The sequence below is a fragment of the Schistocerca serialis genome, chromosome 6 (genome assembly GCF_023864345.2).
Source record: "Schistocerca serialis cubense isolate TAMUIC-IGC-003099 chromosome 6, iqSchSeri2.2, whole genome shotgun sequence".
Taxonomy (NCBI): Eukaryota; Metazoa; Arthropoda; class Insecta; order Orthoptera; family Acrididae; genus Schistocerca; species Schistocerca serialis.
The window spans coordinates 517,057,616-517,201,794 of NC_064643.1; positions in this window are offsets into that span (position 1 = coordinate 517,057,616).

The window sequence follows — 144,179 nt, forward strand, 5'->3', positions numbered from 1 at the left end:
GATCGGTCTCCAAATGGAAACCGCTGTGGAATTTGGCACATACGTGTTGGGCAGTGTCTCTAATATGCCCGTCGATCGCGCAATGTTGCTCTTTTCACTTCTGAGCTCCTAAATTTGCCTAGAAAGTTGTGTCTCCCACCAAGTATGAGGGTCTGATGAGAGATTACGCCTGATGTCATGCAGCCCACATAACATCACTGTCTGTAAGGTTCCTTCTTCGTGACAAATCTCGGCCGCATTTCGGAGGGGGAATGAAAATGCTCCTGCAGCGTTTCCGGTGGGAAGTGTTTGATTGCCCACAATACAAGCAGTAACTGGATCATGCTGAGTTTCGTCTTTGCTCACATGAACTGCTGGCTATGAAGGCAACGTTTTGGCACAAACAACTAGCTGCAGTTCAACGTAGAGAATTGGCGGAAAGCATAAGCAGCTGCTTCTATGACGTGGGTATATGAAAACTGATACGACGCTACTACAAATGTCTAAGTCGGATCATTGACCTAGAAGAGAAGTGACTGGAAGTTGTAGCTAACTGTTTCAAACAAAACATTTTTTATTTTCACAATGGTTTCCACTTCGTAACCAACTGGTACTTACTTTCTGAATAGCCATGGTATTTTGGTCGAAGAAATGCGATATTTTATGTGGAACGTCGTGGAATATTCTCGCTTCCGCCCCCAAATTTCGTGAAGTTCCTATAGATAGCGCTGTTATACTTAGCCTTCAAAATGACGTCTTTGAACGAGTTGCGTTCCAAGCAGAAATCTGTCACTGAGTTGCTTTTGGCGGAAAACCAGAGTATCACAGATATTCGTAGGCGCTTGTAGAATGTCTACGGAGACCTGGAAGTGAACAAAAGCACGTTGAGTCGTTGGGAGAGGCGTCTGTCATTATCGCAACAAGGGCGCATTAACCTGTCCCTTCTCCCTCGCGACAGCCAGCCGCATACAACTGTGACTCCTGCAATGTTGGAGTGTGCGGACACTTTCAGTCGAGGTGATCGATGGATTACAATCAAACACCTAACTGCTCAACTGGGCGTCTCTTTCGGTAGTTCAAATGGTTCAAATGGCTCTGAGCACTATGGGACTCAACTGCTGAGGTCATCAGCCCCCTAGAACTTAGAACTACTTAAACCTAACTAACCTAAGGACATAACACACATCCATGCCCGAGGCAGGATTCGAACCTGCGACCGTAGCGGTCTTGCGGTTCCAGACTGCAGCGCCTTTAACCGCACGGCCACTTCGGCCGGCTCTGTACTGACACACTCATCCACCAGTGGAGAACTCAACTGTATGTGCTCACTGGGTTTCTCGCCGCCTAACAGACCATAAAGAACTACGAAGGACTATCTGTGCGGAAATGCTTGCTCGTCACTGAGCTGATTGTGACAATTTTTTGTCAAACATCATTACAGGAGAGGACACATGGATTCATTACTTCGAACCGAGAATTAAAAGCCGCAACCTTTGCTGGCAATGTCATGGCGACGGTCTTCTGCGAATCTAAGGCCGTTGTACTGTTTGATGTCCTCCCTGATGGTGCAACGATTAACTACAAATTGTAATCTGCTACCCTCACAGAACTGAAGAATAGATTTCAGCATGTTCATCGCCACAGGTTGGCAAGCGAACTTCGTCTCCATGACATCGCAAGGCCTCACACAGGCCTGCGTACCCGAGAAGAGTCCAGAAAATTTCATTGGACTGTTCTTCTTTATCCACCCTATAGCCCGGATCTCGCACCTTCAGACTTCCGTCTGATTGGCCAATCGAAGTGTGCACTTAGATAGAAGCAGTACAAGGATGAATGGGAGGCCAGTGATACACCGTGATGTTAGCTCCGACGGTGACCACTATAGCGGTACGATGCGGACACGCAAACCCTCACAGTAAGGTGGCGTAAAGCCGTCGCACTGAGCACAATTTATGTTGAAAAGTACGGTTTTGTAGCCGAAAGAGTGGAAAAGTATGGTGTATTGGAATCTTGAATGAAATTAACTTGCTTTCAGGAAAAAAAATTGTTTTTGATATTGAAGCACAACGTTGGTGAAAATGGCGAATAAAAACATAGTTCGATGACAATAGAACTTTGGCGACCTCTGAACCCTTTGCCATGTGTTCCCTACTTCACTTAAAACTACATTTAGTCCACGGACTGGATATTATGTGCGTAAGTACGGTAACTTTGAAAATCAGGAGGTTGGTAGTGGATGATGAAACAAAAACGTTTCAAGAATCCCCGAGAACTTCTGGTAAAAATTTCGACGGCTTGGCATGAATATATGTCATAGAAGTGGCCATTCCAACAACTGATACTTTTCGTAGACAAAAATCTTGGGTCTTGTTGGTTTTCTCAGGAACCGCCCCTAAGATCCACCCTAGACTACTCCTAATACAAAAGAACCAAACGATTTGTTCAGGTTTTCTGTACTGTAGGAAGTGCCTAATGTAAAAATTTTGATCCATGGGTGTATAAATGGTCGCTAGACCAATTACTACCCGTAACTGTCGACCCCTTATCTCTGTGATCAATAGAACCCGAGATGTGACGTCCTGTAAAATCTCATTTCGCGTACGGCAGTTTGGAGCATTATGTTCGCACGGCAGTGCGCGGACCGTCTAGGAAGTGACATAAAATGCCAGTGCGAATTGCGAGGAAGCTGGGTGTGAAAAACGATGCTGAATGTAATAGAAGAGATCAATACGAACAAGGCACAATTCGTATAACCTATGAGTAGAAAATCTGTTACTAACGATTTTAAATAAGAAAATCGTATTGTGACAAAACACAAAAAAAAAAAAGGTTCAGATGGCCCTGTGCACTATGGGACTAAACTTCTGAGGTCATCAGTCCCCTAGAACTTAGAACTACTTAAACCTAACTAACCTAAGGACACCACACAAATCCATGCCCGAGGCAGGATTCGAACCTGCGATCGCAGCTGTCTCGCGGTTCCAGACTGTAGCGTCTAGAACCGCACGTATTGTGACACATATTGATTGGAAATGTGCCGCAGTCATATTCAAGTACGGATTATGACGACGACCTGATGAACAGGCACAATTATGGAAACGCCTAAATTTAATGGTAAGCTACCTGTGTTCACTCAGTTGTGGGAAGAGATCTAAAACACTGATCTACTTCCGTGCTGTAGTGGTCATATTATGGACCATCGTTCTAAATTGCAAATTATGGACGAAACAAAATGGGGTCCTGTCGCGACAGCTGATGAAAGGTACAAGACAGCAGACGATACACGAGAAAGGAGGAAGTAGAGAGACATATCGTTCTAAAGCGGCGGTAATTGAAAGAAGCGTGGAGGATTTTTATGGGTCGTGCACTCAGTTAATCCGATAGAACACGACCGCGAACGTCTGGCCAGGAGGTTTATCTGGCTAAAGTGAGAGAAAGCCCAGGAGCTACGGGCTAGCCGCAGGTAATCCGCAGCGAGTTATGAAGCACTAGCAGCGGCTGCTGCGAGACCCGTAAGGTTTCAGGACATGCTGCCATGGAGGGGCCTGTTTCTTCTCTAACACTCGGTTCGTTCCGGAACAGCTGTGGTGCAGACGGAGATGAAATAACAATGTGCTTAAGTCGTAAACATCGAATCTATACTATCCTTAGATCTTTAGTTTTTCCTTGTTTATGCATTTATTTTATCTGCGAAGATTAGGTCTCTCAGTCCCTTTCTTTCAGGCAATAGGGCATCTTTAGATATACCCTTAACAGGGGAAAAATCATCACGTACGTCTAGTATTTCCCTAGGATTCTCTCATCAAATTATGAAGGAAATGTATCTATCTGCTCGCATTATAACATTAACTGTTGACGTTAAAGTTATAGTAATGAATGTAATTATTACAGTAATGTGGCGCTAACTGTTGAAAACGGGGGCGCTGTTCAAATCATTCAACATTATCAGTGGAAACAACGGAGCGGATGTAGAATGACTAGTACTTGCGGAAGATGTAGCAGTGAAGACAGAGGATTTTGAAACTGCATCAGAGCACACCAGTGTTCAGAAGAAAGCAGCTGACCGTCGTGTAAAACTTGTAAGTCAACGCACGCCAAATTAAGATCAGACCACAGAGACAATCGTGTCTCTAACTTTAAATGGTTGAGATGCAGTCCAACGGGCTATATAAAGAAACCTTGACATCAATAACCAGGAAAGTGGAAATCACGTCCAAACCACACCGAATTCTTAAAAAGCAGTTTTCTGTACATATATGACGACTGTTCCGAAAGTAAGAACCGATCGGTCATGAAGTGGAAACCACCGTGAGAGTCAAAAATGTTTTATTTGCTACAGTTACCTACACTGTCCAGGTACTTCTCTACATAGTCACCGCGCTTCGAGTTACACATTTGTCCTAGCGTCATAGAAGGCAGCCGCTTGTGCTTTCCGCCAATTGTCTACGCTTATCGCTGTGCCAAAAAGTTGTCTTCAAAGCCAGCAGTTCACGTGAGTAGAGATGAAACTCATAGTCATCCATTTACGGGCTGTATTGTACTTGATCAGACACTTCCCATCGAAGAGGCTGTAGGAACATCTTCATGGCCCCTAGATATTGCGGCCGAGAACTCTCATGAAGAAGGAACCGCATCACAATTGTGTTATGTGGGCTGCATGACATCAGGCGAAGTCTCTCACTTGACCCTTATACGTTGCAGGAGACATTGTTCAGCTAGGCATCTTTATGTGCTCACTGTGCACTGAGAACCGAAGAGAGCGGCGTGACGCTATCAACGGGCATACTAGAGACACTGTCCAATACATCCGTACAAAGCTTTATCAGATTCTCACACCGGTTTTCATTTCACACCCGATCGGACCTTACTTTCCTAATAGCCATCGCAGAAAACTGTCATTACACTACTTCAATCCATCAGGTATCTCTGTATGCATCTGAATCCTTTAGAAAAAATTTTACGTTATTTGACAGAAAGAAGCTGGGTAAAACTGAACGTACTCAGACAGTTCTCTCTTTACTTATTCTGATCAATAAACTGACACACAATATTTTTTTAGCGCAACGCACTCTGACTTTATAATCCCTACAAAAGAATGGTCCTGACTAACAATAACTATACCTTTCATGAATCACTTACCTTACAAAAATCTTCGTTACTCGAACTACTGCAATACAATGAGCGCCGATACTGCCAGCTAAATAAAAGATTCTAACGAATGGAGGCACTAACTACTGGTAGCCATAGATAGCAAATGAAAGATTTGATAGAGAACAAACACTGTAACTACCTTAATAGCGTTCCATTTTCTGACGGACACACGTCCAGATTGTCCGCTCAAAACTCTGGCACCTCTCTCTCCACATCCACCACTGCTGGCGGCTCACCTCCAACTTCAAAACGCGACGCGCTGTTCACATCCAACTGTCCAACACTACACAAGCGAATATTCCAACAATGATTCCAACCAGCCACAGACTGCACGCGGTGATTTTCATACAGAGCGCTACGTGGCGTTACCAACATAAAAACCTAAACAGCCTACTTATACCTTGACCTATTAGAAAATGTTTATTGAATTAGAACGATTCTAGATGAAAATCTCACCCAAAAAAGTTGATCAAGACTACAGAAACGATATCCGTGGAGTAAAACAAAACACTTGCTCCAGAGTAGAGATCGCAGATCAAATGCATGAATGTATATCTCGCTTCCGTCATTATATAACACTGATAGACACCTAGCGGACTAAAAATTTTTAAAATTTCTTATTATAAACCAGTACGTCAGCGTCAGGGAAGACCGTGCTGGAATAAGCATACGGCCAGAAGGCACATATGGCCACCATGACTACAAGAACTTTTAGAGATGCGAAAATGACACACGAACCTCACGCTAGACACACTACGTCGACGAAAATAAACTATATCAAGAGGAGAAAGAAAAAGTGTTATTGTGGACCTGACGTTGCTGCTGAGTGAAATAATAGTGACGATGTTATGCACACTTCTCACGCAGTGGAAAGTTGTGATTAAAACGTCACGAATCAACGGGTGAGTCTCATATTGCATATTGGTAATGCCCTTCTCTTTCCTGATCTCCAAGTAAAACAGTTCAGTCTTTGCGGTGGAATCTGTGCCATTAAGAAAACTCAACTGTGTTAAGTCACTCATATTGAACGCAATCCGTATCATATCTCACTCATTAAGAGTACAACAGGCCCTGAAAATCTTACAAGCACAGAGGGACAACAACCTTCATGTTATGAACATAATACACAAAGTTGTTAGCGCTACAGCGGCTTCGTACTTTCTCTGGATATGAGTGCAACAAGGAAGTTAACAAAATGAGCACCTCACCCCTTCTTAAAAGACGGAACACACAAGGGACGCTGGTGTAACCATAATTTTATTGTTCACGGTCACATCCCAAACCTTACAACAAGGGGATATAACTCATGGAAAAAAGATCAGGAGAAAACATTACTAAAGATCGTGGCGCACTTATTGGACCCGAAAAGGCGGCAGCTAACGCCCAGCTGATGGATGCTCGTCCATCGGGGCAACTTTCCAAGTCGCTTCTACAACATAGTCATCATATGCTCCACAAGCCTATCGTGCAACTCAACATCACAAGATGACTTAACTCGTGCATAGTTCTCGTTCGGACGTTATCACGACTGGCAACTCACTACATGCAAGAGATAATCAAAGTGGAAACATAGATTTACGATTCATATCGTAACTTTCTTCACATAATTAAACACAACCTACTGAATTGTAAGCGCTGTTTAAGAGATTGTAACTTGGACATATGACTGTCTGTTCTCAAGAAGAGCGCCTAATGGTGTGGCTTCATAAGGTGTATAATCTTTATCGTATGCAAGCCGTCGTATAACTAGCTGACTATGTAGAAAAGTCTGTTCAGAAAAAATTGTTACTTTACACTTTACTTTACCATCTCTTCTCCTTAATAATCTGAAAGTATAGCATTTACTGTCAGTTACATTAATGTGTTATTATGATTTGTTATCTGTTTTTATATGCGGTTTTATACTGAGAAGAATCTTTTTCAACATATGACGTGCCACCTTCTAATTAGGTTCTGGCTGCCAATCCAAAATAAATAAGAATATTACTCATGATAATATGCTCCTGTCAAATAGGGGCAATGATAATAGACAGTCATGACACCAATATCAAAAGAATAAGACAGGGAGAAATTGATTTTTCCGGGAAAGGGCAGAAAGTAAAAGAGAAAACTTAGCTAAAGAAATAACGAAAGAGAAAGCAATGGGACGGATGATAACAAAAGAGTATGGACGAGAAAATTGTAAAGGTTTTTGAGAATGTGACAAACGTACTGGTTCGCTGTTGCGCAGAAGGATTCAGATAATGTCGTTCTTGTGAAATACAACTGTCTCTTTATTCGCACAAAGTAACGAGGGCTATCGACAGAGATTTTCACGTTGATTCCATACTTCTTGATTCCAGAAGCTTTTTGATACCGTACCTCACAAGCAGTTTCTATTATAGGCTTGCTGATTTCCTGCCAGAAATGCCAGAGTTTGTAGTAATTTAGGAAAAGTTCGGGAGTGAAAGAGAAATCTCTGGTGTTCCACAAGGAAGCATTCTAGGCCCTCTGTTATTCCTAATGTTCGTAAATAATATCTCAGACAATCTGAGCAGCTCTCTGAGATAGCAGAAGATGCTGTCATCTACCAGATCAGAAGATCAAAACGAGTTACAAAAGCTTTGATCAAGATATCTGTATCGTAAGAAAAGTGTAAATTAACTGTAGACAATAAATAGTGTGAGGCCCTCCATATTAGTACTAAAAGGAATTTCAGTTGCACAATAAATCATACAAATTTTAAGGTTGTTGATTCAACTAAACACCTAGGGATTACAAGTACGGGTAAGTTAACCTGGAACGAACACACAGAAAATGTTTTGGAGAAAGCGAACGAAAACGGCGTTTCATTACCATAATACTTAGAAGATGCAACAGGTCTACTAAGGTGACTGTTTACACTACGCATTTCCGTCCTCTTCTGGAGTATCGCTGCTCCGTATGGGATCCTTACCATACAGGACTGGCTCTGGACATTGAAAAAGTTGAAAGAATAGCATCTATCTTTTTTACGACAATGAAATAGGGGCTAAGTGTCACGGATACGATACGCAAGCTGTGGTAGCAATCATTAAGACATAAGCGTTTTTCGGTGGACGAGATATTTTCACACAATTTCAATCACCGAGATATGAGAGCTCGCATGAAATGATTTAGTTGTTGATATTTTTCTACGTGCTCCTCGAGACTGCATCGGTAGAGAAATATAAAGTCGCTCTATGAACCCTCCGCCGGTATCTTAAATGTGAATTTGCATATTAGGTGTGGAAATATACATTTAAAAGTTAATACTAAAAGTAAACAAAATATTACTACTCAACTAACATTTGCTTTGTTGCATTCGTTAGTAGGTCATTGTAATGTAAGTGGATCAATAAGAGACGTTCACACTTTTCGTAGTCTAACATGAATTTTTTCTACCAAACAGCTACGAATCATGTACAAATGTAACGAATATTAGGATAATCCTTACCAACTTGCACCGCTGTATGTGCGTACCAACATCTACGTAAGTATGTTCCCGTAACAGTTTCCTGATATGTTCTCTACATAACTACTGTACTTACCAATTCATGACTTAATTATTTAGAGTCTTAGATTTCTATTGTGCAAATCTGCTCTTGTTGCTTCTCAAGTCGATTCAAGAGGTTTACCGACTAAAAACCCAGAGGGCCTGTTATGTGTCCTTGCAATATCATAAGTGTGTCCGAAATGTAATAGCACTTTTGCTTTCTCGACTGTATATGTAAACATTTAGGTGTCGTTATCGAGTGACTATATTTGTCGGGAAAATATACCCTACACTTCCTCATCCTATTTGCGTCTCTTGCTTCATCTTTATTGTGCTCTTAGAAGAAAAATGCAAGGAATCGTGACTTCACGAAACTATGAAGCGTGCTGTTACCATCTGTAACTGTCTTCAAGATGCCTCATGTCCATGGATTTTCCATCGCTCCAGGCAGCCAGACATTCCCTGCGCCTTAATAGTTCTGGCTACATCGTGAGAAAAGTGCGAGACGCGTCGCGGCGCACAAAATTGTGAGGCTGAAATTATGAGAACAATCGAGAATAGTGTAAAATCGAATAAATGTATACAATAACAGGACTGTAACATTCAGCTGTTAAAGTGCTATGAGTGATTTGTTGTTAGTGATTCACGTTCGGGTAAGGTTCATTTTGAAATCTCATTTGAATTTCTTTCTTTATTATTAGCAAAAACAAATTCAGTTGTCCAATTCTCACGAGTCCACACTAATAAATGACTACTTTACACCAAAAATATATAACCCCCTTATATACGTGATGGAATATTACTCGGTATGAGGTTGTTCTCTAGAATATAGGAGCTCTGTCCGTTTCAGTATAAGGCAGAAGTGGGTTATCTAAGCTCAAAGCAGGTAAAAATACATATTTATACTGCTTACGTTTCACTACGCTCCGTGCGGTATCTTGTGCCAGAGGTAAAATGCGACACCGGATGTTTGAAATTAATAATAAAGTACCATATTATTCATACAGAATGCTATTATACACACAACCAAGTTTTCTAGCGTACATTTATATCCTAGTGGCAAGCGCTGCTGTGGAGACATTGATAAATGTGATATTCAGGTTAATCTCTATTGAATGTTTCAGAAGTGTGAAATTGATAAGTAGGTTATACACTTCCTGTGCAGACAGGTGGGATTTTTGTCTATAGTTGCGAGAAAAATAGTGGAGCCAAGGCACAACGGACGTATTAGAATGAAATAACAATTAAAACACCTGCAGCTGTCGCTTCTGCATTTAATTTGTTAACGCAAACAAATTGGTGTTCCGTTAGATCATCTTCAGGCCCCTGTGTAAAGAACAACAATGACAACGTACTCAAACTAACATTCTAGTAAGAGGGTGGTATGCAAACTGGGAGGACAGTAATACGCAGTGGAATTTAAAAAAAAGTATTTGCCAACAGCCAGAGCGTACAGGAAGTTACATCAGAATTAATGAACTATTCAAAACTAAAAATAGAACACTTATAAAATTTTATGGATAATAACTGAGAAACACATATATACCAAATATCATGTAACAGTAAAGACTAATCCATGTATCAGAGGTCAGAAACGTAGTATGTCAGCCTCAGATAAGATGTCTCATATTTAATCAAAAACTAAAAAGTAGAAGTAGTGTAAATCACCGTAACGAAGCATCACCATGCAAAAAGTATTAAAATATACTGTGAGAGATCGAACATCCAAAATAACCGCTGACTACTTGTCATATATATGCATATATCTCTGATTTACTTGCTTTCTTATTTCAGTGAATATATCCTTTCATATTCATACCATACTTCATCCACAGGTATCCCCATGCATTTTTGTATGATTAAATCGGGAATCTGCAGGCTACTATGCCACCTAACTACCACCTACTTACCCATAGATTATCTAATTATTGATCTTATTTTGATTGTAATTGTCTCACTCATTGTTTTTAATACTATTTGCGTAATGGTAATTAATTATCAATTTGTAGACCGTCCTCTTACTAGTATGTTTTTTAACTTGAGTTTGTTGTCATGGTTTTTTTTTTTTACTTCGGGACCTAAAGGTAGTCAAATTGAACAACGAATTATTTACGCAACTAGATGCAAAATTGGCCGCTGCAGGTGTTTTCGTTTCATACTGAGCAGCCGAAGTCCTGGTTACCATCCATTCCAAGGATAGACATTCAAAGCTTTGTATCAAAATGCATCTTCAGGTAGAAGACAACCGCCTCACGTCTCCTTCATTATTGTTTGTTGTCACGTTGTGAGAAAGGATCCTGGAGAACTGTGGATTGAGGTAGACCAAGACTGACCATATGCTTAGCAAAGAGGAACATATTCTGCAGGCATATGAATAAGATTCAGAACGTGTCGGCGTAGCCTGCGGTACGTCTCGTAGTACCGCACATGAGATCCTAAGTGAGCAGTTCATGTGACTGTATCGTCTAACACGGGTGCAGACCTTGTCACTTCCAATCAATGAGCACAAAAGATCTTTCACCGATAGTTAACTGCAGTAATTTGCAACCTGTTTTCGATTTTTGTTAGGAAGAAGTGAAACACTAAATTTTCGCTACAAACATCTACCAACGCCTGAAAATCCTCAAGGGTGTGCCGTTAATAGAATCGTTGTCCATAAGGACTGTATAAAGAAAACTCTCCTTGATTCGATACAAGATGAGGAATCCAGGGAGCGTGCGGTCGTACTCGAGCTGACGTATTTGGCTAGGCTGGGCTAGGCTACCCTATATGGTGACCCATCACACTCGATTCATATAAGCACCACGAAGAACGAGCGCGAACCGTTACTCATGTGTCAACCTGGCACTGTCACGTCGTTCCTTGATCCACTCACGGTTGAAATGTAACGTAACATCGATTCACGTGTTGCCTTCGTGTGAGGTGAATGCCTTTGCCGGATCGACGAGCACACAGAGCAATCTCCCGAATTCGATGATAAACTGACGTGATGTATGTGACTCAGAAAGTAACGTGATGTCTCTGATCAAAGCAGTTGCTCTGATGATCATAAATTATGACGGAAATTACTTCGGCTGTGATATGTGAGTGGCGTAGCTTGCATTAACAGCGCCTATTTCTGATGTATCCATTACACAATGATACTGAGAGCACGGAAGCACATACCCACATCCATGGACTAGAATTTGATATGACTCAAAAATAATATGCGTCTTTCAGTTAGTAGGCCGTCTAGCGTACATACCTGTAACTAAAGACACTGCATATGTGGTGAAATCATTAGATTGTTGTTGCGGTGGAGGACACTGGTCTGTCTTGTGGAAGCCTCATCTCGGTATAACTTTTACAACTTACATCCATTTGAACCCGCTTACGGTATTTGAGCCTTGCCTCCCTCTACAGGTTTAACCCCCTCCCCCCTCCACTGAGTAAGTGACATTAAGCAAAAAAGGAAGCTGTATTGAAGATACACAAGATTCAAGAAACTTGCCTTTAGTCATTCCCTTTAATCTGTTAATGGTACCTCTCTGGTAAATGTTCTGCAGTTGGATCGTTTTACCAATCCCCCGACTCCGAAGATATAGATATAGTTGCTGAACTGTTCAAAGAAAACTTTCAAATAAGTATCCCACTCATACAATTATGGTCGGTGGTGACTTCAATCTACCCTCGATATGATGGAAAAATTATACGTTTAAAGCCGGTAGCAGGCATAAAACGTCATCCGAAATTGTACTGAATACTTTTTCAGAAAATTGTTTTGAACAATTGGTTCACGAGCCCACTCGAAGCGTAAATGGTTGCGAAAGCATATTTGACGTCTTAGCAACAAATAATCCCGAGCAAATAGTGAGTATAGTGACGAATGCAGGGATTAGCGTCCACAAGACAGTAGCTGCTAGGCTGAGTACCGTAACACCTACAACCAACAAAAAAGAAACGCAAAGTATCTATTTAAAAAAGGTGATAAAAAGTTGTGGATTGATTTCAGAGAGATAGTATCGACATCAATTGAGACTTATATACCACATAAATTAATAAGTGATGGTACTGACCCCCCATGGTACACAAAATGGGTCAGATCACTGTTGCAGAAGCAGCGAAACAAGCGTGCAAAATTTGAAAGAACGCAAAATCCCCAAGACGGGCAAAGTTTTGCAAAAGTTCGAGATATAGCGCGTATTTCAGTGCGAGATGCTTTCAATAATTTCCACAACGATACTCTGTCTCGAAATCTGGCAGAACCCAACGAGATTCTGGTCACACATAAAGCATACCAGTAGCAAGACGCAATCAATACCAAAAATGTGTGTGAAATCTTATGGGAATTAACTACTAAGGTCGTCAGTCCCTAAGCTTACACACTACTTAACCTAAATTATCCTAAGGACAAACACACACACCCATGCCCGAGGGAGGACTCGAACCTCCGCCTGGACCAGCCTCACAGTCCCTGACTGCAGCGCCTTATACCGCTCGGCTAATCCCGCGCGGCGCAATCAATATCTTCACTGCGCGATAACAACGGTGAAGTCACTGATGACAGTGCCACTAAAGCAGAGCTATTAAACACGGTTTTCCGAAACTCCTTCACTAAAGAAGACGAAGTAAATATTCCTGAATTCCAATTAAGAACAACTGCCATGATGAGAAACATAGAAGTAGATATCCTCGGTGTCGCAAAGCAGCTTAAATCACTTAATAAAAGTAGGGATTCCTCTCCAGATTGTATACCAGTCAGGTTCCTCTCAGAGTATGCTGATAAAATAGCTCCTTATTTAGCAATTATATCCAACAGCTCGCTCACAGGAAGATCCGTACCTAGACTCGAAAATTGCTCAAGTCACACCAATACCCAAAAAGGGAAGTAGGAGTAATCCGCTGAGTTACAGGCCCACATCACTGTCGTCCATTTGCAGTAGGGTTTTTGAACATCCACTGTATTCGAACATTATGAATTACCTCGAAGGAAACGATTTATTGACACATACCACGGGTTCAGAAAATATTGTTCCTCCGAAAAACAACTAGCTCTTTATGCTGATGAAGTAATGTGTGATATCGACAGGGGATGTCAAATTGATTCCATATTTTTAGATTTCCAGAAGGCTCTCGACACCGTTCCTGAGAAGCGTCTTCTAACCAAACTGCGTACCTATGGAATATCGCCGCAGTTGTGCGGCTGGATTCGTGATTCCCTGTCGGAAAGGTCACAGTTCGTAGTAACAGACGGAAAGTCATCGAGAAAAACAGAAGAAATTTCCGGCGTTCCACAAGAAAGTGTTATAGGTCCTCTATTGTTCCTGATCTGTTTTAACGACATAGGAGACAAATTGAGTAGCCGTCTTAGATTGTTTCCAGATGATGGTGTAATTTACCGTCTTGTAAAGTCATCAGGTGACCAATACGAATTGCAAAATGATTTAGACAAGATATATGTATGGTGCGAAAAGTGGCAATTGACCCTGAGTAAAGAAATGTGTGAAGCTATTTACATGAGTACTAAAAGAAATCCGCTAAATTTCGATTACGCAATAAGTCACACAAATCTGAAGGCTGTAAATTCAACTACATACTTAGGGATTACAATTACAAATAACCCAAATTCGAACGAACACCTAGATAATGTAGAGCAAACCAAAGACTGCAGAACACTTGGAAGATGCAACAGGTCTAAAGAGACTGCTTACACCACGCTTGTACGCCCAATTCTGGAGTATTGCTGTACGGTATGGGATCCGCATCGAGTGGGACTGAGTTTTTGAGTTTTTTTTTTTTTTTTTTTGGTCATCAGTCTACTGACTGGTTTGATGCGGCCCGCCACGAATTCCTTTCCTGTGCTAACCTCTTCATATCAGAGTAGCACTTTCAACCTACGTCCTCAATTATTTGCTTGACGTATTCCAATCTCTGTCTTCCTCTACAGTTTTTGCCCTCTACAGCTCCCTCTAGTACCATGGAAGTCATTCCCTTATGTCTTAGCAGATGTCCTATCATCCTGTCCCTTCTCCTTATCAGTGTTTTCCACATATTCCTTTCCTCTCCGATTCTGCGTAGAACCTCCTCATTCCTTACCTTATCAGTCCACCTAATTTTCAACATTCGTCTATAGCACCACATCTCAAATGCTTCGATTCTCTTGTGTTCCGGTTTTCCCACAGTCCATGTTTCACTACCATACAATGCTGTACTCCAGACGTACATCCTCAGAAATTTCTTCCTCAAATTAAGGCCGGTATTTGATATTAGTAGACTTCTCCTGGCCAGAAATGCCTTTTTTGCCATAGCGAGTCTGCTTTTGATGTCCTCCTTGCTCCGTCCGTCATTGGTTATTTTACTGCCTAGGTAGCAGAATTCCTTAACTTCATTGACTTCGTGACCAGCAATCCTGATGTTAAGTTTCTCTCTGTTCTCATTTCTACTACTTCTCATTACCTCGTCTTTCTCCGATTTACTCTCAAACCATACTGTGTACTCATTAGACTGTTCATTCCGTTCAGCAGATCATTTAATTCTTCTTCACTTTCACTCAGGATAGCAATGTCATCAGTGAATCGTATCATTGATATCCTTTCACCTTATATTTTAATTCCACTTCTGAACCTTTCTTTTATTTCCATCATTGCTTCCTCGATGTACAGATTGAAGAGTAGGGGCGAAAGGCTACAGCCTTGTCTTACACCATTCTTAATACGAGCACTTCGTTCTTGATCGTCCACTCTTATTATTCCCTCTTGGTTGTTGCACATATTGTATATGACCAGTCTCTCCCTACAACTTACCCCTACTTTTTTCAGAATCTCGAACAGCTTGCTCCATTTTATATTGTCGAACTCTTTTTCCAGGTCGACAAATCCTATGAAAGTGTCTTGATTTTTCTATAGCCTTGCTTCCATTATTAGCCGTAACGTGAGAATTGCCTTTCTCGTCCCTTTACTTTTCCTAATGCCAAACTGATCGTCACCTAGCGCATTCTCAATTTTCTTTTCCATTCTTCTGTATATTATTCTTGTACGCAGCTTCGATGCATGAGCTGTTAAGCTGATTGTGCGATAATTCTCGCAATTGTCAGCTCTTGCCGTCTTCGGAATTGTGTGGATGATGCTTTTCCGAAAGTCAGATGTTATATCGCCAGACTCATATATTCTACACACCAACGTGAATAGTCGTTTTGTTGCCACTTCCCCCAATGATTTTAGAAATTCTGATGGAATGTTATCCATCCCTTCTGCCTTATTTGACCGTAAGTCCTCCAAAGCTCTGTTAAATTCCGATTCTAATACTGGATCACCTATCTCCTCTAAATCGACTTCTGTTTCTTCTTCTATCACATCAGTCAAATCTTCACCCTCAAAGAGGCTTTCAATGTATTCTTTCCACCTATCTGCTCTCTCCTCTGCATTTAACAGTGGAATTCCCGTTGCATACTTAATGTTACCACCGTTGCTTTTAATGTCTCCAAAGGTTGTTTTGACTTTCCTGTATGCTGAGTCTGTCCTTCCGACAATCATATCTTTTTCGATGTCTTCACATTTTTCCTGCAGCCACTTCGTCTTAGCTTCCCTGCACGTCCTATTTATTTCATTCCTCAGCGACTTGTATTTCTGTATTCCTGATTTTCCCGGAACATGTTTGTACTTCCTCCTTTCATCAATCAATTGAAGTATTTCTTCTGTTACCCATGGTTTCTTCGCAGCTACCTTCTTTGTACCTATGTTTTCCTTCCAAACTTCTGAGATGGCCCTTTTTAGAGATGTCCATTCCTCTTCAACTGTACTGCCTACTGCGCTATTCCTTACTGCTGGGTTCAGGGATTTTCTCTGCCTCGTGATGGTTGGGTGTTGTGTGATGTCCTTAGGTTAGTTAGGTTAAGGGGACTGATGACCATAGATGTTAAGTCCCATAGTGCTCATAGCCATTTGAACCATTTGAGCCTTATTGCTGTATCTATAGCGTTAGAGAACTTCAAACGTATCTCGTCATTCCTTAGTACTTCCGTATCCCACTTCTTTGCGTATTGATTCTTCCTCACTAATGTCTTGAACTTCAACCTACTCTTCATCACTACTATATTGTGATCTGAGTCTATATCTGCTCCTGGGTACGCCTTACAATCCAGTATCTGATTTCGGAATCTCTGTCTGACCATGATGTAATCTAATTGAAATCTTCCCGTATCTCCCGGCCTTTTCCAAGTATATCTTCTCCTCTTGTGATTATTGAACAGGGTATTCGCTATTACTAGCTGAAACTTGTTACAGAACTCAATTAGTCTTTCTCCTCTTTCATTCCTTGTCCCAAGCCCATATTCTCCTGTAACCTTTTCTTCTACTCCTTCCCCTACAACTGCATTCCAGTCGCCCATGACTAGTAGATTTTCGTCCCCCTTACATACTGCATTACCCTTTCAATATCCTCATACACTTTCTGTATATGTTCATCTTGAGCTTGCGACGTCGGCATGTATACCTGAACTATCATTGTCGGTGTTGGTCTGCTGTCGATTCTGATTAGAACAACGCGGTCACTGAACTGTTCACAGTAACACACCCTCTGCCCTACCTTCCTATTCATAACGAATCCAACACCTGTTATACCATTTTCTGCTGGTGTTGACATTACCCGATACTCATCTGACCAGAAATCCTTGTCTTCCTTCCACTTCACTTCACTGACCCCTACTATATCTAGATTGAGCCTTTGCATTTCCCTTTTCAGATTTTCTAGTTTCCCTACCACGTTCAAGCTTCTGACATTCCACGTCCCGACTCGTAGAACGTTATCCTTTCGTTGATTATTCAATCTTTTTCTCATGGTAACCTCCCCCTCGGCAGTCCCCTCCCGGATATCCGAATGGGGGACTATTCTGGAATCTTTTGCCAATGGAGAGATCATCATGACACTTCTTCAATTACAGGCCACATGTCCTGTGGATACACGTTACGTGTCTTTAATGCAGTGGTTTCCATTGCCTTCTGCATCCTCATGTCGTTGATCATTGCTGATTCTTCCGTCTTCAGGGGCAATTTCCCACCCCTAGGACCAGAGAGTGCCCTGAACCTCTATCCGCTCCTCCGCCCTCTTTGATAAGGCCGTTGACAGAATGAGGCTGACTTCTTATGCTGGAAGTCTTCGGCCGCCAATGCTGATTATTTATCAAAATTTGGGTAGTGGCGGGGATTGAACCCGGGACCGAAGACGTTTTGATTATGAATCAAAGACGCTACCCCTAGACCACGGGTCATTCCTGACGTACAGCATCGAAAAGTACAAAGAAGGGGAGTTCGTTTTGTATTATCACGAAATAGGGGAGATAGTCACAGACATTCTACGTGAATTGTAGTGGCAATCATTAAACCAAAGGCGTTTTTCGTTGCGATGGGATCTTCTCATGGAATTTTAATTTTCTCCTCCGATTGCGAAAAAATTGTGTTGGCGCCCACATACGTATGGAGAGATTATCATCACGATAAAATGAGAGAAATCAGAGCTCGCACAGAAAAAATTAAGTGCTTGTTTTTCCCGCGTGCCGTTCGAAAGTGGAACGGTAGAGAGGCAGCTTGAAGCTGGTGATTTGAAACCTCTGTCAGGCACTTCATTGTGAATAGCAGAGTAATCACGCAAATGTAAATGTGAATGTGAAAAAGATTTTCCGCACGGTTCTAAAAGGCTGACTCGTAAGCAATTTCTTAAGCAATTGTAAAATATGCTAATCACAGCATGCAGTATGGGTTGGAAACCTCCCCGACAGCCCAGGGGTTAGGGAATACGTTTCCAACAGTTTTAGCTGGTAATAAAACATGTTACTTTTATTTATAGATTCTTCCATTACTTCTTGGTAGGAAAATTCCGTATTTAAGGTTGAATAACAAGTACAATACTTGTTGTTTTGTATATAAATCGGTAGAACGAAAACAATGTACTTGTTATTCAGTCTGAGAAAGAAAGCATGTTACTCATACTTTATCCCAGTTCTCAAAAGCATCTTCAATCTTTCACTTGGAGTGATCATTCATAATAACCAAGGAATTAGCCAATGTGCATAATGTTCACCGCGTCGAACGTCCTTCAGAACATGGTTCGTTAATAGCTAACGGATTACCTCAAGGCAATGATAAAATATCAATATTCTGAAGACACCATAGCACAGCACAAAATGACTGACAACAGTAAGTATACCATGCAGTGGTTTGAAGTCACGATTTTAAAACCGTTGTATTTCACCAAACCTGTTGACACTGCTGATTTCGGTATGTTACTTACTAAAATTAAACATCTGAATTTCTCAAACGAGCAGAACTGTTGTTTGCAAGATACATCAAAAACGTGTATCAGATAAGCCATCATGAAAAATGTACTGGAGGAATCCCCCAGGACTCACCATTTGGTTTGTTGCTGTGTGTCAATGACGCCTCATCTGTGTTCCGTTCCTGCAACTACCACGTATATTTTGAATACTTCCAGTTGCAACTAAGCGCCAGGCCTAAGAACACTGCTGTCACCATATGAATGACAATCTTTGTTCTGCATCATGATGGGCACGAAACATGGGTCTTAAGCTAAACCCTGAGAAGTCACAGGTTATCCCTCGTATCGCACTAAAAGATGATCAATGGACTCTTCCATGAAACAGTTTCTTCGATACTCTTTCGTAGCATCTATTATTCTGTCGGAAAACAACAAAATATCTCATCAGATTCTTGGGTGAGCAACGTGAGAACATGACTAAAACTGTTTCAGCATGTAGAAAAATCTCTGTGTTGCCTATATGCAATCAAAAAATTTGGAAAAAAATACTTCCACCTTAAATAAACATAAGTCTGTCCAATCTTTAGTCCACTCAAATATAATTCAGCACGGCAAAAATGGTGAATAGTCCATGCGATACGAACAAGCCATGGATGCTCGCCTAAGATATGTTTGTAACACCGAGTAGTTTGATCGTGTCCGTCCGCTCGGTACTCACGGTGGAAGCGACCAGATAGTTATTTTCACACGATCTCTTTTCTTTCTTGTTTTCTTAGTTTCTCATGATCACAGCATCTCTTCTCAAAAAAGAGATACTTACCGTAATTAGATAATTTTAATATCAGATGTGATATGTACCTATGCATAATTCTAAAAATGCATCCATCTCATTCTTCATTCCAGTTATATGCCACAGGAACAAACTGCCCTGTTTGCCTTATCCAAAATCATTCTTTATTCAAGGGGAGATTAAGAATTTAGGTAATATCATCTCTATAGTTTCTCTCTCAGTATTTTCCGTTGTATTCCTTTTTCGACGGGTGAAATCTTTTCCCATCTCAGTCTGCTTTCCTTCTTCCTTCCATTTCATCTGCTAACCTTCCTGTATTGGTTCTCAAACTGTCTAAGACCATGTAACTTCAGCCGGCCGCGGTGGTCTCGCGGTTCTAGGCGCGCAGTCAGGAACCGTGCGACTGCTACGGTCGCAGGTTCGAATCCTGCCTCGGGCATGGATGTGTGTGATGTCCTTAGGTTAGTTAGGTTTAAGTAGTTCCAAGTTCTAGGGGACTGATGACCACAGCAGTTGAGTCCCATAGTGCTCAGAGCCATTTGAACCATTTTGAACCATGTAACTTCTCATTTGATTCCTTCTTTACTGCTGTCACATATTTCTGTTTGATGTCATTACTCACATTCGACAAGAACGTAACGAGGAAATTACGTAACACGACGTTAATAAGACTGAAATTTCTTAAATTACTTATATGTCATTACTATACTCGCTGTTGTTATAATAATTATTGCTATGAGCTAAGAAAATTGAAATTCTTGACTTACTAAAGACGTTTGGTTAGATGTAAGAGAAGACACGTAGGCTGTAATCTTGCTAGTGAATCGGTAAATCAACTAAAAAAACCAACACCTCAACCAGCCGTCTTGCTCACCTACAGCTATCACGTATGGCGCCAAAGATTAACAGTCAGTGTTCACATATATTGTTTGTTGGCTAAAACGGTTTCTACAGTGGTTTCAATAGCCAATAAACAGACGGAAAAAATCGCAACACCAAAAAATAATTAATGTAGAGTAATGGAATTTCGGGAATACATTTGTCTAAGTATCTTTAAGTGATTAACATAGCAAGATCACAGGTTAATGTACACGTAAGAGCGACATAAGCCATTGAAAATGTGAAATGTGGGATATTAATAACCGGTGTAACCGCCAGAAAGTTTAATGTAAGTAGATGTCAGTTTCTGGAATGGAGTTCCATTTGGTTGGTATTGCGCCTGGTCGGTCAATACTGGGACAGCTAATAGTGTTTGTGGATGATGCTGGAGTTGTTTTGTCCGATTATGCCACACTTGTGCTCAATTGGAGTCAGATCTGGTGATCGTGCAGGCCAAGACACATGTCGACGCTCTGTGGAGCACGTTGGGTTGCAACAGCGGTATGTGGGCGAGCGCTGTCCTGTCGAAAAACATCCCTCGGACTGCTGTTCATCAATGGCAGCACAACAGGTCGAATCACTAGAGTGATGTACAGTTTTGCATTCAGGGTGAGTGGGATAACCACAAGAGTGCTCCTGTTGTCGAACGAAATCGCAACCTTGACCGTGACTTCAGCTGTACGTCCATTACATCTAGGATTGCCGACAGCTTGGTTGCAGGCCTTCAACCGGCGTCCCTCTAACCAACACGCGACCATTACTGGCACCGAGGCAGAACCTACTTTCATCTGAAAATGCAACAGACCTCCACCCTGCCCTCCAACGAGCTCTAGCTTGATACCACTGAAACTGCAAATGGTGGTGATATATTTGGGATCAGTGGAACGTAGGACAAAGGGCTGACCTTGAAGTAGCCGACTTGTAAAAAAGTTCGTTGTGTCACTGTGGTGCTAACTTGCTCAGATTGCTGCTGCATATGCAGTACGATGCGCCAGAGCCACAAGCCGAATACCATGATCTTCCCCGTCGGTTGTGCCACGTAGCCGTCCGGATTCCCGTCTTCTTGCGACCGTTCATTCTGGTGATCACCGCCGCCATCAATCATGTACAATGGCTACATTCCTGTAAAGTCCTTTTGAAGTCTCGCAGTTAAAAATCGTGTCATTTTCATGTTAAATGCTTGCTTAACGGTGGCTAACGACTATGGCAGTTTCATTGTTTACTTACAGGAAATTTCATTTGCGTTATCATATGCGACTGGTGCGAAATTTCAAAAGCCATCATCGCTCAGATGAGGAAACACGCCAACCAGCCTTCGTGTATATTGCAGAACTGTTTCTTGGTGTTTCAATTTTTGTCCGTTAGTGTAACCTGTTAGTTGTTGGTTGCGTCATTGTGTTGTAGGAGTGTGGATTCCTCATCAGTCCTAGTCGAGTATAGTCCTTGCTAGGTGAAGATCATTAGGCACAGTGGACTGATATGCCAGTAGTTAATTATATACTTTGTAGGAAACGTGGTACTGAATGATAGTGACGAGATCATGACACGAGATTCGAATAAAACATCGACTTTCATTAACGTGCCAATCTTGGACGACATTCGCTACTTGTTAATTACTGTACAATATTCTTCCGGCACTCGACAGTAAAATTCAGCATCCTACTAGAATTTTTTCCTACCTTCCTTCGAGAGAGTGTTCACAGCCAACCACGTATGAAGACTATACATTAACTACTGCTGTATTCCCACGCACTCAATAACAATCAATCCAAAAACTCATTGATGAGGCTATGGACGCTTAATCGCGCGTCGTCTCATCTCACAGAGATTGTATCGATAGAGATGCAGTAAAGGTGACCTGACAAGCTTCAGCCAAAAGGGGTACTGGCTGCTTTTGACTGTCTGTCAGTGCCACATACACCGAAGGCTTCCTCTCTCCCTCCCCCCGCCCGACAAAAAAAAAAAAAAAACCCATAGTGGTCCGAAGAAAGTGGTAGTCACGGTACGGGATACCCTTCCCGATCCAACAGTTGGTGAGAATATTGACTAAAATGTTCTCTGACATCAGACAGCAAAGTGAGGTAGATCGCTGTCATACTGCTACCATAATCGTCACCTAAATTCATTCGGGACATGTTCCAACATTTCCGGTAGCTCTTCACGGAGAAAAGGTGCCATAATTTCCCCCACCGATTGCGTCCGGCAAAAAACATGACCAGTTTTGTGGCTGTAGACAATACCAGTCCACATATTTCTAAAATATCGACTGATAATGGAACACACGAGCTGCCCTACAATATTTGAGCTCCCAGACGTGGCGTGACGATTGCGGCTCTTAACTACTTTCTCCCTTCTGAAGGCTACCGTATCAGAAAACAAAACACAATTTTGAAAGTCAGGAATCTTTACAAATTGGTGTTGATACTATTTGCAGGAATCGCTATGCTGGTGACAACCGTCAGCTTTTAGGTCTTGTATCACCTGATACGAGTGGAGGGATGTCCATCTCGTGTGGGACGTTCTACACGTTGTCATTGGAGGTCATTAGTTCCTTTGTTATGCATCGTGCATTGCCCTCAGCTCGCTGAAACACAGCTTCAACAGCCGGGCGCGGTGGTCTCGCGGTTCTAGGCGCGCAGTCCGGAACCGTGCGACTGCTACGGTCGCAGGTTCGAATCCTGCCTCGGGCATGGATGTGTGTGATGTCCTTAGGTTAGTTAGGTTTAAGTAGTTCTAAGTTCTAGGGGCTGATGACCACAGCAGTTGAGTCCCATAGTGCTCAGAGCCATTTTGAACAGCTTCAATAAATTGCGAGGTCTACCAGTTTCCGTCGGCATGGTCTAAGGGATCCTGTTTCTAGCAGACGGTAAACAAGTCTTGAAAACATGACATGATTTGGTAAGCTCTTTTCAAGCGTAAACAGTCATTAACAACATGTAAATATCGGTAGAAACTTTCATTCATAAACTACAATAACACACTTGTTTGTTCAGGGACGTGAACACTGTTAGCATTAATAAAAAAAACGTACCTTTCGTAGCAGTACGATGAAATTGTTATGTAAATTGAAGGTGTGAGAGAGGGAGTGGGAGGGGGGAGAGAAAGGAGAGGAAAGGAAAGGAACTGAGGATATCAGCTGCATCGGGACTTCATGCATAATCAGCGCCGTTCAGTGAAAATGTGTGTCTGACTGGGACTCAGACTCAATATCGCCTACTTATTAAGCAGTTGCATTAACGGCTGCACCACCTGGACACGTTGTTAATCGCGACTGCACGGTATACTGCTGGAGATCGAACGTAAATGTGCATCTGCCATGGTGGTTGTGGGGTCATAGCCCAACGAGACGTATCAGTTATTTGAATGCGTGAGCCCCTCGTGGGGAAAACGTGCACCAGTGATTTGTGTCACATAGCAAATGTGTTTCATTTTATCTCATTTAATAGCTCTGGAAATTTGTACACTTAGTTTATCTACATCTGTGCAAAGCCATGCAGCCATCTGTCCGCCTCCTGGAAGGTTCGCGCGGAGTGGCCGCGCGGTTAGAGGCACCATATCACGGATTGCGCGGACCCTCCCGCCGAAGGTTCGAGTCCTCCTTCGGGCACGGGTGTGTGTGTTGTCCTTAGCATAAGTTAGTTCAATTATTGTTTAAGTCTAGGGACCGATGACCTCAACAGTTTGGTCCCTTTGGAAATCACACCCATCTGGACACAACTGGGAGGTTCCGAAATTCGCCCACTGAACTGGAATGTATACACCGTTAACAATTCATGTAACTCATGCAGACGAATGGAAAAACTAGTAGAAGCCAACCTCGGGGAAGATCAGTTTGGATTCCGTAGAAACACTGGAACACGTGAGGCAATACTGACCTTACGACTTATCTTAGAAGAAAGATTAAGGAAAGGCAAACGTACGTTTCTAGCATTTGTAGACTTAGAGAAAGCTTTTGACAATGTTGACTGGAATACTCTCTTTCAAATTCTGAAGGTGGCAGGGGTAAAATACAGGGAGCGAAAGGCTATTTACAATTTGTACAGAAACCAGATGGCAGTTATAAGAGTCGAGGGACATGAAAGGGAAGCAGTGGTTGGGAAGGGAGTAAGACAGGGTTGTAGCCTCTCCCCGATGTTGTTCAATCTGTATATTGAGCAAGCAGTAAAGGAAACAAAAGAAAAATTCGGGGTAGGTATTAAAATTCATGGAGAAGAAATAAAAACTTTGAGGTTCGCCGATGACATTGTAATTCTGTCAGAGACAGCAAAGGACTTGGAAGAGCAGTTGAATGGAATGGTCAGTGTCTTGAAAGGAGGATATAAGATGAACATCAACAAAAGCAAAACGAGGATAATGGAATGTAGTCTAATTAAGTCGGGTGATGCTGAGGGAATTAGATTAGGAAATGAGGCACTTAAAGTAGTAAAGGAGTTTTGCTATTTGGGGAGCAAAATAACTGATGATGGTCGAAGTAGAGAGGATATAAAATGTAGGCTGGCAATGGCAAGGAAAGCGTTTCTGAAGAAGAGAAATTTGTTAACATCCAGTATTGATTTAAGTGTCAGGAAGTCATTTCTGAAAGTATTCGTATGGAGTGTAGCCATGTATGGAAGTGAAACATGGACGATAAATAGTTTGGACAAGAAGAGAATAGAAGCTTTCGAAATGTGGTGCTACAGAAGAATGCTGAAGATTAGATGGGTAGATCACATAACTAATGAGGAAGTATTGAATAGGATTGGGGAGAAGAGAAGTTTGTGGCACAACTTGACCAGAAGAAGGGATCGGTTGGTAGGACATGTTCTGAGGCATCAAGGGATCACCAATTTAGTATTGGAGGGCAGCGTGAAACACGACGCGGGGGTGGTGTGGGTGCCTATATTCGCTCTGATCTGAGACCTACTATACTATGCACATCGGATGCAAAGGGCGACGGATAAGCAGAGTTCTTGTTTTTCGAAATAAATACATCAAATCAGAAACTGCTAATTGGAGTAATCTATAAACCTCCAAACGTCTGTGCTATGTCCTCCTTTCAGTCTGCCCTGTGCTCGCTCGTGACACTGTATGAACACATAATCATTATGGGCGACACAAACATCGACTTACAGTTAAAATCTCCCTCTGCAGAAAAACTTAGGAGACTGTTCCACTCCAATGATATGAGTTTAACACCGCTGGACCCAACTCATCACGCGCCACACAGCCATACACTCATAGATATAATAGCAACAAAGCGACCAGATAAAATAATTCGCGCCAATCAGACATCCGCTCCAGGACTCTCTGCTCATGACGTGATTTTCTTAAATTACTCAGTACATACTACCAAAGAAAAATCTCACCTGGTAACCTACAGTAACCTAAAAAATGTTAACCATGACGCTCTTCAAAAGGATTGCTCAGACATCCCTTGGCATGATATAAGCAATGAACCGACTTTAGACGGAAAAATTCGGGAATTATGTCGCAAAATTATTGCACTGTATGATAAACATGCTCCTCAACGCACTGTCAACGTAAAGAGAGCTCCCGCTCCGTGGCTCACCACTGCATTACGCCAGTTAATGTATGAACGTGATGCTGCACATAGGGCCTTCAAGCGTAACCCAACTCCCGAGGCGTACGAAGCTTATAGGAAACTCCGAAATAGAACCAAGCAAAGCGTGAGGAATGCCAAAATCAGACATGCCCGCTCTGTCGTATGCGGCATATCAAAACCTGCTGCACTGTGGAAAAAGCTGCGCAGTTTCGGTATAGGGAAGCGAAGATCTGACGCTGTTTATCAAGCGTCTGCAGAAGAATTAAACAATTTCTTCTCAACAGCCGTAAACTGCCACGCAGCGACAAATTACCAGCCCCAAGATATCAATCTCTCGAGAGACAAGTTTTTCCTAAAACATGTCACTACCGGCACAGTACACAAGGCAATTATGAGAATCTCTTCCGAGGCAGTAGGAAATGATGGAGTGAGCATTGGCATGATTAAGAACGTCGTAAACACTATTACTCCAGTTATCACAGACATCTTCAACCTGTCTCTTGTCAGTAGCACATATCCTACTGAGTGGAAGCAAAGCTTAATTCAACCTATACCCAAGACTGACAACCCTAAGTCGCCAGGTGACTACAGGCCGATCAGCATACTTCCTGCAATATCTAAAGCCCTAGAACACATCGTCCATGAACAGCTGACGGATTACCTCAAAACTCATAACATCCACGACAAATATCAGTCAGGCTTTCGAAAGCACCATAGTACAGCAACTGCATTAATCAAAGTAACTGATGACATTAAACATGCTATGGACAGACGTGAAGCTACCATCCTAACACTGCTTGACTTTAGCAAGGCTTTTGATACTGTTGACTTTGATATATTACTAATTAAAATGAAGCAGCTGAATTTCTCAAACAGCGCAATACACTGGTTCGACAGCTACCTCAAAAACAGAAGTCAACAAGTCATTTGTGGGTCGGAAAAGTCATCATGGAAAAACGTGCGCTCTGGAGTTCCCCAAGGCTCCGTCCTTGGTCCATTACTCTTCTCACTGTACATTAATGATATTTCTTCAGTGATTCACTCCTGCAACTACCATCTATATGCCGACGACATCCAACTGTACATAAGTGCAAGCCCCAAGAACATTGCTGACGCAGTAGCGAGTATGAACGCAGATCTTTGCTCTGTTTCTCGATGGACACAGAACCTAGGTCTGAAACTAAACCCCAAGAAATCCCAGGTCATACTTATATCTCATCCAAAGTTAATCAGTCGGTACTTTCGCGAAACAGTCCCTCAAATACTCCTCAATGGTACCCAACTACCATACCAAAAAACAGTAAAAGACCTTGGAATAATCTTGGATGAACACCTAAACTGGGAAGAACAAACAGTCACAGCTTGCCGGAAATCGCTCTCCTCCCTACATGCAATTCAAAAATTTAGAAAAATATTTCCAACCCATGTTAAACAAAAATTAGTCCAAACACTAGTCTTGCCTAATCTTTACTACTGTGATGTAGTTCAACATGGCACAAATAATGAAAATTCGAGATGCCTCGAGCTAGTGATGAATGCTTGTTTTAGATACGTATGCAACATACGGTTGTATGATCATATCAGTCCTTCATACTCCCAGCTAGGTTGGATACGCCCACATAAGGCACGCGATCTCCACACGATGTGCTTACTTCATCGATTTTTTAGCCACTGGTGCCCCCAATACTTATCTTCTCACATTAAACACCTATCATCATTCCACAACCGCAATACCAGATCGGATACGTCTAGCATCTTGGCTGTACCTTTACATAACACAAAATCTTTCTCCGTGTCATTCTCCATCTCAGCCATACGACTATGGAACGCGCTCCCCTGTGATCTGCGTCTTATCCAAAACCACTCAACATTCAAGAGGGAACTTAAGACTTACATATTAGGGACGGTATAGCCACCATTGTTGTGCCCCCCCTCATCTTTTTCTTTCTCCTCTCCATCATAGCTTCGAATTTTACCATTCTATTTCTCTTCCTCTAACCTATCTACCTCTTCTATATCTCTTTCACCCCATTCCATCGTCTTATGTCTCTGCTTGATGAGAATAACTCACAAGCTGCATGAATATAACGAGAAAATTCCCAACTAGCAATAGGACTGACACTCATAAAAGAAAAATATGTTTACTTTCATATACATAGTCATTATTATTATTATCATTATCATTATTATTATTATTTTTATTATTCTTGATTGTTATAATTATTTTTTGATTGTTATAATTATCATTGTACTACTTTTATAATCTCTATTTTTTTCTTTAACATTAATACTGTATAACATGTTATATGTCCTAATTTTCTGTAGACACTGAAATTTGTTGAATCTGAGTATGCCTGGTTAGGTGTAAGAGAGGGCCTGAAGGCCCTAATCTTGCCAGGTAAAATAAATGCATAAATAAATAAATAAAATAAATAAAAATCGTAGAGGGAGACCAAGAGATGAATACACTAAGCAGATTCAAAAGGATGTAGGTTGCAGTAGGTACTGGGAGATGAAAAAGCTTGCACAGGATAGAGTGGCATGGAGAGCTGCATCAAACCAGTCTCAGGACTGAAGACCACAACAACAACAACAATGCAGTTCTTGTAGGGACTTCCCCCGATGACATCCACAAAGGTAGCAACAGCTCCCGGAACACTTGCTAGCTCAAATTCGACATAAGAACAGAGTAGCAAAAGAGTGGAAGATCACCAGAAATCAGGCCACCAGGAGGTTGCTCAATCGTCTACAGAGAGAACTGAAGGTAGCACTCAATGAGCACAGAAACCAGCAATGGCAAAACCGCCTCACAGCTCTCAAAGTAGACGATCATACACTATGGCAAGCGACAAAACAGTTTACAAAACGACGCGCTAGGATGCCGCCACTGCAGCGGGGACTGGTCTACAGCCATGCTGGAAAGGCCAACGGCCTCGCCGACTCCTTCGAGAAGCAGTTCCAAGCGGCAGAACCCCAGGATGAAGAGCAGAAGAGGTAGTCAGTCGTCAACTGGCCGTCTTCCTCAATGCCGAGGAGGACCCAGAGGACGAACCCATACTTTTTGCCCCCGAGGACATGGCAAGAGTAATCAGGTCCCTCCCTACAAAAAAGGCGCCAGGGCACGACAGTGTCACAAACCAGTTAGTCAAAAAACTCCCACCCAGAGCGATCACACACCTCGCGAACGTCCTCAACGAGATTACTCATTCCCGTGTTTTCCCAGCTTGCTGGAAACATGCGGAAGTGGTCGCGATACACAAACCAGGGAAAGACCCTCTATTCCCGCAGCACTACAGGCCGATTAGCCTCTTGCCAAATCTGAGCAAGATCTATGAGCGCCTCCTGCTAAGACCCATACAAGAACATATTACCAGAGAGCAAATTCTGCCGGATTTCCAATTTGGCTTCCGACGGAACCACTCTGCCCCACAACAGGTCATGAGAATGGTTGAAGCAGCCACAGAGGGCTTCAACCACAGAGGCTACTGCGGGATAGTGCTACTAGACGTAGCCAAAGCCTTTGATTCAGTATGGCATAGAGGGCTACTCTACAAGTTGTACACACAAGGGTTTCCCGGGAGTATAGTTCAGCTGATCAAGAGCTATCTCACCAACAGGACTTTCTCCATCAAAGTAGAAACTGCCACCTCCACCAAAAGGCGTATTCGTGCTGGAGTGCCACAGGGATCGGTCCTGGGGCACGTATTGTACAGTTTGTACACTGCAGACACTCCAACGGCCCCCCTGGTGCACACCGCACAGTACGCTGACGATACAGCCTTCTACACGAGAAACGCGAACAAGGACCTGGTCATCCGTAGGCTACAAAAGGTTTTAGATGACACAGAAACTTGGGCCCGTCGCTGGCGCATCACCATCAACTCTGAGAAGACGCAGGCAATGCTGATTACCCGCAGGCTCGGAAGGCGCGATCCTCCTCAACGTCCCCCCCTCCACCTTCACCTAAATGGAACCCAACTCCCCCGGCGCAGAACCGCCAAGTACCTTGGCGTAACCTTGGACTCTCGTCTTACGTGGAAACCCCACATAGACGAGGTCCACAAGAAGGCCTGCGCCAGAATGTCCATCCTATATCCTATCCTGAACACAACCAGCTCCCTTCCCTGCCCAGTAGCAGTGAATGTGTACCAGGCCCTGATCCGGCCAGTAATGGAGTATGTGTGCCCTGTCTGGGGATACGCGGCAAAGCAGCACCTGGACAAACTCCAGAGGCTGCAGAACCGCGCCCTCAGAAGGGCACTGCACTTACCTCTTGGATTCCCTACAGACGACTTGCACGCCGCAGCCGAAATCCCACTCCTGAGAGAGCGTTTCCAGGATCTGGCAAGGGCCTTCTATGAGGGTTCTTCCAGATCCGGAAACGCACTCATCCACTCCCTAGGTCGGTATGACATGTCCCGCGATAAGCACAAGCGCCCTATGACGATCTTCGACGACTAAGTCGAAGAGAAAATCCCAACACCCAATCCATCATCCTGTTCCTTCCCATATAACACCAAACTTCTCGCCTACCTCAGGCAAGTACCAGACACACTCACAACAATCATCACAAATAACAGACACCAAAAACTATAGAAAAATCACACACACACGTTCACAGGGGAGTAAAAGCCGAAAGGCTACAGACTCCCCCTCACACTTCCCCAAAGAGGGGAAAGCAACAGATGAGAGCAGCTCATGTAACTCATGTAGTTCTTGTAGGAACTTCTCCCGATGACATCCACAAAGGCAGATCGGGTGACAGTTTAAAGTCCACTTGGAAATAATCACACAAAACAACCGCACTGAAATTTCCTCAATATCTAAACTCTACCACGTTTGTTTCGTTCTTCGAGCACCATCCCCAGCTACATACAGGTTCCGAAATATGATATATGACCTCTGCCTACTGAGCGCCGACACTCCTCGACTAGATCATCGGAAAGGACTCAGTTACAATACTAAGCCCGCAAAAGGGCGAACTCTTTGAAGGCTTTCAGTACTGGCAGCACTATTTCGTTGATGATCACTTTCTCCCAACCCCATACATTTAAAATACCACCTCGACTACACTGGGATCATGGGTCGTTTTTTCCTACCCTAGCGAGTGGTGCCGGCAGACTAAACGAATTTTTGGCCCACAAACCGTTTCACGTATCTTACAAAATTCAGGTCTTTCAGTCATTGTTATTCAGGAGCAGAGTGTGCACATTTTTAGAGGGCGATTTCATGCTGCTGCTAACAGTGTTCTTTGTCTATAAAATGCTGCTTCCTATTTAAACATTCAAGCGTTTCTTCTCAATGGTTCCTAGAAAACATCTGCCGACATAGAAAAATTCACAGGCCAGCGAGCTGTTAAATATTTGGTGAGGACCTGCCCATCTCCACACCGTCGAGAAGCCGCACCTCCCTGAAACGGGTTGCAGCGTCCATATTAGGGAACAGAACGAGTCCACAGTCGGCGCAAGGAAGTGATACACAGAGGTGACAAAAATCATGGTATAGCGATGTGCACATAAGCAAATGCCGGTCGTATCGCGTACACAAGGTATATAAACGGGCAACGCATTTGCGGAGCTGTCAGTTATACCCAGGTGGTTGGCGTCAAAGGTTCCCGACGTGATTATGGCCGCACGACGGGCATTAACAGACCTTGAACGCGAATTAGTGGTTGGGACAACGTGCATGGATTTCTAATTTCGGAAATCTTTAAGGAATTCAGTATTCCGAGATACACAATGTCAAGACTGTACCGAGAAAACCAAAGTTCAGCCATAACCTCTCGCCACAGACAACGCAGTGCCCGACGGCCTTCACTTAACGACCGAGAACAGCGGCGTTTGCGTAGGTCTGTCAGTCGTAACAGACAAGCAATACTACTTGAAATAACGACGCAAATGAATTCCGGGCGTACGACCAACGTACCCGTTAAGACAGTGACGCGTAATTTGATGTTAATGAGCTATGGCAGCAGACGACCGACGCGAGTGCGTTTGCTAACAGCACAACATCGCGTGCAGCGCTTCTCCCGTGCTCGTGACCACATCGGTTGGATCCTTAACTACTGGAAAAACATGGACTGATCAGATCAGTCCCGATTTCATTTGGTTAGAGGTGATATGTTTCGAGTGCAGCGCAGACTCTACGAAGCCATGGATCCAAGTTGTCAACAAGATACTGTGCAGGCTGGTAGTGGCTCCATGATGGTGTGTTCTGAGTTTACATGGGATGGACTGCGTCCTCTCGTCAAACTGATCTGATAATTGACGAAATGGTTATGTTTGGCTACTTAGAGACAATTTGTACCCATTCACGGAGTTCATGCTTCTCTAACAATGACGGAATTTTTATGGATGACACTGCGCCATGTACCGGTCCACAGTTGTTCGCGATTGGTTTGAAGAACATGACGGACAACTCGAGCGAAAGATTTAACGCGACATGAATTTTATTGAACATTTATGGGAGGTAATGAAGAGGTTAGTTCGTGCACACAATCCTGCACCGGCAACACTATCGCATTTATGATTGGTTACACAGGCAGCATGCCTCAGTATTTCTGCAGAGGACTTCGAAAGATTTGTTGAGTCCATGCCAAGCTACGCCACGCAAATGGAGGTCCGACGCGATATTAGGTTGTATCCCATGGACTTTTGTCAAATGAGTGTATACTACAAGCAAAAGTCATAGTAGATAAATCAGCAATCACGTTGCTATCGAGAAATGTGTACCAAGGCTGCTTGAATAGTCTGTACTAACTGCGCTTAAGGTCTTACGGCGCAACCATAAAAGATTCCTCAAAAACGAAATGCAGGTTTGGAGGTGTTTTCTTCGAGGTGTAGTGGGGATTAGCCTCACGTTCCTCTCCCGGATTTCAGTTTGCTGCTGTAAAGGCGTCCAGCTTTTGACCACGCGCGAACAAGAGATGTGCGCCGATAGCGTGGCGAGCGCCTCGCGATCGGAATCGTGCGGCCCTCACGCGGCCGGGCTCGGTTCGGTTCGGCTCTGCGCGGTCCTTTTGTTGGCCGGTACGTCGTTAGCACGGCGGGTGTGCGCCTGCGCGGTGCGGCGCAGCGCGTCCGCGGGCATTCGCCACGCTCGCGGCTCGCGGCCCTGGTCCCATTAGGGAGAGAATTAATTCAGCGACCGGAACGGCGCGGCCGGCCGCCGCCTCCACCCGGCTGCACCTGCGCCTGCGCACCGCCTGAGACTGGCCGCGGGGCGCGACAGGTGCCTCGGACCTGCAGCCGCGGCCTTCACGCCTTAACCCAGAGTTGATGCACGCGGAGGCGACCTCGCCTGGCCGCGTCAGCCGACGCACCACTCTTCTTGTATGGTGCCTTTTCCTGTCTCTAATCATTCTTTCAGTGCCTTCGTTTTTTTTCTTCGGATGGCACCTAAGCATTTTTTCTTGCCACATTTCCATTCCGCTTTAATGAATGTGGTGGACACATACTGTCTGTTTAGTACAGTTAAGCATTTCGTCTCAAACCAAACATTCCATAGCAATATTTGACCACGAATGATTCCGTCGTCATCCCCCCCCCCCCCACCCCGCCCCCGAGTCCTTTTGCATTCCCCTCCTCTGCCTTTCCCCACTCCCTGTAGCGTCTGCCCAGCACCGCCCCCCCCCCCCCACCCTTATGGGTCCTCATCCTCCATCGTCTCCTTTCCCCCCTTCCCCCCCCCCCCCTTCGTTTTTCCTCTCCTTCCACCATTTTTATTTTCCCATCGTCTGTCCAGGTTCCCACCACCTGCCCTCGGCTGTGGTATGTCATATTTGCCAACTTTTTAGTGCAGTATTCAAGTGAATGTTCAGTGTTGTTCGTCTTTCCAAAGTGTCGCGAATACAAATCATGCTGTCGCTGGGTATGAATGTTATATCTCTTGCGAACAGAAACCAGACTGTCGCCGTGTTTCTTAATTGTCAGGCTATTATCTTACTTGTCTGCTTCATATCTATTTTATTAGCATAATCATCCCTTTGTTTCTATGTTTTTTCTGCTATGTTACCCTTTAGGTCTCCCATTTTATCGCCTGTTTTTATTATTTATTATCTTCCTCTTTTTAAAACAAATTCTGTAGGCTGACGAGTGGCATACTAAGCTGCTGCCAGCCCGCCCCCTTTGGGGGGAATCAAAACTCAATAAAGAAAAAAGAAAAAAAATCCGTCGTCTTCTTCTATGCTGGTGGAAGATTGAGAGAAGACAACTGTTAAATATTTTAGTAAGAATTTTTTTTCCTTTCATGTATATTTTCTGGTGTTAGTCTCGCCTCCGTAGCCTTGGACGCCATCCCACGAATGTGCATTGCCGCATGACTCGGAGGTAAGCTGACTCGAATCCTACTGGCGGATGGAATTTTCAGTGACTGTATTTGGCTGTCAAGGGGAGGAGAGATAGTGGCTTAAAAATGCTAACTGCCAGTCTTTGTGCCAATGTGCTATTGTTAAATTTCATACCTCCCCACATTGTCTGATGAACTGAGGGCACATGACACTCCTGAAGGTGATCAGTCCTTCAGATAGGAACGCTACGCTCGGTAGGTCTATTGGAGGTAGTCCTGGTGTCGAGCAACACGTTTCACCCTCTTCCTTTCCTTGTCATCATCATCATGCAACATATATAGTGTACATGCATTCATTACACTAGCCTAAACTCTACAAATACACATACTGAAGGGTGTTTGATTAAAAATTGTAATAATTGTTAAAGCCTGTTGAAAGATGTATGTAAATGTGTAAAGCTCCTTCTCTGACAATACTATCGTTATCTACCCTTTTTTTCTAAAAATTGCAAGGCAATGTAGTGAAACTTTATTATTGTTATCACTAACTCTGAGTGTAGCCATACAACGTATATAACGAAAACCCTTATTCCGACATTTTCTGAACCCTTCTTCTAGCGGACATGTCAGTATTGTAACACTGAGATAGAGAGAGAGACAGAGGAAGAGAGAGAGAAAGAAATTAATTACGCTTGGTATAAATCAAGAAAGGTCAGTTGTCTAATAGCTGACTGTGAATTTTAAAATATTCTCTAACATCTCCTAATAATTATAATGCAATGTTCCTTTACGCAACAGGCAACTTACCTCGTCTTTGCGCTGAAACTACGTGACCAGCAACATGCTAAAATAATTCAAACTGCATTTTCCGATGTCAACAGTGGCAAGAGTTGCCGAGAGCACCAAATTTCAAGCATTACCTCTCGCCACGGACACCGTAGTGGCCGGCAGCCTTCACTTAGCGACCGAGAGCAGCAGTTTTTGCGTAGATTTTTCGGTACCAACAGTCAAGCGACTATGCGTGGGATAATCGTAGAAATCAATGTAGCACGTACGGCAAACGTTTCCATTAAGACAGTGCAGCGAAATTTAGCATTAATGGGCTATGGCAGCAGACGACCGACGCAAGTGCCCTTGCTAACAGCATGGTATCGCCTGCAGCGCCTCTCCTGGGCTCGTGACCGTATCGATTGGACCTTAGAAAACTGGAAAACTGTTGCCTGATGAAATGAGTCCCGAATTCAGTTGGTAAGAGCTGATGATAGGATGCGAGTGTGGCACAGATCCCACAAAGCGATGGATCGAAATTGTCAACAAGGCACTGTGCAAGCCGGTAGTGGCTCCATTATAGTCTGGGCTGTGTTTACATCGAATTGACTTCCAACTGAACAGATCATTGACTGGAAATGGTTATGTTTGGCTACTTGGAACCCATCTGCTGTCATCCATGGACTTCACATGTTCAAACACCGGCGTTATGTCACCGGGACACAATTGCTTGGGATTTGTTTGAAGAACATGTTGGACAACTCGAGCGAATTATTTGGTCACCCACTTCACGCGACGTGAATCCCATAGAAAATTTACGAAACGTGATCGAGAGGTCAGTTCGTGTAAATTGTGGACGGCAATAGAGGCAGAATGGCTTAATATTTCTGCAGGGGACTCCAGCGACTTGTAAGAGTCCATGCCACGTCGTGTTGCTGCATTGAGCAGGACAGGAGGAGGAACGACACGATATTAAGAGGTATCACACGGATTTTGTCACCTCAGTGTACTACTCAAGCCACTGTCCAGTGCAAGGCGCATGGCGCATACTAGCAAAATTATAGATTTTTTCCTATTTCATTTTTGCATTGATCGAGGGGAAAATGCATGTTAATATACCTATTTACGCGTACTAATATCTCTCTTTCTGTTGTCATGTTCCCTACGAGACATCGTCCTTAGAATCCACGATCTCCTAGTTTACCCAACGGATTTCGCGAGAACTTCATTTTCTTTCGTCTGAGCACGCCCATTTGTGTTCCCCGAGCGTTTTTGTTAGACTTTTGTTAGAGCAATGCCCATTTGTTACGGTCCTAGAAGCGCGGCACTGAATTACGGCAATTCTGTCGCCATGCCCACTTTGTAAGGACATCTATGACTGGAAAAAATAAAATTTAATCTAAAATTGATCGCAGTAGTATCTTGTATGCAGTTTTTCTTGACAGATACATTCCATTTTACGAGAGCAGTTTCGGCAAATGCTAGTCCCAATCGTCTTCTCCAGTAGCGTACGTAGCAAATTTCATGTCGTTTCTTAAATGATGTGACGTGCTCAAGATGTTGGCTAGGAAACTTATCATCAGGTTATAGAGTTCTCTTTCTTCGTTATAGTCACTGTCTTCTACTGATCCGCTTTTGAAGGAAGCTGCCATTCTTTACATCAAAAGGAATGGTTTCCAATACTTTTTGTGATTCCTTATGATCGTCCAACGAAGATCTTTCCTGTCCTCACAAACAATGCTGCTGGTAATGGCCCATAAATGGTTTACGAATATTGAAAACATTAGATGTTCTATTATTCTTCCTTGGGGCACACCCGATGTTACCTTAGTTTGACGTCCAGTTTAACGTTCTTGATTCTACTAGTCAACTAATCCTCCCACGTTCATCTGATTTCGATATCGCATCAGAGTCAAAGGATCACTTTTTCAAAACCCTGTTATTGTCTGCTGTTGCGACGCAGAAGTTTGGAACTTGGCTCAAAGGTTCTTACAACCGTACTCCGTAATGATGCACAAGGATGGGCCCCTGCGACATCACGGGCTCGGGAAGCTTCAGACGGCGAGCTGTTGACGCATGCGAGTAAGAAGACAGAGCTTAAGAAGACACAGCTAAGAGGTTATGTGAGATGTAAGCTGGGTTAATGAGGTCACAGTGAAACCAAATGCCACCATAATTCTTCCAAAAGCCACCATGGACGTGTCACATACCCACATTTCATCCCTTCTTTTGACACCTCTGCGATGGAGGTCAGAACCTCACCGGCCAGCGTTTGAAATCACGCGGCTTTCTTGCGGTGGGGCCGAGGAAAACGTTTCAGACCCATCGACGCTCACAATGGACACGAAAAGACCTCAGGGACTGGATTAAAGAGCGTCATTGAAACCAACCCTTCCTTAGGACGTCGATTTCGACACATTTCCGGGTCAGAAAAGACAGTTAGTAGTGCTAAGATCAAAAGGATGACGTTATAACCAACCTTTGACACTGATGATCCTAGTGCTATGAACAACAGGATGACGTTATAGCCAACCTTTGACACTGCTGACAAATTCCCCTTCCCTCCTCCAGCCCCCCCCCCCCCCCCCCTACCCCATAGATGATGAAGTCCCCTTCTAAGAATTGCAGTATGACCGTAGGTTTTATTCTGTTGCACAGGGCGATGAAATCTGGTGCCAGGTCACCCACCTTACACACAAGATTCGGAGCTATGGCCCTTTTTTTCGTACGTGTCGACACCTTGCTGCCTTAAGCGTCGCCAAGGCCGATGGTGAAGTAGCAGAACGCCACGCTTTTGCACCAATATAGACAGGATTTTAGACAACTTTGAGCCGAATTTAAAACTTATACGTGGCAATGGGAGACAATTACGGGGATTCGAAGAGGTAATCCCTTATTTGTGTTGCGCAGTATAGTTACAGCACGCGTGAGACATTTGCAATCCACAGACTTGTTCCGTCTCATACATCTTCAGTATATCCCGCCGATCTGGATGTACCAATTTTACTTGAAAAATATTATAATTGTAAAACTGCTCAGACCAATGACCTATACCGTGGTAATGGAGTCTCAAATAACTGCTCCTGTAATTCAGAGAACTATTATGTGAAACATTTGATACGAGAACAGGTACTGCAAATAAGTATATTGAATCGGGTCTCAGAAAACCTAATCGACGTGGACGTCTCGTGTCGGGGGAAACCAGTATAAGGGACACGAATATAACAACATTTTCGACGTCATAATAACGTAAAAGTCGCCAACCCGAAATACAATTTACAGATAATAAATGGTAAGGATAAGGAAGTATGGGTTTGTGAACGAATTATGAGATTCATGAGTGTCATTACTACATGCATGTACTGAAATTAGACCAGCAGGAGACAGGTTCTTAAAACCACCGACGGAAGTAGCATCATTCTGTTTCTTCTGTCGCATCGTGCCGGTATAGATATTTGTCTCAGGAGTGTACAATGCTTGCATAGTTATATTGATTTTCAGGCAAAGGTAGTACATGCAGGCTTCAAGTATATATCCAGGTTTTACATGAGGTAATACGATTCTGCGAATTTCGATTGACTCGTGTATCGGATTTAAGCACCTGACGATGAAATCTATAGCTTGTAAATGTAACTTCTATAAACGAAGGTGGAGAGAAGAAGCATTTTCGAATGTCTCATTTTCAGCACGTGGTGTCCTGCTATATCTCGTCGACGTGGTAGAAAGATGACGATGTCTGCGATAGTCAACTGTCGATTGTTGTTTTATGTACATTTGCTAATGAATTTTACAGAACTTTACTGAACGTACGGTCTTTACGTATGTTGGGTGACGTGAGATTTGCGTGAGTTGGTCTCGGTAGACTAACAGCACCGTTTAATTTCCATTTTACGGGATTGAGCTCGCGAGGTCATTTTACAAAAGTTATTTGTTACAATTTTTGCCAATAAAAGAAATAAACTTTGCATATTAGGCCACGAAAATGTTTCTACTCTTTAACTTATTCATATCCAGTCGTATTACACGTTTCAGTACCCTGCCATCATCAGATAGTAGAGATAAAATGAAAGAAGTACGGCTTCAGAGGCAAGAAAAGATGTGTTAAACTTGTCAACAAGCATCTCGAACCACTTTGAAGGCAATTTTCAGTACACAGTAGCACGGCAAAATAGCAACAAATGTGTCAGAAGCAAGTGGTGGTATTGCTTCGATTTGCTGCAGCGTACTGATCTCTGACTTCAGTCTGGCATAAGCTGCTTCATACGCAAGGTTAATTACACCTTTTTCGATTTTTTTTTCGTGAATTTTTATGTGTGATGATAATATCTGTTGATGCATGAATAATACAATATTTTGTGATTCGAGCAGATTTAGCCACATCACTACTAGGATAATTTATGAAGTAATTCGTCCCAACTGACCATGACTCTTACAATGAAATCCTGATAATGCTCGTTCTCCGTACAAATAACGGTTGAATGACTGAGCTTGATTGCTATATTTTGGTCAAGCAATTACCGTCGCCAGACTTCAATTAATAGACAGGTAATCGCACTGAAGCAATCTACTCGTCTTTACCCTATCGGTAGATCCAAAACTTGCCTAGCCAGTGCCACTCGATGCAGACTTCTGAGAAATGAGTTGCAACCATCTCACTTCGTCCGGTACGCATTGTAATCGACCATGTTTATATGTGACTCATCTGTCAGAAAAGCAACGATTCTGAGGAATATCGACCGAAGCTAAGGCCACTGAATACAGTGTCTTAATACATACAGGGCAAACAAATGTAATTACGAAGATCAATGTAGAGTAGATACTCGAATTAATCATTCATTAAAATCTATTTTTGTTACACTTTAAACGTAGAATGAAATAACCCAGTCCTAAAGCTGGCTGCTTATTTCTGAACCACTTGTTACAATGAGACTTAAGTTCACGTAAGCATCAGTAACACGTAACAGCATCACTCATTTCTTTTGGCGTAGAGAACATGTCCACATGGATATCTACCGCAGGTATAATAAAACTAATTGAAGGAAGCCTGCTGAAGTAAACTAATTATCTGCAGATAATATAAGCGAAATAACCAAAACCCTCAATGTGATCTTATTCCAAAATTACTTTCAATTTGAAAACGAATTTTACTTGTAAAAAGATGGTCTTCCAATGGGATCCCCAACACTGGGAACGTTGGAAGACTTATTCATCAACGTCGAAGAAACTAGAATCTTTGATACAATCTTCTCAAAGAAAGGATACAAAATAGTTTACTGGTACAAATTTGTAGATTATATAACTTGTATAGTAGATGAAACAACAGAGAAAATAAACTTTACATAGACATAAATAGTATACATAAAAACACTCAATTCACCATTGAAAGAGAAACACTTAGGTAAATGTATTTCTAGGATAATGAAGAACGACATTTGACGCCTTCAGATAGCCATCAGCAATAAACACAATTACCCATGCCACGTCCAGCCATTCACAAAATTAAAAATTAGCTGCTCCTCGATCCATTTTATATAAACTGAATAGTATCCTACTCAGCAAATAAAACTATGAAAAAGAATCAAAAACAACACAACTCAGAGTCAAAACCAATGGTGTGACACCCATACAGTACAAAAAGTCAATCAAAACATTAAAACATGACTGAAGAAAATTGAAACAAACAAAGAATACAAGCATCACAAAACCCCAAAAACAATACAGACACTACAACCACGAAGAAACGAAAACAGTAACACTTGTGACATGATTGACAGGAGGAAATGGCACTCTTAAACATACAAACACAAATCAACACACGGAATAGCAAATGTACTAAAGAAACAAGGATTACATATTTAAATCCAGCAATAGAGAAACCAGAGAAAACCCGCGAACGGTTACATACCAGCTAGACCGTAAAGAATGCAAATCAGTGTATGTGGTAATGCCAGGCAGAAATTTCAAAACTAGGTATAAAAGACATATAACAATCTGAAAGTTTGAAAATAGCTGTTCTGCCTTTGCCAAACACCTGACAAAACATGGATCTGAACCAATAAGCACCGAATACACACACACACACACACACACCACAGATATCCAAGCTACTCACGCAAGGGATAACACACTCGCACGTAACAACACGTGCACATAACAAAACGTGCAGACACACAAAGCCAATGAACAAACCCACAGTTGGTAACATTGCACACTGCAAACACATGCATTCAACATTCAGTGAAAAGTGGAAATGAAATGCTGAAGTAAATGTGGTCAATGAAACACCGAAAATCGTCCATCTGGAGTTTGGAAACCGAGTAAATACTTCTCCAGGACGATACACATGGATTAACAAGGTCAGAAATCGTAAGCAATACCAAATGATAATTTAACTTCGCGAAACTTGTTCTCCAAAAGTTGTTTCTAATTTGAACAAAGAAAAACACATTAAATTAACATATTTGTAACTATTATAAAACGCATTCACTATGTACGTATAACAAGCGGCTGTTACATGCCCCAGAAAATGCTTCACAAATAAAACAAGTGAAACGCGTAAGACAAAATAAAGCTGCCTTTCATTTAGTTACCAAGATGGATTACACATCCATGCACACATGTAATGATGACGTCAGTCATTACTTGCCCTAATCTAAAGTTTTCTATTCGAGGGATTACAAAATAGTTAAGTCAAAGACCATATAGTCAGAAGTCTAGAATTTCTTAAAATAATGATAAACAAAGTGAAAACTGAAGGGATTACATTAGCATGAGGACAAAAGTAATGACGAAGCGTGACCTCACTGTTGCGAATTTTTGTACACTTACTTTACAAACATTTAAAATTCATTCACAAAATTAAATATTTCAAAACAACATCAAAATTCCATGGCAACGTCGGAATACGACAGCGAAGACATCGAAACGAAAATTACAAAAGAACATAAAATTTGTTATTATTCTTCAATAAGAAGTAAAATTTTCTATACTCTTCCAAATTCAGTGATTTCAACATTTCTGTTAGACATTAACTTCATAATTTATTCGTTATTGTTGTATTTAGGTCGTTATTCAATAACTTTAATAATTAACAATGACATGATTTTCATCTCAAGAAAGAAGCTACTTTTACTTCCTAGCAAAGTAATTTTCCGTAGTATTAAAATTAATTTTTTCATTGAAAATTTAACTCTCGAAACTTAGAATAATAGCATATAGATCCTGGCCCAGAAGTAATGGCTCAGGATAATGAAGTATATGAAATTATAATCAAAATGCAAAGGAAAATTTTATCGTGTAAATCACTCAAAATACCGGAAAGCCTTTTACCAAGCTAAAAGTCGGAAGCGGTTTTATCTTACATTTTTAAAAGCTGCAGGTACCACGCATGAGCTGGGTGGCAACTATTATTATGTCTCGTCTCCAGATGCAAATACTACTTATACTTGAATGAGATTTTCACTCTGCGACGGAGTGTGCGCTGATATGAAACTTCCTGGCACACAGTTTTAATCTGCCAGGAAGTTTCACTACTTATATTTCCTGCGTCAAAATAAACAGTACTCTTTCCTTTATTCCTCTAGAAGCAGCATGGTATTACAGCGTGAAAACTGTAGAGGAAGACAGAGCTTGGAATACATTCACCATATAATTGAGGATGTAGGTCGCAATTGCTACTCTGAGATAAAAGAGTGGCACAGGTGACGAATTCGTGGCCGACCCCATCAAAGCAGTGATAAGACTGATGACTAAACAGAAGAAAGAGTAGCAGCATATGCGACCAATGTGCTCCGGCCCTTGAAGTGACTGTTTTAACACCAGAAATTGCCGCACACATAATCGCTGCGCCAGAGGCACACATCTGTTATTTTTCACTCGCAGGTGTACCCCGTCTTCCGTTGTCAGAGACCTTTTTTGAGGCCTCGCTTTACAGTAGCTCTACATACTAAAAATCCCCTGGGATTGCCAATGTGTTTAACACAGATGTCACAAAACAGTTTTGAATTTATTCGGATAATATTCCATTTACAAAAAATTCATTTTTCATGTTTAGTTTATGACAGCTACACAACAATGAAACTAGTAACATACAACAAAGAACTAAAAACAAATCCCTTTTGTGCAAAGGAAGAAAAGTAAACTCTGGCACTCACTTCGTGAACGGGTTTCTGTCCTTACTGCAGGCAGAGTGCAGCATTTCGTTCGCCGCGCAACTATTGTTGGGAGGGGGGAGGAGGCGGTAGCAGAGTCCGTGGCCTCCGCCACCATTCATACCAGGAAATATTTTCTGCTCAGCTTTATAGCAGACTTAGTGGAGCTCGGACCGACCTGGAGGGACTAGAACGAAGCAAAATCCCCCTCATACCTGGGATTGAACCCAGGAATTGAACCCAGGACCTCGCGAGTCGGAGTCTAGCACTGCATCTACTACACCAGCAGAGTCGCTCGTGCACAAAATGAATTACGTTAATCGTTTCAGTAGTAATGCTATGTTATAGCGTTACATATTATGGTTTTATGCCAAGCACTAACTACTAATTTTTTCGGTGGATAATAACACAATGGATAATTAGTACGCAATAAGGAAAATACAGCGTTCTTTGTGCGTTCAATGCTACATTTTGCTGACGCAAAATGTTACAACAAAATTGTTAACAGCCTTCATATGTCTTGATGACTAAAACCAAAAGGGCACTTTAGGTAAGATTTCTGTCTTACATTTAGCGAAAAGTTTTGTTATATGTCATGCGTAGAGGTGCTTTTGCCAATTAATATAAGTTCCGTATCAGGAGAATCTACTTCTCTTTCACGTAGCTGCTCACTGGTTCTCACGAGTTTGCAGGGATGAGTTAACCCCTTTTCTGTCTTCCCATCACAGAAAGGTGCCCGTACATGGTACTGAACGCGGATCTCTCGTATGGCTGCCAGATTTGCTGACCACCGAAGTACCAGGTCCTTAGAAAGGAACTTTTTTTTTACTGATTTTGTTTTCAGAAACCTGTAGCACCAATGCTGCGAGTTAGGAAATGAGCGTACAGACTTGATTCGCCGTGACACGAAATTAAATGTTTTCCTGTTACATTGTTCCTCTGGACTGTACTAGTTAATCCAAACAACACGCGCGGATCGTGAGGAAGATCTGTGTAGTTGAAACGGCCACCACGTCAGAAACGTGATTAGCGGCTGTTCGGGTCACGGAGGGAGATGCTGTTTGTAATACCTGTGACTGCTCGCAGCCTTCCTGACGAGTGATTTATACGCAACCAGTTTTTGCCGGCCCCCCAGTAGCCTCAGCGCCTGCGTCAAACAAGGATTTCACGTCTCTTTAATTTGTTTCACTCGGTGTGGCGAATCGCAACGTGGCTCTCACTCCACAGGTTTCTCTTTGGAACTGATTCTACGTTCGCATCAGAGTCTACGTTACGTTGTTTGTTTTGCTCTTTACGTCTGGAAAGCCGCGGCAGGTGCCGACTCGCACACGGAGTGTAGCTTCCAACAACAGACAGGTGTTACTCGATCTCTATATTTTTATTTTGGTATTAACTGATTTTTGCCTTTCTGTAAGACTTAAGTGAATAGAAAACTGTCCTTGACGCAAATGATAGTTAGCATTTTTCAGAGAGTACTCAAAGAATCAAGGAAAGAAAAAATTTCAAAGGCGAAAGTGGCAGTATGGCTTTATATCTAAAGTCTGGAAGTGTGACGAGATATGGGGGCTCGAAGACTGAATATATGCAGTGGACAATAGTATGAACTTTCTCGTAGGTAGCAGATGACTGTATGGTACCTGAATACTACAAAAGAACTACATAGAGCATGAAGTTATTGAAGAGTTCAGTCCGGACGTTTGGCTAATGTAGCGTATTCATAATGACAGAATTTTATTCTGGATCGACATGGAGATATGTTCCGTTGTGTTGATAAATGTGTCCGAAAACTATTTGTGTGGTATAAGCTATTCCGGGTAATTAGTCTGTTGTCGGTTGTCACAAAGGTTACATGGGGTTTGGAAGTATCTGCGATTATTTATTTTCTTCAAAAATCGATCAGAGAATCTGTATTAAATTTTGCTATAAGACGGGAATATAATGCAGATAAATTTTATAATTGCCAACTGCTGTATGTGGTGACTCTTTTACTTTTATCTATTTGTTTTGAATCATTAGTCTTCTGACAGATTTAATGAAACCTGCAACGAATTAATCTCCTGTACCGACATCTTCAGCTCAGAGTATTACTTGCACCCTACGTTCTCAATTACTTGCTGTATGTATTCCGATCTCTGTCTTCCCCTATATTTCTTACCCTCTACAGCTCCCTCTATTAGCGTGAAAGTTATTCCATAATGTACTAGCACATGTGCTATCATTCTGTCCCTTCTTCTTGTTAGCGTTTCCCATGCATCCCTTTCCTTTGCCGATTCTGCTCGCAACCTCCTCATTTCTCATATTACCAGTCCACCTCGTTTCCAAAATTCTTCTGTAGGACCACATCTCAAATTATTCTATTCTCTTCTATCCCTGTTTTCCAACATTTCATATTTCACTACCATACAATGCTGTACCCAAACATACAGTCAGAGAAGTATCTTCCCCAAGCTAAGGTCTATGTCTGCTACTAGTAGACTTTTCTTAGTAAGGAATACCGTTTTTGCCAGTGCTAGTCTGCTTTAATTCCTCCTTGCTCCGTCCATCATGGGTTATTTTGCTGCATATGTAAAAGAATTACACTGCGATTAAAATCAAGAGTTTACGAGAAGTATAAATGTTTCGAAGAAGGCCGTAAAAAGAATGAAGATTATGAGCTCCCTGGACTACCAGCACATAATCAATTGATGAAATCGAGGAAAAACTGAGAATTGGTTATAAAGAATCGCTGAATTACAATTACAGAATTCATTGATGATGTTCACTGATGATGTTCACATACCAGCCGCGCAGACTGACCGCGCGGTTAGACGCGTCATGTCACGGACTGCGCGGCCCCTCCCGACTGAGGTTCGAGTCCTCCCTCGGCCATGGGTGTGTGTGTTGTTCTTAGCATAAGTTTGTTTAAGTTAGTTTAAGAAGTGTTTAAGGCTAGGGCCCGATGACCACAGCAGTTAGGTCCCTTAGAAATTCACACACATTTCAACATTATTGTTCACTTATCAGTTGTCTCATCACATAAATCTTTTTTCTGGTATTTTGGGTATGAAACTTGTGACCACACAGTTTGTTGAATTTCGAAAAAAAAGCTGCATATGCAAGTTGCTAAGGAGTCATTAGATGAAGTCAACAATGCCGTGGAACTACTGAAACGGGTGACGAAACATGGGTTAACAGTTATGGTGTCGAAACTAAAGATCAATATTCCCAATAGTACCGTTGTGGATCCGAAACAGAAAGAGACTCTACAATGTGGTCAAATGTGAAAGCTAGGTTGTGTTCTTCGTTTCCAGCAGAATAGCACGTTAAGATTTCTTGCCACGCCGTCAAGTTTTCAGTAATGAATACTACGTATAAGTTCATCGCCGTTTTCGTGGACAAGCCGAAAAAATACGCTAGGGTTCGTAGCGAAATAATTCAAGGCCTTTGCATTAGGATAATGCACCTGGTCACACGTCTTTCATTGTTCGTGAATTTTTTGGCCGAAAACACTACTGTTATAATGAGTCATCCTCCGCATTCGCAAAGACATGGTCCGTGGTAACTTTTTCTGATCTCACACACATAGAAAATCTAAAAGCGCCATCGTTTTACAAGCATAGACGAAGTTAAAAACACATGGCTGAGCTAAAATCTGTCGCAAAGATTTGGTTACAGAACTGTTTCAAGGACTGAAAAATAGATGGAGTAAGTGTGTAATAATACAATGGGCACAATTTTGATGGGCATATCATTGACACAGACGAGTAAACAAAACTATTTCCAGAAATAAAATTTCCGTTATTTGTTGAACACCCCTTGTACCCTGAATAAAAGTTGAACACCGCCATCCTCATTTTGTCGTAAATACCCAGATTATCGAGAGGAATACCGGATTTCTTTTAATATTTTCATCTCCCACATTTGCATAATTTTATTTCAAATCTTATAGCTGGAAAACACTGAGTAATTTTCACTGCATGCACAGGACTGTCACTGCTTATGATCAAACACCATCTGATTTAGATGCTTGAACAAAAGCTGATGGTGACAGTGGCTGAAAGAATTTCAGCTTAACGTCGGGGGCTATACTATGAGTCCCATCATAGCGTCAATGTGTTAATAGCTGTGATGGAAATCTGTCTCTTGCTCACAAATTTATTTTTATATTGCTCTGTCTTTTTTCCTTTATTGTGATTTCATTCCCCTGCCCCGGCCAATCCGCCGGTCTTCAGCCGAGTGACATGACAGGTAATAAAACGAGAAGATTATAATATAAAGACGAAGAAAAGGGGGACGTAAAAACAGAGTAAGGGGAGACAATGGAGAGAAAATATACACTGACATGGAGATGTTCATGGGGGGACAATTAAAAAAGTCTACAAAAGGTTAAAGAAACACAGTTGGCGATTCGTAGACCACAAAAAAGACACTGAAGTGATACGTAAAGGTTAAAAGTTGGCCATAGTATTAAAACTCTCCAGAACAAAGGCACCTTAAACCCACTTTAAAAGATGAAGCACGCACGACAAAGAATAAAACCTGCCAGGAGGGACCTGCCAAGGGAGAGGCCTGAGGAGATGGAAAAAGAGGGGAGAGCAAGATCCAGTGGGGGAGGGGGTGGGATGAAAGTAATAGCGGAGTCAGGAGTCAGGGGATGTACCAAGAGACAGGGGACAGGTGGCCAGGAGATGGATGAGAAGGCAGGAGGGAGTGCAGGGACACTGAAGGGGAGCACAGGAGAGGGAGGAGCTATAGGAGGGGGGAAAGCCACTTAGGAGATGGGAGGGGGAGGAGAGGTAGTCCTGAGGAGGAGGTAGGAGGAAGGTGGGGTTAGAGTTGGTAGGAGGGGTAGACGTCAGGTAGAAGTTCATCGTCTGGGAGGGGTAGGTGCTGGAATTACTCTCCTTTTGTATTGCTCTCCTTTTATACAGTTTTTCCATCGTGGTAACATACATACATGGGATAGTTTTATAATGGACGCGTCGGCCGGTGTGGCCGTGCGGATCAAGTGCTTCAGTCTGGAACCGCGTGACCGCTACGGTCGCAGGTTCGAATCCTGCCTCGGGCATGGATGTATGTTATGTCCTTAGGTTAGTTAGGTTTAAGTAGTTCTAAGTTCTAGGGGACTGATGACCACAGATGTTAAGTCCCATAGTGCTCAGAGCCATTTTATAATGGACACAGGTCCTGAAATGTGAATCAGTGGCATTAAAATCAGACTTGGAGGTAATTTGTTATTTAAAAAAATATTTCATCTTATCACAGGTAACAATTCGGTAGTACTCGTAGTTCACTAATGAACAAATTTATTTCCGCTTCAGTCACGGAGTTGTAGCGCTGTAGTTGCACGTATTCCAGTGGTACACTAGGCACAACCAGATAACATACTTGACGGGTCCTTGGTCGCCTTGTGAGATATCAGTGACACCACAGACGGATTGCGCGGAAAGTGACAAACCAGGATAATTTCATGCCTAGAGAAAGCTGCTCTTAACGCCGTGTCAGCTGTGCGTGTGCGTAGGAAGGAACCGGCATGTAATAGCTCTACTGGCGAAAGTGGTAATGTTCACTGCAGCTGGTCTGATTGTATCAGCCTTGTTAGCGTTGAGCCAGCCGTATTTTCCTGGAACCATTTCGCGATCCCCGCGCGGTGTCAGTCCGCATGCAGGGAGGTCAGCAGGGCGCAGTCGAGTGCCTCTCCACCGTCGCAGTCTTGGCGTGACCACAGTGCTGAGCTAGAACAATGCAAGCACGCTGTGGGCACGCACTCGAGAGCCTGGAAGCTTACCCTGACATCAGCTGGTCCTGGGAGGCAAATGTCCTTTGCGATAAGTGGCAACCGTGCGAAATATGAGGGTTAGTGTTGGGGTTCCACGCAAATTGTGTAGCTCAATCTACAGTTGTGCTGACTCCGACGGTGGTGGAAACGTGGCTCATGGAGGTTTCTGGGGGAGTGCGATAGGAGGGTTACCAAAGTACGAGGGCAGCGCATAAGAAGAAAACGCTACGACTACGCTGCTCTGCAAAACTTCAGGATGAGGTAGACAAAGCAACATCGCATATTAACGACTAGGTAGGAACGAAATAAAGTGTGGAAGCCCGGTCGGGGACAGAAATCTGGACTACACACAGCGGGAAATCAGCGTGACTATAGCGCCAATCGCCCCGCAACACGAGGCAGTTGAATGAAAGAAAAAAAGACAGTGTGTGTGTGTGTGTGTGTGTGTGTATGTGTGTGTGTGTGTGTGTGTGTGAGTGTGTGTGTGTGTGTGTGTATCAACATGCAGCTACGAGGCACTGTGGGGGTGTTTCTCATTACAACATGGCCCGGAGATAATATTTGGACGACTTTACACGGGGAAGAATCGTCGGGAAGCTGGAAGAAATGTAGCTCAGAAGTTTGGAACAGCTCATAGCATTGTTTTATGTGGTGGGGAACTTCAGAACGACAGGCACTTCTGCCTGAAGGAGAAGAGGTCGTGGACTACGGTACACTACAGCAGCAGATAACCGCAACGTCGTGCAACACACAAGAAGGATCCCACGTCAAACATCGGGTGCACTTGAAGACATGCGCGGAAAAACGGGCTAACCCTCAAATACGAAGACTCAGAGATGAATGCTTCCATCTGTTGCTCGGTACACGAAATATCAAAATTCATATTGGTCGCACCCCTAAATATCACATTAGGCTAATACAACGCAGGGAATTTCTTGCGTTTAGCTAGATATGATTTCTGTAATGTCAAGAACGGGCAAACCTTCCGCTTCACTCCGGCTCACTTTCTGCGGAAAGAAGCTGAGTAGCAAGACAGCCGATAGTGTGGCAAATGATAAACAGGCAACAGATAATTAGCTGAAATCTGAAACTTTTGGGGGCTGAGGAAGATATTGAATTGAATAAAAATGTAAACACGAAATAGAACCGTTGTGTTATATGTATTTTTCATGTTACCTTCCAATATAAAGGAAATGACAGATCAGAAGTAACTAGGCCATACAATACTGATTTTCGCAAAAAAAGATAAATAATAATAATAATAATGAAAATCATAAAATAAGTTAAAATCTCTATATGAAACTAGTTTAGAATGTCTGAAGTGCTCAGTTGGCACATTCAATACAGAATACAAGCAGTGAACACGACCGATGTAGAAATGGAAAACGTTGACGAAGGTGTGAAAAATCAGTGGAAATTATAGAAAGAGGAAGCGTAATCCACAAAACTGGCTCTAAGGAGAAGAGAAGAAGAAGCTAAACAATGATAAAGAGTACAGGAATTATAAGGATGTAGTGGAACAGGCAAATCACAAGGTTCAAATTGAGCCTATTCGAGAAAATGCTTCGGTATTGTACACTCCTGGAAATTGAAATAAGTACACCGTGAATTCATTGTCCCAGGAAGGGGAAACTTTATTGACACATTCCTGGGGTCAGATACATCACATGGTCATACTGACAGAACCACAGGCACATAGACACAGGCAACAGAGCATGCACAATGTCGGCACTAGTACAGTGTATATCCACCTTTCGCAGCAATGCAGGCTGCTATTCTCCCATGGAGACGATCGTAGAGATGCTGGATGTAGTCCTGTGGAACGGCTTGCCATGCCATTTCCACCTGGCGCCTCAGTTGGACCAGCGTTCGTGCTGGACGTGCAGACCGCGTGAGACGACGCTTCATCCAGTCCCAAACATGCTCAATGGGGGACAGATCCGGAGATCTTGCTGGCCAGGGTAGTTGACTTACACCTTCTACAGCACGTTGGGTGGCACGGGATACATGCGGACGTGCATTGTCCTGTTGGAACAACAAGTTCCGTTGCCGGTCTAGGAATGATAGAACGATGGGTTCGACGACGGTTTGGATGTACCGTGCACTATTCAGTGTCCCCTCGACGATCACCAGTGGTGTACGGCCAGTGTAGGAGATCGCTCCCCACACCATGATGCCGGGTGTTGGCCCTGTGTGCCTCGGTCGTATGCAGTCCTGATTGTGGCGCTCACCTGCACGGCGCCAAACACGCATACGACCATCATTGGCACCAAGGCAGAAGCGACTCTCATCGCTGAAGACGACACGTCTCCATTCGTCCCTCCATTCACGCCTGTCGCGACACCACTGGAGGCGGGCTGCACGATGTTGGGGCGTGAGCGGAAGACGGCCTAACGGTGTGCGGGACCGTAGCCCAGCTTCACAGAGACGGTTGCGAATGGTCCTCGCCGATACCCCAGGAGCAACAGTGTCCCTAATTTGCTGGGAAGTGGCGGTGCGGTCCCCTACGGCACTGCGTAGGATCCTACGGTCTTGGCGTGCATCCGCGCGTCGCTGCGGTCCGGTCCCAGGTCGACGGGCACGTGCACCTTCCGCCGACCACTGGCGACAACATCGATGTACTGTGGAGACCTCACGCCCCACGTGTTGAGCAATTCGGCGGTACGTCCACCCGGCCTCCCGCATGCCCACTATACGCCCTCGCTCAAAGTCCGTCAACTGCACATACGGTTCACGTCCACGCTGTCGCGGCATGCTACCAGTGTTAAAGACTGCGATGGAGCTCCGTATGCCACGGCAAACTGACTGACACTGACGGCGGCGGTGCACAAATGCTGCGCAGCTAGCGCCATTCGACGGCCAACACCGCGGTTCCTGGTGTGTCCGCTGTGCCGTGCGTGTGATCATTGCTTGTACAGCCCTCTCGCAGTGTCCGGAGCAAGTATGGTGGGTCTGACACACCGGTGTCAATGTGTTCTTTTTTCCATTTCCAGGAGTGTATTTGCAGGTACACGATTTCCGAAATCTAAGTAACAGTGATCTTCAAAATTATTTGAATGTGTGCATCTGCATCCTGTCAAGCGAGTGTATGCTGATGATCCAGAGAGAAGTGGGTGGCAGACAGTCAACGTCTATAAGGTTACTGTAGGTGAACTAGACGTTCTGATTTGTAAGAAAGCTTGTGTAGCAGTCTTCGGTACAAGCAAAGGACGCCTATGAATGCACAAGAGAGACCATCTGGAACTCCTAAAATTAGTTTCTGTGTTTCATTAGGCAACAAAACACTACACGTACATTCAGAATGATAGATTTCCGTGTAACATAACATAAAAAGCTAAACATTTTATTTAAGATGGATAAGCGGGGAAGCCGTAATAATCGCCCAAATAAATGCAGTGAGGAGGACCAGGAATTTGCGTCGGCACATATACGAGTAAACAGTTTTCCTACGCAGTCGAGTCACTAATCCAGGAGGAAGAACCCAAACGTGACATATCCGTGGGCAGATATGAACATTAGCAAGATGTGCAGTCTCTATCAACATAAGTGCGAAAACAGCGACAAGAAACATCTTAGCCTTGGCATGTACTGTAAAATATTTTATCAGTTTTTCAATACTGGCTTTGCAAAACCACGCAGTGGCATCTGAAGATAAAAATTTTATGCGAGTAAACTGTCAGAAAAAGAAAGAACTAGAAGTAAAAATGAACTGTCAAGTTAAACGGGCTAGTGCTGCCTATGAAAATCTGAAAACTGACTCAGAATATTCTAAACCTTGTAATTCTGATACAGTCATTGCTTTCATCAATGGATGCATTACTTTGCAACATCAGACTATGGTGCCATTGAGTCTACTCGAATCATATGTGATGTGTTATCACCAATTTTTCATTGTACAGTACTTTTTACTATAGTCAATCGTAATTTGTGGTTGTGGATGCTTGATAATATACAAAACAAATCTTCACATATTATTGTTCTACTTTATTAATTATTATTTTTCGTGTTACCTTCCAATATAAAAGTATATGACAGATCAGAAATAACTGGTCCACACAATACGGATTTCCATTAAAAAAATAACAATAAAAGAACTAGATATAATTTTTGCAGAGTCGTTTACACAATCCCATTACCCTTCATTTCAAAATACTGTGGGTTAGCCCGTGTTCCCGCTCATGTCTTCAGTAACAACCACATTTACCATGACTCCAAGGCAAGATGTATTACGGTCCTCATCGTCACGGCGCCGGCCTGGGGGTGGTCTCTTTGCCCGGCAACCGGTACGTTGTGTTCCGTTGACATCAGTGGCATGCTGCCAGTACCAACGATGACTGGGGTCGTGGGCTTTTCTCGGTTGAGAGCATAGAGTAGTAATATGGCGAGAGACGGGAACACGTAATATACCCAGGAACATTCCCGAACATAATCGTTTTGGTAATACTGGTGTTACGATGTGGGGAGGTATAATTTGACACGGCGTACTGATCTCCAAATCTCTGGACATACCACACTACTCAGCCATCTACGTTATTGTGGTACTGTACTCTTTCCCAAAGTCCGACTTTTTATTGGTACATTCTGTCGTCTACTACTACTACTACTACCACTACTACAACTACTACGTGTTTAGGCCCAGTGGACCGCACGCATCTACAAGTTTCCTCCTCCAATATATTCTGTCCATTGCTGCTATCCGCCATCCATTCACATCTATTGACACTTCGTTTAAATCTTCAAGGAGTCCATCACTCCATCGCTTCTTGGGTCTCCCTGGCGGTCTCTTTTCTGTAAGTATGAAAACCAGGAGCTTCCCAGGTCATCCGTGATCCTCCATCCGGGCCACATGGCCGGCCCACTGCATTCGTTTGGCTTTGACAGTTCCTGCTATGTTGGGCTACTGGTATAGTTCCTCAAGCTCTTGGCTGTATCTGATCCTCCATTCTCCTGTATCTACATCCAGAACCGAACCGAAGATCTTCCGAAGCAATTTTCTCTCAAAAACAACGAGCTTAGGGAAGTCCTGTTTCCGGATGCTCCATGTCTCACAGCCATATAGAACAACCGGCTGGATCAGGGTTTTGTACAGTCGAATCTTGAACTATCTGGAGAGATATCTGGACCGAAGCAGTTGTGCTAGGCTGTAGTAAGATCGGTTTCCTGCCTGTATTCTGGCATTGATCTCTGCTTCACATGACGAGTTCTCAGTGAAAAGTGCCCCTAGGTATTTGAACTATTGCACTCTCTTTTAGGACTGGTCCCCAACCTGCAGTGATTGTAGATGATCAGCTGTCTGACAATGACCACGCGTCATAATGAGGTACTCTGTCTTGGCTTCGTTTATGTTTAGTCCAAATTTGCTGGCAGCCTCCTTTAGTGCTTTGGTCATTTGCTCCAGCTCCTCTTCCGACCTAGAGAGTAAACAGATGTCACCTACATAGGCTAAGTATACCAGTCTCTTTCCTTCGCTTTCAATCCTTTCGTTCTCTTGGAAGGTCTCGCGTCCGATCTGCTCGAGGGCAAAGTTGAACAGGATAGGGGACCACTCATCTCCTTGCCTGAATCCTGTCGTCACGTGATGTTCATGGACAACCATCCGCGAGCACATCTAACAACACAGGAGGAGGATCTCTTGGAAGAAGAGGATATTCGGCTAATGGACTGGCCTCTCTTTCCTCTGAGATAACTCCTATCGAGCACGTGTGGGATGCGTTGGGGAGACGTACTACGGCACGTCCACGTGCACCAGCGACCGGTCAGATGTTGTCAAACGCGCTGGTGGAGGAATGGAACGCCCTACTGCAAGAACTCGTCAAAAAGCCTTGTGGTCAGCATGGTAGCACAGTGCAGAGCATGCCGTCTGTTGTGATCAAGCACCAAGAACCAAGTCCAGCCTTCTGTAATGTCCATCACAAAGCGCGGTGACGTCAGTGTAACAAAAGTCATATTTCCTTCCGTCTCATTGCCTATTTCTTTCAATTACCTTCCGTACAACATTGTACCAGTGCCTTCTACGTATCTTCCTAGTTTCATCTAGCTATGTTACTTGGCGGTGGCACATCAAGCAAAAGTTGCTTCCGTCCTTACGTTCTCATCTGATTTCAAATTTGAAAGCCGATTTGCTCTTTCGCGTCAGTTGTTGAAGATTTCGTCAAAATTTTATTTTTAATATAATAACCTGGTATTCAGACGAATGTTGCATACATGTTTTCAGGCTTCATTATATTCTTATGTTAACCGTAAGGTAGGACACGGTGATGCAGAATGGTGACTTTGAATCGATTCATCTAACGCAAGTTTGAAGGCTTTACTGTTACACAGCATGAACAGATGTGTGTGTCTGTGGGGGGTGGGGGTGGGTGGGTTGGATCGTGTACTGACTAGTATCCTGTCCAACAGGAAGAGATTAAACGGGCCATGTCACTGTTTAATAAAAATATGGGCTATCGTCGGTACAATTGGTGTGTGGATATTTGTGGTGGTATGACAGTAATTACTATTCTCATCAAAATACAGAGGATACATCAAGTAATGCTGTTTCCGAGTGAGACAGTAGAGGCAGAAGGCGCAGTATATAAAAAAGAAATGCTCGATCAGAGGCAGAATACAGTCATAAAGTAAAAACGTCCTTCGTTCGCTATTGTTTGACTGTGACGAAGTTTTCATAAAAAGCTATGGATCATGAAAAATTTCGTGCAGGCATTATACCAATCTTCAGATGCTGTTAGGATCTTGTGTAACAAATTTAGGATCTTGTGAAACAAATTTCCGAAGCTGAATCATGTGAATGTGAAAGAAGGTAAGTTAAACTCAAAAATGAAGATCATTTTGCTGATACTTATTACTAAGTTTTTATAATGTGGTGCCAAAAGACAAGCATAGGTGTCATTCAGATCAGTTGCAGGCAGCTGCCTCGGAAACCATGAATTTGATTAAGTGAACCATTTACAACGGATCGAATCAGATTAAGTGAATGTTGCGCAGAGGTGTGTTATTGCATAAAGACACCTGAGCTGAAACAAGTCACAAAAATTAGTTTCCACGACTCACATCTTGCCTTCTTCTCCAAGAACCTAGCGCCAATCAGCGACAAATATAACAAATGTTTTAATCTGGGCGTCGCACTGATAGAGTGACGCTACAAAAATCGACGAAGTACTGTGATGTTGGTTAACTTGTGCTGAACGCTTCCGCGCATCGTGTCTAATGTTCTGCACAAACATGAATCTATAGGCCAAAAATTCAAGTAAAATGTACCTTACATTAAAGAAGCAAGAATGTCTCTACTGTGTGTTATACACACATAAATAAACGTTTTGCATCAACTCGGTTCCGACAGTTCCGGAACTTGTACAGAAAGTTGCAATAGAGATCAACATAAACATTATTTCCGCCCTTTTTATTGCTGGTGAAAACCCGACATTGCAAGTTATACCACCATCCAGTGAGACCTTCAGAGGTGGTGGGCCAGATTGCTGTACACACCACTACCTCTAGTACCCAGTAGCACGTCCTCTTGCATCGATACATGCCTGTATTCGTCGTGGTATCCTATCCACAAGTTCGTCAAGGCATTGTTAGTCCATTTTGTCCCACTCCTCAAAAGCGATTCGGTGTAAATCCCTCAGAGTGGTTGGTGGGTCACGTCGTCCATAAACAGCCTTTTTCAATCTCTCCCAGGCATGTTCGATAGGCTTGATGTCCTGAGAACATGCTGGCCACTTTAGTCGAGCGATGTCCTTATCCTGAAGGAAGTCATTCATAAGATATGCACGATGGGGGCGCGAATTGTCGTCCATGAAGACAAATGTCTCGTCAGTATGCTGCCGATATGGTTGCACTATCGGTCGGAGGATGGCATTCACGTATCGTACAGCCATTACGGCGCCTTCCGTAACCACCAGCGGCATACCACACGTCGGCCCCACATAATGTCACCCCAAAACAGCAGGGAACCTACATCTGGCTGCACTCGCTGGACAGTGTGTCTAAAGTGTTCAGCCTGACCGGGTTGCCTCCAAACACGTGTCCGATGATTGTCTGGTTGAAGATTGGTGAAGAGAACGTGATGCCATTCGGCATGTTGTTGGGCCCATCTGTACCGTGCTGCATGGTGTAGTGGTTGCTAAGATGGACTTCGGAATGGACGTCTGGAGTGAAGTTGCGTATGATGCAGCCTATTGCACACAGTTTGAGTCGTAACGCGACGTCCTGTGGCTGCACGATAAGTATTATTCAACAAGGTGTTGTTGCTGTCAGGGTCTCTCCGAGCCATAATCAGTAGGTAGCGGTCATCCACTGCAGTAGTAGGCCTTGGGCGGCCTGAGCGAGGCGTGTCATCGACAGTTCCTGTCTCTCTGTATCTTCTCCATGTCCGAACAACATCGTTTAGATACGCCTTAACACTTCCCTTCTCGAGAGCCCTTCCTGGCACAAGGTAACAATGCGGACTCTTTCGAACGGCGCAATTGACCGTCTGGGCATGGTTGAACTGCAGACAACATGAGCCGTGTACCTCCTCCCTGTTGAAATGATTGGAACTGATCGGCTGTCGGACCCACTCCGTCTAATAGTAGCTGCTCATGCATGGTTGTTTGGGCGGGTTTAGTGACATCTCTGAACAGTCAAAGGGGCTGTGTCTGTGATACAATATCCACAGTCAAAGGGGCTGTGTCTGTGATACAATATCCACAGTCAACGTCTACTTCAGGAGTTCTGGGAACCGGGATGATGCAAACCTCCTTTTGATGTGTGTGGATGAAGCCATTTCCATTAGTACCATGTCCATTAATACTCAAAGTAGAAACTAATGTTTTAGAAAAACTACCGCCCGAATGTTTGTTGCATTAATACATTGTTACCTATATATAAGTGGTTAATGACGCCTTATATGAAGAAAGGTGAATAATAAAGACAAATACAGCACTGTAAATCAGGATGTTCCATTTGTGCTGTATATGATGATGTGCACAGACATTTTTAATTAGTGCTGTAGAGAGTTATATCTATTCATTCCGGGCGGGAAGGAGCGCCTGGTCCCCGGCACGAATCCGCCCGGCGGATTTGTGTCGAGGTCCGGTGAACCGGCGAGTCAGTGGATAGTTTTTAGGCGGTTTTCCATCTGCCTCGGCGAATGTGGGCTGGTTTCCCTTATACCGCCTCAGTTACACTATGTCGGCCATGGCTGCGCCAACAAGTTCTCCACGTACGCGTACCCAACCATTACTCTACCAGGCAAACGTAGGGGTTACACTCGTGTGGTGTGAGACGTTCCCTGGGGGGTCCACCGTGGGCCGAAGCGCACAATAACCCTGAAAGAATGGTTCAGTGTGGGGTGACGGAGGGGTGAAGTGGACTGCCGTAGTCGTCGTGGGGTTGTGGACCACTGCGGCTGCGGCGGGGACGGAGCCTCTTGGTCGTTTCTAGGTCCCCGGTTAAAATGGCTCTGAGCACTATGGGACTTAACTGCTGTGGTCATCAGTCCCCTAGATCTTGAGAACTACTTAAACCTAACTAACCTAAGGACATCACACACATCCATGCCCGAGGCAGGATTCGAATCTGCGACCGTAGCGGTCGCGCGGTTCCAGACTGTAGCGCCTAGAACCGCACGGCCACTCCGGCCGGCTGGTCCCCGGTTAACATACAATACATACAATATAACTATTGAACGACTCTCTCAACAACATCGCCACTGTTAACTCCACAGCTGATTACAGTGATCTTCAAGAAGTTTAGATTAAGGTTTTCACAATGTGTCGTGTAACACTGGCGTCAGGTTTTATAATCAGCTTCCCTACTCAGGAACGTGGATCAGAGACGAATCGGACACCTAACGTCCTTTTACAACTGACATTAATGCAACTATGAGTCGTAAACACTCACGCTATTTTAACGTTTGTTTTAAAACAAATGGTTCAGATTATAAAATACAATTCAAGGCTGATAGAGGTGAGATCAACGATTTCAATGATAACTATCAATACTTCATTTACATAACAAAACATGGCAGTATTACTGAACCACATTCAAACAGATGCACAAACAATTTAAAAATGCTATGGTCGTAAGTAATACAATAATAAAGTTGTTTTTATAGTCAATGCAGTGCTAAGAAACTGTTGTGGCCATGGGGAAACTGTTATTCTTTAAAATGTATTTGCTGCCTATAATTCTAATTGATTGATTTGAAGGCAAATAAAATTGAGCTGATGTTACCAAATATTTGGCCCTCACATGTAAAGCGTTTCAGTGCGTTGTCGACGGCCACCACGTAGTCCCTCGGGGCGTATAACTGATAAACTACTCTCTCCCAACCTTATCCATTACTCCGTAAATATTGGCTCTGTTTGTAACGATGTGATTTCCAGAGCAAAAATTATTAATATTATTATTATCGTATGCATCAATTACAGTAATTCACATTTAGCAAACCAAAGATATATATATATAAAAATTAACATGTGAAATTATATACAGTACACAAGTTTTAAAACGGCTCAGACTACACTCGGATGTTGATGGACTCAATCCAGTGGAGTGCCTCGTGGAGCTTCTCAATGCCACCAGGGAAGCGTCTGATTGGACATTCATTCGCAATGTGGCTCATTGTTTGGGTGTCACCACAGTCACACACACTGACGCTTGAAAAGCCTCACTTGTGCATGTTGTATTTTCACCTAACCTCTTAAGTCCGATATCTGTTTAACTGCACCCACACCTCCCTTAGTTGGTAGAAGCCTGGAACTGGAACTGTTGGGTTGTCTACAAGTTCGTGGTGTAAGAGGTCCGAGCAGATGTAATACAGATGTAATTTTATGTAAGAGGTCCGAGCAGATGTAATTTCGATGTATTGCTCACGCGCTGCCTGCGATATGCAAGGTATAAGAGAATCGCTGACCAGAGAGCAGTGTTGACTGTACGAACTGTGTAGCAGTAGCAGTAAGTTGTTGCCAGTGTGTGTGTCTGCTCTGGTCTGGTCTGGTGTATCATGTTGGCTGGGCCGGTCGCGGTGCAGCGATGCCGGAGCCTGAGTATTATTGTATAAGGTAAAAAAAGCAGCCTCGCGCATATCTAGTAATACTATGTAAACTCCCATGCATATCTTTTAAAAATGTCCTAATAATAACAAGCATTCATTTCAATTTAAAGAATTTAATATTTTTTTCAATGCATGATCATTCCGATTGTTGCAAAAGAAAAATCATTTGCTTCCTTTCATAAATAACAAATGTATAGCCCAGCATTGCATAGAGCTGTGCCGGAAAAGAGCTATTGTAAGAGCCGATAGTTGCCGACTTTATCGAAGTGAGAATTTTTGCATTTTATTCAGAATGATCTTACAGAGCCATGACGCAGCACTGTTGTCGTCCAAATTTTACCAGGTTCCTGAATTTATTTTTTATTGTGAGGTTTAGGAATTTTTCTGTTTCGAGCTTATATTAAATGAGAAAAGAATTTTGTGGGTACAGTAAATGGGAACCAGTTTTGTTCTGAGGTTACACTAAAATTAGAATCATTAACCAAATAATATATAAAATTATATATTTTTTGTGGGGAGGCTACAGTGGTTTCGGGCTCTTGTAGCTTGCCACTAACGTTTCCACTCTGCGTCCTGGTCGAATACTGTGGATAGCATTTGGACTCCCATTTCAGATCCTGGTCTTTTAGATTTGAGGCGTTTCCTAGCCAGGTATAGCAAATCGTCATGAAGAGGGATCGAGTTGTTTTAAGAAACTTGCTGACAGAGGTTGTAAAGAGCACCTTTCGACGGAGGTCTGGTGGACAGATGTTGGAAAGCACTGGTAGCCAGCAAGTTGGTGTAGACAGGACTGTACCACTAATTACTCTCATAACTGAGTTCAGTTGGACGTCTACTTTCACTACGTGGGCGCTTCGGAGCCAAACTAGTGCACAGTATTCTGCTGCAGAGTATACCAGTGCAAGGGATGCTCCTCGGAGGACTGATGTGGTTGCTCCCCATGTATTGCCTGCCAGGTTTCTCACAAGGTTCACTCGTGTTTGTATCTTCTTGGCCAAGTTGGAAAGGTGTTTTTTGTATGTTAAAGTTCTGTCCAGAGTGACTACCAAGTATTTTGGGCTTTCGTTGTATCTGACTGTGCCAAGAGGGCCGAACTGTGGACTGATCTTCGAGCAAAAATTAATGTTTGTAATAGTCCACCGTCATTCACATACTCTCACCCACACGCACACTGCCAGGCACTGACTCAACATTACTATCTGTCTCGTTCAGTTAAAATAATAATAATAATAGAATAGGCCCTGCTCTACGCAGTAAGGCTCTCTCTCTCTCCTTCTGGATTATTAGAAAAAATATTTATACACATTTTACTAGAATTTAGATTATTTAATTCACTAATAAAATAGTCCAAAATATGTTACCGAAGGGAAACGAAAAAAATTATCGTTTTGTACAGATAATACCAAACTGGAATAGCTACACACACCACTGAAACGTGGCATTGGTTGTTGCGTTTTGCAAAACACTGACTCAGCATTGACATACTTAGAAGAAAGTTATTTAATAAATTGTAAATGAAAAGAAAGGAAAATTAAATTGCGATTAATATCTTGATTTTATTGTGTCACTACCGCCACTAAAGCATCAACTGCTTTAGGTTTCAGATTCGCCAATTACAGTGGCTATGAAGTGAAACTGTCAGAAATATTAGAAAATATTTGTTTCCTTCAGCAAATCGACGGGCACGCCTCATAGGCTGAAGGATGGTATCTGATGATCGCTGATACTAACTTGGCCAGCGTGGTTGTACTTGGGGATAGTCTGGTGTATCTCACAGTCCGAGGGGAACAGGAGTCTGGCACTTGTCAGCTCGTTGCTATTTTGAGCTCTATTTGTTCATGAACTCTTAATCATTATTGGAGATCTCATGGCAGGTAACGAAACACCTTGTTTGGTACATCTTTGATGGCTTTCAAGTATGTAACACCTGGGTGGCCGAGTGGTTCTAGGCGCTACAGTCTGGAACCGCGCAACCGCTACTGTCGCATGTTCGAATCCTGCCTCGGGCATGGATGTGTGTGATGTCCTTAGATTAGTTAGGTTTAAGTAGTTCTAAGTTCTAGGTGACTGATGACCTTAGAAGTTAAGTCACATAGTGCTCAGAGCCATTTGAACCATATTTTGAACATTTGACGTTGTTTTTGTTCCAGGAGAATAATGATAGTGGTTTGGCTTCGTAAGTAGATCTATTCACAATCTTTCCAGAAAGACACAGACAGATATATCGCCTCTTAGAGATCGTAGTAACCTTCGCTGCGACAATGGCAGTGTCCTTCCAGCTACTGTAATATTTCAGACGGAGAAAGCCTGCAGAGTCGTCTCTTATTTCTGGTTCTCACAATCTGACGTGACAGATACTGTTAGTCTGAAAAATGAGTAGTGGTATAAATCAGCTTGTTAGACCAGAGTTTAAATCAATGACTCACGTAGACCTTTGTTTGCCGCTCGTCGTAAAATTTCTATTAACCAGCCAACTCAGAGCTTTTAGTATTCCATATTTTACGTTAATCTTCAAAATATTCCGTGGCGCACGTCATATTACAATTCCTTTTTTTTTAACCATAAGGTCGCATAAAAGAAAAATGAAGGGCACGTCGCCGTCTTTGACTTATTCCGCCAAGATACGCACGATAAAACTTTCTATTACGATCAGATGAAGCATAACGGCGAATAATTCTATCAAACATTTTATTGTAATTTAATTTGTGGCGCTGTGCTTTTGCTTTCGATAGAGCGCCTCGAAAAGCTCCGATAACATCTACAAGACTTTAATGCTCGTACTAAATAACAACCTGCGCTCGCTCCGGCTTCTATAAGGCGTTCGTAACACTCGTTTACCCGGGGTAGAAAAAAACGAGGTCGTTCATTATAATACAAATGGCTTACTTAAAATGCAGATCTAAGCGTGTACTAATAGTCACCGAGTTTTATGCAAAACGTACATGTTGCGAATGTTTTCGAAAAAAATGCTCCGCCTATCGCTCGGAACCGGTGGCGGGTGGAGTGTGTCGGTGGACGGTTGTCTTCGTTTTTCGTCGAAAGCACGCCGGGCACGATTTGTGATTCTATCTGCGGCGCGGCCCGCGGCGCGACATTCTCCTAATAGCGGGCCATTTCTCGCGGCGGTGGCGGCCCCAGCATTAGCGGTCGCCCGGCTACCTACCCGTCGCCTGCACCCGGTGATCTGGGGCCGGCTGGAATTCCCTCGCGTGCCTGTGGCACGCTTTTGGCGTTTATGGCCCGCCGCCACCCACGGCCGTCTGCTCTGATTGGCTGAGATGTCGATTCCGAGACAAGGTACAGTTTTATGCAAACGCCGCTCGGCAGCCTACCTGTCGCGTTAAGCCTGCCATATGCAGGCGCTGCAGCAGGACCCGTTTCGACTTTCGACACAACACCAGTAGTTCGCCGTTACCAGTAGCTCCATCGATAGCGTGTGGGAAGGGCGATGGTTTATGCAGGCAACGACGTGTGCCTGTCTGTTAATGATAACCTCCTGAATGGCCGGATTGTCAGCAGGGCCGTCAGTAATTTTAGGTACGGCGCGTGTTCGATTTCATAATTTCGGGGTAGTAACAAATGGAGGTGCCAGGAGTATCTAGAAATGTTTCCACGTGATAGTTGTTTTGATTGGGTCTGCAGCTGTGTAATTGATTTCCTAGAGGCGTCTCTTGTGTGGAATGTGGAGTCAGTCTGGTGCATCATGGAAGTGTTGTTAGCGGATGTATAGACCAATGTTAGAACGTAGGCTTTGACAATGCAAAAACACTAAAATTGACATGTTTTGAAGTAGCAAGTATTTATGATCATAATTATTATACAAGAATCTCTTAAAGCAATAAAGAAAAACTACAAATACATACAATAAATTATTCCGAAGTGAGAGAACAAAAAATAGACATCGTCAAAGAATTCTAATATCTTGGAGAATGGGGTGAAATGCCTTCGAGAAAAAGGCAATGGAATCTAGAACTAAAGTTGAACTAGCCTTCCGAAAAAAAAAAAACATATAACGAACAGCCCCTCTCATCCTCTCATAAAATACAAAAATAAGGGACTACATTACAGCAATCAAGCCCTAAATGCTGGCGAAACACTGTCCGTCACTAACCATGGCTCAGTTGGAAGGCTGGAAGTCAATGAAAAGAAGACGTTAAGAAAAATGCTTGGGCCCAGGTTCCACAACAACAAATTGATCCACATCAACAATGAAACCCGTCACCATACTACCGGAAAAATCTCAGACACAACGAGGAAAAGAAGAATTGATTTTTATGGACGTATTCTCAGAATGGACGCAAATAGATTAAGAAAATTTTTGACTATTTACGTAATAAAAAAAAGCAGCCGAACTTGTTTCAGGAAATGGAGAACTACTTAAGAGAATTCCAAATCACAGAAAATATGCTCAAGCATAAAACCACAGAAACAAAAAATAGTCACAGACAAGAGAGAGAGGTTCCAACTCAAAATGAAAACGGAACGATACAAATCTCTGAAGAAGAAAGGAACGCAAGATGAGGAAGAATGAAACAATAGGAAGTTGCAGAACGTTTGAAATAGCTTGATTTAACGTACGCAAAAGTAGTGTGAAACGAAAGAAATTTTTTAATTTGTATTTATTAATCGCTTTTATAGATTCTTGTATAATAATTATGGTGATTAACGCTTGCTCCTTCCAAACACGTCAATTTTAGCGCTTTTGCACTGTCGAAGGTGATTCATCCTAAACTGTAATATTATTGTAACAACCACGACTTGGCATCCACTACAGATAAAATCAGATCGATAAATAAATTTACGAAATCGGTTTGCGAACAAAAATTATAGCTGTTCAGTGGATCTCCTTCTCCTACAAAGTGTAAGCAAAACATGGAGCAATCGGCAGCAGGAGGCCGAACTGGGCTGTAAAGATGCGCATTGTCTCCGATTTGGAGGCTGCAATGACGAAGGAATAATTCTGCGACGTACTGTTACATGTCTTTTCATTTGGTAGATAGATACCGAGCTGCTATTCGTATCGAACAACTTACTCCAGAAGCGCTAGGGTTGTCGCAAATTGTTGGGGTGCGGTCGTATTAGGTAAAGCACCTTCGTGCCGCCGGCAGCATACCCAGCGTCTACAAGTTACGGCGGGGAGGGACACGAAGGGGGAAGCGGTTGACAACGCATATCAGTTTCACAACGAAAGGGGAAACAGTTTCACGACAAAAGGTTCTGCGTACACTTACTAACAGTCAGTATCAATTATCTACTCCGCTTTTGTCAGTCTGATACTGGTCTGAAAACGGAATGGAGCAAAATTGGAGTTTAACGTTCGATGGACATAGAGCTCACTAGAGACTGAGCAAAAGCTTGGAATGCTTCAAGGATATTCTTTCCTTCCACTATTCTCCTACAAGATCTGTAAGCAAAAAGTATTTACGTTTTACAGAGGAAGAATCTACATCGTGTGTAAATTAGAAAGTAAATAGATAAAAGTGTTTTAATGAAAATTGCCTCAACAGTCAGAAAGTCAGACTTACTGGACGAGATAGTTTTCGTTGTTACCTAGCACCTAGAACGGAAAAAAGATACAAAGTATAAATAAAAAAAGGCGCAATTTGCTGTGCCCTACATTCTGTCTATGCTTGTAGGCATACATTTTTTCTAGCAAATAAATGTATATGTTCTCAAATGTTTGGATGACACTTTTCCTATTCTTTCAGTCTCAGGAGTGTAAATAGTTTACCAGATGACCCACTACAAGAACTTCCAACATGAATTCTGCTTTGGTCAGTAATAAATTCTATTAGCATTACTTTTTCCTACATTTTGTTACTAAATTCCGATTTTTCCGTAAAAATGTTTGGATGACACTTTTCCTATTCTTTCAGTCTCAGGAGTGTGAATAATTAACCAGACGACCCATAAGAAGAACTTCCACAATGAATTCTGCCTTGGTCATTAATAAATTCTATCTTCATTACTTTTCCTACATTTTGTTACTACATTCCGATTTTCCGTGAAATGGTTGGTTCAAATGGTTCAAATGGCTCTGAGCACTATGGGACTTAACAGCTGAGGTCATCCGTCCCCTAGAACTTAGAACTACTTAAACCTAACTAACCTAAGAACATCACACACATCCACGCCCGAGGCAGGATTCGAACCTGCGACCGTAGCGGTCTCGCGGTTCCAGACTAACGCGCCTAGAACCGCACGGACACACCGGCCGGCCCGTGAAAAGGATAATACCTCATAGCCTCACTTTCACCATTCAAATGCCGAATCCCACAACAGACAGCTTTCACAACACCGGCAAATTTGGCTCTGACGTGTAAACGAAAATGACCGCTGAAAACAGACCAGGCTCAGTACGGGAATGAAACGCAAGGTACGCGGCATTTGACGCACTTTTCTCGAGTAGTCAGTTAAGAAAGTCGATCGTGTAAAAGGGTCTTTAAACGCCGCTCCTCTCTCCGCACGTCTTCACGTGTACAGTGAGACAGGTGGCCCTGAGGGAGAGCGCAGTGGTTGGTCCGGAAGTGGGTGCGAGACCCGGGCGTCGCTTCCCACACCCCCGCGCCGTGCTGAGGAAGCAGGGCAGACGGCGCAGGATGCGGCCGCTCCACCAGGAGCGTGGGAAGGCAGCCGGCGTCCCGTCTCGTTACCGTCACCGCTGGCAAGGGAGCCGCCGCGAGCGGACGCGTATTTATGTTGCGCCTGGCCACGCTACTACCAGCCAGGCGTCATAAATCTGCTCTTCTGCTCTGGCCTCTCAGCTTCGATAAAACGACAACGACAGTGGCGGCTGTAATCGCAAACTCAGGACCAACTCGCTCGAACGTACTTGAGACGGTAGGAACTTGGTTCGGGACTGATAGGTTGCTGTCTAGAGATACTGTATTTCTGTTGATGCTCTTCACGGTTATGCAGCCGGATTTCATGTTACTTACAATACGATATTTAGACGGTTCGAGTGGCCCCCCTCTTCAGGTAAGATTGCAGGTGACAAAACTATATACAGTTTACATAACAGTGTAAGACGTGTATATTTCTATAGTCTATTGTCAAAATGGCTCTGAGCACTATGGGACTTAACATCTATGGTCATCAGTCCCCTAGAACTTAGAACTACTTAAACCTAACTAACCTAAGGACAGCACACAACACCCAGCCATCACGAGGCAGAGAAGATCCCTGACCCCGCCGGGAATCGAACCCGGGAACCCGGGCGTGGGAAGCGAGAACGCTACCGCACGACCACGAGATGCGGGCGTCTATTGTCAAACCACAATTTATGAAAGATGTTTTATTAATAGGATTAAGTAGGAATAATTAATATTTTTCATGTTGGAAACAATTGTTGTACCAGGGAATGTCTGCATCAAAGTATTGTTGGCAGCAGAGACCGCACATTGATATAATTTTAAAAAGGGCGAGAGAGACCGCGTATGGACACATTTTAAGAAAAGAGCGGGAAAGACAGCGCACTGATACAGCTTGTAATGGTTGCAGGGATTGTCTGCACCAGAAAGCATTGTTGGCGGCAGAGACCGCAGTTAAGCGTTCGTAGGTAGTCAGTAGTAAGCGAGATGTGAAGCGAGTCGGTAGCAGGTCTGAAGCGAGAAGTTGAGAGGAACGGTGTTCTGGCAGCCACCAGCTATGATTAACAAGAGATTATAAACGGATGTACAGAGACATCAGCTAACTATTATCATAAAACGAACTAATATTACTGAATTATTTTTTTTGAGAAACTCAAGACTACTGAAGGTATGTTTGTTCTATGCTAGTTGTAAGATTACTGTAAAAAGTAAGTCCCATTTGAACATTTCTAAAATCATTTCATTCAGAGTATAATTAATTTTTGCCACCAATATTGCATTACTAATTATAATCCATCCCAAAAACTGTCAACATAAAACTTTGCAAAATTTTATTGTTGCCAAGAAAAAGTTTAACTATGAATTACGTAACTTCAGTCAAATTAATTAAAGAATAACGTCAGCTTTCCTATTAAAGAATAACGTCAGCTTTGGTAATAAATACAGCCACTTATTGTGACAACCCACCAGCAGCTAATAGAGTATAGTAATACAGAGTAAGTATATTCATGTCGCAGTTCGATGTAGCAGTCAGATGGCGATCCAGTAACTGTAAAAAGAAGGTAAGGAACAGTTTTGGGTTATTGCAGGTATCGACTGAGGGCCACGACGACGACACATTCTATGTTTCGTCGAAATAATCAGAACATCACTTTTAATAAGCAGCATTTAAATTTGTATTCGAAGGTTGAGAAAGAGAATTAATTTCAAAGGGAAGATTTCATTTGTTATTATTAAGCAAGAGATAGAAATCCTAAGGGAAAGTTTCATAGGTTATTGTTGAAGGGGAGGTTGCGTAACAAAAGAGATATAGAGGAGACGGGAAGGTTTCAGCAGTATTTCACTGTTAAAAATACACAATTTAACAGTGGGAGCACTGATGATTAGTAAATAAGGTACCGTACTTGAACCCAAGCCTCACTGTATCAGTAAATATAATTCTTCGGCTGCATAGGAGCAAGTTGATAAAAAAAAAGGAATAGATGCGAATAGGTCTCGTGCCCTGAGAGTTTCGTACAAGCTTAATTCATTGTACAGACAGTTCATCCACTCCGGAATCGATAAGATCGACCAGTCTTCCTGTTATCGACATTGGTACTGTGCAAGATATCGGTCCCACAGATTCCAAGATTTTCTAGAATGTTTTAATTTCAATAATATAAATGAGGCATAAAGTTATGCAGGAGGCAGGCAACTATTGTTATAATAATCGGTAGTTCTCCATTCGTGCATACTTGGGTCGCAATAGTAAAAGTCAAACATGAGGCAAGGAATGATTTACTTGCTCGTACGACGCGTTTACGAATTTATACATCGTCACATATTCAGGAGACTACTCTGCGAATTCCAATACTAATCAGTCCTGATCGCAAAAATTTACTAAAACTTAATGACTACACGTCATAGTGGTGGCCGGCTTCGATTTTATCACAAATCATCTTCAGGCCATGTTTCAGCAGGTGGTGAACAGAGACGACGGCTGGAGCGTTTGTAATTTTATGATGAGACACGGTCTGAAGCTGTTTTTGATAAAATTGAAACCGGTTAACATTTTGACGTGTGAATATCAATTTTTAACAAATCCTTGCGATCAAGACTGCAAATGGTTCAAATGGCTCTGAGCACTACGGGACTTAACATCTGAGGTAATCGGTCCCCTAGAACTTAGAACTACTTAAACCTAACTAATCTAAGGACATCACACACATCCATGCCCGAGGCAGGATTCGAAACTGTGCCTGTAGCAGTCGCGCGGTTCCGGACTGAAGCGCCTAGAACGGCTCGGCCACCGCGGCTGGCTAATACTGATTAGTGTTTAATTATCTACATCTACATCTACATCTATACTCCGCGAGCCACCTTACGGTGTGTGGCGGAGGGTACTTATTGTACCACTATCTGATCCCCCCTTCCCTGTTCCATTCACGAATTGTGCGTGGGAAGAACGACTGCTTGTAAGTCTCCGTATTTGCTCTAATTTCTCGGATCTTTTCGTTGTGATCATTACGCGAGATATATGTGGGCGGTAGTAATATGTTGCCCATCTCTTCCCGGAATGTGCTCTCTCGTAATTTCGATAATAAACCTCTCCGTATTGCGTAACGCCTTTCTTGAAGTGTCCGCCACTGGAGCTTGTTCAGCATCTCCGTAACGCTCTCGCGCTGACTAAATGTCCCCATGACGAATCGCGCTGCTTTTCGCTGGATCATGTCTATCTCTTCTATTAATCCAACCTGGTAAGGGTCCCATACTGATGAGCAATACTCAAGAATCAGACGAACAAGCGTTTTGTAAGCTACTTCTTTCGTCGATGAGTCACATTTTCTTAGAATTCTTCCTATGAATCTCAACCTGGCGCCTGCTTTTCCCACTATTTGTTTTATGTGATCATTCCACTTCAGATCGCTCCGGATAGTAACTCCTAAGTATTTTACGGTCGTTACCGCTTCCAATGATTTACCACCTATGGCATAATCGTACTGGAATGGATTTCTGCCCCTATGTATGCGCATTATATTACATTTATCTACGTTTAGGGAAAGCTGCCAGCTGTCGCACCATGCATTAATCCTCTGCAGGTCCTCCTGGAGTACGTACGAGTCTTCTGATGTTGCTACTTTCTTGTAGACAACCGTGTCATCTGCAAATATCCTCACGGAGCTACCGATGTTGTCAACTAAGTCATTTATGTATATTGTAAACAATAAAGGTCCTATTACGCTTCCCTGCGGTACTCCCGAAATTACCTCTACATCTGCAGATTTTGAACCGTTAAGAATGACATGTTGTGTTCTTTCTTCTAGGAAAGCCTGAATCCAATCACAAACCTGGTCCGATATTCCGTAAGCTCGTATTTTTTTCACTAAACGTAAGTGCGGAACCGTATCAAATGCCTTCCTGAAGTCCAGGAATACGGCATCAATCTGCTCGCCAGTGTCTACGGCACTGTGAATTTCTTGGGCAAATAGGGCGAGCTGAGTTTCACATGATCTCTGTTTGCGGAATCCATGTTGGTTATGATGAAGGAGATTTGTATTATCTAAGAACGTCATAATACGAGAACACAAAACATGTTCCATTATTCTACAACAGATTGACGTAAGCGAAATAGGCCTATAATTATTCGCATCTGATTTATGACCCTTCTTGAAAATGGGAACGACCTGCGCTTTCTTCCAGTCGCTAGGTACTTTACGTTCTTCCAGCGATCTACGATAAATTGCTGATAGAAAGGGGGCAAGTTCTTTAGCATAATCACTGTAGAATCTTAAGGGTATCTCGTCTGGTCCGGATGCTTTTCCGCTACTAAGTTATAGCAGTTGTTTTTCAATTCCGATATCGTTTATTTCAATATTTTCCATTTTGGCGTCCGTGCGACGGCTGAAGTCAGGGACCGTGTTACGATTTTCCGCAGTGAAACAGTTTCGGAACACTGAATTCAGTATTTCTGCCTTTCTTCGGTCGTCCTCTGTTTCGGTGCCATCGTGGTCAACGAGTGACTGAATAGGGGATTTAGATCCGCTTACCGATTTTACATATGACCAAAACTTTTTAGGGTTCTTGTTTAGATTGTTTGCCAATGTTTTATGTTCGAATTCGTTGAATGCTTCTCTCATTGCTCTCTTTACGCTCTTTTTCGCTTCGTTCAGCTTTTCCTTATCAGCTATGATTCGACTACTCTTAAACCTATGATGAAGCTTTCTTTGTTTCCGTAGTACCTTTCGTACATGATTGTTATACCACGGTGGATCTTTCCCCTCGCTTTGGACCTTAGTCGGTACGAACTTATCTAAGGCGTACTGGACGATGTTTCTGAATTTTTTCCATTTTTGTTCCACATCCTCTTCCTCAGAAATGAACGTTTGATGGTGGTCACTCAGATATTCTGCGATTTGTGCCCTATCACTCTTGTTAAGCAAATATATTTTCCTTCCTTTCTTGGCATTTCTTATTACACTTGTAGTCATTGATGCAACCACTGACTTATGATCACTGATACCCTCTTCTACATTCACGGAGTCGAAAAGTTCCGGTCTATTTGTTGCTATGAGGTCTAAAACGTTAGCTTCACGAGTTGGTTCTCTAACTATCTGCTCGAAGTAATTCTCGGACAAGGCAGTCAGGATAATGTCACAAGAGTCTCTGTCCCTGGCTCCAGTTCTGATTGTGTGACTATCCCATTCTATACCTGGTAGATTGAAGTCTCCCCCTATTACAATAGTATGATCACGAAACTTCTTCACGACGTTCTGCAGGTTCTCTCTGAGGCGCTCAACTACTACGGTTGCTGATGCAGGTGGTCTATAGAAGCATCCGACTATCATATCTGACCCACCTTTGATACTTAACTTAACCCAGATTATTTCACATTCGCATTCGCTAATAACTTCACTGGATATTATTGAATTCTTTACTGCTATAAATACTCCTCCACCATTGGCGTTTATCCTATCCTTGCGGTATACATTCCATTCTGTGTCTAGGATTTCGTTACTGTTCACTTCCGGTTTTAACCAACTTTCCGTTCCTAATACTATATGCGCACTATTTCCTTCAATAAGAGATACTAATTCAGGAACCTTGCCCTGGATACTCCTGCAGTTTACCAATATTACGTTAACTTTTCCTGTTTTTGGTCTCTGAGGACGGACGTTCTTTATCAACGATGATAATGTCCTCTCTGGTAAGCCGTCAGGTATTTTATTGTTTCGCCCAAGGGGAGGGTTCCTCTAACCTAAAAAACCCCCGTGTGCACGCCACACGTACTCTGCTACCCTAGTAGCTGCTTCCGGTGTGTAGTGCACGCCTGACCTGTCTAGGGGGGCCCCACAGTTCTCCACCCAATAACGGAGGTCGATGAATTTGCAACCATTATAGTCGCAGAGTCGTCTGAGCCTCTGGTTTAGACCCTCCACACGGCTCCAAACCAGAGGACCGCGATCGACTCTGGGCACTATGCTGCAGATATTAAGCTCAGCTTGCACTCCGCGTGCGATGCTGGTTGTCTTCACCAAATCAGCCAGCCGCCGGAAGGAACCAAGGATGGCCTCAGAACCCAAGCGGCAGGCGTCATTCGTTCCGACATGTGCTACTATCTGCAGCCGGTCACACCCAGTGCGTTCAATAGCTGCCGGAAGGTCCTCCTCCACATTACGGACGAGACCCCCCGGCAAGCACACCGAGTGCACACTGGCATTCTTCCCCGACCTACCCGCTATTTTCCTGAGGGGCTCCATAACCCGCCTAACGTTGGAGCTCCCTATAACTAATAGGCCCGCCCTCTGTGACTGTCGGGACCTTGCCGGAGAATCGGCCACTGGCCCAACAGGCGAGGCATCCTGTGGTGGCTCGGAAACGATGTCATCACCACTAGGAAGCACCCCGTACCTGTTGGAAAGGGGTAAGGCAGCTGCCACGCGGCCAGATCCCACCTTCGCCTTTCGGCCAGGCACGCGCGAGCCCACCACTGTCCGCCATTCACCCTGGAGTGATGGCTGACCGGTAAGATACTCACTGCCGGAAGACGCAGCGACATCAGGGGTTCCATGTGATTCCAAGGCCACCGAAGTAGGCATAGGTCTCACCACAGTTGCTCCAACGCCACTACGAGCCGACGCCTGCGCCTCGAGCTCGATGAGCCTAACAGACAAAGCCTCCACCTGCCCCCGAAGAGTGGCCAATTCTCCCTGCGTCCGCTCACAACAACCACAGTCCCTACACATGACTATGTTTACCCTACTCTATACGGTGACAAATTCCCAAGATAATCTTCTGATGAGCTACTCTGATAATCAAGAAACACTCACTGAAATACGAGACGCGAAAACTACGCTAGGTTTTCCCAGAAAAACTATTTAAAAGCTAAGCGCAGCAAATAAGTACAAAAACGCTTTATACAAACAGTACTCGCTGCTGCTGGTGCTCTCGCTCTGGCTGTCACAAGACAACTGCTGATTCAAGTGACTAGTGGCTAACGGCCGCGAAACAAACAAAAGACGGTTTTAGGGCGCTTTCTGTTCTAAACGATCAAGAAAACACTAAGAAATCTAACACGAAAACTACGTAAAGTTTTATCAAGAACTGTTAGTTACTATGCAGAGCAGATAAACACAAATAGAATCCCTTCCTTAGTGGAAGATCGTTGTTATTTTACAGCAGTTTTTTCAAAAGTTACTAGTCTACGATTGTTTGTTTCACATAATTATAACTGAAGCACTATATTTACGTATAGTAATCGCTCCTGAATATCTGATGATGGATGAATTCCGAAACGCGTCATATGAAGGACAACATCATCAAGTTATTTTCCATCAGGAATATGGATGCACTCAGCGACAGTGATTTGACTTTCAAAATGATGGAGCACAGCAATTAGTCGTTCTTTTCTTTTGAAAGCAGTTAAGTCATTTCTTGCGTCATGTTTGACTTTCACCACTGCGACCCAGTCAGCCTGAACGCAGAGCTACTGATTGTTTTAATTTCAAGTTTGACATCGGATAACAAATGACACAAGTAATATTTTTTTCGTGTAATATAATTACAAATTAAGATTTTTCACATTTTTTTTCTTTACTTGTACTGTGAAAACTTGCTTCTTGCCAAATTTTATGATTCCCCGCCAACGGGAAGTACCTTATAGGTGTTTCATGAGTGAGTTTGCGAGTCTCAAAATATGTCGCATAAATTCATTGCACTAACTTAGAAATTTCGGTCTTTTACAGCACCAAGGGTTAACAGACCGCACTATGTGTCATAAATTTCAACCTGATACGTCCAGTCGGTCAGCTACACAGACAGACAGATAGACGAACAACACACTGATCCTATAGTGGTACCGTTTTCACAGACTACGTACGGAATCCTAAAAATACGAAGATCTCCGCATGTTGGAGGACTCATAATAAAATTTTCTTCTCATTCTTATCAAAATAATTTAAAGTTCTACGTAGTTGATGTAAGAATCATTTACTGCCATAAGGCATTGCTCGTTCACAGACAATTACAAGTCAATAATTTCAATTGATCAAACAAATGACTACACTTAACAACTGGATAAAAGGAACAAGACGTCTCTCCACTAAAGAGTAGCTTACGGCAACAATGTCCAATCTTAAGAAAACATAATTTCACTATTCCAAAAACTTTAACAGCATTTGAGATCGATACATGATAACAAAATCAACGACCGGCGGCCGCGTAAACAAGATTTAAATTGTGCAAAGGTGTATTAGGATTTACATGAAATTTGGATAAGAATAGGAGATGCCCATTAGTCATTATTCGAAGGGACATCAAGCTTATGTCCAAACACGCCTCTGCAGGCATGCTATCAGGCTTATAATCACAGTGAGCCTAAAGGCGCAATGACTGTTCAAAAACGTAAAGGATGCCGCAAACGGCCGAACGAAACTTACACAAAAAGCCACTTGTAGACGGTGGTGCTTAGATTTCCTTAAGCGGGATTTGGGAGGAATCAGATATAGTAAATCATAAGGGATACTAGTTACAAATATACAGGCACCCTGGCCGCTATCGTATACAGCCGAAATACAGAACGTCAAAGTAAGGCAAATGCTTCATCTCACGGGGTTAGAGGCAAACAAATAACGACGGTAGCCAATCATTTATACAGAATTAAGTTGCTAAGCCCAGAGTGCAGAATCAGCAGACAAACAAGTCGATATACAGGGTGTAAATATTAAGTTGACAAACCAGAATATCTGGAAAAATAAGATTCACACGAAAAAATGTGTAGAGTCCCAAGTTGATTGTTTTCGAAGTGGACATCTGCTGGTACTAAAATTAGCCCTCCAGCCCAGACCCTGGGAGTGGGGCGGGAGGCAACTTAAAAATTTCAAATGGAAACCCCAATTTTTTATTGCAGAATCAGATTCTACGAGGGTCACTCCAAAAGAAATCCCCACTATTTTTGTAAAAATACAGTTTTCATTCTGCATGTGTGAAAGTTTTACGGTGTGTAGATACATCCTTTCCGCTCGTTTTCAAACTTAGTTCAACTTGTTCCCGTGAGTGGCGCCGTCACAGCATGTCTTCAAGATAGCTGCAGAGAGTTAAAGAATTGGTGACTGCTGCCACACGCATCACAGTGAACGAATTGTCACGCTACGTTGGGATAGGGGAAGGAAGTGATTGCAGAATACTGAAAGTGTTGGCGTTAAGAAAGGTTTGTGCCAGGTGGGTTCCCAGGATGTTGACAGTGGCTCACAAAGAAAGAAGAAAAACGGTATTCAGCGAACTTTTGGAACAGTGCGAGAATGGTGGAGATGAATTTCTTGGAAGAATTGTGACAGGTGATGAAACATGGCTCCATCATTTTTCACCAGACACGAAGAGGCAATCAATGGAGTGGCATCATGCAAATTCACCCAAGAAAAAAAATTCAAATCCACACCTTCTGCTGGAAAAGTTCTGGGTACGGTGTTTTTCGATTCCGAAGGGCTCTTCATGTGGAGATCATGCCAAGTGGAACCACCACAAATTCTGATGCATATGTGACGACACTGAAGAAACTTCAAGCTCGACTGAGTCGTGTTCGACCACATCGGCAAAAGCAGGATGTTTTGCTGTTGCACGACGATGCACGGTCACATGTCAGTTAAAAATTCGAGGAAGCGATCACAAAACTCAGTTAAAATTTCATGGAAGCGAACACAAAACTCGGATAGACAACACTGATACACCCGCCTTACAGTCCTGACCTGGCTCCATGTGACTATCATCTCTTTGGGAAACTGAAAGACTCTCTTCGTGGAACAAGGTTTGAAGATGATGACTCACTTGCGTACGTTGCCAATCAGTGGCTCCTACAGGTTGGTCCAGAATTTTACTGTGCGGGTACACAGGCGCTGGTTCCAAGATGGCGTAAAGAGGTTGAGAGGGATGGAAATTATGTGGAGAAATGAAAATATTGTTCCTAAAGGATGTATCTACGCACTGTAAAACTTTCAAACATGTAGAACAAAAGATGGATTTAAAAAAAATGTGTGCATTGTTTTGGAGTGACCCTAGTACATAAAAAATTCGTACATTTTGTCTTAAACATTTGTTTTGATTCTTATTAGTTGGCGCTGTAATTCAAGAAAATCCATGTCTGATTTCTGCGTGGAAAATGGTTATGTTTAAATAAAAATACTTATTTATTCGAAAATTTTGATTCGCTAAAACTAAAACTGTCCCTCGCTCCCCAAAGGGAGGGGGGGGGGGAGTTGAAAGAGAGGAATAACCCAAATATTAATTTTTTCCGCAGATTCGGATAAGTTTTGTTTGTAAAACACTAATTCCTCTCTCTCAAACCCCATCCTATGGGGAGAGAGGGAGAGTTTTAGTTTTAGCGAATCAAAATTTACGAAGTAAATAAGTATTTTTTATTTATCAGTAACCATTTTCCACACAAAAATAAGACATGGATTTTCGTGAATTTCATCGCCATCTACCAAGAATCAAAACAAATGTCCAAGATAAAATATACGTAGTTTTTTTGTAGAATCTGATTCTACAATAAAAAATTGGGGTATCCATTTGAAATTTTGAAGTTGCCTCCCAGGGGCTGGGCTGGATGGCTAATTTTAGCACCGCCAGATGTCCCTCTCGAAAATAATCAACTTCGGACTTTAGATATTTTTAAGTGTGAAGCTTATTTTTCGATTTATTCTGAATTGTCAACTTTAAATTTACACCCTGTGTATACACTGGTGTCCAAAATTAAAGCAACAAAAGGAAATTCCGCAAGATTGCCTTTCTTTACCACAAAATATTATAAACAGGTATAGTAAAGTAGAAACAATGCAAAGAATTTAGAACGTAAAGAACTGCAACGAGCATAACGGTAGACAAAACCTTCGTTTTTTCCAACTTAATGGATTTGCACACACATTCCGACAACTAGATCATGTGCTCAGTATGGGGTGTGAACATCCCTCGCAGCAATACAGGCCTGACAACGACTGGGCATGCTGTGAATAACTTCATCAGTCTCATGCTGAGACAGTAACGCCCATTCTTCCTGCAGAGCTACTCGCATTTTTGGAGAGTGGTTAGTGGATGCTGACGTGATGCAAGCCATCTCCCTACTGAACAGTTCAGAGAAAGTTTGAGTCTCTTAACAAATAAATACCCCACTCATACGGTTATAGTTGGTGGGGACTTCAACCTTCCCTCGATATGTTGGTAAAAATACTTGCTCAAAACCGGTGGTAGGCAGAAAACATCTTCCGAGATTGTCCTAAATGCTTTCCCCGAAAATTATTTCGAGCAGTTAGTCCACGAAACCACGCGAATTGTAAATGGTTGCGAAAACACACTTGACCTCTTAGCCACAAACAATCCAGAGCTAATAGAGAGCATCATGACTGATACAGGGATTAGTGATCACAAGGTCGTTGTAGCTAGGCTCAATAACGTTTCTTCCAAATCCACCAGAAACAAACGCAAAATAATTTTATTTAAAAAAGCGGATAAAGTGTTACTAGAAGCCTTCGTAAGAGACAATCTCCATTCCTTCCGAACTGACTATGCAAATGTAGACGAGATGTGGCTCAAACTCAAAGATATAGTAGCAACAGCAATTGAGAGATTCATACCTCATAAACTGGTAAGAGATGGAACTGATCCCCCATGGTACACAAAACAGGTCCGAACGCTGTTGCAGAGGCAACGGAAAAGGCATGCGAAGTTCAGAAGAACGCGAAATCCCGAAGATTGGCTAACATTCACAGACGCGCAAAATTTGACATGGACTTCAATGCGAGATGCCTGTAATAGGTTCCACAACGAAACATTGTCTCGAAATTTGGTAGAAAATCCGAAGAAATTCTGGTCGTATGTAAAGTACACAAGCGGCAAGACGCAGTCAACACCTTCGCTGCGCAGTGCCGATGGTATTGTTACCGACGACTGTGCCGCTAAAGCGGAGTTATTGAACGCAGTTTTCCGAAATTACTTCACCAGGGAAGACGAATGGAATATTCCAGAATTTGAAACACGAACAGCTGCTAGCATGAGTTTCTTAGAAGTAGATACCTTAGGGGTTGCGAAGCAACTCAAATCGCTTGATACGGGCAAGTCTTCAGGTCCAGATTGTATACCGATTAGGTTCCTTTCAGATTACGCTGATACAATAGCTCCCTACTTAGCAGTCACATACAACCGCTCGCTCATCGATCTGTACCTACAGATTGGAAAATTGCGCAGGTCGCACCAGTGTTTAAGAAGGGTAGTATGAGTAATCCATCGAACTACAGACCCATGTCATTGACGTCGGTTTGCAGTAGGGTTTTGGAGCATATACTGTATTCAAACATTATGAATCACCTCGAAGGGAACGATCTATTGATGCGTAATCAGCATGGATTCAGAAAACATCGTTCTTGGGCAACGCAGCTAGCTCTTTATTCGCACGAAGTAATGGCCGCTCTCGACAAGGAATCTCAAGTTGATTCCGTATTTCTAGATTTCCGGAAAGCTTTTGACACCGTTCCTCACAAGCGACTTCTAATCAAGCTGCGGGCGTGTCGGGTATCGTCTCAGTTGTGCGACTGGATTCGTGATTTCCTGTCAGGAAGGTCGCAGTTCGTAGTAATAGACGGAAAATCATCGAGTAAAACTGAAGTGATATCAGGTGTTCCCCAGGGAAGCGTCCTGGGACCTCTGCTGTTCCTGATCTATATAAATGACCTGGGTGACAATCTGAGCAGTTCTCTTAGGTTGTTCGCAGATGATGCTGTAATTTATTCTCTAGTAAGGTCACTCGAAGACCAGTATCAGTTGCAAAGCGATTTAGAAAAGATTGCTGTATGGTGTGGCAGGTGGCAGTTGACGCTAAATAACGAAAAGTGTGAGGTGATCCACATGAGTTCCAAAAGAAATCCGTTGGAATTCGATTACTCGATAAATAGTACAATTCTCAAGGCTGTTAATTCAACTAAGTACCTGGGTGTTAAAATTACGAACAACTTCAGTTGGAAAGACCACATAGATAATATTGTGGGGAAGGCGAGCCAAAGGTTGCATTTCATTGGCAGGACACTTAGAAGATGCAACAAGTCCACTAAAGAGACAGCTTACACTACACTCGTTCGTCCTCTGTTAGAATATTGCTGCGCGGTGTGGGATCCTTACCAGGTGGGATTGACGGAGGACATCGAAAGGGTGCAAAAAAGGGCAGCTCGTTTTCTATTATCACGTAATAGGGGAGAGTGTGTGGCAGATATGATACGCGAGTTGTGATGGAAGTCATTAAAGCAAAGACGTTTTTCTTCGCGGCGAGATCTACTTACGAAATTTCAGTAACCAACTTTCTCTTCCGAATGCGAAAATATTTTGTTGAGCCCAACCTACATAGGTAGGAATGATCATAAGAATGAAAATAAGAGAAATTAGAGCTCGAACAGAAAGGTTTAGGTGTTCGTTTCTCCCGCGCGCTGTTCGGGAGTGGTATGGTAGGGAGATAGTATGATTGTGGTTCAATGAACCCTCTGCCAAGCACTTAAATGTGAATTGCAGAGTAATCATGTAGATGTAGATGTAGATGTGTTCCATAATGCCTGGTGCTGGGCCTGTATGACGATGATAAGCGAAATCTGTGTAATGGTACATATGTCGATCCAGTTCCAAACACATCGAATCTACCGTCGTGTATCTTTGATCCACTGAGTTAGCGCCACTGACTGGAAAGCCCCATTGAACGAAAAGAGTGTTGCTTCACACCCGCCATTTGGTTTGGTGCGCAACAAAGTCAGTCGAGCCTGGCGCTTAAAAGTTAATTATTTTCGTGGAAAGACTGATATTGGTGACATCACATCACTTCAGCATTAACAGTTATGTAGAGGTATATTTGGAGCTCTACCTGAGCCTTCATAAAGAGAGGCTCGCGAGTGTGCGCATTGCGAGTGTTCGCTCGTAAAACATCCTAATTTATAGAGCCGAGGTTAGAAAGTCAGACAATGAGTCTTAAATCCGACCGTAAAGAACTTACCAGCAAAAACGGTGTTGTCTATGAAAGTGTTGCTGAGCGAGTGCGACTAGGTTCGTAGAGAAAAAATTTACTCAGATTTAAAGTATAATAAATCGAGTGGCATGAGATCTGTGCGAATATCATTTACACTCATCATATCAGTATTATGGTCAGACTTATTACAGTTGTAGATAGGTCACATGTCAATAGGCACCTGGCGCATGTACCCTGATTGTTCGCTCTCCATGTTGTCGTAGCTATGAGGTACGAATGCGATTTAATATTCACGTAGTCAAAATTCATGAATTAGCTTAATAAACAGAAGGGGAGTTTTACATTTGACAACTTCGTTTTCTTCGGAGACTCCACACACGGATACGTCCACCGTGAACCACTGGGTCATGCCTGAAGGGACGACATGGTGACACTCCTTTGTGCATTGTTATCGCTGGACACACCGTCGTCAGAACGTCTCTGTCTCCTGCCGCATTTCAGGAGTGTGCTAAAAGGAATACGTTAAACTTCGATTACACGATAAACCAGTCAAATGTAAAGGCTGTAAATTCAACTAAATACCTAGTGTAACGCCCCAAGGACAGAAAACCTCGCCGGCCGGTGTGCCCGAGCGGTTCTAGGCGCTACAGTCCGTAACCGCGCGACCGCTACGGTCGCAGGTTCAAATTTTGCCTCGGGCATGGGTGTGTGTGTTGTCCCTAGGTTAGCCAGGTTTAAGTAGTTCTAAGTTTTAGGGGACTGATGACCTCAAAAGTTAGGTCCCATAGTGCTCAGAGCCATTTGAACCAATTTTGATCTTGAGTCGTTCTAGAGTACCATTGCGATGGTCTTCTGGAAGCAGACGCTGTTAGATTGTTTCAGTTGTGAAGGTTCGATAGGTCGGGAGAGAGAGACTAAAGCCATACTCAGTCATTCGACTGAATAAAGTAATCTTTACTGTTATCAACGCGATTGTGATTTTAATTGAGTGATACTGATTTACTGGACTTAAACTTCGGAATGAAGAACAGTTGCGAAGTTGATAGTAATGGATCAGTGACACGAAAACTATTCGTAGCCTTGAGTAGGACACAATAATAGAAAGTCATGAAGGACAACCAATACGCCGTTCAATCAAAGGATATTGTCAACGTCACGATTACTCTGGACTGATGAGAAGTTTTTCTCCAATGACATATCGGCGTGTGTGCGTGATAGGGAGAAACAGTTAATCACAAAAAGATTAATAAACAGTTAGTCAAGAGATAAATCAGATGTGTCACCTATATGATTCAAGGAATAATATTACATACGTTCATACCAGTGACTGAGTGTTTTAAACATTTTAAGTGACTGTGTGGAGACAGGAATAACAGACAGTAGTGAAAGGTGAATACTATAAAAATGAGCATTACGGCGTGTTACAAGCACGTTACTTCAACAGAAGTTATCTTTGGAGTTACGTTGGACCGTTGTTAATAATTTGACGTGTCAACGCATTTTTTTTTTTTTTTTTTTTTAGTCATCAGTCTACTGACTGGTTTGATGCGGCCCGCCACGAATTCCTTTCCTGTGCTAACGTCTTCATCTCAGAGTAGCACTTGCAACCTACGTCCTCAATTATTTGCTTGACGTATTCCAATCTCTGTCTTCCTCTACAGTTTTTGCCCTCTACAGCTCTCTCTAGTACCATGGTAGTCATTCCCTCATGTCTTAGCAGATGTCCTATCATCCTGTCCCTTCTCCTTATCAGTGTTTTCCGCATATTCCTTTCCTCTCCGATTCTGAGTAGAACCTCCTCATTCCTTACCTTATCAGTCCACCTAATTTTCAACATTCGTCTATAGCACCACATCTCAAATGCTTCGATTCTCTTCTGTTCCGGTTTTCCCACAGTCCGTGTTTCACTACCATACAATGCTGTACTCCAGACGTACATCCTCAGAAATTTCTTCCTCAAATTAAGGCCGGTATTTGATATTAGTAGACTTCTCTTGGCCAGAAATGCCTTTTTTGCCATAGCGAGTCTGCTTTTGATGTCCTCCTTGCTCCGTCTGTCATTGGTTATTTTACTGCCTAGGTAGCAGAATTCCTTAACTTCATTGACTTCGTGACCATCAATCCTGATGTTAAGTTTCTCGCTGTTCTCATTTCTACTACTTCTCATTACCTTCGTCTTTCTCCGGTTTACTCTCAAACCATACTGTGTACTCATTAGACTGTTCATTCCGTTCAGCAGACCATTTAATTCTTCTTCACTTTCACTCAGGATAGCAATGTCATCAGCGAATCGTATCATTGATATACTTTCACCGTTTATTTTAATTCCACTCCTGAACCTTTCTTTTACTTCAATCATTGCTTCCTCCACGTACAGATTGAAGAGTAGGGGCGAAAGGCTACAGCCTTGTCTTACAACCTTCTTAATACGAGCACTTCGTTCTTGGTCGTCCACTGTTATTATTCCCTCTTGGTTGTTGTACATATTGTATATGACCCGTCTCTCCCTATAGCTTACCCCTACTTTTTTCAGAATCTCGAACAGCTTGCACCATTTTATATTGTCGAACGCTTTTTCCAGGTCGACAAATCCTATGAAAGTGTCTTGATTTTTCTTTAGCCTTGCTTCCATTATTAGCCGTAACGTCAGAATTGCCTCTCTCGTCCCTTTACTTTTCCTAAAGCCAAACTGATCGTCACCTAGCGCGTTCTCAATTTTCTTTTCCATTCTTCTGTGTATTATTCTTGTAAGCAGCTTCGATGCATGAGCTGTTAAGCTGATTGTCCGATAATTCTCGCACTATTCAGCTCTTGCCGTCTGGGGAATTGTGTGGACGATGCTTTTCTGAAAAAATGGTTCAAATGGCTCTGAGCACTATGGGACTCAACTGCTGAGGTCATTAGTCCCCTAGAACTTAGAACTAGTTAAACCTAACTAACCTAAGGACATCACAAACATCCATGCCCGAGGCAGGATTCGAACCTGCGACCGTAGCGGTCTTGCGGTTCCAGACTGCAGCGCCTTTAACCGCACGGCCACTTCGGCCGGCGCTTTTCTGAAAGTCAGATGATATATCGCCAGACTCCTATATTCTACACACCAACGTGAATAGTTGTTTTGTTGCCACTTCCCCCAATGATTTTAGAAATTCTGATGGAATGTTATCTATCCCTTCTGCCTTATTTGACCGTAAGTCCTCCAAAGCTCTTTTAAATTCCGATTCTAATACTGGATCCCCTATCTCTTCTAAATCGACTCCTGTTTCTTCTTCTATCACATCGGACAAATCTTCACCCTCAAAGAGGCTTTCAATGTATTCTTTCCACCTATCTGCTCCCTCCTCTGCATTTAACAGTGGAATTCCCGTTGCAGTCTTAATGTTACCACCGTTGCTTTTAATGTCACCAAAGGTTGTTTTGACTTTCCTGCATGCTGAGTCTGTCCTTCCGACAATCATATCTTTTTCGATGTCTTCACATTTTACCTGCAGCCATTTCGTCTTAGATTCCTTGCACTTCCTATTTATTTCATTCCTCAGTGACTTGTATTTCTGTATTCCTGATTTTCCCGGATCATGTTTGTATTTCCTCCTTTCATCAATCGACTGAAGTATTTCTTCTGTTACCCATGGTTTCTTCGCAGCTACCTTCTTTGTACCTATGTTTTCCTTCCCAACTTCTGTGATGGCCCTTTTTAAAGACGTCCATTCCTCTTCAACTGTACTGCCTACTGCGCTATTCCTTATTGCTGTATCCATAGCGTTAGAGAAATTCAAACGTATCTCGTCATTCCTTAGTACTTCCGTATCCCACTTCTTTGCGTATTGATTCTTCCTGACTAATGTCTTGATCTTCAGCCTACTCTTCATCACTACTATATTGTGATCTGAGTCTATATCTGCTCCTGGGTATGCCTTACAGTCCAGTATCTGATTTCGGAATCTCTGTCTGACCATGATGTAATCCAATTGAAATCTACCCGTATCTCCCCCCCCCCCCCCTTTTCCAAGTATATCTCCTCCTCTTGTGATTCTTGAACAGGGTATTCGCTATTACTAGCTGAAACTTGTTACAGAACTCAATTAGTCTTTCTCCTCTTTCATTCCTTGTCCCAAGCCCATATTCTCCTGTAACCTTTTCTTCTACTCCTTCCCCTACAACTGCATTCCAGTCGCCCATGACTATTAGATTTTCGTACCCCTTTACATAGTGCATTACCCTTTCAATATCCTCATACACTTTCTCTATTTGTTCATCTTGAGCTTGCGACGTCGTCATGTATACCTGAACTATCGTCGTCGGTGTTGGTCTGCTGTCGATTCTGATTAGAACAACCCGGTCACTGAACTGTTCACAGTAACACACCCTCTGCCCTACCTTCCTATTCATAACGAATCCTACACCTGTTATACCATTTTCTGCTGCTGTTGATATTACCCGATACTCATCTGACCGGAAATCCTTGTCTTCCTTCCACTTCACATCACTGGCCCCTTGTATATCTAGATTGAGCCTTTGCATTTCCCTTTTCAGATTTTCTAGTTTCCCTACCACGTTCAAGCTTCTGACATTCCACGCCCAGACTTGTAGAACGTTATCCTTTCGTTGATTATTCAATCTTTTTCTCATGGTAACCTCCCCCTTGGCAGTCCCCTCCCGGAGATCCGAAAGGGGGACAATTCCGGAATCTTTTGCCAATGGAGAGATCATCATGACACTTCTTCAATTACAGGCCACATGTCCTGTGGATACACGTTACGTGTCTGTAATGCAGTGGTTTCCATTGCCTTCTGCTTCCTCATGTCGTTGATCATTGCTGATTCTTCCGCCTTTAGGGGCAATTTCCCACTCCTAGGACAAGAGAGTACCCTGAACCTCTATCCGCTCCTCCGCCCTCTTTGACAAGGCCGTTGGCAGAATGAGGCTGACTTCTTATGCCGGAAGCCTTCGGCCGCCAATGCTGATTATTTATCAAAATTTAGGCAGCGGCGGGGATCGAACCCGGGACCGAAGGCGTTTTGATTATGAACCAAAGGCGCTACCCCTAGACCACCGGTACAGATATCAACGCAGAGCAACGTAATTACGAAGAGCAATTATTAATCTTCGCTAAGAATGATGTGAAAAACGACCGTAATGATAGGATTAAGAACCAAGATTTCACTGCTCAACCAAACTAACCGGGCATAAGATAAAAGATGCACAATTGATCAGTTAACACAAACTTATAAGACTATTACAGACGAACAACAGAATATTTCTTAACTACGCGAGGAGCTGTGTTTTACGAGAGTTACAGGTGCTGTACCACGTCAGGCAGCAGTAGCCGACCGCGACAGACGCAGGAACAGATAAGTAAACTGCTGTTGTGACATTTACGAGTTCCTAACCAGGATCGAATTTTATATCATCTGTGTGCTTTAATAGTTCAGTTTCTTGTGTTTCTGCGTGTAAATTTGATATCTGATAGCTACAGTTTTCGCGTATTTGTTTGCGTCGGGAAGTAAACCGATTTTGTGACATATTAGAAATTCCTAATCAGGGGAAAATTATTTATTTTCACCTGCTTGGGTAGATACGTTTCTGAATACCTGCGTATTACTAGATACAATTTGTGTGTTTTCGTCAGAGTCTACAGTAGAGTTGCGCAGCATGTGCCGAAAGTCCATTTATCCGCTGAGTTTGGTTTTCCACGGCCTTTAGTATGGACAGGGACTGCGATTGTTGTGTGCGGATGCGAGCAGAGTTGGTGACACTTCGCTCTCAGCTTCAGGCTGTGATGGCTTCGGTCACACAGCTTGAGGCTGCAGTGGATGGGCACCACTGTTGTGGGCCGGCCGTGGGGATCCAACGGACGTCCTACGCGTCAGAGTCCTCCGATCGGTCCTCACCGGTGGCCACCCCAGTTACTGCTGGCACTGAGGCTGACCCCTCACCTGTGGTCGAGTGGGAGGTCGCCCTGGGGCAAAGCAGGCGGCGAAAGACTTCCCAGGCGGCCGCACGTAAGGACTCCCCGGTTTGTCTAACAATCAGGTTCCAGGTACTGTCTGTGGCTGACACTGTCGCTGAGCGAGTCCTGTTTTAGAGGAAACCACCTAGCCTGAAAGATCCGGGCAATCACAGACGGTGGGATTATTGGTAGTTGGGAGCTCTAACGTTAGGCACGTTATGGGGTCCCATTGGGACTTGGCCGACAAGGGGGGTAAGAAATCCAATGTGCACTCCGTGCGCATACCGGGTGGAGTCATTCCACATGTGGAAAGGGTCCTCCCGGATGTCGTGAAGAGCACATGGTGCAGTGAACTGCAGGTGGTGGCTCACGTCTGTACCAATGATGTGTGTCACTTTGGATCAGAAGAGATTCTCTCTGGTTTCAAGCGGCTTACAGAAGTGGCAAAGGCTGCCAGTGCTGCTTGCAAGATGAAAGCAGAGCTGACCATTTGTAGCATAGTCGACAGGACCGATTACGGACCTCTGGTACAGAGCCGAGTGAAGGATCTGAATCAGAGGCTCAGACGGTTTTGCGACCGTGTAGGCTGCAGATTTCTCTACTTGCGCCAAAGGGTGGTTGGGTTTCTGGTTCCGCTGAATATGACAGGTGTCCACTATATGCTAGAGGCGGCTACACGTGTAACAGGGGCTGTCTGGCGTGGACTGCGCGGTTTTTTAGGTTAGAGGGTGTCGGGGAAGCACAAGAAGGGCTTCAGTGACAAAGGGTGCAGGCTGGAATCAGGAAAAACGTAGATAGAGGAACCATTGGTATAACAGTTGTAAATTGTCGTAACTGTGTTGGGAAAGTACCAGAGTTCCAAGCGCTAATAGAAAGCACTGATCCTCAAATCGCTATAGGCACTAAAAGCTGGCTAAAGCCGGATACAAACTCAGCCGAAATTTTGGCTAAGAACCTAACGGTGTTCCGAAAGGATAGGCTAAACACGGTTGGCGGTGGCGGGTTTGTTGCTGTCAGAAGTAGTTTAACTTGTCGCGAAACTGAAGCAGATACTTCCTGTGAGTTGGTATGGGCAGAGGTCATTGTTGGCAACCTGAATAAAATAATAATTGGATCCTTTTACCGACCTCCCAATTTAGATGATACAGTTACTAAAAGGTTCAAAGAAAACTTGAGTCTGATTTCAAACACGTACCCGACTCATACGACAATAGTTAGTGGTGACTTTAATTTACCCTCGATATGTTTGCGAAAATGCATGTTTAATTCCGGAGGTACGCATAAAATATCATCCGAAATTGTCCTAAACGCATTCTCTGAAAATTATTTCGAGCAGTTAGTTCATGAGCCCAAGCGAATAGTAAATGGTTATGAAAACACACTTGACCTCTTAGCAAACAAATAATACTGAATTAATAACGAGCATCAAAACCGATTCAGGGATTAGTGAACGCAGGGATGTCGTAGCGAGATTGAATACTGTAATCCCCAAATCCTCGAAAAATAAGCGAAAAATATACCTGTTCAAAAAAGTAGACAAAAGTTCACTTGACGCCTTCCTGAGAGACGATCTCCACTCATTCCAAATTAATAATATAAGTTAGACCAGATGTGGCTTAAATTCAAAAAAATAGTATCAGCAATTGAGAGATTTATACCAAATAAATTAACAAACGACGGAGCTGATCCTCCTTGTCGCAGAAACAACGAAACAAACATACCAAATTTAAAGAGGCGCAAAATCCCCAAGACTGGTGATATTTTACAGAAGCTCGAAATTTAGAGCGGACTTCAATGCGAGATGCCAATAACAGTTTCTACAACGAAACTTTGTCTCGAAACCTGGTAGAAAATCCAAAGAGATTCTGGACGTATGTGAAGTATGTTAGCGGCAAGAAACAATCAGTGCCTTCTCTGCACGATAGCAATGGAGATACTATCGAAGACAGTGCTGCCAAAGCAGAGTTACTAAACACATCGAAGACAGTGCTGTCAAAGCAGAGTTACTAAACGCAGCCTTCCGAAATGCCTTCACAAAAGAAGAGGAAGTAAATATTCCAGCATTCGAATCGAGAGCAGCTGCTAACATGAGTAACTAAGAAGTAAATATCCTCGGAGTAGTGAAGCAATTCAAATCAATTATAAAAGCAAGTCTTCTGGTCCAGACTGTATATCAGTTAGGTTCCTTTCGGAGTATGCTGATGCATTAGCTCCATACTTAACAATCATATACAACTGTCCTCTCGACGAACGATCCGTACCCAAGGACCGAAAAGTTGCATAGGTCACACCAATATTCAAGAAAGGTAGTAGGAGTAATCCACTAAATTACAGGTCCATGTCGTTAACGTCGGTATGAAGCAGGATTTTAGAACATATATTGTGTTCGAACATTATGAGTTACCTCGAAGAAAACGGTCTATTGGGACATAATCAACATGTGTTTAGAAAACATCGTTCCTGTGAAACACAACTAGCTCTTCATTCACATGAAGTGTTGAGTGCTATTGACAAGAGATTTCAGATCGATTCCGTATTTCTGGATTTCCGAAAGGCTTTGGACACTACCACACAAGCTGCTCGTAGTGAAATTGCGTGCTTATCGAATGTCGTCTTAGTTATGTGACTGGATTTGTGATTTCATGTTAGAGGGCACAGTTCGTAGTAATTGACGGAAAGTTATCGAGTAAAACGTAAGTGATTTCTGGCGTTCCCCAAGGTAGTGTTATAGGCCCTTTACTGTTCCTTATCTACGATTTTGGAGACAATCTGAGCAGCCGTCTTCGGTTGTTTTCAGATGATGCTGCCGTTTATCGACTAAGAAAGTCATCAGGAGACCAAAACAAACCGCAAAACGATTTAGAAAAAGTACCTGAATGGTGCAAAAAGTGGCAGTTGACCGTAAGTAACGAAAAGTGTGAGCTCATCCACATGAGTGCTAAAAGGAACTCGTTAAACCTCGGTTATACGATAAATCAGTTTAATCTAAAAGCCGCAAATTCAACTAAATGCCTAGGTATTACAGTTACAAACAACTTAAATTGGAAGGAACACACAGAAAATGTTATGGGGAAGGCTAACCAAAGACTGCGTTTTATTGGCAGGGCACCTAGAAAATGTAACAGCTCCACTAAGGAGACTGCCTACACTACGCTTATACGTCCTCTTTTCGAATGCTGCTGCGCGGTATGGGACCCTTACCAGACAGGACTGACGGAGTTCATCGAAAAAGTTCAAAGAACTGCGGCACGTTTTGTACTATCGCGAAATATGGGAGAGAGTGTCACTGAAACGATACAGAATTTGGGCTGGACATCATTAAAACAAAGGTGTTCTTCGTTGCGAGGGAATCTTCTCACGAAATTCCAATCACCAACTTTCGCCTCCATATGCGAAAATGTCTTGTTCACACCGACTTACATAGGGAGAAACGATCACCACGATAAAATAAGGGAAATCAGAGCCCGTACGGAAAGATGCGGGTGTTAGCTCTTTCTGCATGCTATACGAGATTCGAAAAATAGAGAATTGTGAAGGTGGTTCAATGTACCCCCTGCTAGGCGCTTAAATGTGATTTGCCGAGTATCCATGTAGATGTCGATGAAGCCACTACAATGGTCTTCCTGCTTACAGTCCGCGGTGCTCTAAATGTCGTCGCACTATCCATGTGGACACTTGCCTTGCTGCAAACATTTCCTGATTCAAAGTAAATGACATGACTGTGCGATCCTGCACAGTCTAAAGAACATTGTATTTTGTCCTCTCTGGCGAATGTCGCAGGGGACGGTTGACGTCTTGCATGGCGTTTAGTGTGGCCCTCCTATCAATTTCATTTTCACATATCAGTTGAAAGATCCTGACTAATGCAAGCTGAATTATTGCAGAACGATTAACCACATCTCGACTGGGCGCGGTCCTTCCGCTGCCGAATCCGACACAAGCTATTAGATGTTTCTCTTTCCCACACGAGGCGTGATATGATCGTCTTACAAGAAAATAACATTCGTATGAGATTTCTGAATGAGAAATCCACTGCGAACTCTTTCCTTATACTCAAAATGCAGACGGAGTTACCCCTACTTATTTTGTGAGGTTGTGGTGTTACAATTTAATGGTAGGGAACTACGCGGAGCAGCGTTAACGCTGGCAGGGCGGAGCCTAGATTAAAACAGTGCATGTGAAATTATATGGAGCGAGTACACTATATACCAAAACCAAGTACCAACCGAATTAGAGGAGACACTGAATTAGTAAACGACTGAGTTAGGTGCATATTACGAGTGCTGATTCGGGAATATTTAGGCGTACATCAACATTGCAGCACATTTCCCTATCGTAAACGGCGTAATGCCAGTAACGACATCGGTGTCCAGGTATGATAAGTTTCCCGGAAAAGATATTCGTCGGTAATTGTCCTGCAATAGTTTATACTGTTATCACTACACGTAAACTATTTATCAGGCACGCTTAGACTCATACTGAGACCATATAGAGCCGCTAGAATTGACTAAATAATAGGAGAAGTTCTACAAAGCTAGGTACAAGCACATAAAATTAGAAGTGGGGAAGGCGAAGGGACGATTCTCGAAATGTGACAGAAGAGGGGAAAGAAGCTCATTTGAAAGAGGAAAGTTATCAAGTGATGTGATCCAAGTTTCACAAAGCACTGAATTACCTGAGATGAAACAAGTCAGAGAGAATCGTGATACACCTTCGGAATTATTGAAACCTGTGGGATGTGCGATGACTAGAAGGTTGGTTTTGTTGATACCTACAATCTGTGAAATGTAAAGCTTACCAATGGATTTCCTGACATGCAGTTTCATCAGCCCACTAAAGAAAGCACGTGAGGATAGACGGGCAAACTATCTGATGGTTAGTCTGACAACTCACACTTGTGAACTGCTAAACACAACAATATACAAAAGAACTGAAACAGTACTTTAAAACGTGTTGCCCATTGGCAAGTTTAGCTTTTTAGGTTCCCGGGAGAGGGGGGGGGGGGGGGAGGAGGGTATTAGAGAAACAGTTCTGACACTGCGCTCACCATTTGTGAATTTCAAAAAAGTCTTGTGAATTTAAGGTGTAATAACATGTTCACAAGTCCTGGAAGATTTTGGCTCTGTTGCAGAGATAAACGAAAACTTTACAAAATCTTCAAAACCCAAATGGGAGTAATAAAAGTTTTTAGCATGGTTGCATTATCACCGACAGTTTACAAAGTAAAATTAAAGAAATAACAGCCCTCGGTTGCAAAAATAAAGTCTTTCGACCTAGGTTTCGCCAACTCCTAAGAGTGCCTTCATCAGAAGTAAAACATCCAAACTGGCCTACACCATAAGTACAATGTTTTAGAATTTTTTATTTTTAGTGTGAGTACTGACTAGCAGACTTTGTTATTAAAGCATCAGCTTCCCTTCGACTTCCCTACTTTTAATTTCATGAGCTTGTACCTAGCTTTGTAGAACTTCTATTATTTAGTCAGTTCCAGCGGCTCTGTCGTTACGTGTATTAATAACAAACTTAAAGAAGCTAATGCTTTCATAACCAAGTCTGACAAAGATTGCTCTTTTGTTATTGCCTACAATTCAGAATACATTTCTAAAGCCTTAGATTTTTTAACGAAAATAATACTTCAGAACTGCATGGAAATTCGACTCCGGAATTACAAAAAAAAAAAAAGCCAGGTCACTTATCAGTGTCGCAAAATTTTTAGTCAAACTTTTCCATAAGAAAATGCTTATCAACCATCAGCCCCCAAAACTTCGTTCTCAATTCAAAATTCACAAGCATAACCACTGATACGCCCGATTTCTAATAGTATGAATAGCACGTGTCATGATTTAGCCAAATTTCTGCACGAAACTCTGAAAAAATCAGTCGCTTTCCACAACAATTATTCCATACCCAATAGTCACGCCTTAGTCCATAAAATAAAGGATTTACAATGCAGTCCAGATACCAATTTGTTTCCACTAGACATCAAAAATCTTTATTCAAAAGTTCCCGTACAAGAAACGCTTAGAAAAATGTTTACGTCATTTAATAAAAAGAATTTTCTGATGAACAGATCACTTACTTTATGAATCTAACTACAGTAGTAGTCAAATACAACTATTTTGAATTTAATGAACAATTGTATCACCAATCCGACGGTCTCGGTATGCGAAATCCGTTAGCTGGTATCCTTGCTGATATTTTCGTTAACTCTCGAGAAGAAAAGTTCTTCAACTGTTTCTCAGACACAGCGCTAAGAATTCTCACCTATTTCAGATATGTCGATAACATTTTAGTCATCTGCAAAGGACCTGTTGAGGGCATTGACCGTATTTTCAGTCTCTTTAATGAACTTTACGAGAAAATATCCTTCACCATCGAACTCGGAAACGAGGCCCGTCAATTGAAATTTCTTGACTTGACACTTACAGCAGAAGAAAATAAAATCTCATTTAATGTTTTTCGTAAAGAAACACTGTAACCTCCCCACAATAAAATAACATTAAATAATATTCTCATTTAGTGTAACCTCCCAACAGAAATATAATATGAATAATATTCACATTTAGCGTAACTACCCAACAGTGAAAATATGTATAGTATTGACATGTAGTGTAACCTAGCAACAGTTTATTATTTCGTAACCTACCAATAATAACGTGACTAATTTCTCAATAAAATTGTGGCTCACTTATAACATTTCAATATTTGACTGTGAATTTAAACTGGTAAATTTTGGACGTCAGCAGCGCTGCGTCATGGCCCTGAAAGATCATTCTGAATAAAAAATGAAAATTCTTACCTCAATGAAGTCGCCGGATAACGCATATATATCTGCTCTTATCATATTTTTTTTCTGGATCAGCCCAGTGCAATGCCGGCCGATAGATTTGTCATGTATAAAAGGAAACAACTGATTTTTCTTTACAATAATCGGGATGACCATGGATTGGAGAAATTAGTAAATTCTTTAAATTGAGATGAATGGTTGTCAAAAGTTAATTTTTATAAATACATTTTTTTAAATATTTACATGGGAATTGATATAACAATACTACATATGCGCGAGGCTGCTTTTACCTTATATTATATCGCTCAGGCTCCGCCATCGCTCCCCACGACCGGCCCAGCCAACTCCACACACACACACACAACTGCTAGCTACTACTTACTCCTACTGCTACACAGTTCCTACTGCTGACAACACTTCTCTCTGGTCTAAGATTCTCTTATGGCTTACATATCGCAGGCAGCGCGTGAGCAATCCATCGAAATTACATCTGCTCGAGTGCGCTAGCAACAAATTGTTTGATCATGGACCTCTTACAACACGTACTGATCAGATCGTACCTGCGTCTTCCATGCACCCGCAGTCTCATAAGAACGCTTTCTTTCAATGTGCCTAAAGAAGAAATTTTTTTCATTCCTTTCTTGGCGCCCATCTCCTATCAGATTAAACGCCGTCTTCGTAATAAATACAACTGTAATGTCGCCTTTTCAACCATCCCCCTTTGAAAAACTCTGTTGTCTGTAAATCGACCCGTTCCTCTTTGAAAAACTCTGGTGTCTATAAGATTTTTTGCGATACTTGCTCTTCCTACTACATAGGACAAACAGGGCGTGCCTTTTACAGTCAGATACAAAGAACATCATTTAAGAAAAAAATGGTACTAGCACCTAAAATTCGTCTTTTGCCAACCACATTCTGATTACAGGTAACACGTGTAGAGCTGTTCACGATATCAGCGTTTTGCGCACTGAGAATAAAGGACGCAGATTACATGTTCTCGAAGAATTTGAAATTTTTAAACATCTTTCTCGAAATGATGGCCTCATTCTTAACGAGCAACTACGATTACGTAATAAAAGCTTCTTCAACGATATAAAGCCGTTAGTTGATATATGATTTCGTGTTCCCTCGTGCAGTTACGGGGATATTTTTTTCTATCTAAGTCGATGCATATTTTTTTGTTCATTAATTGGTTTACATTAAATACACTTTATGCTATACCGTTTTTCTGAGTTATTCAGCTCCCTTTGTAATTCTGTAATAGCGCTTTCAACCTTTAAACTGCACTTCTAAGATCTTATGTAGACGAATTGTTGCCATGTCTGCTATTCTCAGATAAAATAATGCCTCTTAATTCATGCATTAAATAATGTTCATGATAATATTCGTCTGTCTGTATTTTGAATGTTAAGTAGCCTGTTTGTATTTGCAGCTACTAGATGACACTCTTGCTGTAATGTTCACCTGCCCGCAACTGCTAGCGCGGGCGCCTCAGTCTGATGCTACCACAGCTCGAAATGTGTGAGCAGCCCATAGTGGCTTGCCTTCTACATTTGCCATTTTAAAATTTCGTGACTAAAGCTTTATCGCTTGATATTTATTTTATACGTGGCATGTATGTACTGTTTCTTTTCTTTTTTGTACTGCTAGTCAGTACTTTCACTTAAAATAAAAAAAATTCCTATAACATTGTACTTATGTTATAGGATAGTTTGAATGTTTTACTTCTGATGCCGAAACCTAGGTTAAAAGACTTCATTTTTGCAGCCGAGGGCTGTTACTGCTTCAATTTTTCTTAGTAATAAAAGACTTAAAGCATGGCCTCCCTTATTTCTCTCTTGGGAGTCCATACGAAACTATAACTAAGCCTTTGTACCGTAAAACGTTACACCTTTATATTCAATCATACAAACACATAATTAGATGCAATCTGATTGTGATTACTAAGGTTTCAGAATTAACAAAGACAAAACTGAAATTAAAACTCTCTCCGTAGACCTTATGCATCGACCTATTGTGTAGACAAAGAAATTTTCTCGACAGGAAAGTAGACTTAGAGTCGAAAATTTGTACGTAATATAGTTGCGAGGATTGCTTGATTCAGGCTGCTTCACTGCAGATTCAAATGCAATTATAATAGAGGGCGTAAATTTTGAGAACGTATTTCTCGAGTTCACGCATGCAGAGGTATAGAACACTTGCTAAGATTCACTGTACAAACGCGTCAAATAAATTCGCAATTACGAATAAGGACTACCATCAGTTGTAAAATGGAATGACGACAATGAAAATTTGCGCCGGACCGTCATTCCATTCTACAACTGACGTTTGTCCTTATTCGCAATTGTGAATTCATTTGATGAGTTCCGTAGCGGCTGTGGTCGCCGCAGTGCCTTTTCCTTTGGACATGCAAGCGCGTCCAAAGAAACTTTACATCGTATTCATAATAACAAGGGCACTGCAATATCGTACCACGGTAACAAAGGTCGGGGAGAAGCATAGTGAATTCGTAAAATCCCATCTGTATTCAACTGCAGTACAATGATCGAAGTTTATACGAAGGATAACATGCTCTAGGAATGAACACAATACAACACACCGTGTTCTTCACTTTCTCACCAGACCTGACACACAAAAGAAAATTAGGAAATCTTATTATTAATGTCTGAAGCATTATCTTACGGATGGAAGAGCACTGACCTCAGTCACTCGAAATCTTGGATGTCCTAATTAGAAATTGACTCTCATCCCCACATGTTCTAGAGAAGTTCAAGACGTGAACAAAGACCTAGTGTTCACACGTCAAATACGACTGCAAAATGAGGACAAGAAACCCAATTCTCTATGAGCTGAAAGGCCACATAATTTATGTTCATGTATATTCAGTGCAATTGTACGAATGTAGCAACAGTCTTACCGTAAACCAACGATAATCGGTTGAATCCAATCATCTATAGATTACGGGACAAACAGTCTATACTACAAAATAACACCAGTATGGACAGACGTCTCGGCAACAGGATAAGAAGCTTCCCCTTGTGCTGTGGTCACGAAGTTTCTCAGACCAAAATGTGCCGCCCAGGATTCTCATTGGCTGAAGCCTGACAAATCTCACTCTCCAGTCAAGTTATACCTTGCAGTTTCTAACCAGACGTGCACCGCGAAAGCAGACAGATAGGCCACTGCAGATCTTTGTGGCTGCCAAGTGACTGCCGTAGCGCGCTGGATTGCGCTGGATGAAAAGTTTTCGTACCAAAGCAGATGCCCTTCAAGAGAATTTCTCTGTAAATGTGAGCAAAAGCCATTCGCATTCCGCTCGCATTCGCTTGTGTTCGCTTGTGTTTTACTGGTTGTCGGTCTTCTAGAAGCCCACCAAAGGAAGTTCCCGTCGACTCCGATTCGGCGCTAGCAGTCTAGTAAGCTTTCGCCTGCTTTCTTGTCTACTTTTGTTGTTCTTGACATGAGTTGCATGGGCGATGGAGTAGTGTGACGAGAATGTAATGTTGCAGTTAGGAGAATAAAGATATCATTAGGTGCTTCTGGGACACAAGAGATCCATCGTTCAATTGCCAAAGGAGATTAAATATGGTAGAAAATTACCAGAGGTCTGAAAGGTCCTATTGGTGACATGAGAAAGACAATACATTCGTTGATGCTCGCAGCAGGAGAGAACGGAGTGCATAAGTACAAACTTTGTAATTCCTTTTATGAAAAAGAAAAAAAAAATTTCTTGAGAGTAAAAAAACTGCGAACATGAATCTATCATGTTGATTACAATTAAAAACATTCGAAATATTTGATCATTCTAATTGCTGACGTTCGTCGTATCGGTAATTACGTGGCTTGTACATCACCATTATTTGACAACTCCCTCGAGCTCACGATGTCTGTCCTACAGCTAACAATACATCGAGTTTTATTAGGCAGGCTATGTGACAGGTTGTTTGTATATTTCACATTTCATTAATAATATTTTATTGAAGTTCTTTAACAAAATCCTTAAAGTTTTTCGCAGATGTCCGCAGACATTAGTTCCTGAAATATGGAACAATAAGTAATGAAAATTTCTAATGTTTGTAGTAATCAGAGTATCCTTTCTTCTGGTTATGTCGGTCACAGGAAATTACTGTTCTGTTTTTAAATTTTCTCCTCACCTGTAAGGAGAAGCCAAAAAAAAGCGTCAACCGTCATACGGGCAAGTTTCGTAATAATGCTAAGGAAAGCTAGAGCCGCAATTCAGTGTTAAATTTCACGTTCGCGTACAGACTGGGACACCGAAATTCTTCCTGAAATATGCCATTTTGTTTACTTCGTCAAAAAACAGTGCGACCGCCATACAGATTAATCCTGTCTGAATATCAGAGTTCTCAGTCATAACTCTGACTATAGTGCTGTATCCTGTGTGCCGATTATTGGCACCGAAAAACAGTCGTTATCGCGCGCTCTCTTCAGTTCACTCCAGCGTAAACGCTTGTTACAAGCAAATCGTAATGAACACTAGGGAATTGTCTGCGAATGCGCATTCGCTTGTGTTCGCTTCCATTCGTTCCGCTGCAAAGGGAGGCTAAGAAACAGCGCTTTCGTATCAACCCACTACGCGACAGCTCGAATGGGCTTCTTAATTCGCCATGGAATGTGCAGGCAGACGCACTTACCTATTTTACAGCCCGCACTCGAGAGCGTACGCAGCTCCACCTTAATCGATGGCAAAAAACCGAGGGGACTCGTCTAAATAAGGAGAACAGTGAAATATCAATATACAACGGGGGACTATCCTAAAATTTGCCAATCTCATCGAGCAATAAATGGATCGTTGCAAAGTAATCACACTTACGCACTTCAAATTCCACGGGCAATTGCCACGTACGCTAAATCCATTACAAAATTTAAAAAATAGTTTTGAACTACATCGTACCTCAAACACGATCAAATTAATCTGAAAAGCACAGAGTTGATGCTTGCCGCTTTACTAAATTGATAACAGTTATGATCGGGCAGAAACACAATGCACTGGTAGACATTACAAATCGTTTTTGCACAACATTTTGCAATTTTGCTCTCGTATCAGTGCACGTCAGTAATATTGAATACTATAGCAACGCTGATTCTTTATTGAACGCCGTAGACGAAACGTAACGCAGATTATAGGCAACAACGCAATTGACACAGCAGTAAAATACGTAATACCATACATGTAAAGACAGTTCTGTGTTACCGTGTCCGTCTTAATGAAAACAGTTACTTATGATCGTTTAACTTCGAGCACATTTATACAGCAATATTTAGCTGTTCTTTTAGAAGTACTTTGTTACGATACAGTCTATACAAACTCCAAAAATTCACCCGAAGATTTGATAGCAATTGCCAACAGTGGGCAGTTATCTGCGTGTACTTATGAAATAGTTCGCTGCAGGTAAGATCTTGAAATTCATTGCAATAATGATTGATTCATTGCCTTAAGGAAAGCACTGACTTATTTTTCGTACTCATTTGATACTGCTAATGAAATACGAAGAAAAAGAACCGGAATTATTTTTTAAAAGCTACATATTTTCCAATTGTTTACAAAACAACCTTATCCTCTTAAAAATGCTCTCTGTTACTAGTAATACATTTTTCCCACCGATTCTTAAACTGTGCGGAACATTTTTTGTAGTCATCTTTAGAAATGGCTCCCTCCCTCGTTTTTTTCTTGACTTCTTCAACGTTGTCAAATTGTTGTCCTTTCATGCCCCTTTTCATGAGCAGAAGTAATAGAAAGTCGCACGGAGCCAGGTCAGTCGAGTGAAGTGCGTGGGTGGGGCAGCAGAACCATGCTATTTTTAGCCAAAAACAGAGGTGGCTGTGTGATGGACGAACCAGTCTCCTGACTGCCACAAATCGGGTCTCTTTTGACGAACACTGTAGCCCAATCTTCTTAAAACTTCCAAATGAAAGGTTTGGTTGATGGTCTGACCAGGGGGAACAAACTCTGAATGAACTACGCCCGTGGCATCAAAGAAGCAAATCATCTTTATTTTAATGTTTGATTTGACTTGACACTTTTTTTTTTGGCTGGGTGACGATGGCATCTTCTATTGGCTCGACTGTTGCTTCATTTCTGGCCACCATGACTGTTCACTAGTAATGATCTTTGACAGAATAACTGGATCAGTTTCAAGCTGTTGTTTCGAAGCACGACGTGTTTTCATTTATATGTTCCTTTTCATAGTCAGTCAGAACCTGAGGAACAAACTTGGTTGCAACCCTATTCATTAACAAATCTTTCGTTAAAATTCGCTGAAGCAAGTTACAAGATAACCCACTAATCTCTGACAGTTAATAAATTGTCTGTCGACGGTCTATGAGCACAAGTTCTCGAATTTTTTCTATATTTTCGTCGATTCGCGCAGGACGTCCAGAACGAGGTTTATCGTTAATCGACATGTCACCATTTTTAAATCGAACAAATCGCTCGTACACTTGAGTTTTTCCCATAGCCCCATCTTCGTAAGCTGTTTTCACCCGTACGCTTGAGTTTTTCCCACAGCATAATCTTGGTATGCTGTTAAAACAGTTTCAGCCGCATTTTTACCGAATAGAAAAAATAAATAAAAATTCACAACTGCACGTTGTTCACTTAAACTTGCCACCTAAAAAACTAAACAAAAACAAAACAGCAAAAACAGTCAGTGCAGACGAACAGAACAAGCCAGGTCAACAATTCAGGCGGCACTGAACTGGCAATGAGTTCCACTTCTTCTCGTATGAAAATTGCCGGTAGTTGTCAAAGGAGTACAAAAAAATGTCTGTTTCGGAATTATTGTCGGACACCAACCTCTACATTCTATCCACGATTACTCAGACAGTACCGAAATACATAACTGATATAAAACATCTTGTGACTCTCTATGATGCAATTTATGTGTTGTTGAAATTTAAATTGTTTTCTTTTGTTTGTTATTGAACTTCATCACATTTATTGTTAGTTCCAGGCAGCTGTCACATTGTTATTTTAATGCATAACTGAGACTTGTTGTTTACTTAAAGATTAACGGGCTTACGGAGCACTAAATGTCGATGACTCCCAAGAATTGTATTAAATGTTTGAAATTACTGTTCTGTATAATCCGTGCAATACGACAGCGTATTTAAGTGAGTCTCTAGTTTCTATGGTGTATCTAGAACTGCATGCCTGGTGTCCACTTTGATTTGTATAGACATGGATCGTTTCAGTGATTATTAAAATTAGCCCAGTAAAGCCTTTGTTACGTATTTGTCAACACCGATACCTTAAATAGGTAGATTACTCTTACAGTAACATGCCTATGTCACATAAAACATGCTGTGCTAACCGTAGTACTAGAATAATGACGACAAAAAAACTGAAGAAAGGCAGAAAAACTAACAAAATTCTCTGTCCATACTGTGTCCTTCTGAAATTCTAAAATTAAGAAAAGTTGTTTCATTATTTTAAGCGACTGTAATCTCGAACTTTAGCTGATGATTTAATTGAGCCAAAAATTATTTTCTGATTGCTCGAAGAAGATATAGGATATAATTTGAAAACAGAAAACCTTGATTGGTAGTGTGTCACTCGTTTGTGGTATAAATATACACTACGAACACAACCGATGAAAGCTAACAGTCGTAATAGGAGACGCCTTTGCCATAATCACGTAGTGTGAATGACGAATAAGTCTTTAAAAAGTAGTATGTAACTGAATTACCGTATACTGCTTATAAATAACAAGTAATTTTATAAAGACAAGTTTTATTAGAATTTACCTGCAAGTTTATGGCTCACGTTCATAACAATGAAAGGAAGAAGATGTAGAACGAATAGTAAACGCTGTCACGTTGCCAGGCAAAACTGTAACCTCTGACATAAACACAAAAACTAATTTATGAGACCTTACGAAGACTTGAGTTACTGAGTTACATCACATCAGAAAAATAAACCGTGGCCGTACCAGTATATTTCATGAACAGATAATGCATTTGTTTGATGCGTTGTCCACAGTTATACATCTAATGCCAAGAGTAGTTGAGTGTTAAAGTCGGAAAACCGACAACGATGTGAAAAAGATGCCTTGAATTAACAACTGAATGAGCTCAGTTATGACATCGATCAGGCTACAGCAGTTCCAAGAGGATTCTGTTGACTCATTTGGTAGTATAACGTACTTTGTTAAGGAGAAAGGGAGAGAATGAGGGAAAAAACCGGTTGAAATGAATTAGGCACTGTCTCCACGATGTTGTTTACGAGCAAATGACATTGGTTTTCGGAGGGAAGACACACAATTTGTACTGAAGAATCGTTCAGGAACTAGCTCATAAACAACGAGATAGCTGCGTTAATTAGTATCAAAGGGCCCACTTTCCCACGTGTTGTGTGGCAATGTGAAGCTTGTTAGTGTGTGTCACAGACGATATCCACTTATTTGGAAACATTTTCGAGAGTCGTAAATCAGAGAACAATTATTCCAAATCTGGAATCCCTACACGTCAAAATCGAGTAGCGCCAACAATGTTTGTACCAATAATACGAATAGAATAACTCATCACTTAACAGTGACAAGCATATCGGAAATAAGTAAGATTTAACTAAATAAACTTTCATGTACTTTCTTCGTTCAAATGATTATTTGCCTCATTGCGCCAAACATTCTTTTATTTTTCGCTCATCCTCTATTTCTTTATTTATTTGTTGACGCCTGAGATCTTCTAGAAAAGGAAGCAGGAAGATTAGGGTTTAACACCCTGTCGGCTACGAGACCATTAGAGACGAAGCACAAGATCGGATTAAGGAAACGTGGAGAAAGAAATTGACGTGTCCATTTCAGCTCAATCGTTCCAACATTTGTCTTAAGCTATTTATGGAAATAGCAATAAACTTCAGTCTGGATTGCTCGGTGCGAGTATCATGTGTACCACTGCACCAACAAGTTAGGTAATGTCAGGTAAAGACCACTACTGCTTATAATGTAGTACGATCAAATGAACGGTTTACAATGTTTTACCAACTTAGCAGGACACTGTATACGTTTCACTGCTAAAATTCAGATTCAGAAGTTGACTAAGAAGACCTTGAAGTTCCTCAGTAATAACTATTGTTGAGATGTTATCTGGTTGATAAAATATTTTCGCTAACTGAAGATTTCAGAAGACTGAATAAATGTAGCTTTCCATCAACTTGGTGGCGGGAAAACACTCTAACAAATATTGTTGAGTCGAGATCTACACGAAGTTTAAAATTAAGACATTATTTTATCAAAATTGCGTTTTCAATCAGTCTGCTCAATAGTGTCTCCGCCACAATATAAACAGATTCACATACATCAGCGAGGGCTGTAGATGGCTCTGAGCACTATGCGACTTAACTTCTGAGGTCATTAGTCGCTTAGAACTTAGAACTACTTAAACCTGACTAACCTAAGGACATCACACACATCCATGCCCGAGGCAGGATTTGAACCTGCGACCGCAGCGGGTCGCTCGGCTCCAGACTGCAGCGCCGAGAACCGCACGGCCACTCCTGCCGGCGAGGGCTGTATAATGGCAGTGCAGAACTGTTCTGACAGTGATACTTCAAAGTAATATGTAGATCGGTTTGACGCCTGAATGTTTCAGCAGTCTGTTTGACAGTCCTCTAGTTTATTTTTCGTACAGTTGTGTTGTGAGACAACTGTACTCAAATAATGGGAAAAATTCTTATGCTACATATCTTTTACAAACATTTAGGGTAAAGCACAAAAGAAAACGATGAGATCTATGGCATTGTTACCTTGTAGACCACAAGGGGTTGTTCAGCTGCCTTATCGAGAAGACATTTCTCCCTCCACATGCATTGGTTTGTGTCCTCGAAGTAGTGTGACGGTTGAATTTTAAGAATATTTTTAGGCTCTAGGTGAATGTAATTGGCGTGTGTATAGTGTGATGCCCTGTTTATGTTGTATAATGATGAGAGTAGGTAGCGGGTGACACCCTGATAAGGTACTTGCCTCCTCTTCTCGAATAGTAAGAAGTTGCTGCATAGCTTCTGGTCCCTATTGTGAGGTGTTGGTTGATCTACTTAGAAAACTGCTTAGATACCACATGTCTATTGGCCAGTGACCTACAGGGAAGGAATAACCGCTATAAGGTCAGATAAATTTAAGAGAAACAATGTCATGTAATGTATAACATCTTATTGAATCAGATTTACTAGGGGAGGCCCAATTAAGCAAGAAAGCAGTGCCAAACATGTTTATAACACTCTCATCTTTCTAAGCTTCCCTGTTGTGAGCCAGCCCAAGAAAGCTGCAAGGCGGCAGAATATAGTGGGTCTTCCTCACCGTAATAAAAGGAAAAAAGAGGAAGAAGTAATCAGTAGTGCATTAATTGGTAGTAATGAATATTGTATGCACTTTTCATTCAGCTTTAAAGCATGGATTACACACATTAATGAGATGGTTTATATTACTTTATACAATAGATTGCGTGACAGTTCAGGCATTAACTGCCATGTAACACCATCCGTTGTCTAGATTGCAACCAAGTGTGTAACATTCACCCACTTCATGAGACACTGCAGACACCTTTGTAATTTGACCCAGGGTACCGATGCAAAGACTGGTCATTATAACCTGTACGCCCTCACCGCTCCTTCCCTTGTAAGGCAAATACTGGTGGTAAAAATTTCTTCCATCAAAATGATTCAAACTGGTTATCTCTGAGTCGAGCACAATCACTCACGCGTGCATTAGCGACAACAGCTACAGCGAAGGAGGTCTGAGGAAAGGGGGTGAGCCAAAGGGGCACATTAAAGCACAAGGCAATGTACAGTCGCTTTTATTTCCATCAGTCTTCCCGCTAGTTTGATTCGGCGCGCCAGGAATTCCTCTCCTGTGGCAGCCTCTTCATCTCAGAGTGGCACTTTCAACTAACGTCCTCAATTATTTGCAGGATCAATTCCAATCTCTGTCTTCCTCTTCTATTTTCACCCTCTACTGCTCCCTCTAGTGCTACAGAGGTTATTCCGTAATGTCTTCACGCGTTCCCTATTTCTTGTCTATTTTGCTGTCAGTGTTCTCCATTTGTTCTTATCCTCTACAATTCTTCGGAGATCCTCCTCTTTCCTTACCTTACCAGACCACCTAACTTTCAACATTCTTTTGTGGCACCAGATTTCAAACGCTTCTGTTGATTTCTGTTCCAGTTTTCCCACAGTCCATGTTTCACTACCATACAATGTTGTGCGCCAAACGTGCACTCTCAAAAAATTTCTTCCTCAAATTAAAGCTTAAGTTCGCCAGTAGACTTCTCGTGGACAGGAATGCTCTTTTTGCTAGCGCTAATCCTTGCTCCGACTATCATGTGTAATTTTGCTGCCTAGGTAGCAGAATTCGTTAACTTCATCCACTTCATGACGATTAATACCGATATTAAGTTTCTCGCTGTTCTCAAATCTGATACATCTCATTACTTTCGTCTTCCTTCCATTTACTCTCAATCTCTATTCTGTACTGACTAGAATGTTCATTCCATTCAGTAGATCCTGTAATTCCTCTTCACTTTTTCTGTGGCTAGCAGTGTCATCAGCGAATCTCTTTATTGATATCCTTTCACCTTGATTTTTAATTCCGCTCTTGGTCCTTGCTTTTATTTCCATCATTGCTTCTTCGATGTACAGATTTCGCAGTAGGAGCGAAGGACTACACCTCTGTCTTGCACCATTTTCAATCTTGTACATGTATATTACGCGCCTTTCCCTGTAGCTTACCCCTTTTTCCCTCCGAATTTCGAACATCTTGTACCATTTTACATTGTCGAACGCTCTGTCTAGGTCGACGAATCGTATAACTATGTGTTGATTGTTCTTTACTCTTGCTTCTATGATCAACCGCAACGTCAGAACTTCCTCTCTGGCGCCTTTACCTTTCCTAAAGCCAAATTGATCGTCATCTAATTCATCCTCAGTTTTCATTTCCATTCTTCTGTATATTATTCATATCATCAACTTGGATGCGTGACCTGTTAAGCTGATTGTGATTGTCACATTTGTCAACTCTCGCAGTCTCCGACATTGTGTGGATGATATCTCTCCGAAAGTCAGATGGTATATCGCCAGACTCATACACTCTACACACCACTGTGAACTGTCGTTCTGTTGCCACTTCCCCCAATTATTTTAGAAATTCTGATGGAAAGTAATCTATCCTTTCTGCTTTGTTTAATTTCAAGCTTCCAAAGCTCTTTTAAATTCTCATTCTAATACTGGATCCCCTGTCTCTTCATATCGACTCCTGTTCCTTCTTTTTTCACATCAGATAAGTCCTCTCTCTCACACAGGCCTGCAATATACTCTTTCCACTGATCCGCTCTCTCCTCTGTTTTTAATGTTTCCTCCATTGCTTGTAATTTCACCGAAGGTTGTTTCTTTCTGTATACTGAGTCAGTCCTTCCGACAGTAATTTCGTTTTCGATTTCTTCACTTTTTCGTGCTACCATTTTGGCTTCGTTTCGCTGAACTTCCAATATATTTCATTCCTAATTGACTTGTATTCCTGAATTTCCCTGAACATTTTTGTACTTCCCTCTTTCATCGATCAAGTATTCCTTCTGTCGCATATATGCATTTCTTTAAAACTTCTGTGATTTCCGTTTTTAGAGAAGTCCATTCCTTTTCAACTCAACTACCAACTGAGCTATTTCTTACCGCTTTGTTTATAACCTCGGAGTTTAGACACATTATCGCTTCATTTATTAGTACTTCCGTATCCAACTTCTTTGGGCATTGATTTTCCCTGACTAGTATCTTAAACTCGAGCCTACTCTTCATCACTACGTAAGTGTGATCTGAGTGCATATCTGCTTCTGGGTACACCTTACAGTCCTGTATCTGATTTCGGTATCACTGCATCACCATCATGAAATCTAGAAGTATAACTCCAACTCTTGTGACTCTTGAGCAGAGTATTGGCTATTACTAGGTGAAATTTCTCGAAAAACTCAATTAGCGCTTTTCCTCTCTCATTCCTAGTGCCAAGCTCATATTCTCCTGTAACCCTTTCTTCTATTTCTTTCCCTACATCCGCATTCCAGTCCCTACGACTAGTAGATTTTCATATCCGTTTACGTACTGAATTACCTATTCAGTATCGTTAAATACTATCTTTATCTCTTCATCTTCAGCTTGCGATGTCTGCATATATACCTGAATTATCGTCGTAGGCGTTGGTTTGCTATTGATTCTTATGCGAAAAACTGAACTGTTCGCTGTAACTCACTCTTTATCCTTCCTTCTTATTCGCAACGAATCCTACTCTTGTTATATCACTTTCTGCTGCTGTTGATATAACCCTGTACTTATCTTACCAGATATCCTGTCTTCTTTCCATTTCACATCACTGTCTCCCTCTACATCAAGACCGATTCTTTTCATTTCCGTTTTAAGATTTTATAGCTTCGCTACCACGTTCACGCTTCTGAAATTCAACGCCCCCACTCGTTGAACATTATCCATTTTTTATTCAATCTTTTTCTTATGGTCAACTGCCCCGTCGCAGTCCCCTTCTGGAGATCTGAATGGGGAACTATTCTGGAATCTTTTGCCAATGGAGAGATCATGATGACACTTTTTCAATGATGCGCTACATGTAGTGTGGATACACATTTTCTGTCTTTAATGCAGTGGTTTCTATTGCCTTCTGCATCGTCATGGCTTTGATCATTGCAGATTCTTCCGCCTACAGGGGTAGTTTCCCACTCAGAGGGCAAGAGAGTGTCCTGAACCTACCACCTCTTTGACAAGGCCTTTGGCACAACGAGGGGGACTTCTTACGCCAGAAGTCTTTGGCCGCCATTGCTGATTGTCAGTCCCCATTATACCATAATAGAGGAAGTACATGCATAACAAAAATGTTTTCCACCACCTCCGTTCCGAGAGTTTCGGATTCTGCTCAGAAAATTGGAATCGGGATCAATATAAACATCATTTCCGCCTTTTTTATTGCTCATGAAAGCCACACATTGCATGTTGTTCCACCATACAGCGAGACATTAAGAAGTGGTGGGCCAGATTGTTGTACACACCGGTACCTCTAATACCCAGAAACATGTTCTCTTGCATCGATGCATGCCTGTATTCGTCCACAAGTTCATCAAGTCACTCTTGGTCCAGATTGTCCCACTCCTCATTGACGATTCGGCGTAGATCCCTCAGAGTGGTTGGTGGGTCACGTTGTCCATAAACAGACCTTTTCCATCTATCCCAGGCATGTTCGATAGGGTTCATCTCTGGAGAACACGCTGGCCACTCTAGTCGAGCGATGCCGTTATCCTGAAGGAAGTCCCTCACAATAGGTGCATGACGGGGCGCGAATTGTCGTCCATGAAAACGAATGCCTCACCAATATGCTGCAGATATGGTTGCGCAGCCGTACAGCCGTTATGGCACCTACCGTGACCACCAGCGGCGTACGTCGGCGCCACATAACGCCATCCCAAAACAGCAGGAAACCTCCACCTTGCTGCACTCGCTGTACAGTGTGTCTAAGTCGTACAGCCTGACCGGGTTGCCTCCAAACACGTCTCCGACGATTGTCTGGTTGAAAGCGCATGTGAAACTCATCGGAAAAGAGAACGTGATGCCAATCCTGAGCGGTCCACTCGGCATGTGTTAGGCCCATCTGTACCCCGTTGCATGGTGTCCTGCTTGCAAAGATGGACGTCGCCATGGACGTCGTGAATGAAGTTACGCATCATGCAGCCTACTGCACACAGTTTGACTAGTAACACGGCGTCCTGTGGCTGCACGAAAAGCATTATTCAACATGGTGGCTGTTCTTTCAGGGTTCCTCCGTGTAATAATCCGTAGGTTGCGGTCATCCACAACAGTAGTAGCCCTTGGGCGGCCTGAGCGAGACATGTCATCGACAGTTCCTGTCCCTCTGTATCTCCTCCATGTCCGAACAACGTCGCTTTGGTTGACTCCCAGACACTTCCCTTGACGAGAGTCCTTCCTGGCACAAAGTATCAATGCCGATGCTATCTAACCACGGTATTGACCGTGTAGGCATGGTTGAACTACGGTCAACAAGAGCCGTGTACCTCCTTCCTGGTGGAATGAATGGAACTGATCGGCTGTCGGACCCCCCCCCCCCCCCCCCCCGTCTAATAGGCGCTGCTCATGCATGGTTGTTTACATCTTTAGACGGGTTTGGTGACTTCTCTGAACAGTCAAAGAGACTCTGTCTGTGATATAATATCCACAGTCAATGTCTATCTTCAGGAGTTCCGGGAACCGGGATGATGCAAAACACTTTTTGGTGTGTGTGTGTAAGAGGCTCATTAGACAGGGATACAACTGAAACGGTGCGTTTTTTTAACAACGATAACAAGAGAGAATATAAGAATTCTGAACAAAAATTGCTGGTAACTGCTTCCAATATTGAATACCAGCTATTTGAACATTTGTAACGTAACGTATACTCTCGGCCTAAAAGTTTCCGAGACTGGTTTTATTCCTGCCGAATAAGCGACTTGAGCGCAGTAACCACAGTCGTAGCTTGAAGTAACAGCTGTAAAAAACGGATTCGAATTCGACCAGTCAACTGTGAGCAGGCAGTGATATGTGGCGGAAGTGTGACCAGAGTGTGTGAAGTTTGTTGTGTCACTAATCGTGATGGAGTAACGTCTGTAAATCAAGTATTCAAGACATAGTCCTGAATATTTTGAAGAACAGAAAAGTGTGCACAAATTTTGTCCCGCACACATTCACTGCCACAACTTCATTGAAATAAGAAACATGGACAGTTATTTTCTGGAAAAAATCGTCATTGGTGAGGAGACTTAGTGTTGTCTGTACGAACCCATCACATAACGAATAAGTGCAGATGCGTTAATGCTTTGGCGACATAACAGATAAGAAGCCCAAGTGACGTGCGAGTTGCACAACAACCCAAGGAATGACTTTTCTAACCCGACAGTCTCACATGGTTTTGTGAACCTTCTATACGTTGTTCTGAAGTTTGTGTGTTGGCGGGGGGGGGGGGGGGGGGGGGGAGGAGTGGGGGGAGGGTCAGTGTAGTATAGAAGACCTGAAGCGTTACAACTACCATCTTAATTTTTTCTGATTTGTTGTTAATCTAGTCACAATACTTTTCGGACAGGCCGAGTACATTTAGGGGCTCACACAGAATAATTACGTACACTAAATTTTCTGCCAATACGCAGTGCTCTAAGATGTACTGGGTAATTCTTTGATTTAGTTGGTTCATTGAAATTACAAATTAATAATACATATGATTATTTTTGATATCAGTTTTAGTGTGTTTGCTGTCTTTACTCTGTGTAATCTGTTTTCATCATTGTAAAATTGGTCGTAGTCCGTTTATCTCCTACGGTGTTCTGCCGAGTAATCGTTAGAAGTCTGATCATACAGAGCACTGAAAACAGTGATTGACATGGGGCCCGTAAAAGTAGCTTCTACGTGATTTGTTGCCCAACGTGGCTTTGGCTAGAGTATACCACAACATACACTGACGTGAAAAAGTGTAGCATCCTCTAAGATTGGTCAGTGGCACCGGGGTAAATATGTGGATGCTGAGATGTTGTAGTACTAGAGATTCGTTAGTCACGGTCATCTGCGATCAGATGCGCTTTGGAAGTTTAGAGATATAAATTGGCTAGGGCCTCCCGTCGGGCAGACCGTTTGCCGGGTGCAAGTCTTTCGATTTGACGCCACTTTGGTGACTTGCGCGTCAATGGGGATGAAATAATTAGGACAACACAACACCCAGTCCCTGAGCGGAGAAAATCTCCGACCCAGCCGGGAATAACCCGGGCCCTTAGGATTGACATGCTGTCGTGCTGACCACTCAGCTACCGGGGGCGGACAGTTTAGAGATGAACAGTGTCTGTACAACACTCATTCTAGGGTGCAACCCTACACCGCCAACGATTACGTGCTGCAGTTGAACAACTTCATCCATTTAAAAAGAGTCGCATTACGGACTTTTGGGAAGACGGACAGATCTATCGATGGATTGCTGCACATTTTGGGCACAATGCATCAGTGGCGCGCCGTTGCTTTCAATAGTAATCTGTGGAACTTTCCCACACCTACAGGCCAAGTTCCGATCGTCCGAATAGTACAGAAGCACATCAAGACCGACGCATTTTGAGAACAACAGGAAGAAATCTGGTCACATGTTGCACTTGATGTGACACCAAGGACTATTTCGAACCATTTGGTTGTAGCAGGATTAAGATCACGTGTGCCATGGCCAGGCCACCACTGACATCATGACACCACCGTGCGCGGGGATTCTCTGGCGTCGTGTAACAGTTGACTGGAGAGTGGAATGGCATTCTGTTTTCTTCAGAGAGAGTGGGTTCCTGTCTGTATTCGAGAGATGGAGTACACGTGTACGGCGTTGACCTGGTGGATGGTCTTACACGGAGTATATCAGCTCTTGACACACACACTGGTCTCACTCCAGGTTTCATGGTGGGTCGGGGTGGTTACAACTCACAGTCACACCTGATGCTTCCACATGGTAAAGCAACCAGTGCCCGCTACGTAACACATGTTGTAATACCCTTGCTACTGCCATTTCTTCCACAGGAAGGTGATGTGCTTTTTCAGCAGGACAATGCAATGTGTGGAACAACTGCCCTGTTCAGAAGGACCGTCAAATACCTAGACAGACGAACACATATGGGACATAGCATTACTCCTTCTCCAGGGACTGCGAGAAATATTACCGAGTTGCTGCAAAAGGTGCAAGGTGCTTCGTACAGTCTATCGCAGGATGCCATTCGGCAACTTTAAAATTATTTGCGTGCGAGAATACATGCCCGCGCTGCTCCTTAGGAGCGTGTACTGTGTACTGATGCAATTGTTTGGGCATCCTTTACTGTGACGTATGTCTCATTTGGTCGGAATTTGTTATCGTATACTCCTGCATGATGAACTACCTGTCGCATCACTTGTCAATAAAAATGGCCCTGTCCTCATGGGTCCTGCATTATTTTCTTTCCCGGCAGTTTAGTTTGGCGCCCAGGATGAGGCTCATATGGCGTAACTACGACAGGATACGTTGCATGGATAAATATCAGTGCCATCAGTCGTCTTCCTCGAGGTGACGGCCGAGGCTCAGCGACCGCCTCGCAGGTGACACGGCAGCAGAGCGAGCGGCCGGCCTCCCACGCGGCACAGCGGGCAGCAGCAGACGCAGCGACAGCGGCAGCGGCGGGTGACGGACTGCATCGCGGCCGCCGACGTGACTGGCGGCGTCGTTACGGCCACCGCGGCCGCCTGATGCCTACAAGCGCCTCCCCGCCTTCACGCTTCCCCAGGGCAGCATCTCCAAACAAGGGATGTCGTTTGAATATCTTTGCCGCCGCTCCCTCTACCAGCACTTGCTCTGTTAACCGCACGTGTGATTTAACCGTCACGTTCCCTAGAAAGTGATATACTCTGCAGACCTCTCTGGACAGAGTGTCGGAAGGAACCAGAATATACTGAGTCTGGTTGCACAGACGATCGTCGTGTGCCGGCCCCTTTCGTACACTGTGTGATCAAAAGTATCGGGACACCTGGCTGAAAATGACGTACAAGTTGGTCGCGCCCTCCGTCGGTAATGCTGGAATTCAATATGCTGTTGGCCCACCCTTAGTCTTGATGACAGCTTCCACTCTCGCAGGCATACGTTCAATCAGGTAGTGGAAGGTTTCTTGGGGAATGGCAGCCCATTATTCACGGAGAGCTGCACTGAAGAGAGGTATCGATGTCGGTCGGTGAGGCCTGGCACGAAGTTGGCGTTCCAAAACATCCCAACGGTGTTCTATAGGTTTCAGGTCAGGACTCTTCGCAGGCCAGTCCATGACAGGGATCTTACTGTCGTGAAACCACTCCGCTACAGACCGTGCATTATGAACAGGTGCTCGATCGTGTTGAAAGATGCAGTAACCATCCCTGGATTGCTCTTCAACAGTGGGAAGCAAGAAGGTGCTTAAAATATCAATGTAAGCCTGTGCTGTGATAGTACCAAGCAAAACAACAAGGGGTGCAAGCCCTCTCCATGAAAAACACGACCACATCGCAACACCATCGCCTCCGAATTTTACTGTTTCCAATACACACGCTGCCAGATGACGTTCACCGGACATTCGCCATACCCACACCTTGCCATCGGATCGCCACATTGTGTACCGTGATTCGTCATTCCACACTACGTTTTTCCACAGTTCAATCGTCTAATATTTATGCTCCTTACACCAAGCGAGGCGTCGTTTGGCATTTACCGGGGTGATACGTAGCTTACGAGCAGCCGCTCGACTACGAAATCGAAGTTTTTTCACCTCCCTCCTGTCATAGTACTTTCAGTGGATCCTGATGCCGTTTGGAATTCCTGTGTGATGGTCTAGACAGATGTCTGCCTCTTACACATTATGACCATCTTCAACCGTCGGCGGTCTCTGTCACTCAACAGACGAGGTCGGCCTGTAAGCTTTTGTGCTGTACGTGTCCCTTCACGTTTCCACTTCACTATCACATCGGAAACAGTGGACGTACGGATGGTTAGGGGTGTGGAAATCTCGCGTACAGACGTATGACACAAGTGACACCCCATCATCTGACCACGTTCGAACCCCCCTGGGTTCTGCGAAGCGCCCCATTCTGCTCTCACGCGGTCTAATGACTACTGAGGTCGCTGATATGGACAACGTGGCAGTGGGCGGCATCATAATGCACCTAATACGAAAAACGTCTGATTTTGGGATTGGCCGGACACTTTTGATCACGTAGTGTAGCTAATCTGGTGATGTATATCTCAGACGCTATTGTCGGAATAGTTTCGTAAATTATACATGCAGGCGCCGTTTCTAGACCAGCCTGCCAAATCTTTACCCCTGCAATGTTGCTAAACGCGCGGTGAAAAAAAGAATGCTACATCTACGTCACTACTCTGCAATTCACACTTAAGTGCCTCGCACGGGATTCTTCGAACCACCTTCACACTACTTCTCTGCCGTTCCACTGTCTAACATCACGTGAAAAAACTGGAGCACTTAAATCTTTCTGAACAATCTCTGGTGTCTCCTATTTTATAGCGATGATCATTTCTCCCTAAGTAGGTTGGCGATGGTAAAATATTTTGCAGAAACGAGGAACGCCTTTGTTTTAATCACTGCCAACCCACTTCGTTTATGATATTCGCGATACTCTCTCCCTTATTTCGCGATAATACGAAACGAGCTGTCCTTCTTTTACGTTTCTCGATGTCCCCCGCAAATTCTATCTCTTGAGGTCCCCGCTACCCACTAACAGAGGGTGAACAAGCGTAGTGTAGGCAATCTCTTCAGTAGCCGCTTCTTGTAAATGTTCTGGCAAGAAAACTTCGGTTTGGGTTCCCCAAAACATTATCTATGTTGTCGTTCATAATTATAACACCTAGGTATTTAGTCGAAGCGACAGTCCTTAGATATGTGTGATTAATCGTGTAAACGAAATATAACGGCTTTCTTTTTGTACCCATGTGGACGACCTCACAATTTTCTTTATTGAGATATCGTGTCTATGTTATTTTGCAGTTGTCTTTGATCTTTTAATGACTTTATCATGCGGTAAATGATAGCATCATCTATTAAAAAAACCTAGGAGGTTTGCTCAGATTATCTCTTAAATCGTTTACGTAGATTAGAAACTGCTGAGGTCCGGGGAACGCCGAATATCACTTCTGTTTTACTCGATGATTTTACGTCGATTACTGCGTACTGTGAGTACCCTAAGAGGAAATATAAGATCCAGTTTGATGAGAAGTCTCTCGTGAGCAAGGGTGTCAAAAGCCTTCTGGAAGTCTCGAAGTATGGGATCAGTTTGAGATCTCCTGTCGATAACGCTCATTTCTTCGTACGAATTGAAAGCTGGTTGTGTTTCACAAGAACGATATATCCAGAATCCTTGCTGACTAGGTGTCAGGTGTCATAACGTTCGTACACAGAATGTGTTCCAAAATCCTCGTGAAAATCGATATTAGTCTTTATTTAATCGTATGGCTAGGGCCCCCCGTCGGGCAGGCCGTTCTCCGGGTGCCGGTCTTTCAGTTTGACGCCTCTTCGGCGACCTGCAGTCGATGAGGATGATAGGATGATGATGAGGACAGCACAACACCCAGTCCCTGGTCGGAGAAAATTCCCCAACCAAGCCGGGAATCGAACCCTGGCCCAGAGGATTGCCAATCAGTCACGCTGACCATTCAGCTACGGGGGGCGGACGATGGATATTAGTGATAAGGATTTAATATTTTATCCATTATCAGCAAGTTTACTTGTATGTATCGAAATAATCAGCAACCAGTTACATAAAATAAATTTAATTTCTTAACCGTGAGCCGGATCGCTGATCGCCATCAGCGATCGGCTAGTTTATTTTTCCTATTTACGGCTAGGGATCTTCGTCAGAGAGGCTAGTGAGCTCAGGGAGAGAGTCTTCGGAGGTGTGCGAAGTAGAGATTCACGCCTTGGCGGTCAATGCGACATGTCATGCATTGAGTTCTGCATTGGCCTGGCACGTGACAGCGTGTAGGTTGCACGGTGTATGCTTTTAGCGAAAAGTAGTGGCCAGTATGAGGAAGTACACACGCCCGGACTTGCTGGAGAGGAGCGAGGACGCCGTACGCTGCTGCTTGTGGATGTTTCAGTACAAACTGTTGGCACCTTGCATCGTGCTAGTTGCAACCCGTAAGGAATTATGGAATGACGGCCTCGGTGTTTGTGGGAGAGGCACAGGCGGGATTCGGTAGATGCTATCTGTTTCGGTTTTTTTTTTATATCAGCATTGAAATCAGCAGTCTGCTACTACGGTGAGCAAAACTATTATTTTCTTCTGCAGATTCCTACGAAAGTGTGTGCCACCTCCTCGAGATTCTTCCGATATTGCCAGCCGTTCTCGTTAGTCCTTAGGCAATTTGAATTACCTGTCTGTACTTGTTGATCTGATCTCTGTGTCTGCTTGATCTGCCCCTTCCTATATTAAGATATTTTATGCTCTGTTTCTTTAACAACTTCACGAGAGAGTGTTTGTTGTCTAGTATTTGTCTGGCGTGTTGGTGTCTCAATTTTGTTCGTTTAATAGGCGGATAGGTCCACGAATTTATATTTCAGTAACAAAATGTTTCCTTGCGGCAACAACTTATTAACGTGGTGCCAGCATAGTTCTGTTTGGGTTATCAATTCTGTTATATTGTATTTAATTATCAATACCGGCTCGTGATTGAATGTTTTAGCCTGTTGTAGACTTCTGTACACTCCCACCTTAAACTGGTTGTTCACGAGCCGACTGCATTGTACCGGCCAGGTCATGTACGAGCGAAATGTGAAGGAGCTCGCAGTAATTTAGAGTTGAGAGCGAAATCTTAAGTTACTTTATTACCCAGTGTAATTATCATCTGTGGAAATTTTAAAGTGTACCTATTACTGTGGTTCCTTCGTCAGACTTTTGGCTTCTGTTTTAAGCGTCCTGTTAATTATTCAGTCAAATACTTTGTTGTCAAATAGCCTGTGTTTGAGATATCCATTCAGTCCTGTTTGAAAATTAACTTCTCAAGTACTTGTTAATTATCAAGTTTTTAATTGTATTTCTTTAATTAGCCCTTCAGACATCATTGGTTGTAATTGCTATTTCTCAAAGTCAGCCCTCTGGGCGTTATTGTCTGTGGTAGTGGCAGTTTCTTTAAATCAGTCCTTTAGGCCTTATTGGTTGTTGTTTGGTGTTCCATAAAATCAGCCGTTCTGGCCTTTTGCTTTGTTGTATTTCCGTCTTAGTTTGTTTTTTTATATATTAGGCATTCACGCTGTGTGGGAAAAATTTTATCTGGCTAGGTTGTTACCAGTGTTTTTAAAATAACTCATAAATTGTTAAAGATCACTAGCTTGTACTGTCAAGGCTAATTTAATGTTAAATAAAGTCTGTGTTACCTACCCATCAACTATGTGCAAATGAACAAAAACCGACCCAGTCCTTCCTTTGATTATTTAGTCGCATGGCACTGGGTTGGATGATATACGTACGCGTCTGTCAAATCGGTTTCGAGTACCGAGCGCTATTCTTCAGGTTATATCTATCGTATTTCTTGCAAGTGCCAATAAGAAGAGGCACAGCGCAAAATTCTGTGGTCATGTAGATAGTAGTGTCTGTACAGAAACCGAATAAAGAAGCCAAACAGCAAGTGTACACATCATGCCAGAACTCCATGGGTCTGTATTACGTACGAATACTCCTATTTGCTTTCTTCAGTGAAGGAAATTGAGGCGATAAGTGTTATACATGAGTGTTTAAATTTAACGGTATCTATGATAATCGGCCATCTTTGATATACGCTGTTTTTACGTATATTTCTATCGCGACTGATCTTTGCTGTTATATAGGTTGTACTGGTACACTTGAGAACAAGTCGACCGATTCGGCTGATCTTTTCTTCTTGTAATTTTCAGGACAAGGTTCTTATGACAGAAAATTTTTGGAAAATACACCGGAAAAGTCTGAAATTTGGCTGGTATTTTTGTATGAAAATCTCAGTGAAAGAAATGTGACGGGCTGTTTAACAGTTCTGTTGTCACAATTCTTCATAAAAAAAAGTTCTGCCGGCACATGCTTTCACAACACCAACAACAAATCACGCATTGAATATTGATATTTCGAGAAAATGCGGTGTGTTATTCGTGGTGATCACATCTTTGGTGTGTTGGAAAGATTGAATTGACGTCAACTCGTGGTAATTTGGTGTGCTGCAAACATACAGCCGATTCCAGATTGTGGTTGGAGAAAAATGTCAGCACGGAGTGGTCGAAATATCGGAGGGCGTACGCGTAACGCAAGTCAGTTCCTTGATCGTCGAGTCGATGAGATTGACGAGGAACGTGGACACGTTTGGAGGCACATCGAATACGAATTATACAATAAATAGTTTCTGTTAACACAGCTGCGAGGAAAAACATGCTAAGCAGTGCGGGTTTGTTTTTCTTTTCGCTGTCATTTTTAATAGAAAACGCGAAATTTGTGTTTCTGGTTAACTTTATAAAGCTGGCTCATCGTAGATTAAAACCACGGGGAATACTATCATTAAAGCTGCTATCCTCACAGATTCCGCAGATGGGAAGGTCCTCCACAGCTCGTGCAGTAATGATTCGAGCCAATTTCGCCATTCATTTTCACTTTTATCCCCAACCAAGGTTCCGTTTGCAATACCAATAAATAGGGTCACAGGTGGACAGAGGAAGGGAGAGGAAATGGATGTAAAGAAATGGAAGTAGGACAAAGACTGAGAGATGAGAGGAGGAAATGGGTAGAGAGTTTGTGAGATAAGAGATGTACAGTGGGCGGGGGCAAGGCGATGGACAGAGATAACGTGAGGAGGATGTGAATGGAGAGATGTGGCAGGAGGAGATGGATAGAATGTGGGATAAGAGACGTACAGAGAGCAGTGGGGGGGGGGGGGGGGGGTAATGGGCAGAGATTGGGGGGAGGGCGAGGAGGAGGAGATGATCAGAGCGAGAGGGGGGGGGGAGAAGAAGAGGAATAGAGGAAGGGAGGGAGAAGGAGATTTCCATATGTATTTAGCAACTGCGAAGCATTGCCGTGTTTGCTAGTGACTAATATTAGGATGTAACTTGTCACTAGCTGACCTGTAATCCTAAGGACAAAAAATAACCGCTTTGCTGATCGGAAGTCGGTGCAGGTTAGGCGCGTCCTGGAGCTGCAGGGAGCCGGCCGCTCCGGTCGCGCAGCAGACGGCGACCGCCCGCGCTTTACGAGCGCCGCGGCGCCACGACACGCCAGCTTCCCACGTCGCCTGTTAAAGTGTCATAGAGAGCGAGCCCAGCGCGCTCCCGCCCGGTAGGCCGGGCCCCTAGCTGCGGGCAGTAAACTTCAGCCGCGGAACGGCCCATCAATCCTGGTGTGCCGCATTGTATTCTAACGAGGTGTTGCCCGCCGCCCGCAGGCTTCAATAACTCGCCGCGCCATAACGAGCCTCGGGCCGCGCTCGCTTCCCGATCCCTGTGCGAGAGAAATGGCCGTCCGGGAAGCGCTTCGCACGTCACTTTGGATACACTCCGCGTGACGTTATATGATCATTTCTCCTCCTCGCTGGCAGCCTCCGTACAGCCGGCATAACTCAGAGCTTCTTCGTGAAACCGAACACGATCCAGGCAACAAGCTCGCACTTGACGTACGTACCTACCTGCGACTAGGGGTGACATAGATACTGCCTACAGGAAAATTAAAGAGACCTTTGGAGAAAAGAGAACTTTCTTTCTTTCTTTCTTTCACTTGCGCCTTTGTCCCGCAATGTTTGCAGGGTCGGCGTGGTTACACGGATTTGACAAGGTTAATTGAAAGAGGTGCCGCCGCCCCATACCCCCCAGGACGGAACCACTGTACCCCAGCTGTCTGCGTCTAGTGGAAACCATGAAATAGTGCGAAAGTGTTACAAATGTCTGTGTGTCTTGTAACCGAGGCGGGATGTGGGGACCAGCCTGGTATTCACCTAGCGGGATGTGGAAAACCACCTAAAAACCACATCCAGTGTGGCCGACAATCCGGCCCACGTCGTTAATCCGCCGGGCGGATTCGATTCGGGGCCGGCGCGCCTACCCGAGTCCAGGAAGCAGCACTCTCGGCTAACCTGGTGGGTCTTTGGAGAAAAGAGAACACCTGTATGAATATCAGGAGCTCAGATATTCCAAACCAAAGAAGCGAAAGCAGAAAGGTGAAAGGAGTGTATAGAGGGTCTATACAAGGGAGATGTACTTGAGGGCAATGGTATGGGAACGACATGGGAGATATGATACTGCGTGAAGAATTTGACACAGTACTGAACGACTTAAGTCGAAACAAGTCTCAAGAAGTAGACAATATTCCGTCAGAACTACTGACAGCGTTGGTGGAGCCAGCCATGACAAAATTCCTCCATCCGGTGAGCAAGATGTATGAGATAGGCGAAATACCTTCAGCTTTCAAGAAGAATGTAATAATTCCAATCCCAAAGAAGCAGGAGGCATGAGGTGTGAAAATCACCGAACTGTCAGTTCTATAAGTCATGGATGCAAAATACTAATACGAATTCTCTACAAAAGAATAGAAAAACTGGTAGAAGTCGACCTCGGGGAAGATCAAATGACTCTGAGCACTATGGGACTTAACATCTGAGGTCATCAGTCCCCTAGAACTTAGTACTACTTAAACATAACTAACCTAAGGACAGCACACACATCCATGCCCGAGGCAGGATTCAAACCTGCGACCGTAGCGGTTGCGCCTAGAATCGCTCGGCCACAGCGGCGGCTTCGGGGAAGATCAGTTTGGATTCCGTAAAAATGTTGGAACACACGAGGCAATACTGTACAACTTATATTAGAAGGTAAGTTAAGGAAAGGCGAATCAACGTTCTTAGCATTTCTAGACTTAGACAACTTTTGGCAATATTGACTGGGATACTCTCTTTCAAATTCTGAAGGGGGCTGGCGAGAAATACAGGGATCGAAAGGGCATTTAAAATTTGTGCAGAATCCAGATTGCAGTTATAAGAGTCGATGGGTATGAAAGGGAAGCATTGGTTGAGAAGGGAGTGAGACAGCGTTGTAGCCTGTCTCTGCTGAGCAAGCCGTAAGGGAAACAAAAGAAAAAATTGAAGTAGTAATTAAAATCCATGGAGAAGAAATAAAAGCTTAGAGCTCTGTCGACGACATTGTAATTCTGTCAGGAACAGCAAAGGACCTGGAAGAGAAGTTGAACGGAATGGACAGTGTATGGAAAGGAGAATATAAAATGGACATCAACAAAAGCAAAACGAGGATAACAGAATGTAGTCGAAGTAAATCAGGTGATGCTGAGGGAATTAGATTAGAAACGAGACACTTAACGTAGCAGATGAGTTTTGCTATTTGGGGAGCAAAATAATTGATGATGGCCGAAGTAGAGAGGATATAAGATGTTGACTGGGAATGGCAAGGAAAGTGTTTCTGAAGAAGAGAAATTTTTCAACATCGAGTATAGATTTAAGTGTTGGGAAGTCTTTTCTGAAAATATTTGTATGGAGTGTAGCCATGTATGACATGGACGATAAACAGTGTAGACAAGAAGAGAATAAAAGCTTTCCAAATGTGATGCCACGGAATAATGCGTAACTAATGAAGTGGTACTGAATAGAATTGGGGAGAAGAGAAATTTGTGACACAAATTGACGACAAGAGGAGTTTGTGGCACAACTTGGCTAGATGGAGGAATCGGTTAGAAATTCTCCTTAGAATCCTCTAGGATTTGTAGAGCGGACTGAGTACGTTATATTTCTAGTAGGAGCCCATATCCGGAAACGTACTAGATCCATTCGACAACGGTTCCAGTCCAGATGAATAATGCGTCCACGTTTGCTGAAGGAAAGAGAAAAGTCTCAGAGTTGCTTCTCCTGGCATACAATAGAGTGGGCAGGATGACTGTTACCTGGCTTTACTTACCGTCTGTCTTGCTGCGAGACTCCTGCAGAAATAGAGGAAGATCTCCTGGCACGGGTTCCGGCCGCTCCACTAGAAATTGAAGAGATATCAGGTCGGACGGGTAGTGTGTAGTAGAACATGATAACATGCTTCGTAGGTAGATGCCTGAAGCAACCTTGGTGGTCGCCACATTTCAGTACTGTTCCGTTCATAGAGTATGCTGGGCTCCTTTTTGTTTTGGAATGATGTAAACACGTAATACTTAAGCAAATTCTTTTGTATTAATACTTAAGTGATACATGGCTGTTTCGTTATGTTTCCCATCGAATTGTTACCTAATAACTGTAATGCGTCACGCCTGATTCAGTTGTTCAAGCAGAAGTTAATGAGTTAAACAAATGAACTGAAACCGTCGTAGAACGGAAACCGTACATTTCCGGACATGGTTCCTATTCAAAATGGTATGGACTCAGTTCCCTCTACAAGTCCTAGGAGATTGTAATGGGAATTTCCGAACACTCTGTACAGACCACACCTTGTTTAGAAACCCCAAACCTTAGAATTAATGAAGCACAGTCAGGAAATTTGCAGTCAGGCTGCGTGGGATAACCACGAAAGTGGTGCAGCTGTCATACGGAAACACATTCCCAGACCGTAACTCCGGTGTGTCTAAAGGTACGTTGTCCAAGACGCGACGCACGCTAGCGACTGCGACGGGTCGCTACGTGACGTCAGAAGTTGTCCGCTGGCGCATGCGCAGTTCGAGTTTGGGATGCGACGCGCGACTGTTGCGGCAGCTGTCGCAGCACTGCACCAGTGAGCAGTGTTGCGACGGAAGTCGCATGACACAAAGACGTACGGCTGCGAGAAAGATGTCGAGCCAGTCAAGGAAAACTGAAATGAGCCACTCACAGGATGTGATGCTCTGTGAGCTGGTCTCGCAACAGCCTTGCCTTTACGATTTGAAGAACCCTAAATATAGAGACACTATGTTCAGAGACAGAATTTGGGAAGAAATTGGTGCACAGTTGAAACTGGCAGGTGAGTGAAATATATAATATTTTCCCATTAATGCAAATTTTTCAGGCCTGTTATGAAAATCAGTGTAATCCATGCAGATGTAGAATTAGAATGATGAAAATGAACTTGAAGGTCAATTTTCGCATTACTCTTTTTTGTGACGATAAAAATTGAAAACGGCAAATACATTATAAAATGAACAATCTAAAGTACAACGAGAAAGTTACATTTTACAATACCTTCACTTTGAAAGTAAACGGTAGATTGGTGTCTTGATGATACCTTCTAGTTGTGAAAAACCACCACCAGATTGTTGTACAGCTTTCTGTAATCAATAGATGTTCGTTTTTGAGGAAGGCGTTTCTCAACAGATTGCGCAAACAGTATGCTGCAATAGGTTATTTGTCACATTCACTTCAATTCATTGGTAGAAGATGGTGCTCAAAAAACTTGTGCCAAAAGTGCACTACTGTTTTACAAGGCCCTTCTGGTCTGACACAGTTCACAATTGAAATTCGTCTTTTGTAAATCCTGGAGACATCTTTTGAGTGCAGCTTGGCAAGATTAAATGTTGATGTCATCCATAACGATGTATGCTGTCAGAATACAAGAATATGGAAGTTCATTTCGATGGGAATAAAGATTCAGTCGGCTATGAAAGTTGCCTTAGCTTGTTCCAAAAGTTTCTGCATGGGAGAAACTGACAAGTATAATTTGGGGAAATTTTGTGAACAAGCATGGACATTATTTCTTCCACATTTCTGCCAGTGTATACTGTAGACGTTCAGAATCAAAATTCTAGAGATGATTAAGGTGTAACCCTATCTTGTTGTCAAGAACTTGAAACAATGCAATGAAGCTAGCGTGCGCTTATTGTTAATAAACTTATCTTTCATTGGAATTTTAGGTGAAATGTGCAAAAACAGATGGAGGAATATTCGGGACTCGTATCAGAGAAATAAACGAGAAAGAAAGCTTGGAACAGGTTCAGATGCCTCAGCAAAACCAAGAAAATGGGTTCTGCTTGATCACTTGGCTTTAAGAAACCTACGTTTCGTGGCATTTTAAATGAAATTGTCAAGAGCATATGGAGAAATATTAGTAACTCATACCGGAGGAATATGACATAAAATGGTTTCATTAGGTCCAAATGTGTCAGCGAAACAAAACAAATGCATTCTCTATCGTGTGATGACCACACGATTCTCGTCGCGCGTCGACAGAACTGGCGGCTAGTCGCGACGCTCACTGAGATATATGAGACCAAATCTCGGAAACGGAGATCGATATCAATCTGATCTCAACTTAAAAAATAATTTCGATATGTTAGCTTCTTTTCATCGGCAACGATGTATGACCTAACGTGAACCATACGTAAAGTAGCCAGCGACCACATTTTTCACTGTACACAATTCAAATTTTATGCAGTAGGTTACTTGTAAATTAAGTATCGGGATAACTGTGGCGAATATCGGAAAAATAGACCCCTCATTATCAAGCTGTGATGTGAAACTGTAAGATACGCAAACATCAATTTTTTGTGCCTTTTACTTTCCTCACAATTGATTGAGAAGTAATATACAGCGAAAAAAACACGCAAAACCGGAAGAGATACTTTTCAATTTTTTAAAGTAAAAGGAGAATCTGTATCGAAAAACTAACTCTGGGAGCCGATGTAACTTTGTTGCATTAACATACAGTATTTTTTACAGCAAGAAAATCGGAATTCTTATTTTTCTTATGTATTTGAATCCGCCGCCGCCGACCGGAGCTTGGGAAACGGCGACGACTCCAGTCGTGTTGCGGCCGTGTCGCCGTCTGCCAGGGTGGGGAAAGAGGAGGGGGCAGCGTCGCAGTCGCAGCCAACTGTCGCGTCTTGCACAACGTAACTTAACACACAGGCAGATTGGTTGCAGGCCCTCAGCTGGCTTCTTTCTAATCAACACACGGCTATCACTGGCACCGAGACAGAGCCAGCTTTAGTCAGAAAGCACATGAGACCTCCACTCCGCCATCCAATGAGCTTTCGCTTGACACCACTAAAGCTACGTTGTGCAAGACGCGACAGTTGGCTGCGACTACGACGCTGCCCCCTCCTCTTTTCCCACCCTGGCAGACGGCGACACGGCCGCAGCACGACTGGAGTCGTCGCTGTTTCCCAAGCTCTGGTCGGCGGCGGCGGATTCAGATACATAAGAAAAATAAGTATTCCGATATTCTTGCTGTAAAAATACTGTATGTTAATGGAACGAAGTTACATCGGCTCCCAGAGTTAGTTTTTCGGTACAGATCCTCCTTTTACTTTAAAAAAATTGGAAAGTATCTCTTCCGGTTTGGCGTGTTTTTTTTCGCTGTATATTACTTCTCTATCGATTGTGAGGAAAGTAAAATGCACAAAAAATTGATGTTTGCGTATCTTACAGTTTCACATCACACCTTGATAATGAGGTGTCTATTTTTCCGGTAGTCGTCACAGTTATTCTGATACTTAATTTACAAGTAACCTACTGCATAAAATTTGAATTGTGTACAGTGAAAAATGCGGTCGCTGGCTACTTGGCGTATGGTTCACGTTAGGTCACACATCGTTGCCGATGAAAAGAAGTTAACATATCGAAATTATTTTTAAAGTTGAGATCAGAATGATATCGATCCCCGTTTCTGAGATTTGGGCTCATATATCACCGGGAGTGTCGCGACTAGCCGCCAGTTCTGTCGACGCGCAACGTGAATCATGTGGTCATCACACGATAGAGAATGCGTTTGTTTTGTTTCACTGACACATTTGGACCTAATGAAACCATTTTATGTCATATATTTCTCCGGTATGAGTTACTAATATTTCTCCATATGCTCTTGACAATTTCATTTAAAATGCCACGAAATGTAGGTTTCTTAAAAGTAAAGACATGCTGCCTTCAATATATTTTCATCTCAAGGGTGTTGCGAGACCACCTCACAGAGCATCACATCCTGTGAGTGGCTCATTTCAGTTTTCCTTGACTGGCTCGACATCTTTCTGGCAGCCGTACGTCTTTGTGTCGTCCGAATTCCGTCGCAACACTGCTCACTGGTGCAGTGCTGCGGCAGCTGCCGCAACAGTCGCGCGTCGCATCCCAAACTCGAACTGCGCATGCGCCAGCAGGAAACTTCTGACGTCACGTAGCGACCCGTTGCAGTCGCTAGAGTGCGTCGCGTCTTGGGCAACGTACCTTGAGTCGAAAATGGCGGCGGTATGGGGTCACTGGAATGCCAGCCACAGAGCGTCTGGCTCGGAGCTGTGTTGAAGTAACCGATTTGTAACAGTTTGTTGTGCCACTTGGTGCCAACTGCTGCACACATTAGTGCTCGAGATGCAGTACGATGCGCTAGAGCCACACGCCGAACATGATGGTCTTCGCTCTTGGTAGTGCCCTGTGGCCGTCCGGAGCCCATCCTTCTTGCAACCGTACATTCTTGTGACCACTGCTGCCAGCAATCATGTACAGTGGCTGCATTCCTGCGAAGTCTTCCTGTAATACCGCAGAAGGAACATCCAGCTTCTCATAGCCGTATTAAACGGCCCCCTTCAAAATCAGTGAGGTAATGACAACGGTGTCTTCGTCGCCTTGAAGGCGATTCCACATAAAATGCAATGACCAATCTTAAGATTTGTGAGATTAGACTTCACAGCCAATCTGAACCAAACTTACGAGTTTATCCTGCCATTCTTAGGACTATCATAACTTTATAAAAGTGCAGTCATCAAGGACATATGATACGATAACTTCTCACAGTATGTTATTATCGGAAATACATGTCCTCCTTCCTAATAATATATTGTATACAAAAGTGTGTTTCAAGAATTCTGTCTAGAAAGGGTGAATTAAAGAAGCTTAAGTCAGGCTACTTCCTCTACTACGCTCAATACCTGCACAGTAATTAACATTAGCACTGTAATACTGTAATACATCATAATGTTAAGTCATTTAAATTATCGCACTAACTGAAATTTATATTCTCGCCTTGTTTCACATCTCAGACGGAATGCCATCGACGTAATGAAATTTTTTTCGTATTTGTTGTGCTTTTTTTTCGTTAAATATGCCAGATCGTAAGGTGGTTCGGGAACCACTTTCAACTGGCCCAGCAAGGCCTGAAATACTACAACAGGATTATTTCCTGTGCAGTTCGCACTGTTTAAATCAAGTGGTTCGTTTTGTCATTTATTGTTGGTATCCCCTATCATTCATTGGCCATCTACTACTTCCAATATATTTGATCATGTTAAATATATCAAACAAGGTAATCTGATTTGAAACCGAACGTATGTTTGTCATATTTCGTGTTCCATTATCGTAACATACCTGTAAGTATCCTCATCCACCAGAACGCTAGTGGAGCTGTGACTCCCGTTGATTTACTCTCATGTCGCACTTAACAACCTTCCAAACAGTTAAAATTAGTCGTTGGTCTTTTAGCTGGTAATTCTATGACAATAAAAGAAATTTTAGGGCTGTTAAATCAATTGTAGTGACAGCATTTGAGGCTATAGAAAATATTTGTGCGCTGAAAACAATATCGGAAGTGCACAAATAGTTGATACACAAGAAGATGTCAAGGACAGTGCTTCATTTTAGTAAAAGGACAGTGACAAAGCTATATCGATACTTCCTGCAATCAACGAGTCCAGAGCTCGCAAGTATTACTTTTTCGGAAGCGATTGTTCAGCAGAAAGAGCAATACAAGACACCACATACGGTAGACTGCACTTTCGGTGATTTGTGTGATGAACCAGGGCTCCACAGATTCAGGATTTGAATGTTATCGATGCTTTGAAATTGTGTTGAAACGTAAAATGAAGATTAGGGCTGCGTTAGCCTCCTCCAATAACTCTCAAGGACCAGGGACAATTTCTTTCCGCTAGATGGTGTACAGATCCTTTGAATCACTGTCCAAATAGGTTTCCGCTCCAATGACACAGTGCAACATAAAATTATCCGCAGCACCACAACCATCAGCCTAGGCCTAGAAAAATCAGGAATATACAAGATTATTTGTGACAGTTCCCCCAAGTTTTATCCTGGACAGACCAGCAGAAGCTACGGTGTAAGATATTGTGAATACATGGATGGTTTTACACTAAAATTTTTTAAATAAATCTACAATAGCCACTCAGATGAATCATTATAAGCATTCAGTTTCTAATCTTAGTCAAACTTACAGATATTGCATACCACTAACAAAGGCAAGAATATGGACCTCTTACAGCAACTATAAACATATATTCACACCCTCAGCTCACCGTAATACATTCTAAAAGAGCAGCTGGAGCTAGCCAATAAACATTTTCTAAACAATTTTCTCGAGCTGTTCACAGAAACCTAAGACAGATTGCACCCCTAACAGTCACACCACTGCAGATTAAAATCCCACTATGTGGTTGTATAAAAATAAATTATCATGATGAAGAAATATGTTTCTCTCATCCTACTCTCCAAATTTTTAATTTTTAATTTTGTATTTCCTGTAACTAACTTACAAACTGTAATGATAGTCAAATATCTATATACATAAGTGTATATAAGTCTACTTTATATAATGCAGTCAGTTGGCCTTAAAGTATTTGGTCAGAAATTTCTCCTGGCAATAAAATAATAATAACTGCCCTACTTGAAACAGTTTATCCTACTGTCTTTTAACAATAAGTTTATTTTTAGAATGCAAACCTTTAAATGTTTCTAACATGTTACATTTTGCACATTTCACGCATCATCTTTGCTCTGTTTACATCCTTGATCAATATTCGATGAACGATATTTTTATATCTTTACCTAATGATAATCTTTGAACTGCATTGTAAACAAAAACATCAAGTGTACAGCACACGTTTGATACTCATTTTAAGAAAATAATGGCTTGTCCCAGTGTAATTTATTTCCGTGTGCTGTGTGGAATTCCAAAATATATATATCAAGCTCGAAAACCACATGAATCGCTACAAAACAGATCACCACCTACTGGGCCTTATGTAAGTGAGCACGACTATTTTGCATCACAAAAAAACCTGCAGGCATTTTAGCGTATTTTTATTGCTGGAACAACTTATACAGCAGAGCTAAATACTTAAGTATTCATGTGCATTGTGGAGCAGGCGACAATCTGTTGGCCAAAACATCCGTGTAACGAGGACTATTATGAAGATGGGCGCTTATGGCACTAAAAAAATACATTTAAAAAGTATTTTTGGCTGGTTGCGTCATTCACAAACTATCATTAACGGCCGCGGAATTCACAAAATCCAACATAGATAAAAATAACATTAATATTTCTTTGTTAAACCGCCGCACCCTACTTACAATATGCTTTCGATTCCTCTTACGAGAGTACAAGAAACCCATTGCTCTCCCCTCTCCCCATTTTCCACAGCCAGCAACGGATTCTCCGCAGGAGTGCCTTCTTACACACTGTTCGGAATCATATCAGCAACCATGAGACGTGCAGAGACGTCATTTACATTGATATGCTTGCTGTCATAGACCTTGTTTCACTTGTTCGGTGGTTTTGGCGTTGGGGACCTGTCGGAACATCGTGCTGGCGTCAAGTTCAGACCGCAAGTCTATTTGTTAAGAGTAGGTATGCCATATTAAAGAAGCTGCAATTCCCTCACAGGTAGACAGCTTCATCACCACGACGTGAGAAAGTCAAACAGGTCAGAATCATCGTGAAAACGATGTTGACTTGTTTTTTCGACGTCAATGGCATGGTCCATTATTTTCACCTGGTTGATCAGAAACTGTGACATAACGTTCGTTACAGGCGACATTGTCTTACATGGAGAAAATACCGAAATTTTTACTCTAACGGTAACCATGCACATATGTCAGTTCACAGGAGTAACTGAATGGTACCGGTCGTGATCTCCAAACGAAGGTTTTAATATTGCCTAACAGAGTTTATAATTTTTCTCACGGGTTAAGCAGGATTAGATTGGAAACACGGTTCTTGTTAGCGATGCTCTGAAAACCGTGTAATTGCAATTGCTTGGTTATAACTATCACACATTCTTTTCGTTTACTGCGTAGAAACATCGTCAGCTACATTGAACCGAAATGTTTGAAAAGTATTAATTTTTTTACAGAACTATTTTGTTCCGTACTTCATTAACATAGCAGAGTCTTTGGCCCTACAACGTCGCAGGAGTGGTCCTTCTTCCAACTCCCTCGCCAATGTAATAACAGAATACTCTAAGCTTTCGACACTAATTTATATCTGCCAAGTCAGAAAGTACAATACTAAAAACTTTCGATCCACCATGCTAGAAATGTAAGAACGAACCGTAACTACGTTTTGCTTCAACAGAACTGCCTGATGTACGTATGTTTAGGAGTGTTGTGGCGTAGGTTAACAGCATCGCCACTCGGAAGTAGCCGAAAGGCACGCGTTAACTCACGCAGGCTAGAGATAGGTCTGAAAGAGGATTCGTAATGAATGCTATAAAGAAAAGTACGTAGCTGCTGGAATACTTAACTTTAATCCATCCTTGTTGTACATCGCTATTGACGATACAAGTGAGACTCTGTAGATTCAGGCAATAAACTACTAATCGCGCCTTGCTAGGTCGTAGCCATTGACTTAGCTGAAGGCTATTCTAACTATCTGCTCTGCAAATGAGCGAGTCTTCGTCAGTGTGCATCGCTAGCTACGTCGTCCGTACAACTGGGGCGAGTGCTATCCCGTATCTCGAGACCTGCCTTGTGGTGGCGCTCGGTCTGCGATCACACAGTGGTGACACGCGGGTCCGACATGTACTAATGGACCGCGGCCGATTTAAAACTACCACCTAGCAAGTGTGGTGTCTGGCGGTGACACCACATTCCTCCCCCACAAATCGGCGGACGGTCGTGTTATAAGGCTGCCGCCAGCCGTGGGCAGGACCCCATGTTGACGTATGCGACGAGATGGGGAGCCTAACAACAGGCGAGGCTGTGCCACCCGCACCCGGCCATTCGGTCCGAGAGGAGCTAGGAAACGCCTGAAAACCTAGTCCAGGGTGCACGTCAACATGCGGTGTATGCGCCCGTAGAGAGACAGGAGGGGGCCGAAGGGTCGACCTCCATTGCGTCGGGGTACCCGACGCGCGAAGACGCCACGTGGTCCGGAGCGGGCAAGAGTTCCATGGCGGAGGACAGCTGGTCACGGGAAGCAATCGGCGGCGCGTGACCCAGGGAGGCGCCAGGCGGTTGCAGCCACGCATCCACTGCGGGGGGCGCCGGCGGGAGAGTTGCGGCGGCGACGGCGGCGAGATGGGTCCCCAGGGCGCTGACCGGACGGCACCGTCGCTGAAAGCAGACGGGGAGCGGCAGAACCCGTGCGACGACAGAGGCGCAGCTGATTGAGATGCCGACTCACCTCACCAGAGGCCCCCAAAACCAAAGACATCGCGCGGCCGAGGCAGCGAAGAATGCGCCCTGCGAGCCAACGCCGTGAACCGCGAAAGTTGCGGTAGAATACAACGTCGCCTGGAGCAAAAGCAGGTGTCTGCCGCTGCACAGGAACCTGATGCGGCGGATGCAGCAAAGACATCAAGGTTCGATGAGGACGACCGTGGAGCAACTCAGCCGGTGAGCGACCATCTCGGGGCAAAAAGAGCAACAACGCGTCCTCCCGAGAATGCGACTCTTTCAACTTCAACATCTGTGACTTGAAAGTCCGGACAAATCGTTCAGCGGCACCGTTTGACTGAGGTGAAAACGGCGATGTTGAATACCAGTGGCCTTGCAGAAAGACTGAAATTCTGCAGACAAGAAATGTGGGCCATTGTCGGAAACAATAGTCTGCGGAAGACCTTCAATGCAAAAGATAGCAGACAACGCTCGGATGGTGGCAGATGACGTCGTGGAAGACATCCTGACAACAAAAGGAAAATTACTGAAGGCATCTACCACAACCAACCATCTAGCATTCCAGAATGGACCAGCAAAATCGATGTGCAAGCGTTGCCAAGGGGAAGTGGCTTTTGGCCATGCAAAGAATTTCCGCGGTGGTGCGGATTGTTGTTCGGCACACGCCAAGCAAGAAGAGCACATATTCGTAATCGCAGCATCGATTCCGAACTAAGTACAGTGCTGACGAGCAAGTTGTTTCGTTCTCACTATACCCCAATGTCCTCGGTGAAGAAGCTTTAAGACAGAGGACTGTAACGAACCTGGGACCACGACTCTGGACTGATCATTATCAGAACGCAACAACAAAACACCACGTCGAACAAAAAGTCTCTCCTTGTGAGCAAAAAATCGGCGAACCAACGGATCCTTGAGTCGAGACTTTGACAAAGGCCATTGTGTAGCAACAAAACGCAAAACGGTAGCAAGGACAGGGTCCGCAGCTGTGGCTGTAGCAACACGACGAAAATCAATCGGAAACGATTCGACCACGTCATCGGTTTCCGAATCAATGAACAGGCAAGCAAGTTCGGAAGAATCGAACACTCTATCCGCAGCAACAGGCAAACGGGACAACGCATCGGCGTTTCTGCGCTTAGCAGTGGACCGATACAAGATATCGTAGCGGTACTGCGAGAGGAAAATAGACCAGCGAATGAATTTCTGCGCTGTACGTGGAGGTACAGGCTTGTTCGGATGAAAAAGTGACGTCAAAGGATTGTGGTCTGTGATGATGGTAAAGTGACGACCATACAAGAAATCATGGAACTTAGTAACACCAAACACGAGAGCCAAAGCTTCTTTCTCGATCTGTGAATAATTTCTTTGCGCAGAAAAGAGCAATTTTGACGCAAAGGCAATAGGGCGATCATGCGATCCATCTTTGTGCGCAAGCACAGCACCGATCCCGAAATCCGATGCATCTACCATCAACAAAAGGGGTTTCCGGGGATCGAATGGGGTAAGGCAAGTATTTGAAAGCAACGCCGATTTCAACTGGCGAAAAGCGCGTTCGCATTCCGTCGTCCAGACGAACGGAACACCTTTACGGCGTAAGCGATGAAGCGGAGCTGAAATGGAAGAGGCGTGGGGAACAAAGTTACGATAATAGTTAATTTTTCCCAGCACACTCTGTAGCTGCTTCAAATTCTGCGGCGAAGGCAAGTCTTGTATGGCACGGAGGTGCTCTGGACTCGGATGTATGCCTTGGGCATTAATTACATGTCCCAGATATGGTAAGTCACGAGCAAAAAACACACATTTGTCCTTCCGCAAGCGAAGACCATTTTGTCGCAATACCTGAAATAATGTTCTTAGATTTGCTAAATGTTCTTCTGCTGTCTTTCCGGAGATCTCAATATCGTCCAGATAGTTCGCAGCAGTAGGGACCGATGCACAAACAGTTTGTAAATATTGCTGAAACAATGCAGGGGCAGATGCACACCCGAATGGCAGTCTTTTGAATCGGTACAAACCAAGATGCGTGTTAACCACCAAGACGCGCTGGGATTCGGCGTCCACCGGTATTTGCAAGTACGCATCTGCTAGGTCCAACTTCGAAAAGTATTTACCCGGGCACAGTTCATCAAAAAGATCTTCTGGGCGGGGTAAAGGAAAAGTTGCAATCACTAGTTGTGGATTCACTGTTGCCTTGAAGTCCACACAAAGTCTCAATTTTCCTGAGGGTTTTGGCACAATTCCTAAGGGCGAGGCCCAGAGAAAAGCCTGCACACGTTCAATTACACCTTGTGATTCTAAATCGTGTAATGTTCTTGCGACCTCATCACGCAATGTGTGGGGAACATTGCGCGCTCTGAAAAATTTCGGTTGCGCGTTTACTTTCAGTTCCAAATGTGCTTCATAGTTCTTAGCGCAACCAAGGCCCGGTGCAAAAATGTCTGCAAATTCTTCACATAGACGAGAAACACTGTCTGAAGGCACAGTCTGATTCACTGATAGGACCTGATTTACTATAGACATGTTAAACAACTGAAATAAATCTAAACCAAACAAGTTCACTGCAGTAGAAGAACGAAGAACGTAAAATGACACAAGTTTTGTTTGTCCCTTGTATGTTGCAAGAAGAGTGCACTGTCCTAACACAGGGATATGCTGTCCTGAATAACTAGTGAGCTGAACATTTGCGGCACGCAACGGAGGTTTGACCAGTTGTTTGTACGTGTCGTGATTGATCAATAAAACTGCATCTCCGGTATCGAGCTGGAATGGTATGACCTTGCCATGAAAGTCCAAATCCACAAAAAGTTTATTGTCCTGCTGACCACAAGAGCGACTGTCTCGTGCAATTTGAACTGATACAGGTACAGCATCACTTGCTAATTGACGTGATTTCCGGCGACGTAGACGCACACTTTTCTGGGACGAACACAGTCACTGTTAGAGAAGGTGGCACTGGACGGAGTGGAATTAACTACATGAATGTCTATGGGCGAAGATCCACGAGCCTGTGCAGTCGTGGTTCGATTCCGGCGCGAAGCAAAGGGCCTGGAATGGTTGTGATTGTCTGATCTGAGCTTATTCTGGCAAACACTTTGAACATGTCCTTTCTTATTACAGTAAAAACAAATAGCTTGGCGTGACGGGCAATTGTCACTCGAATATCTAGTTGCACACCGCGGGCATGATTTCACTGCATTTGCATGCTTGCGCGGCACATGTGGAGAGCTAGGCGGCAGCTGCGCGGACGAGCGCGAAGGCTGTTTACAGTTCCGCGCAGCTCGCCCGGCGGGCCGGTTAATGTGACACACGGCTGGCGAAGTTTCAAATGATTCCTGAGCAAAGTCAAGTGTGTCTTGCCTGTCCAATATGTCTATCACTTGTTGAAGGGAGGGATTGAGTAGTTTCAAAATCTGTTCCCGTATACGAACATCAGAAACGTTCTGTGCAATGGCATCACGTACCATTGTATCTGAATAAGGGAGTCCACATTCACACTCAAAAGCACAATCCCTTGTAAGGCCTTGCAATGTTGCAACCCACTCCCTATTAGTCTGACCGGCCGTACGTTTCGTACGAAAGAACGTATACCTTCTTGCAACGACATTGACTGTTTCCTTGAAATAGGCATCTAAAGCAGACAAAATTTCTTCGTAGGACAGAGTTGCTACGTCGCGTCGAGGAAACAATTTCACTATCACACGGTACGTTTGCAACCCTACACACGACAATAAGTGAGGCTGCTGCTCGTTACCTTGAATTCTGTAGGCGGCGAGATGGAATCCAAATTGGCGTGACCACTCCGTCCATGTTTCCAGAGCTGGGTCAAATGGCCGGAACGGGGGTGCAACAGCATGTCGTGGCTGCGGTAGCGGTGGAGCGCCGGCTGCCGCATCGTTTTGCATTCCACGTTGACCCTGGACGAGCTGTTCAAGGGCATCCAATAACGCCTGCGTCTGCTGATTCTGCAAGCGGTAAAATTCGGACAGTACATCTGGAGATTGTGGCGAAGCCATGACACAAGCAAAGTAGAGCAATACGAACGCTAATTCCTCTTTTAAGCCTCGTCGCCAACTGTTGTGGCGTAGGTTAACAGCCACGCCACTCGGAAGTAGCCGAAAGGCACGCGTTAACTCACGCAGGCTAGAGATAGGTCTGAAACAGGATACGTAATGAATGCTATAAAGAAAAGTACGTAGCTGCTGGAATACTTAACTTTAATCCATCCTTGTTGTACATCGCTATTGACGATACAAGTGAGACTCTGTAGATTCGGGCAATAAACTACTAATGGCGCCTTGCTAGGTCGTAGCCATTGACTTAGCTGAAGGCTATTCTAACTATCTGCTCTGCAAATGAGCGAGTCTTCGTCAGTGTGCATCGCTAGCTACGTCGTCCGTACAACTGGGGCGAGTGCTATCCCGTATCTCGAGACCTGCCTTGTGGTGGCGCTCGGTCTACGATCACACAGTGGCGACACGCGGGTCCGACATGTACTAATGGACCGCGGCCGATTTAAAACTACCACCTAGCAAGTGTGGTGTCTGGCGGTGACACCACAAGGAGTTTGCAGGGTTATTGTACTCATTAGCCTATGTATTGATCTTAGGACTGGACTAACGATACTCGCGTTTGAACGGGCTCGAGATTTCCCGATACGCAGCAGCATTCGAAACAGTATCGAACTTGGTCGAACAGTCACTTGACATACGACTCAAGCGGCGTGAGTGCAAGAGATATGCAAGACACTTCGAACTAGTCGCAACAATAAGCTATGGCTGTACTTAAAATTTGACAATTTCGTGAAACAATGGAGAAAATAAGATTAAATCCTGTCACTGCACGAACTGCTGTTGTGCTTGAAAAAATTTGAGAGCTCTTTTACAGTATCGGAGAAAAAGATGTACGAGTATTTATGCTGATTTTCAGGTAAAGGTAACAGACAAAGACGAAAATATTGTCCTGCAAAAGATGTTTCTTGACTGAACACAGTATAATATTTTATTTGCCTATGTGAGGAGGACTTCGGTGGGTCACCGTCTGGAGTCTGCTAAGTGCTGTTGGCAAGAGGGGTGCACTCAACCCTTGTGAGGCCAATTGAGGAGCTACTTGATTGAGGAATAATAGCACCAGTCACGAAAACTGACCACGCCTGGGAGATCGGTGTGCTGACCACATGCCATTCCGTTAGGATGGTAGGGGTTTGAGTGTAGTGCAGGCCCTAAGATACCATGGAACCAAGTTGTGAACAAGGCACTGTGTAAGCTGGTGGTGGCTCTACAATGGTGCAGGTTGTGTTTACATCGAATGGACTGGGTCCTCTGATCCAACTCAACCGATCATTGACTGCAAATGGCTATTTCCGGCTACTTCGAGAACATTTGCAGTGATTCAAGAACTTCATATCCCAACAACAACGGGAGTTTTATGGACGACTATGCCCCATGTTACCTGGCCACAATTGTTCGTGATTGGTTTGAAAAGCATTCTGGACAATTCGAGCGAATTATTTTGGCCACCTAGACCGCTCGACATGAATCCCATCGAACATTTATGGCACGTGATTGAGAGACCAGTTCGTGCACAAAACTGTGTACCGGCAACATTTTTGCAATTACGAACGGCTTTCGAGGCAGCACGGCACAATATTTCTGGAGTGGACTTACGGCTATGTGTTGAGTCTAAGCCACGTCGAAATGCTGCACTTCGCCAGGAAAAAGAAGGTCCGACACGATAGTAGCAGGTATAAATTGTCACCTTATTGTATGGGATGGGTCGCTAGGAGGAGCAGTTGAGTATATAATGTTTGCCGCGTTTATAAATTATTTACTAGATTGTCCGCTACCACGATCAGACGCTTCGCTCACAACTCTGTTGCCTGCAAAAAGTTTGGCCTCCGGAGCATCGTGAAGAACTGAAGAAAGATTAGGACAACATTTCCTCTTATTTTAATGAATGACGGTTTTCTCTTTAAATGTGGCTGTGTGAATGCCTATAACAAACAGAAATAATATTTAAGTTTCCGATTGCTAGATTGGTGATTACTCTCTGGTATTGCTTAAATATTTACGAGTTGTTTCACGAAATGTTGCGAAATGCAATGAACACCTAAAATAAGTACCAGGGAAGATGAATATAAGCCACATTTCTAGAAAGCGTTTTGGGAAATTTTAACGTTTGGAGTTCTTATCAAATAGTAACAGAAATCAGAGAGGTACTCCTAGGATAGTAACAGGTCGGCGTATTCCATAAGAAAGTGTATCAGAGACGTTCGAAAAACTTAACAAGAGAATCATTTAAATAATAGCAATATACTCGAGAACCTATTGTGCAAATTTAGAGATCCGGTATTCTAGGAGCCTGCCTCCGTCGTAGCTCTCCTGTAAGGATCATGATTGTGAGATATATTAGACGAACACTCAGTCAGTGTTTCCTCTCTACTATGTAAATTCAAAAGAATTTTTGTCTCCGAGACGGTATACTGAAATATTTTTATTTCCTCGATGACCGGTTCCGACACTGTCTACCTGTTGCCTTCGGATCTTCTGGAAGCAATATTACCGCGAGTGAGTCACACAACGATAACGAGAGTATTACACTGCTTGACAATTGATAAAGAACATCGTTCAACAGGTCAATGGCGGACGACATGAAACACAGTGCATGCATAATAGAGTGAAGTGGTGGATTTATATCGAAGAATGGTACATGTTTCAACGCATGGGAAAGCAGAATAACAGACACACAAAACGTTCATGTTCGACACAGGTCAGACTGCCAACATAAAGGTAGATATCGGACTCTCAGTAAGGAATGTGTTCTCCTTAGGCAGCAATGCATATTTTGCACCTCTTATTAATGCTGGCTAAGAAACTGTTTAGGAGTCCTTGTGGGACATTGTCCCACTCCTCTGTAGTGGCGGTTTTCAATTTTCGCACGGTTCGGGAAGGAGGTGTTCATTTAGAAAAACGTCTGCCAAGAGCATCCCGAGCATGAGCTACGGTGTTTAGGCCCGGGGAGAATGCAGGACATCCCATACGTTCAAAATATTCACTTCCCAACGTAACCAGCACCTCAGCAGACCTGTGTGGGCGGGATTGTCGTCTATACACAGAAAGTTAGGAACTACCACGTGCCTAAACAGATGTACATGATTGAGAATAATGTCCTTGCAGTACCGGTGTGCTGTGACGGTACCTCGCGCAAGGCTGCGGTGTTCGGCCACTGTGCCTCGGCCATACCGATGACGTTTATGAAAATTCTGCGGTGCCAGATGTGTTCCCTCCTCTCTGCACACTAATCGGTGGCTAGTATCACCTGCCACAGTGAAGCGGAATTTGTCAGAGAACATCACTGGGAGACCACTGTTGCTAACGCCAACCTACATGCTCCCTCGACCAACGAACACTTTCTCGACGGCGGCGCGGTTGAAGTGGGATCCATTTAATAGGCTTCCGAGTGTACAAACCAGTCTGATTTAATCGCCACGAAACGACTGTGTCAGAGACACGTGTGCCGGTAGCGGTTGCAAGGTCTGCAGCGACTTGCCTGGGATTAACACTTCTGTTCCTTTTCGCTTCTAGCCCTACGTACCGTTCTTCTTACATTGTTTTTATCCATCTACGAAGACCAGCATCTTTTTCATAGCATTTCTACCTTCGGCGAACTTTTTTAATTGCAAGAAGAACCACTGGGACATGTAATAGTGACACTGTGACTGGCGTCAAGCCGTCCAACTGCTCGTCCACGATTGTAAGCACCCAATTGATGTCTTGCAGACATGTTACTGTACCGCATCGGACGTCGCACTAATAGAGTCCACAACAGCCGTCATCAAATCACGTTCTACATGGACTGCAGAATGCATACGAAGTGTTCGTGCACAGGCTTCGCTGCAGTTAACACGTCCAGCCTTCTACATTTCCTTATATTGTCATTGGTCGAGTGTTCCGCAGCAACTGCCGGTTGCTCCGTAGCAACTGGCAGTTCTTACTTACAGTTAGCTCCGTAGCAAATGGGAGTTCTTACTTAGAGTTAGGAAGTGTAAGTTGTTTCTTAGCAATTGTCAAGCAGTGTAGAAATGGAACAGGAATAAATATGGTACGGAGTATCCTGTATAATTGGTTGAACTGTGACTTAAAGGGTAACTAAAAAAATAAAAAGTTACATGCTAGTATGTTAAATAACGCTTCCCTCTGCCCCTCCTCACTCTTTTTCTCTCTCCACCATCTCACCGTATTTATTTGGCTTTCCCGTCCAGAACCAAATACCAGAGATTTCTGTGATAGGCTGCAGGACTCACAAAAGGCGTTAATGATGTATGAAAGGTTCGACGATTAGGGGCATGAGAGGCCCAGTTTGTGCGCCCGTTAGTTACGCTTGGAAAGTGGGGCTGGGCTTTCCTGGAGCCTCTCCGTGAACTTTCACACGGACGACGCAGTGCCGGCCCGGCGATGGGTGTCCGGCCTTGGAGGGGTCCGGCACGCGGGTGGTGTTTATCCGTCAGGCTCGCTCAGCGCAGATTGCTGTGGAAAATGCTCCGTCTGTAGCAGTTAGGCTATGTCAAGGACGCTGGAAATCACTACCAATAACGGAGCTAGAAATAACGCTAGCAGACTATGCTTATAACTAGGGCGTACAGGTTGGGTGATTATCGCAAAATGGCTGCATCTCAATGTTTAAGATTCTAGCAGTTTTTCAGTCTAGCTAGGAAGGATTATTCATTTCCTCAAGATGATTTCCATTCGATGGCGGTACTTCGAAAATTAAGAGGAAAAGAAATTAACGAACATTTAATAGAGGACTGGATGGAAATGGTTCTTGTTTTAGTACAATCAAGAGCTTCATTGCTCGAAAGGTAGAAGGTATAAATGGCTCTGAGCACTATGGAACTTACCAAAATGACTCTGAGCACTATGGGACTCAACTGCTGAGGTCATTAGTCCCCTAGAACTTAGAACAAGTTAAACCTAACTAACCTAAGGACATCACAAACATCCATGCCCGAGGCAGGATTCGAACCAGCGACCGTAGCGGTCGCGCGGTTCCAGACTGAAGCGCCTAGAACCGTTTGGCCACACCGGCCGGCTGTAGAAGGTATAACCAGGGTGTTAATGGAATATGGCGCAATGTTGCTTCTGTCATCGGACTTAAGGCTAGTTTAATTCAGTTATCCCTTCATGTCGCTTATCATGTATCCTCTTCATTTCAACGAAGCTACTGCTTTTTATTCAGTGGTCTACCTAACATACGTATATCAAATCCTGTCCCTATAGTTCATTACTTCCATCCTTTCAGCTATACCTCCTTCCCTTCAGCTAAAGGTTTCAGCAACTCGTGTCTCAATATGTGGCAAAGGATTCTGCTCACGACTCATTAGGTAGTTTTTCTCGTTGAGTCGCCTCAGCAATTGCCTTCGCTTCACACCGATGCAGAGTTGTGCTCCCAAAATCTTTTGGTACAAATATCATTTTGTCACAACAGCTTTTGTACGCTCATGTTCAGAAAAAACATCTTGAACAACTAGAGCTAGGACATTTATACGAACAGACCATGTACACTGGTTTATTCTGCAGAAGTAATTAGCATTTCGGTCATCTCTGTTCAGCAATTCTCCATTTGACTAGTAGGCACAGGGGCAGCTATGGGTCCTGATAACTTGTTCCATGCTTGATGGCATCGACGCGTATAAGGTGCGAAAACCGACCTGTTGTATATCCATCCAGGCTCCATTGACCTGGTTCCAAAGTTCATCTGTGGATGTCACAGCGATACACCCACCGTTTTAACTATATCCCAAACATTTTCGATCGGCGACAAGTCTGGTGGTCTGGCGGGCCATGGCAAAAGGCTGACATCATGTGACACCAACAAGGTACGTGTTTGGGCAGCAAGAAGTTGTCGTGCATTGGTATGCTGAAATATGGCGGTTGTGGGGTTGTGCAGAAAGGATATGGCAACGGGTCGCAGAGTGTCAGTCACGTAGATCACACTGGTCACAGTGCCGTGGACACGCACCAAGTGTAATTTGTGGTGATACCCAATAGCACGCCACACCATAAGGTCTTTAGCTGCCGCTGTATGTCTTGTGCGAATGCAGTCATTGTGATGCCTCTCCCCTTGTCGGCGGCGAATCAAAATGCGACCATCATTTTCAAACAAACAGAACCTGGATTCGTTTGAAAACACTATCTGATGCTATTCCTATCAGGAGCGACGCCGTTCCATTCACCATTGCCGTCTAGAATATAACTGCGCATTCGTCGAAGTGAACGAGGCGCACGTAACCCATGCCATAATAAACGGTGACCCCTGATAGTGTACGATGTGTTACACTGATGCTGATGCGCCAGAGCCGAGAAGGACGCTGATCTGTCCTGCAGTGCAATTCTGATGAGGTGTCAATTTCCTCGGGGGATGGTCTGTGTGATGCGACCTAACCTATCTCGTCGTGTTCTATGGCCCACCCTGCACCTGTTGTACTGCCGAAACAGTTCGTCCCACACGAGCTGCGATTTCCCGAGAGGATGCATCACGTGATCCCATGCCAATAATGAGTCCTCTTTCAAACTCACTGATTGGACGGCACGGTTCGCGCATACGTCTGTGAAGCATCCTACACATCTGCTCGTCACTCTGATCCATTACCTTCGGTTTATAGCGACAACGAGTGCCGCAGGCACATTTTAGCGGTAGGTGGTGTTGCACTGCGATGTCGATGTTGACCTTCAACCCGCGGGCCAACAAGGCTCAAATGCTAATCATTCCTACAGTACATACTAATGTACATGTCCTGTGAATACGAAAGTCGTATGTCTAGTTGATCAAAGTCTTCTGTTTTTCCTGAACGTGAGTGTCTTAAAACATTTATAAACAAGTGAAGTGGTGCGATGGTACAACGATGGATTCATATTCGGAAGATCGCTGATTCAAATTCCCGACCTGATATCCAGATTTATGTTTTCTGTATGTCCCCTAAATCACTTAAGGTCTGGGCGGTTCTTTTGAAAACTACATTGCCAATTTCCTTTTCCATCCTTCGCCAATCTCACGGCATGCATGTTCCAATAATACACCTGCTTTCCTTCAAGAATTATAGCTTTTTATGTTAGTAGCTATTTCTTTTTATAGAAACCCCTTTTGACCTGTGCAATCCTTTTTTCAACCGTGTCTTACTTGCATCTTTATTCTTTGTTTATTATAGTATAACATATCACATCCCTGCCGTCCAGGTTTTAAGGAACTGTTTCAGTACGATAGTTGCCTTAGATAGTTTGTGGCAGACGGGGGAATGGGGTTTTGTTCAGTATGAAGAGGATGGGCTATATTTCTCCTAATCCTTCCAGACCATTACAGGTAGAGAAATTTCCCCATGACGGTGGTTGCAGAAAGGATTCTAGTGTTCTGTCAGGGGACGACACCTTTAAGGAACGCTATAAGCAGGAGCAGGGAAATGGCCAAATGACAACGCATACTGTTGCTCTTGTTCTGATCCGCTGAAAGACTTATATTTTAAATAATTTCGTAGAGCGATTGGTAGTTCACGAAATCGAGCAATCGGGCGTCACCCCTCGAGGGGTTGAGGTGGCAAATCGTATACCATCTGGGGCGTAGTTAGTGTCTGGGGCGTAGTTCGACCTTCAACGCAGTTATCATTGCGGAGGTCTGAAGTGAGGGTCCTCCACGATCAAAGCGAAAAGGTATTACAAACTTCGCTCTCGTGCGTGGGCGTCGATTACTGCTTAGTGATTTTCTTCTCGTCTGTGATAGTTGAGGAGTAATGAAAGTGGACTTTTCTATGAGTTCAGAGTTTAGAGGATATGGTGAGCCAATAGGTAGCTGGTCGGTACGGGATTAGTGAACTTGACAGACTTACGTAGTCTTGTACAAACGTGAGACTGACGTTTTTTCAGTGACTTTTTCCCTGGTGACATCGACAGCCATCTGGTTATTAGGGTAATTATCAACGGTAATTGCTACTAGCCACTTGAAGGTGATTTATTGAACTGTAAGCTATGAATTTTCCCAGTCAAGAGATGGGAATTAAGAATCCTATCTGAAAGCAGTCCAGTAGCAACAGGACTTGTAATTATTGACTTCTGCATTGTAAAGTTTAACCTCGTCTTGCGGGTTTAGGCGAACTTGGTGAACCTCAAATAATCCGAGTGGACAGCGTGGCATAGTAGTCAGTTAAACCGGGTTCTCAAAAAACTTTCCGATTTAATCAGCGAAACAGTGCCTCGCGTCATTGGTCTCGCTTGCAGCACATCCCTGCGAGTGAGTAGATTGTGCCTGCGACCGCGTGTTACTTCTCGTGACGCCATGGAAGCTCCGACGAACGGACAAGAGAAAAGTCTCGGTGATTTCAGGATCTCAACGTTTGTCCACTTCATCAAGAATGCCTCGTACGGTTTTAACATTTAGCCACCCAGGGTATCCACTTGCTTTGTACATTATATTATTCCTCTCTCTGTGACAAAATGCTCTCCCATCGAGATAGAATTTTGTACTCTCCTCATTGCCTCTTCAGCACAGAAACTAAATATCTGTGGTGAAACTTAGCAGCACCGTTTCACACTTTTCCTGATTTTTTTTCCTCCTATGTCACCCTGTTCGACGTTTTCTGATTCAGGTGTACGATGTGGCCAGTGAAATTCCGATAAACTGAGTGCTAGGAATTACACGTTTCGCTGAGGTTTAGATTTACTTCATTGTTTGTATCCGTTTCTGACTAATTCTTAATTATACCAGCCCAGTAACTTGGAATATACACCACGACGCTGCTCTCGTCAAATCTCATCTCATGTTACTTCTGACTGCGTTCGGCGACGACTGATTTGTTTGGCTGTTTCAGCTCATGAAGGATACGCCCTTGTTTGGGTCACTATTGTCATGCTACTAATAGCAAACCCACACGGAAGAAGAAAAATTTCTCTGCAAAGCGAATTAAATTCAGAGTAAGGAAATCTGTTGTTGAAATTATGAACATGTATTTAGTATCTTGTTTAAGCCACTACTGTATGAAACGCAAAACTGAGACGTCTCACTAGATCAACAAGAATAATACAGAACATTACGTAAACTCTGTGAAGTCATCCAGACCAAATGCCACTGAGAGTACCCAACTGCTCCGGAAATAATAGCAGCGAAATTCTGAACCTAGCTTTACACAAAACCGTCACATTCTAAGACAGCGTCGAGAAGACGCCGATGGACGACCCCGGCGAGTGACAGACTCGGAGAAGTCACAAAATTCTTCTCCGTGGGACAGAAAGACGCTTAAGACTGGACAGTTAGTGGGCACTGTTCTCATATTCGCCTTTCCTTAAATTTTTCTCATAAAAAAGTTACAGATTAAGGCTACCTTCCCGTACTGCCTTTCGAGAGATCCGAGAATCGTATTTTCATGCATAGTGATCTAATTTCATACTGCACTATGTTACTACCGTTACAATGCAGTCTCCTACCCAGCCACGGACCATCCATGACCGTTGTACTTCTATTCGGCGGTTATACGAGGAGAAGTGATGTTCGACGTAACCCTCTTTTCATGTACTGAACATGAAAAATCTAGCGGTCGAGATGGACACTATCCTCCGTGCGCTCTGTCGTCCTTAGGAAAACGGTCACTTTTTTTTTGGGGAGATGCACCTTTCACGAATTAATAGTACGATCAGAGGGAAATGTAAAAAGAAAAAGTCTAGTGTAAACGTTCAGTGTAAGCTGACGGCCAGCTGAGGCGGTGTACTCTTTCTTCGGCCGGTGGTTACCTCTGAGCTGTCAAATGGCTAGTATTAATTATGATACTGTCGTCGCGAAATGACAATGTGAGATTCGCAGTGCAAAATGTGAGAATGCGTTGGAACAGGAAGATTGCTAAGTAATACGTGACAGTAAGTCGATGTACACTATTTGATCGAAAGTATTACGACACCTGTC